At 47.1% G+C, this 144179-nt stretch overlaps 1 protein-coding gene across 1 annotated transcript; it reads left to right on the forward strand.

Moving 5' to 3' along the window:
- The first annotated feature begins 37117 nt into the window (after positions 1 to 37117).
- LOC147113877 (uncharacterized) lies at positions 37118 to 110386 on the forward strand. The gene is made up of 6 exons (XM_085996171.1): positions 37118 to 39078; positions 39472 to 39634; positions 39794 to 40520; positions 77589 to 77686; positions 89313 to 89417; positions 110280 to 110386. The coding sequence occupies exons 1-6, from the start codon at positions 38842 to 38844 to the stop codon at positions 110384 to 110386; spliced, it is 1437 nt and encodes a 478-aa protein (XP_085852297.1). The 5' UTR covers positions 37118 to 38841.
- Positions 110387 to 144179: the final 33793 nt, after the last annotated feature.

Here is a 144179-nt window from a genome sequence, read left to right on the forward strand (position 1 = left end):
TGGATGTAGGCAAAATTATACTCCAATTGAAGTCAAATATCTTGCTCCGAACAGACAACAGTGGAAGAAATGGATTGCCTCATGGGTAGGCACAGGAGACTCTAACAGGTAAACTGTTCCAGTGCTCTATCAATTTCACTCTGAACCAATCACTTCTGTTACGTCCGTGAATAATTTAGACATGGACAGCAGGAGTGAACAAAGTAAGTCTTTACTGGTGGAAGTCAATAGTGAAACTAAAAACACAGAGGCTCAATAGCGCCTTTTATACAGGGGTGGTCTCTGCCGGTACTGCAGTCTGAGACCAGTTATTCTCTTAAAGGTACATACACAACAATTCCTCCCCTTTTAGATAAACAGTACATAACATTCATTTAACAACTAAATGATAACTAGTTACAATCACAATTACTGTTGCTAGATACATTGGTTAAGTTTAAGCAATTATAAGTTCAGTCTTTGAGGAGGCTTCCTGATTCTGTCTGGATAACGCCTCTTTGGGGTATCAGGTTCTTCTGGCAATGTTGAGTCGGGATCAATGTCGTTGTTTGGTTCATCTGCTTCCAATATTACCGGTTCTGCGGTAGCTGCAATTGGAACGTCGATTTCATTACCAGGTGTATCAGATCGTGGTGTGGAGTTGACGTTTTCCCGTGACTCTAGAATCTGGTCAGCATGGTGTCTTACAATGCTCTCCACAATGTCCACTGTATACATGAAAGGTCCTTGTCATGTACAAATCATTCCTGGCTGCCATTTCTCAGTGCGGTAGTCCCGGGCCAAAGCTGGTTGACCTATCTTAAAACCCCTGGTCGGCCTTTCATTCATATTCTGAAACTGCCTGTTCTCCACATCTCTTCAGACGTTTGGCTTAACCAAATCCAAGTGGCATCGTAGCCTTCGATTGAAGAACATCATGGCTGGAGTTTGGTTGGTAACCGCATGTGTCGCATTCCGGTAGGCAAACAAGAAGTTGTCCACCTTGTGTTGTAGGGGTATATCTTCATTACACATTGCCTTGATAGCCTTCTTGAATGTTTGGACAAACCTCTCGGCCAATCCATTAGTGGCTGGATGATATGGGGCAGATGTGTAATGCTTAACACCATTGTTCTTTAAGAACCTCCGGAACTCTTCAGACACAAACTGTGGTCCATTGTCAGAGCAAATCTGTTCAGGCAGCCCATTCCTGGCAAATATGGTTCGTTAAACTGTGATAGTTTTTTCCGTGTTGGTTGAGGACATTTTTATTACCTCTGGCCACTTTGAATGTGCATCCACCGCAATTAAAAACATCGAGTCCATGAAGGGACCAGCAAAATCAATGTGCACCCTTTGCCATGGAGATGAGGGCCAGTCCCATGGATGCAGAGGAGCTTGTGGTGGGGCGTTTTGGACCTTCTGGCATCCTGCACAGCTCTTGGTCATCTCTTCAATTTCTCTATCGATTCCTGGCCACCACACAAATGCTCTGGCTAAGCTCTTCATTTTTACCCCACCCAGATGACCCTCATGAAGCTCATTGAGCATTCTATCCATCAACTTAGGTGGAATTACTACTCTGGATCCACACATCAAGGTTCCTCTGCACACTGACAGCTGTTCTCTTCTCGGCGAGAATGCTGGCAGCAGTGGTTCGCCATGTGCTGGCCATCCCTTCACCATTAAATCATAGACCCGTGATAGTGTCGGGTCATTCCGTGTTTCCTTTTCTATGTTTGCATTCGTCACAGGGAGACATTCGACTATGGTCGAGTGGAATAACTCCATTGGATCCACTGCAAGGTCTTCTTCTTCCACCATTGGCAACGGTAGACGTGACAATCCATCAGCATTTCCATGCTGTTTAGTTCCTTTGTACTCGATGTCATATTGGTGTGCCCCTAGGAAAAGGGACCATCTCTGCAGCCGTTGTGCTGTCATTATCGGTACCCCCTTCTGAGGGTTGAAAATGGAGACTAGAGGTTGATGATCGGTTAGTAGAGTAAATATTTGACCGTGCAGGTAGTGATTGAACTTCTTCACCACCCACACTAGGCTGAGGGCCTCTCTGTCAATCTGGGCGTAGTTACGCTCGGCAGAAGTTAACGAGCGTGATGCAAAAGCTATCGGCCTCTCTAAACCATCAAGGAATTTATGTGACAGTACCGCTCCAATGCCGTAGGGAGACGCATCACACGCCAGCCTGATTGGCAGTGCTGGGTTGTCATGAGCCAATACTTCCCTTGAAGTGATTAAGTCCTTACTCTTCTGAAAAGCACGCTTACAATCATCGCTCCATTTCCATGCTACCCTCATTCGTAGCAGGGCGTTCAGTGGGTGCAGAATTGTCGACAAATTCGGCAAAAACTTATGATAGTAATTCACCAATCCGAGGAATGACCTCAGTTGCGACACATTTTCAGGCGCTGGGGCCTTAACAACCGCTTCAATTTTGTCAGGGGACTTATGTAACCCCTCTTCATCAATCACGTGGCCACAATACGATATCTGTTTCTTAAAAAATTCGCACTTGGGGCGGTTGGCTCGCAGCCCATGTTCCCGTAGTCTAGTGAGCACCTGTTCTAGGTTGTTAAGGTGTTCACTGTCATCTTCACCTGTTACAAGGATGTCGTCCAAGTAACACTGAGTCCCCGGAATCCCTTGCAGGACTTGTTCCATCGCTCTTTGCCATATCGCCGGAGCCGATGCTACTCCGAATACCAATCGATGATACTGGTAAAGACCTTTGTGAGTGTTTATCATGAGATACTTCCTAGAGGACTCCTCAACCTCCATCTGCAAATATGCTTGTGCTAGGTCAATTTTTGTAAAACGCTTCCCTCCAGACAGTGAGGCGAATATGTCTTCTATCCTTGGAAGAGGATATTGTACTGTGTGAAGGATCGGGTTCACCGTCACCTTGAATTCCCCACAGATGCGAATCTGCCTTGGCTCCCCGGACTTATTGCTTAATGTTTTCTTCATGACAGGAACGATGGGTGTTGCCCACTCGCTCCAGTCGACCTTAGACAACACGCCCGCCTTCTCCAGATTCTCCAGCTCTGCCTCGACGGCTGGGCGAATTGCATATGGTACCGGTCTTGCTTTGAAAAACTTGGGAACTGCATTCTCTTCTATTTTTATCAAGGCGGTTACGCCTTTAAGCGTGCCCAGTTCTTGTTGAAATACCTCTTTGGCGTTAGCTAAGATTGTTGACAATCGTCCAGGAGTGACGTCTTCATCTTTTTTACCGTCCACCATCATTGCATGAATGGAGTGCCAATCTAAGTTTATCTTCCTGATCCATTCCCATCCCAATAACGGTGGTCCACCATTTGGCAGTATGTAGAGATACAATTTCCATATTTTCTTGCTGTTGTATTCGACAGGCATCCTTATTTTTCTTCTGGGGTATACTTTTTGCCCCGTATACGTCGTCAAGATGATGGATGTCTCACTAAAGGGTATGTGTGAAAATAGCCGCTCGTAGTCTCGTCGATTCATGACGGTTAGCGCTGATCCTGTATCCAATTCCATTTTAACTTGGGACCCTGCTATCATGAGGGTGACCCAAATGGTTCGGTGATCCTCTTTTGTGATTACATTGTGAAGTTTGAGACAGCTTAGTCTTCTGTTCCCGGATTCACTATCGCTCATCTGGTCTTCGGAACTACTGTCCGTCATCTTTTGTACTTTCTTGTACGGTTCCTTAGTAGCCTTATTGTTGTCGCTGGTCTTCTTCCCAGACCTGCAAACTCGTGCAATGTGTCCCATCTTCCCGCATTGCCTGCATATTTTGTCTTTGGACCAGCAGTCCTTCTGGTCATGGTTAGTTCTGCCGCAGCGATAACATTTTGCAAATCCCCGTGTCATTTCATGGGTGCCGTATTCCTGTGGTTTTTGTTGAATTTCTGCAGCTCCCCTGGCTGCTGCTTCATACAATACTGCCACGCTGAAAGCCTTATCTAGCGTCAGCTCTTTCTCTGAGAGTAACTTCTTCTGTGTTCCTTCACTCAGGAGTCCACAGACAAATTTGTCCCATAGGGTATCTGCCAGTCCTGCTCCGAACTGGCAGTGCTTTGATAGCTTGCGTAGTTCCGTAAGATACTCAGCATTGCTCTCATCTTTGTGCTGAGTTCTCCTGTGGAATTTAAATCTTTCTGCTATCAACAGCGGTGCAGGGTTTAAGTGTTCCTGTAGGACAGCAACAATTTCGTTAAAACTCTTCGCCTTCGGTTTGGCTGGAGTAATCAGGTCCCGCAATAGGCCGTACATTCTAGCGCCCTGTAAGTTTAGCAATATCGATGCCTTTTTCCCCTCCGCTATTTCGTTTGCCTCGAAATATACCTCGACTCTTTCCACATACGTGGTCCAGTCCTCTATTGTATTATCAAAAGCAGTGATACAGCCAGTCTTCGGCATCTTGCAAATCTAAAATGGCGCCTCCCACGCTTTGCCTTCTTCCCAGATTTAACAAAATGGCGCCTCCCGCGCTTTGCCTTCTTTCCCGCTGTTGTTAGCGCTGCTTTCCACAGTTTCTTGCGCGTTTAATATTGATTTTTTTTTCTTTTATTATTTTCCCGTCGTGGAGCGGACCCTCTGGGACACTTCCCTCCCTCTTCTTAGGTCCGAACGCTGCCCGGCTCCGAAGCACCGGCCGCGCCCTGTGTGCTCCACCCTCTCTCTCTCTCTTTGCTTCCCGACTCGCTGCCCGGCCCCATTGAAAAGCCACCCGATCGAGCTTCAGCCCGCCGCAGCCCAGGAAGGATCAGTGCACTACCTGCCACCAGCCCGATTAGCTGGGAAACCACAGACCGAGGAACCAAGCCTGGCTCTGGACAGTCTCTCCTGCAAGTTTCCAATCCGACGATTTGGAGGGCGGTTGCCCACGGTCGACGCCCGTTTCTCGAGTTTCTTTGGATTTTATTCATTTATTTATTTATTTTTTCTTCTGGCTTCGACCTTCAATAACGTCCTCTGAGATGCTGCTGAGTTGCAGGTAAGTTCATTTCTTACTCGTCGCCGGTGTTACGTCCGTGAATAATTGAGACACGGACAGCAGGAGTGAACAAAGTAAGTCTTTACTGGTGGAAGTCAATGGTGAAACTAAAAACACAGAGGCTCAATAGCGCCTTTTATACAGGGATGGTCACTGCCGGTACTGCAGTCTGAGACCAGTTATTCTCTTAAAGGTACATATACAACAACTTCTCGCCCCTCCATTCAGCCTGCTGCTATGATCAGGAACTCAGCAACAGGGCGGATTGAATCCGAATCTCATCAGGCCATCTTTTTGAGGAATCTTTACTTTCATTTAGCCTTGTGTTACACAGTATATTCCCCCCCAAATAAGATCAGTTAATTACAGCCGCCCAGTTGTCTGTGAACATAATTACTGGTCCAGAGCTTGCTATTATCATTCCTAAATACATCACAGATCATGCTTGCACAAAAGGACAACTTACTTTAACTCATCATTCTGACTGGAAAGGCATTTCCAGTATACATTATGGGGCTCTCAAACTATGCTGCTGACACTGTCCAGGCACTATGTGTGCCTGTGCATGAGAGAACTGACCTTGCTAGATTATGTAAGGTCAGCTCATTTACATCATGTTCAGGCTCCGAGAATGTGTCACTGACGTGATGTGCTGAGAGCACTAGCCACATAATTTGGGCGCCAGCAGCCAATGAGGTCTACTGACTGGCATTCAGTGACAGAACATTTTCTGGTGCAGGGAGGCTATGTTCACAGAGACAGGGATGGCAAAGGCTTTGTATGCAGCCAGCCCATCAGTGCCTGTTCCAAGTGGGTTCTGGAATACAGTGCCGCAGAACTGAAACGGCCCTTATCAAAGTCACAAAGGACATCCTATGTGGCTGTGACCATGGGGCACTATCCCTTTTCATCCTTCTCAACCTGTACGCAGCCTTTGACACGTTTGATCACATCAGTCCTCTCCAACGCCACTCCTCCATTGACCAGCTGAGTGGGATTGCCCTCACCTGGTTCCATTCTTATCTATCCAGTCATAGCCAGAGAATCTCATTCAATGGCTTCTCTTCCTGCTCCCACACTGTTACCTCTGGTGTCCCCCAAGGACCTATCCTTGATGCCCCTTTGTGACATCATCCAAAAACACATCAGATCCCACATGTGTGTGGACGACACCCAGCTCTATCTCACCACCATATCTCTCGATCCCTCCACTACCTCCGATTAGTCATGCTGCTTGTCCAACATCCAGTATTGGATAAGTAGAAATTTCCTCCAATTAAAGAACTGTGAAGTAATGCATTTGGGAAGGGCTAACAAGGAAAGGGAATACACATTAAATGGTAGGACACTGAGTAGCGTAGTGGAACAAAGGGACCTTGGAGTGCATGTCCACAGATCACTGAAGGTAGCAGGCCAGGTAGATAAGGTGGTTAAGAAGGCATATGGAATGCTTGCCTTTATAAGCTGTGGCATAGAATACAAGAGCAGGGGGTTATGCGTCAACTGTATAAAACACTAGTTAGGCCTCAGCTAGAGTACTGCGTGTAGTTCTGGTCACCACATTACAGGAAAGATGTGGTTGCACTAGAGAGGGTACAGAGGAGATTTACAAGGATGTTGCTGGGAGTAGAGAATTTCAGCTATGAGGAAAGACTGGATCGGCTGGGTCTGTTTTCCTTGGAACAGAGGAGGCTGAGGGGAAACCTTATTGAGGTGTTTAAAATTATGAGGGGCCTAGATAAAGTGGTTAGAAAGGACCTATTTCCCTTAGTAGAGGTGTCAAAAACCAGGGGGCACAGATTTAAAGTAATTGGTGGAAGGTTTAGAGGGGTATGAGGGGAAATTTCTTCACTCAGAGGGTGTGGGGGTCTGGAACTCACTGCCTGAAAGGGTGGGAGAGGCAGGAACCCTAATCACATTTAAAAAGTACTTGGATGTGCACTTGGGATGCTCTAACCTGCAGGGCTACGGACCAAGAGCTGGGAAGTGGGATTAGGCTGGATAGCTCTTTGTTGGTCAGCACAGACACAATGGGCCGAAATGGCCTCCTTCTGTGCTGTAACTTTCTATGTTTCTATGAAATATTGGGAAGACCAAAGGCATTGGCCTGGATTTTGCAGTCAGCAGTGAAATGACGACACTCCTGATGTTAATTTGATTCTAGCGCCAAGTTTAGGGGATTTCCAGCGTACAGCAACAGTGATGTCATCAAGCAGGCTAAGCAGCCAATCACATTGAAGAATTCTTAGTCAGCAAACCAGGAAGTATAATGCAGTGATTATCTTTCACTTTTTATAAATTTTAGAGCAAAAAATATTGGGATATACACATGGGATTAAGGTAGAAGCTGAAATATCATTACCAAACTTTAAAAAATGATAATTTTTACTTTATAATAAGTATGGAATTTTTATCATAATGCAAAAATTTGACATTCCACAAATGTAACATTATTTTATCAGGGCCAGAGAGGTTGTTCAGCAGTAATTCTGACTTAGTACACTGTTAATCACTCAGTTACACCACATTGAACAAGGCTTAACTTTTTGGGGGGGATTTTAACAGCGATATTTCAGCATAAAAGCGGAAGTTCTTGTTGGTTCAGTGATTTCGCAAAGATTGCCATCTGCGGAGGAGCAGGGAATCACTGACAGCAACTTCTGGATTTCCACATTTAATTGCGCTTGTGCGGATGCCAGAAGTTGCTGTCGGTTTCACAGGGTGATGACAGCGAACGCTAACAGTTTTGCTGTCATTACAAGTGCAAAATCCAAGCCATTGTCTTCGGCCTGCGCCACAAACTCCATTCCCTAGCCATCGATTCCATCTACTTCCATGATCACTGTCTGAGGCTGAAGTTTGCAACCTTGGTATCTTATTGGACTATCAGCTTCTGATACCATAACCTCTCCATCACCTCAGTTATATCATCCATCTCCACCCCTACCTCAGCCCATCAACTGCTGAAAATCTCATTCAGGCTTTTGTTACCTCCAGAATCGACTATTCCAATGCTCTCCTGGTTAGCCTGCTGTGTTCCACCCTCTGTAAATTTGAACTCATCCAAAACTTTGTTGCCCATAGCCTAACTCACACCAAGTCCCGTTCACCCATCACCCCTGTGATCGCTGACCTACATTGGCTCCTGATCCAACAACAACTCAAAATTAAAATTCTCATCCTTGTGTTCAAATCCCTCCGTGGCCTCGCCCCTCCCTATCTCTGTAACCTCCTACAACCATCCTGAGATCACTGCGTTCCCCCAATTCTGGCCTCTTTTGCAACCTCAGTCTTCTTTGCTCCACCATTGACAGTCATGCCTTCAGCTGTCTAGGCCCTAAGCTTTGGAATTCCTTTCCTAAACGTCTCTGCCTCTTTCTCCTCCTTTAAGGTGTTCCTTAAAACCTAGCTCTTTGACCAAGCTTTTGGTCACCTTTCCTGATGTGTCAAATTTTCTCTGATAACATTCCTGTGAAGCACTTTGGGACATTTTACTACCTTAAAAGGTATTGTTTAAATGCAAGTTGTTAAGAACATAAGAAACATAAGAAATAGGAGCAGGAGTAGGCCATACGGCCCTTTGAGCCTGCTCCGCCATTCAATAAGATCATGGCTGATTTTCGACCTCAACTCCACTTTCCCGCCTGATCCCCATATCCTTTGATTCCCCTAGAGTCCCAAAAAATGGTTGCTGTTGCTGTGTGGCTTGAGCACTGCTCAAGCATTACAGCTGTATTACTGGTTGGCCTGCTAATTTGAATAGCAGTGAGAAGCCTAATTTGAACTCTGCAAAGCTTATGTGTGGGCTCCCAGTGCCCATTGCACTGGTCACTCGCTTCTGTGCCTGATTCATTTCACTGCCTATACATTATTGCTACTAATACAAAATTGAAATGACTTCACAATCAAACTGGGAATGTGTTTCACTTTCTTGTTAGGGAATATAGCGGAATATTTCCCCAGAGCATTTATTTTTCAAAAAACGTACATGTATGTAAATAGCAGAGCAAAACTGGTAGATTTCACACCTATTTGTACTGCTAGTCTCTGTTCTCTACAGAAATTAGTGAAATTTTCTTTCTGTTAAAGGCCAATCCTGAGGAACTTGTGCAAAATTGTGTGTGTGTGGGGGGAGGGGAATATAAAACAACTTGACTCCTCAATTCAAAATCAGAACTGGCAGCAACTAAGCAAAGGGCACGATTTAAAAAAAAATTACCATAGTAGTAGACCTGTTTGAGAACATAGCAAATAGAATCACATTGAACAGCACATTCTGGTTTGGATTATTATTTTGCTGTGATTTAATAGGACAATGGAATTTTCAGCCCCTCGCATGTGTGCATCTGCCACTGTCTGCAGCCTGTTACTGCAACAGGAGTAGATGACAGTCAGAGAGTTCAGAGGACATAAGAGTTGATCCAGGCAACATATCTACTGTACCAATGTCAGCTACGTGGGTATGAGAAAGGAGGACTGTATGAGTAGCCTTAGAAGTGCCAGAAAGGTTGAGGTTGAGGCGTGTCATTTGGTCAACAAAGACTTCCAGGGACAACTACATTGTCGGTGGCAGTGATTGTCACCACTGCCCTCAAACTTTAAGCCACAGATAGCATCACATGGTTAGCTGTTTTCCATTAACTTCTCCATAAATGAAGTAACTGAAGCATTATTTTGTCACACGCCAACCCAAATACAGTTCTGCAATGACGATTGCTACAGATTTATTTTATTTGTGGTTTCAAGGTATGGGAAGAAACAACAACAATTTGAATTTATATAGCACTTTTAACATAGTAGAATGCCCCAAGGATAAATGGCAGGTAATGTAAAGTCCGCGCCTCAATAATACACGGACTTCGGGAGAACAGTTTAACAGGTACTTTACTGAACAGCGGGGCAACGTCAGACTGAAATACAGAAGCCTGCTAGGGCCTTTTATAGAGGGGTGGTCACTGCCAGTATTGCAGTCTAAAACCAGTTCTTCCCTTAAAGGTATATACACAACAATTCCTCCCCTTTCAGATAAACAGTACATAACATTCATTTAACAACTAAATAATAACTAATTACAACTTTCTGGATATTATATACATCAACTGAAATAATCATTTATAAGTTCAGTCTTTGAGGAGGCTTCCTGATCCTGACTGGATAGCGCCTTTCTCGAGTATCCTGTTCTTGCGGCGAAGCTGATTCTGGTTCATGGTCACTGGTTGGTTCGTCAGCTTCCAATACCACTGCTTCTGAGGTAGACGCAATCTGTACTTCAGGTTGATTACCAGGTGCACCTTCTCATGGCACGGGTTTGGCTTGCTCCTGTGACTCTAGAATCTGGTCAGCATGGCGCCTCACAATGCTCTCTCCAACGTCCACTGTGTACATTAGTGGTCCCTGCTGTGTGCATATCGTTCCTGGCTGCCATTTTTCTGTTCGGTAGTCGTGGGCCAAGACTGGTTGCCCTACCTTGTAGCTCCGGGTTGGCTTCTCATTTATGTGCTGGAATTGCTTATCCTCAACATCTCATCTTATGTTTGGTTTGAGCAAATCCAGGCGACATCTTAGCCTTCGGTTGAAGAACAGTACAGCTGGAGCTTGGTTGGTTACAGCATTTGTCGCATTCCGGAAAGCAAACAAGAAACTATCCACCTTGTGTTGTAGTGGTATGTCGTCATTATACATTGCTTTTATGGCCTTTTAAAGGTCTGAACAAACCTCTCAGCCAATCCATTTGTGGCTGGATGATATGGGGCAGATGTGTAATGTTTCACCCCATTATTCTTCAGGAACCTCCGGAAATCCTCAGACACAAACTGTGGCCCATTGTCGGAGCAAATCTGTTCTGGCCACCCATTCCTGGCAAAGATGGTCCTTAGGACTGCAATAGTTTTCTCCGTGGTGGTGGAGGACATTTTAATGACCTCTGGCCATTTCGAATGGGCGTCCACAGCGATTAGAAACATTGAGTCCATAAATGGACCAGCAAAATCAATGTGTACCCGTTGCCATGGAGATGAGGGCCACTCCCATGGATGTAGCGGGGCCTGTGGTGGAGCGTTTTGGACCTTCTGGCATCCTGTGCATCTCTTGGTCATATCCTCGATTTCTTTATCGATTCCCGGCCACCACACAAACGCCCTGGCTAGGCTTTTCATTTTTACCCCTCCCAGATGACGCTCATGAAGCTTATTGAGCACTCTATCTCTCAACTTGGGTGGAATTATCACTCGGGATCCACACATCAAGGTTCCCCGGCACACTGACAGCTGTTCTCTCCTTGGCGAGAAGGCTGGCAACAGTGAGTCGCCATATGCTGGCCATCCCTTCACCGTCAAATCATAGACCCGAGAGAGTGTTGGGTCATTTCAGGTTTCCTTCTCTATACTCGAGTTTGTAACAGGCAAACATTCGACTATGGTCGCATGGAATATCTCAACAGGGTCCACTGCCGGTGTTTCTTCTACCATAGGCAACGGTAGGTGCGACAGCCCATCAGCGTTTCCATGCTGTTTCGTACCCTTGTACTCTATGTCGTACTGATGTGCCCCTAGAAAAAGTGACCATCTTTGCAGCCGTTGCGCCGTCATCACCGGAATGCCCTTCTTTGGGTTAAAAATGGAGACCAGGGGCTGATGATCAGTCAGTAGGGTGAATTTCTGCCCGTGCAGATAGTGATTGAACTTCTTCACCCCCCACACCAGGCTGAGGGCCTCCCTGTCAATCTGGGCGTAGTTACGCTCGCCTGAGGTTAGCAAGCGCGACGCAAAGGCTATTGGCCTCTCTGAACCGTCACGGAATTTGTGTGACAGTACCGCTCCAATGCCGTAGGGTGACGCATCACATGCCAACCGAATCGGTCGTGTTGGGTTGTAGTGGGCCAATACTTCTGTTGAAGTGATTAGGCATTTACATTCCTGAAAGGCAGGCTTACACTCATCACTCCATTTCCATGTCACTTCAGTTTGCAGCAGGGCGTTCAGTGGGTGCAGAATTGTAGATAAATTCGGCAAGAACTTATGGTAGTAGTTCACCAACCCGAGGAACGACCTCAGTTGCGACACATTTTCCGGTGCTCGAGCCTTGACTACAGCCTCAATCTTGTCCGGCGACTTATGCAACCCTTCCTCATCAATCATGTGGCCACAATACGAGATTTGTCTCCTGAAGAACTCGCATTTGGGGCGGTTGGCTCGTAGCCCATATTTCTGTAATCTCGTGAGCACCTGCTCCAGGTTGGCAAGGCGTTCACTGTCATTTTCGCCCATAACCAGGATGTCGTCCAAATAACACTGGGTCCCCGGGATCCCTTGCAGGACTTGTTCCATTGCCCTCTGCCAAATAGCCGGGGCTGATGCTACCCCGAATACCAGTCGATTGTACTGGTAAAGGCCTTTGTGAGTGTTTATCGTGAGGTATTTTCTAGATGCTTCATCCACCTCCATTTATAGATACGCTTGGGCCAGATCAATCTTTGTAAAACGTTTCCCTCCAGATAGTGAGGTGAAAATATCTTCTATCTGCGGAAGTGGATACTGTACTGTGTGCAGGACTGGGTTCACAGTCACCTTGAAGTCCCCAAAGATGCGAACCTTCTTTGGCTCCCCAGGCCTGCTGCTCAATGCTTTCTTCATTACAGGAACGATGGGTGCGGCCCACTCGCTCCAGTCCACCTTGGACAGCACACCCGAACGCTCCAGACTCTCCAGTTCAGCTTCAACGGCTGGGCGGATCGCGTATGGCACCGGTCTGGCCTTGAAAAATTTTGGGTTTGCGTTATCCTCAATCTTTATGGTTGCCGTTACTCCTTTTAGAGTCCCAAGTCCTTGTTGGAACACCTCTTCTGCGTCAGATAGAATTTGTGACAGACGTCCAGGTGCGACGTCATCAACCTTTTTGTCAGTCACAGTTAGCGCCAGAATGGCATGCCAATCCAACTGAATTTTTCGGATCCATTCACATCCCAATAATGGTGGTCCTCCATCTCGTAGTATATACATATATAGTTTCTGTGTTTCCTTGCCATTATATTGAACTGGCACCCTTATTTTTCCTCTGGGGTAGACCTTTTGCCCCGTGTATGTCTTCAATACAATGGACGTGTCCTTTAAGGGTATGTGTGAGAATAGCCGCTCATAGCCTCGTCGATTCATGTCAGTTAGGGCTGATCCTGTGTCCAATTCCATCTTTACTGGGGACCCTGCTATCATGAGGGTGACCCAAATGGTTCGGTGATCTTCCTTTGCGATCACGTTGTGTAACTTTAGACAACTTAGTCTCCTGCTCCCGGAGTCCTTATCACTCTCCTGATCTTCCGAACTACTGTCTGTCAGTTTCTTTACTTTCCTGTACTGTTCCTTAGTAGTTCTTGTCGTGTTGGTTTTCTTTCCCGACCTGCAGACTCTTGCTATATGTCCCATTTTTCCGCATTGCCTGCATACTTTGTCCTTAAACCAGCAGTCCTTCTGCTCATGGGTTGTTCTGCAGCAACGATAGCACTTTTCTGCTCCATACGCCATTTCGCTAGCGCTGTATTCTTGTGGTTTCTGTTGCATTTCCGCAGCTCCCCGTGCTGCTGCTTCGCAGGATACTGCCACGCTGAAAGCCTGTTCTATCGTCAGGTCCTTTTTTGAAAGTAGTCGTTTCTGGGTTCCTTCACTCTGGAGCCCGCATACAAACTTATCCCGCAAGGTGTCTGCCAGTCCTGCTCCGAACTGGCAGTGCTTCGATAACTTGCGTAGTTCCGTAAGATAGTCAGCATTGCTCTCATCTTTGTGCTGGTTTCTTTTATGGAACTTGAATCTTTCTGCTATCAGCAGCGGTGTAGGGTTTAGGTGTTCTTGTAAGGTATTAACAATCTCCTCAAAACTTTTCTCCATTGGTTTAGCTGGGGTAATAAAATTCCGCAATATGCCGTACGTACTCGCGCCCATCAAATTCAATAATACCGACGCCCTCTTTCCATCGGCCACCTCATTTGCCTTGCAGTACACTTCAATTCTTTCCACATACGTGGTCCAGTCTTCTACCTCGTTGTCGAAAGCAGTGATACTGCCACTTTTCGGCATCTTGGGTGATTTAAAATGGCGCCTCCCGCACTTTTTCTTCTTCCCCAATGGAATAAAATGGCGCCTCCCGCGCTTTTCCTTCTTCCCCAACAGGATAAAATGGCGCCTCCCGCGCTTTTCCTTCTTCCCCTTGCTGCCGCGCTGCTCCTAGCGTTCTACAGGGTAATGGTGGCGACCTGCGGCTTCGGCGCGTCTCGCTTTCCTTCCCCCCCGTTTATTTTCTCTCCGCTGCCCGGTTATTGAGCACCGACCGCGCCCTGTGCGCTCCACCCTCTCTCTCTCTTGTTTTCTTTTCCCGGCGACGCTGCGCGGCCCGTTTTGTAGAGCCGCTCGATCGAGCTTGAGCCCACCGCAGTCCGGAAGGGTCAGCGCACTACCTGCTACCAGCACGATTTGCTGGAACACCTTAACTGGGGAGCCAAGCACAGCTCTCCACAGACTCTCCTGCAATTCTCCGAACACCGATGAATTCTTTGGGCGGTTGCCCGTGGTCGACGCCCATTGCTCAGACTACGACCTCCAAGAACCCTCCTCTCAGGGCGAGATCCCCGTGAGATGATGCCACACTGCAGGTGAGTTCGAACTTACTCGTCACCACTGCAAAGTCAGCGCCTCAATAATACATGGACTTCGGGAGAACAGTTTATCAGGTACTTTACTGAACAGGAGGGCAACGTCAAACTGAAATACAGAAGCCTGCTAGGGCCTTTTATACAGGGGTGGTCACTGCCGGTACTGCAGTCTAAAACCAGTTCTTCCCTTAAAGGTACATACACAACAGGTAACATTCACGCCACACAAGTGCCAGGCAATGATTATCTCCGACAAGCGAGAGTCTAACCACCACACCTTGACATTCAACAGCATTACCATCGCCGAATCCCCCACCATCAACATCCTGGGGGTCACCATTGACCAGAAACTTAACTGGACCAGCCATGTAAATACTGTGCTACAAGAGCAGGTCAGAGTCTGGGTATTCTGTGGCAAGTGTCTCACCTCCTGACTCCCCAAAGCCTTTCCACCATTTACAAGCCATAAGCCAGGAGTGTGATGGAATACTCTCCACTTGCCTGGATGAGTGCTGCTCCAACAACACTCAAAGAAGCTCAACACAATCCAGGACAAAGCAGCCCGCTTGATTGGCACCCCATCCACCACCTTAAACATTCACTCCCTCCACCACCGGCATACCGTGGCTACAGTGTGTACCATCTACAAGATGCATTGCAGCAGCTCGCCAAGGCTTCATCGTCGGCACCTCCCAAACCCGTGACATCTTCCACCTAGAAGGACAAGAGCAGTGGACACCTGGGAACACCATCACCTCCAAGTTCCCCTCCAAGTCACACACCATCCTAACTTAGAAATATATCGCCATTCCTTCACAGTCGCTGAGTCAAAAGCCTGGAACTCCCTCCCTAACAGCACTATGGGACTGCCTTCACTTCACGGACTGCAACTCACCACCACCTTCTCAAGGGCAATTAGGGATGGGCAATAAATGCTGGCCTTGCCAGTGACGCCCACATACCAGGAACAAATAAAAAAAGGCACCGCACAGGTGTATTATCAAACAAAATTTGACACCGAGTACATAAGGAGATATTAGGACAGGTGAAAGGGGTAGGTTTTAAGGAGCATCTTAAAGGAGGAGAGAGAGAGGTAGGAAGGCAGAGAGGCTTAGGGAGGGAATTCCAAAGCCTAGGGCCCAGACAGCTGAAGGCACAGCCGCCAATGGTGGAGCGATTAAAATCGGGGATGCGCAAGAGGCCAGAATTGGAGCAGCGCAGAGATCTCGGAGGGTTGTAGGGCTGGAGAAGGTTACAGAGATAGGGAGGGGCAAGGCATAGAGGAATTTTAAAACAAGGATGAGAATTTTAAAATTATGGTGTTGCTGTACCGGGCGCCAATGTAGATCAGTGAGCACAGAAGTGATGGGTGAATGGAACTTGGTGCGAGTTAGGATACAGGCAGCAGAGTTTTGGATGCGATCAAGTTTATGGAGTTTGGAAGATGGGAGGTGGACCAGGAGAGCATTGCAATAGTCAAGTCTAGACGTAACAAAGGCATGGGTGAGGGTTTCAGCAGCAGATAAGCTGAGGCAGGGCTGGAGATGGGCGATGTTAAGGGTGATGGAGCAGATATATGGTCAGAAGCTCATCTCAGGGTCAAATAGGATGCCAAGGTTGCAAATGGTCTGGTTCATCCTCAGACAGTGGCCAGGGAGAGGGATGAAGTCAATGGCTAGGGAATGGAGTTTGTGGGGAGGACAAAAAACGATGGCTTCGGTCTTCCCAATATTTAGTTGGAGAAACTTACTGCGTATCCATGTCTGGATGTTAGACAAGTAACTGGACAAATCAGAGGCAGTGGAGGGGTCGAGTGAGATGATGCTGAGGTCGAGCTGCGTGTCGTCAGCGTCCATGTGAGCAGCATGTAGATGAGAAATACAAGGCTCGGCAAGGCTAGATCCTTGGGGGACTCCAGAGGTAATGGTGCGGGAGCGGGAAGAGCAGCTATTGCAGGTGATTGTCTGACTATGACTAGATAGATAAGGATGGAACCAGGCAAGGGCAGCCCCACTCAGCTGGACAACAGAAGAGAGACATTGGAGGAGGATGGTGTGGTTAACCGTGTCAAAGGCTACAGACAAGTCATGTAGGATGAGGAGGGATAGTTTACCATGGTCACAGTCACATAGGATGACATTTGTGACTTTGATAAGGGCTGTTTCAGTGCTGTGACAGGCAGCAGAAACTTGATTTGAGGGGTTCAAATTGGAGGGCTGGATTTTGTCAGCCCCGAGGAGGTGGGTATGGAGGCAGGACTGCCGGGAAAGTTGTAGAATTTGGGGGCGGGTGGCAAACTCACCCCCAACCCGCCTCCGTGCCCTCTTGCCAGGAGGCGGGAAATGGTCCCACCCCAGGTCCCATCTCCTTGGAGGCGGGAAGAGAATAAAGCCTATTAACTGCCTGTTAACAGGTAGTTAACAGGCAGAAAATAGGATTATTCCCATTTTTCGTCCTGAAGTGCGGGCTTCCCGACCTGGGGGAACCCCGCCAGGGTGTAGGAGGTGAGTAGGAGGTCTGCGGGGGTCAGAGAGGTCTGAAAGTGTGATGTAGAGGTGAGTGATGGGTGCAAGTGTGGTAAGTAGGTGAGGTGAGTGTAAAGTGTTAAAAAATGTTAACTTACCTTTGTTTCTACCTACAGCCTTTAGCCGCTGTGGAGCCGGAGTCCCCGACATCTTCATTGTTGAGATCACAGACTGGCTGTTGCATCCTCTGATACAACAGCCAGCTGATTTCTGCAAAGTAGAAAGGTTTGATGAGTCCTGAACACAAGGCCTCATCAAACTACACAGAATGTCAGTGTTTGACAGCTTCGCAGAGCTGTCAAACGATGACATTTCTTCTTTCAAAAGTTCTTGATAGATGACACATCATACATTGACATGCTCTGTCACTGACTTCCCCCTAATTGTCTGCTGAGCCCGCTGGGTGGGCTTAACAAGGTCAATCAGGGGAAATTCCCGCTGGTTGGCCAGAAGCTGATGGAGGTGGGACTGAAACCCGGCAAGCGACAGTCCCACCTCCAAAAGCTTCCCATTCAGAAAATCCAGCCTGGAGTTTCAGGAAAGGTGGGCACCAATTTGGGAGGTGACAACATGTTCAAGGACTTTGGAAAGGAAAGGGATTTTGGAAATGGGGTGATAGTGGAGTCAAGGGTGGTTATTTGAAGAGATGGGTGATGACGGCAGATTTGAAGGGGAGGAGAACAATAACTGAGGAGAGGGAACCGTTAACAATGTCAGCTAATATGGGGGCCAGAAAGAGAAGTAGAGTGGTCAGCAGTTAGGTGGGAATAGGATCAGACTATATGCACATAGCTATTTGTGTACATGTCAAGTATTCTTAGGCATTCCTAAATAGGATGGACCCTTGTCCCATCAACATAAAACAATGTGCGATTTCCATTAGAATATAATGTACAATCCTCAGGAACTATCAATGATGCTTTCATTCTGAGATAAAGCAATATAACACAGCTCTTTGATGCTGAACAAGGAGGTCAGAGGACAAGTTCTTCAGCGATATGGGATATCCAGTGTAACTATAACTGATGAAACCTCTAAACAACCCCCATAACCCAGCAGAGAACAAATTCAATGAAGTAATTTGGACAAATCAGTCTTCATTGAAAAGCAATTTGGGATACTGAAGCAAAAATTCAGGTGCTTGGACCTATCAGAGGAGCCTTACAATACGCCACTGCAGCCAGCAGGATAGGTGCAGGAGACTCTCATTGCCCACTTCTACCCATAAGCTCTGCAGTAGATCACTATTACAATTTAATAGATATATTTAGAATCATGCAATTACTGATAACATTATCTATTTATTTATTTACTAAGAACTGAATATCTTCAGTTTGCTGTATGGTTAGACAACTGATCCTTTGTTTTCTGCAGAATAAGTGAATGACAGTAAATAAGATACATTAAATATGAATTAATGGCCTGTATTTTCCGATGCCTACAGGTGTGTATGCGCTATGTACACACCCGTAGGGACCTCGCAAGTGCTGTAAACTGGCACTTCCGATCTGTCAAGAATCCTCTGGAGGAATCCACGCCTGCCCTGGAGAAGGGACTCTGTGGGTGGAGAGTTCTGCTTTCTGAAGAACCTCTGCCTGCTGAAATCCCTTAAAAATCTTACGCCTGGTAAAAGCAGGCATAAGGTCTGCCTTTACCAGCACAAGAGTTTAAAAAAAGTAAAAAAAATAAAAAATTTCACTCATTTTTAATTAAAAAATACTTTTAAAAAGGTAAGTTTATTTTTAGTCCTGTAAAAAACTTTAATTTTAAAAAAAAATTAAATTATTGTTTAAAATATTTAATTTAATGTAATTTTAACTAATTTTAAAAATGTGATTTAAAACAAAAATGTATTCAATATTTTGATGTGTTTTTTCAGTGATCCCCATTCATACTTTTGACAGGTCAATTCATTAAATATATTCAAGAAGGAGTTGGATATATTTCTTAAGGCTAAAGGGATCAAGGGATATGGGGAGAAGGCAGGGGCAGGGTACTGAATTTGGATGATCAGCCATGATCTCATTGAATGGTGGAGCAGGCTCGAGGGGCTGAATGGCCTACTCCTGCTCCTATCTTCTATGTTTCTATGTTTCTATGAAGGAGGATTCCCTTTTCCCATTGGTTCCCCATGGCTCATGTGATCCCAGGGACACTTGCGAACCGCATGCGCCCCTGGGATACCTAGGCTCTGCGCATTTCATAGAGCAGAGGCCCAGGAATGGAAATGTCCAAATCTCCGGAGCCTTCAGGTAAGGGCATACATTTTTTCCAGTTCGGAGGCCTCCGCACGCAGGAAGCCTCCAATCAGAAAATACGGGCCATTTTTTGTTGTGTGAGTGCATTTGCTGCACATATCAATATGTAATTATTCATTTTAAGCTGAAAACTACAGTGCAAAACCTCTGTTGTGCTCTACTCTTAAATGGTCCATTGTTACAGTGGGGAGTGACTGATAAACCAACTAGTGACTGACATGGGAGTCAGATGGCCCACTAGCTTTATCTGCAACTGCCCCTGAAGTAGCTGTGTCCCCAGGAATCTTCATTGTTTGAGTCACTAATGGGGTGATTTTGCCAAGGGGGTGCGTTGGAGGCGGGACTGCTGCTTGTCGGGATTTAGTCCCGACTCCGTCGACTTGTGGCCAACCCATGCTATTTTCCCTTGATTGACCTTGTTAAGCCCGCCCAACGGGCTTAGCAGGCCAATTAAGGGGAAGCCGGTTACAGAGAACATCAGCATATGATGTTTCACCTGTCAAAAATTTTTGACAGATGAATTGTCATCGTTTGACAACTATGAGAAGCTGTCAAACACTAACATTCTCCATTGTTTGGTGAGTTCTTGTACTCAAGGCTCACCAAACCTATTTTCTGAGTAGACAGCAGATGGCTGTTGCATCGGAGAATGCAGCAGCCATTCTGTCATCTCTGCTGTGGAGATGCTGGAGCCTCCAGATCCCCAATGATTGAAGCCTGCAGAAAGAAACAAAGGTAAATAAACTTTTTCTAACAATTTTCACTCACCTCACATACTTACCTCTCCACACTTGCACCCATCACTCACCTCCACAGTGCAATTTTGGACCCCTCCGACCTCCGCAGACCCACTGCTCACCTCGCTGACCCTGGCGGGGTTTCCCAACATCGGGAAGCCCGCGCCTCTGATGGAAAAATGGGGATAATCCTCTTAACTGCCTGTTAACTACCTGTTAACAGGCAGTTAAGTGGCTGTAATCCCCTTCCCGCCTCCAGGAGATGGGACCTGGCGCAGGTCGGGTACCCGCCTCCTGGGAAGATGGCACGGAGGCGGGTTGGGGCGGGATGGGTACCCGCCCCCAGATTCTGCCATTTTCCCGGCAGTCCCGCCTCCAAACCCACCTCCCCAGGGCTGGCAAAATCACCCCCTAAGTGGCTCATTACATTCAGAAGCAACATCAACAGCACGGAAATGCTACTGACATAAGTGACATTTAGTTGCTCATATGCTTCTCCATACATACTACTGCTAGAGGTCATCTCCGCATCTTGCCCACTCTTCTCATAAACCAGAGAACAGTGGACAGCTATCAGTTCTCTACATCCCTCATGGTTGTCTTTAGATGTTCTCCAAGTGAGTTAGAACCAGCCATGAATGCTTGGTCCAACCTCTTCATATCATGACACAAGCAGGAAGTTGGACAATTGCCATGCATTCAGCAAAATCAGCATTGGGGGAGGGTTGCATTCATGGAGGGGGCTCCAGAGGCGGCAGCAACCTAGATTACTTTTTTGAGGACCAGAGCAGCAGGTGTGCTCTTCCGGGCCCCAAAAAATAATTCCAAACTTACCTTGGCTGGGCCTCTTTGGCTCAATCGCCTGTGGAACTGGTTGGAGTGTGCTGATCGCTTGTTGTCTGAGCTTCAGGCGCCCAGTGCTAGGCCCCTTTCAAAGCGTCACTAAGCTCTTTGCCGGTTCATCAGCGTTAATGGGGCGGTAAGGCTACCGACACTATTTTGAGGCCGTTACCGCCCCTTTAACACCAGGTGATGAAAATTGACTCCTTGGAGTTTGTACAAGGGCCAAGTTAATATCAGCAACATAACTTTATAACCTTCCCACAAAGTAACACAGGCACCGATATTAGAGAAAATATCACATTGTCTGTAGTGCACTAATATGGAAGCTTTCTGAAATTTATGGTCTTCAAAAGACAATGTTCTATTTTCCCACAAAATCATCTATCTCATACAGGAACCATTGACAGTACTGTGAATATCACTTACAATACCTGAAGTTTAATTGTCATAGATGATAAATTTTATTTATTAGACCATACAATTTATGAACATTTCCTCTGTGCATTCAAACACCTGTTCTCTTCTAGTCAGTCAGAGATAAAGTAGACTGAGAGTAGAATTTAACATGTATATACATCTTAGTTATTACTAGGGGCAAGTAAAGAATGAGGCCAGACAGCCAAACCTTCAACTAGGGCACACTGGCAAAACTAGAGACTGAAAAATGCAGGAGCATATTTTCCTTTTTTTTACAAAAATAGGGCTACTAACTCTATTTGTAGAATTTAAAAACTGCCAATCAGAATGAGGAGTGTGTACAATTTTATTGTGGGTGATTTTACATAATGCTAATTCAATAGCGGGAAGGTAAGAAAATCACCAAATCACAATGCATCTATGAACATACATACAGACATACGAACAATGATGGACAGGTAAAGACCATCTGGTCCATCGAGCCTGTCCCACACAATTGCAATTCCTTGTGTATCACAACATATACACTCCACCCCACCCAAAACCATGTGATCTCCTGGGGGAGGCAAAAAAAGATTTTTTTAAAACCAGGCTGGTTTGGGAAAAATAAAATCTGGGAAATTCCTCACTGACCCATCTAGGCAATCGAAAGTAGTCCAGATCACGTCATTCTAGCCCTGAATTCCCTGCAGTACCTACCATCTATGATAATGCTCCACCTAGAGCCTAAATTACTGTTTAACACATATAACTGATGAAAGGTTCAGTGATCCAGCTGTGGCAGGTTGCAAAACCTCCATACAATGGGTCCATGAAAATGCAGATTATATAGGCCCTGAACTTCCTTGGACTTTTGGCCGCTGCTTCGCTGTAACTTCCGACAAAGGCTTGTGGTGACTCACCTACAGTCTGTCTAATGTTATCCATTTGTCTTCAATGATAACATCTTCTCAACTCTGTCCTCAGAAGCTCCCAGATTGCCCTCTCCAAAATCGTAGTCCTTTATTGATCAGTAGGCAATTTTCACGTATTTTAGACCATCTATTACATGTTAATATTTCTCTCATGAACATCCCAAAGCAAACATACTTTGTGCTTCCAAGTTTGCTTTTACTCCTCTCTTCTGAACCCCATTAAATGTTACTTATCTCATTTGCCCCCTTTTTGCTTTTGATTTACACTTGTGCTCCTATATTTCTATGCCCCTTCTGTTTATTCCCTGTTAAGTTAACCTCTGTCAGGTGTATCCTTTAAAAATTACCCGAAATCTTTAGCTCTATTTAATTATTTGTGTCCATGACCATTATTCCTCTGGATCTTGGTGATTTGCCTTAAAATTTGGCTTCTGCCTATTCTGCACTTTATAACCATCTTTACGACGGAAATCTGCTTGAAATTACTCCTCCTCTCTTTAACTTTACCTCTGTTAAGAACTGGTGCTGTTCGGGAGTCTTAGGATAATGGAGCTCCCCAGTCGCAAACTATTTCCCCAATTGAGTGTCTAATTATCAAATTTGGATAGGACCTAATGAAGTCTATCCGCCACTATGTCTACACACTACTGATATGTTCAACCCACACAGGCAAGGTTCACAGGATGGTTTCAGTTCATTTCTGCCAAGTTTGTCTTTGGCTCGTGGCAAGTTACAATGTAAATTCATACAGTCTGTCCTTATTTTTATCGAACAGTTTGATTTTATATTAGCAAATTGATGGTTTATTTGAGAAGCAAAAGAGTAGAGTTGGTTGGAGCATAAAAGTTTCTTTGTCATGCAGGCTGCGGACCTGGAATAGGCAAAGGTACAGCATCACCACTGGCAGGAGGATGAAATTACAGTGTGACAAATTTATTTAGGCAGTTTTCATTATAAATATGGACATAGAAATTTATAATAGAAATGCACGTAGAATTACGATTTAGTTGATTATTACAATCTGTGTGACAAAGATGGATTTTTAACACTTTTAGACAAAGATTATGCTGAGAATCAAGGTCAAAGAATGATTTGGGACACAGGCACGATGATACCACTGGGATTACCGTGAAAATTCTCTTTGCCATTCTAAACTGCTTGAATGAAAACTAAATCCTTTTAATAGTGACTCCCAAAACAAAACTATTGAATGTTAGGAGTCACTATGCTGAGCTGTACAGTTGTTAAGCAGAAATGTTTGAACTGTTCATTACATCCAATGATATTATCTACGATACAAAGCAAAATTTGGAACATTAACATGTTTTCCTTGTAATTCCATTGTTTAAGTGATGTCATCACAACTTACAACAATACGTGTAATGCTAAGCTATTCCAGAACTGAGCATTACTAATTGTACAGCAGGTTTAGCATTTGAGGCCATATTTTATTTCATATCAGTTCCATATCAGTGAAAAAGCAGACAAGAGTAAAGAGGGTGCAATAGCAGAAGAAAGCTCGAACAGGCTATCCATCAGTGGTTGGCACCATGCTGAGGATTTCTACCCCTCCAAAAATGGATTCACGTACATTAGCAAAAATTAATGCTTTTGACCTGTCAGGGTGGTTTTGAAGTAATTCCAGCTGGACTCGAGCAGCATTCTGTAGCTCCACAAAAAGAAAAGTGAATGTTTTATACAAAGTCAGGCCATCACGTCCAAAGTTTTGAAGTAAATCAAAAGAGACATTAAAAATGGATTCCACAATCCTAGTTAGAACATTAATTGGACAGTCAAATTATAAATTAAAAAAAATCATTGCTCTTCCAGATTATGTTCGCTGAAGTGTAAAAATACTCTATAGAGGCAAACTAGTAAATAGCAGCAAATGCAGAGTCACCAGAACAGCAATAGGTGTAATGGAGTGCAAATAAATACAATGTTCAAGCCACTGCCTAGGTAACTCCAACTGCTGTATAACCAATTGGCTATCACTAAATGGATGACAAGTTAATAACATGCCAAATACCACTGCCCAAGTAATCCAAATTACAGTCAGCCATATATGAGCACTGCCAAGTCTTCCTTTGCAATGATTAAGTCTAGGTCTAAATTTAACATTGTTGCCCCTGTTTTTAATGGGTTTCAGGTAGACGCAATGACAACCAATTTAGTAGGGCAGAGGCCCAATCCCGATCTTCATGGGCATTTTTAAAAATTTGTTCATGGGAGGTAGGTGTCGCTGGCAAGGCCAGCATTTATTGCCCATCCCTTGTTACCCTTGAGAAGGTGGTGAGCCACCTTCTTGAACCGCTGCAGTCCATGTGGTGAAGGTACTCCCACAGTGCTGTTAGGGAGGGAGTTCCAGGATTTTGACCCAGTGACGATGAAGGAATGGCTATATATTTCCAAGTCAGGATGGTGTGTGACTTGGAGGGGAAATTGGAGGTGGTGGTGTTCCCATGCACCTGCTGCCCTTGTCCTTCTAGGTGGTAGAGGTTGCGGGTTTGGGAGGTACTGCCGAAGAAGCCTTGGCGAGTTGCTGCAGTGCATCTTGTAGATGGTACACACTGCAGCCACGGTACGCTAGTGGTGGAGGGAGTGAATGTTTAAGGTGGTGGATGGGGTGCCAATCAAGTATGCTGCTTTGTCCTGGATGGTGTCGAGCTTTTTGAGTGTTGTTGGAGCTGACCTCATCCAGGCAAGTGGAGAGTATTCCATCACACACCTTACTTGTGCCTTGTAGATGGTGGAAAGGCATTGGGGAGTCAGGAAGTGAGACACTGCTAAATTGCTTGGGGCCTTTTTTAGGTGGCCGCCAAGCATAGACCTCATTTCAATATTGAAATGAGGATCCTGCGCTCATTTCTTACCAGGATTAGTTCATTGTTTTGCCCTATTCAAAGTTTGCGATGTGCACGCTCCAATTAGTGCTGTACTGATCCCTCCACAGTCTTCAAAAACTGAATTATACCTCCATTGGTCTTTTCCCCCCCTTAAATAGATCCTTTAGCCTATCTTCTTAACATTCATTTAAGACCTTGTCCTTCTTAAAATCTTTTTCAGCATCACTAAGTATAATAACTGAATACATAGATCTGCAGATATAGCAGAATGTTATGTGCCTTGTGTGATTATATTGCTATATAATATAATGACACTTTCATTACTGCATCTAGTAACACACCCATATTTATTTCTTGCTGCAATTCATCTATATACAATTTATATTTTTTAGCACAAATGTACACTGCTATGAATTTCTCAGTATTAAATGCTGTTTATATTTTTCATTCATCTACCAAGTTGCTGTCTAATAGTTCCCTATTCTGAACAATCTGCTTCCCCACACAGCTTGCAATTCATTGGATAAGAGCATGTTGCAACATGATGTGCAAAGGTAGACAGAAATGTTACTTATAATAGTCTTGTCTTAATTAAATATTTTGAACAGCAAGGTTCTTAGGCTAATCCCAAAGAGACTACATAGTCATAGCCATCAATTAGAATTAACCAATAGTAACTGCCTTGTGGTAATTATTATCTAGCTAATTAATCCAAATGCAGCTTCTTGATAGAAGCTGATTCGTTTTCTTTGTAACTCTCAAACTTATTTGCTCATGGTATTTCATTGGCAACTTAAGGATACTGCTTTAATTATTCATTTTGCTTTTACATGCAAGGGCGATATTTTGACAGACTTCCTTAATGCTGAAAAGGCATTTGATAAGGTGCAGTGAAGAATCCTTGTCAAGGTCTTCTGAGCATTTGTATTGCCTCTGTGGTCCCACTGCATACTCTTTCCAATTCTGCAGTTTGCATGAACAGTCTTGCTTCAAAACATTTTCAACTATTCAAAGATACTCGAGAGGGTTGTCACCTCTCAACTCTTCAATTTGTTCTGTCAATCAAACTCCTGCAATGGTAGATTGGATCTTTGAAACTGTTAAAAACCTTGTTATGGATACAGTGATGGACAGCATATTACATACCCCCAATTTCACCTACAGAGTTTTGGTCTTGCGAGGCAATTTTAGAAAATGATATAGTCCCTTTAAGATTCAACTTGCATTATCCTCTGATAATTCTGTAAACTGTTAGACAGGTGTTTCTTAACTGTAAGCATACCAATTCTCCCTCTACATAGGAACATAGAAATAGGAGTAGGCTATTTAGCCCCTCGAGCCTGTTCCCCCATTCAATGAGATCATGGCTGATCTGTGGCCTAACTCCATATATCACGATGAATATTATTCCTCTGGACAACTTTGTAAAAATAAGTCCACATGGTCAATAGATGATCAGAAATGCCCACTCTGCAAAATACAATGGCTGGGAATTTTCTTCAATGACAATATTGGTAACGAATGCCATAAGTTAGACCGTTGTGTGCCCTGAACCACCAGTAGTGAAGTAATGCAAAAATGTGCTGCAGAACTGATGAGAACACACCACAGTGAGCATAGCCATGAATCAAAAGTGGCACAGCCAATGGCCAAAGTAAAAACTAATTGCAATGTATGTGATGCTGCTCAATCTTCTTGTCTGTATCTACATACAAATGCAAAGACCAGAAACACAGATAAGTAGCAGGGAGCATTATTTATTGGTTTATTTTTCTGTACTGAGTAGCTTTTTACAAAACTATTAGCATCCAGCAGTGTATAAAATAGATGTTTAAAGGTTGATCTGATGGGCAGAAGCAAGAACAAATTCAAATTATAGAGAGCTAATTTTAATGACTTTTTATATCTGTCTGATTAAGTCTTTAGATAGAACAGTGACCCACCCCTTCCCATTAAGATTATAGGAACAATATGGAAACCAGACTTTTACAGCTCGATTTTGCCATTGGGGCGGGCTGGGGGCGTATCAGGTGTTTTTTGAGTTCTGAACCCGACTCCAGTGTGATGTGGGGAAAAAGTGCAATTTTCCCCTAATTGGGCAATTGATTTCCAGCGTATGGGAACCCCTGGCCCAATTAGTCTTTCCATTCTGAAAGTTGCCTCCGATGACATCATCAATGCTGCTGGATTTAAGGCCTACAATTAGCCTTGCTTCTTCTGGAGACTGCAAACTTTATGCCCATTGCTGTGATTGCTTCATTCAACAAATATGTCCAGCAGTAGGCCAAAGTGTGCTCCACGGTTCAATGACGCCGCCCTGCAAGCTCTGGTGGAGGGAGCAAGAGCAAATAAGGAGGTGCTCTTCCCTTCCTCAGGGAGGAAGAAGCCTCCCCAGCAGACTAAAGCTGTGTGGCTGCAAATGGCCCAGGAGGTCAACTTAATGTCTATGTGCCGCAGAACCTGGCTGCAGTGCAGGAAGAGGTTTCATGACCTTCTGCGCACAGGAAAAGTGAGTATGACTTTCCCATCACCCTCAATCTGATCCCCATCACCTCTCCTCACCAGCACTCTGCTTTCCCAACCTCTTTCTCCACATCCCACTTGACACTTACATCCCTGCACCCTTACCCATTCCCACTCTCTCTATGGTCACATTCACTTAACTATTCTACCATGCAGCCCTCACACTCTCTGTCACTGTGATGCAATGACAACTTACAACACACAGGGAGGGCCCTTTGTCTCCTTCTAAGCATCTATGCTATGGAATCTCTACACTCACACCTTCATTCTCACTCAAACTCCACTTGCGTCACTCATTGCAGTAAAAGAGAGCCCACAGTAAGAGGAAAAGAGCAAGGACAGGAGGAGGGCCACCCTCAGTAGACCAGCTCACCACCTCGGAGGATGCGGCCCTGGAAATTGCCGGGATCGAGGAGGATTCCCAAGTGGGGGATGGACAGGCAGGTGCATCACAGCAAGCTGGTGACAGAATAGTTTGGCATCTCTCTCATTGATATTGCATGAGTCACTGATAATGAATCTGATGCTCTAACAGACTGACTTATGATCATCTGCACTATTCAATGTGCATATAATCTTGACCTCATATCTCTAACTCTTTCCTTTACTCCCCAGCCCCCGTCCCCACTGTCCAGGAGGAAGTGCCTGAGCTTCCAGACTCCTCAGAGGAAGCTGCAACCTCTGAGGGCGCTGCGTCAGCAGAATTAAGTGCACACATCACCAGTGCAGACACTCACACCTTGGTGGGACCTTCGGGACATAGAGTAGAGTTGTTACCTGATGTATCACAGCTCACAAGTGAGCATCAGCAGATGGTGGAGACAGGGACAGCAGTGGAGAGTCCTCGTCGGAGGGTGCAGGACGCTCCCAGCTCTGCTCCATTGCATGTCGACCCTGTGCCTCTGGGTCCATCCAGAAGGAGAGCGGTGCTGGAACTCCAGCAACAGGTGCAGGAGTCTCTGGCAGGTTTTGTCTCCAGGGTCACTGCGAGTGTGGCACAAATGGAGGAGTCCATCGCTAACATGAGCAGAGCCTTTGTGAAGGCATTGGCGCATGAACGCATCACCACGGAAAGGAAGGCAACCTCCGTGGAAAGGATGGCTACCTCCATGGTAAGGTTGGCTACCGTAGAGGAGAGGATGGTTACGGTAGAGGAGAGGATGGCTACGTCCATGGAGGAGCTTAGTCGCCAGGGTATGGAAAACATGGTAATTGTTCAGAATAGACTGACATCTCTTGAGGAGCAATGGTCAGCTATTGAGCAAACAAACCCGACCTTCATGCAAGTCCTCAGGAGTAGGACTTCCAGTACTGAAATGGGTCCTCATGGCCCCCCTGAAGTTCAGCAAGGTGCTGTCAAGCCACTTGTTAGCTCTGAAGTGGGGCTGACCCATGAGAGGGATGTTGGTGGCAGACAATAAGTAAGTGGGGCCCTCCTCTCCAAGTGCTCACACTTCCAAGCAACTGCAAAGCTCTCGGTCAGAACCTCACCAGAGCCCCCACCCAACTGAGATCGGCATCTCAACCCCTGCACAGCCGCAGGAGCAGCAGACTGTTGCCGAGCCCTCACAGGTTCGCAACCCCAGAGGACACCCACCAAAGGTGTTGAGACAGGAGCAGCAAGAAAGTGAGCAAGGGGCCTCCACATCTGCTGAAGCCACAGGAGAAGCACCACGTAAGAGCACGCGTAAGACGAAGATACTGCACAAGTAGTCACAAGGGTAGTCACTTGGGTGTAATGTCATGTTTAATTTTGAAAACCCATCAGTTGATTATTGTCATTAAAAATTCTGATGGCAAACTGTTGCAGTTGTGGCGTGTGTCATTTCGCTAATGGGACTTCCACATTGAGGGCTTAGGATGACTTGCAATTGTCAGTATGGTCGTCAGAGTGATAGGAATCCACAGGTTCTTGGCCATTGTCAATGGTCTGATAAGAAGGTGCGAGGCAAAAGTGATTGATTGTGCAGGCTAAGTAAATCTGGCCAAGATGAGTGCATGCCTTGCATTCCGGGCAGCAATGTGCTCGCATGCTGCTGCCGCTGGTTGATGCGCCTCTGCAAGCTGTTCCTTGTTGCTCTCCTCCTCATCTGAGGAGGCTATGTGATGAGCCACTTGTTCCTCAGGCATCTGCAAGTCATGATGCTGTGCCATGTTGTGAAGTGCACAGCAAACCATGAACATTCTGGAGACCCTGGCTGCTAAGTACTGCAGGGCTCCACCTGATCTATCAAGGCATCTGAAGCGCATCTTCAGCAAGCCAATTGTTTGCTCGATTATGGATCTGGTAGAAATGTGGCTGGAGTTGTAGCGCTCCTCAGCTTCGGTGGATGGGCTCCTCAATGGCGTCATTAGCCACGTCTTCAGGGGTGTAGGGTTTTGCAAGAATTTCGAAAATTTCTACAGCCCCGAAGATTATATTTTTGATTAAAGAAAACCTGGGTAGAATATACCGTTAAAAATCCAGGGCATCAAAATGGCCATCAGACCTCATGGCAGAAGAAAAGGGCAGCCTGTGTGTATGTAAAAAGGAAAATCAAAGATGGCTGTCCGGCCTCGTGGCACAAACATAACACAGCCTGTGTGCATGTGGAAAGGAAAATCAAAGATGGCTGACAAAGGATTTTTAAAAAAACAGCCTCTGAAGTAATGAGGTATTCAAACTGTCAATCAAAGAGCTCTGTTTACATGAACAAAGCTACAATGTTGACTCAAGAGATTTAAGTACTTGAGACTGTCAACATGAACAAAGAACCTTGTTTACACGAATGCTCTAAAATGTTGACTTAAGAGATTAAGTACTTGAGACTGCCAATCAATTGTGGTTGGGCATGACCGCAGGACAATTGGATTTGTTTAAACTAACATCCAAGGGCTGTTTACTCAGCACTTAAGGAAACAGACATTTTTTTCAAACTGAGGCAGCTTTATTCAAATCAGTCAATGAATGGGGATACATTCAAAAACCCATCACAATGAATGGGGATACATTTAAAAACCCATCACAATGAACGGGGACAGATTGATTCCCTTTTGTATAGCCCGGATACATCCGGATTTGGGCACGAAGATTTTGGCTCCAAATGGGGTATAAAGATAGCTTCTCAGGAAGCCATTCTCTCTCTTTCTCTGCCGGCTCGTCTCTGTGCTCTGCCTGCAAGGAAGAACAACTCGACAGCCCGCCCAAAGGAATGGATTACCAGCAGTTACTTTTAAACACTGGGGTATCTCCATTTCGGGGTGGTGAAGAATCTAAGACTGCAAGGGCACGGAGCAGGTGTTCTCTGGTGAGCATAGATTTTCTGGCCCATCACAAGGCAACCTAGATAGGTATTAGGGGTGGGAGTTAAGGGGGATTTTTGTTAAATTGTAATTTTAGTCAATTTTCCCTCGTTGTGTCCGTTTTCTCCTCCCCTATTAAGTAAGAGTGTTGCACGAGGTAAAAGTGCTGTATTTAAGTAAAAGAGTGTTGCACTAGGTAAAAGTGCTGTATTTAAATAAAAGAGTGTTGCACTAGGTAAAAGTGCTGTATTTAAGTAAAAGAGTGTTGCACTAGGTAAAAGTGCTGTATTTAAGTAAAAGAGTGTTGTACTAAGCAAAGGTGCTGTAGTAAGCAAAGTGTACTGTATTAAAAGTGTTGTACTAAGCAAAAGAGTGCTGAAGTAGACTAAAGCGTACTGTACCAAGTAAAAGTGCTGTATTAAGAATAGGGGTGTTGTATTGATCATTTTCAATTTATATATTTTTATTTCAATAAATACTGGTCTTCTTTGCACCCAACCACGAGTCTCGTTTTGTCTACATTGCTACTGAATAAGTCCGGCGGTCAGAACCAGGAAAGGGGAGTGATTCGAAACCGCACGGGGCTCTGGAGCAGCTCAGATACTTCTGACTGGCCAGAGACAATAACCCCATTTATAACCCTCATAATTCCTACAGGGGATAGCTCTTGTCTCCAAGTAGCCATCTGAAAAGTTGGTCTAGCGGACTGAAGAGCGGAGGCACACTAGACTGGTGCAGGATGAAGGAGTCATGGCAACTGCCAGGGTACTTGGCACAAACATGCAAAATTTCCTTCTTGTGGTCGCACACCAGCTGTACATTGAGGGAATGGAAGCCCTTGCGGTTGACAAACATACCTGGATTGTGATGGACTGCCTTAAGGGCCACATGTGTGCAGTCAACAACACCCTGCTCCCTTGGAAAGCCTGCCAGATTGTCGAAAACAACCGCACGCGCAGTTACACTGGCTTGATTCTTGGACAAATTGAAGTAATTGTGCGCGATGGCAAAGAGAGCATCGGTTACCTGTGTGATGCACGTGTGTGTGGCTGCCTGGGAGATGACGCTGATGTCTGCTGATGATCCCTGGAATGAGCCTGAAGCAAAAAAGTTGAGTGCTGTAGGGGGTTTCTGCACAGGCGTGTTCGGGTCAGTCAGCTTTGCCTCTGACTACCTTTCTTCAGCGGTTCGAATCACTCGCCCCCTGGGTCCTAGACACCAGACTTAGATACAGGCAGCGATACAGAGAAGACTCGAGTAGACAGGTGGTTGGATGCAAACAAAACCAAGATTTTATTGAAGAGGAAAAACTTGATACAACCTTATGGAAAATTATTAGTGTACACTTTTACAGGCAGAAATTACAAGAGAGTCATAATAATACTTTATTATACTTATACAGGGAATGGGGAACACACGGCACATCGAGGGAAAACAACTATCTTAACAATCCCCTTATCCTTATCCCACCCCCTATACCTAACTAGGTTAATCTATGAGGGATCAGAATTCATGCTCACCAATCAAAGGGTTTGTTAGACTCAAAACAGCGGTTGGGTTCGGGGTTCACTCTTGGTGCTCTCTGGAGCCTGCCGTCGTCACATGGGCTCCGGGTGCTGCAAGGGTGTTGTCCAGGTTCGAGTACCCCAAAGTTACAGTCTCTGCTTGGGTACTTTACCTTGCAGGGATGATTCTTCGCCGACAGCTTGAGTTTGCATGAAGATACTCTCAGGTCGGCTGAGGCTGAAGGCGCAATAATTCGAAGCCTACCCTCAGTTGGCCTTGCCTGGGTAGTCTTCCTCCTCCTCCCCTCGTCACGTCCCGCTTCACCTGGCCTGAATTGCCCATATTCGCCCGACCCGGTGTCGGGGCGAGTCTAGGTGGAGTTAGGGAGGGCACGAGCAAAGGCCAGGGGGTAAGCGCGGGACAGGGGAAAGAGCAGCAGCCACGAGGGTGAGGAGCCGAAGGACCGGGGAGCGGCGATACCGACAGCAGCCGAGCAGCAGTCTTCTTCTTCCAACGACTACCCTCTATTGCTACCTGGGGGCCTTCAATTATATCTTCGTTGAAAAACCTTATCTGCCCGCCAAATCAGGTTAGTTCTTTGTTTTATTTTTGGTGGGCTAGTTAAAATAATGGTAGCAATCTATACTGACGGGTTTTTAGATGGCCGGTAATTGCATCTACCAGTCCGATAATGGACTCGTATTGTCCTGAAAGTCCTTGATGGGCTTGTCCAGCCTCGATGGATGTGTTTAATCTGTTTCCGATTATGTATGCAGACTGTGTGATGGCTTTAACTGTAGGCCTCATTGAACTCATATCTGCCTCTAATTCGGCCTTATACATAATTCACAGTTTGTCTGGGTCCCAAATCACAAAGCTCTCTTCACCGGAAACCTGCAGCCTTAGTTTCGATTTACCTCAAACAGCCTGGGCTGCAGAATCCATTTTGGAGACCCGCAGGCTTTCTGCTACGAGGCACGGATGCCATCTTGGGCACCCTTTTTAATTTCAAAGAAATGTCCACGCAGGGTCCCTTTTATCGATAATCTTCAGGGAAATGCACAAATTTTGCGAATCTTACAGTGCAGTGGTGACTTTGGCGGTCACTGGTAAGGGATGTCCACCTACTCCTCTGGGCTCCAGGTCTTGCTGCATCATTGCGCAGATGTCACCCACTACCTCTCGCGAAAGTCAGAGCCTCCTTTGGCACTGCTGCTCAGTCATGTTGAGGTAGCTGATCCTCTGTCTGTAGACCCTGTTTGGGGGGTATCTCCTGGCCGACGTGCTTCCATGTGCTGGCGCCTTCTGGCCTGTGCAGCTTCAGGTGGGTGAGCAGCAGCTTGGAACTCCTGCTGTTGCTCCTGCAGTTGGTGCTGCTGTTGAACAGGGTTCTGCTGCTGCCGCAGCTGGTCTTCGCCCGAATCTGATGTCCAGGAAGAAAGGAAATAAGTAGTTCCCATTCTTCTGGTATATACCTCAGTTGAGAAAACGCTCATTCAAGATGGGGAGAGGGGTTTCCTAGGAGGTCACACAGGCGTGTCAGGCTCCAAACTTCCACAACAATGAGTATGCCTGCTAAAAGTTCCCCAGACCTGAGACAGCAAAGTTCTGCCACCTGCAAATGATGATTGGTGAAAACTCCTTTTTAATGGTGGAGCTGCAGCTGTTAGTAAGCCATCCACTTGTGATGCTGTCAGGGTTCACTGGCGTGTTCCAGAGGAGGCGTGCAGCACGTGGGAAAAGTGGGAAAATCAGAAAGGCCTCTCAAAATGGGATTATAGAGGCAATTAAGTGATTGTTTAGGGCCTTAAGGGCCTATCCCGCCTCTTGGAGGCGGGATGGAAACGGGTTCAGAAAACTCGCTTGTGGGAAAATTGCTCAGAGGCGGGATGGAGGCGGGATCGGGCCCGCATGCCATTTTTTGCGATTTTACCACCTCACACGCCGCCAATCCCGTCTCCTCGGGCCTGGCAAAATCGAGCCCTTAGTCTTCAGTTGATCAGTTTGCAATCCTCATTGTATTTCTGAGTTGGTGCTAATGTCACTCCCTCTGTAGTGATATGTCTGAACATCATGGTTCCTATTAATTATGCGGAAAGGTATCCTGCCAGTACATTTTGTGGAATTTTAGAAATATTATCCTCAAGCCTTTGCAGTACTTTTTTTGAAAATGAAATGTTAAAGGGAACATTGTGGTTCAATCACTTGAGATTAGGATGGGGGAGAGGCAGTGATAAAGGTTTGGTCGAGTATTTTAGAAATACTGAACACGTGGGTGCAGATAACCATTCAGGGAACCAACCATCGATTATATTTATGCTCAAGACATGTTTACTAGCATGACTCCAAACTCTAATGATATAACATGGCCCTTGAGGCTTCAGGCTGGAATATTTCACTAGAAATTTCAGCAGCTTTTCAGAAGCTGCAAAAAATGGCATAAAGATATGCTGCAGTTTGTGATAAGGTGTAAAGGCACATTCTGATCACTGACAACCACATTCACAATGCATAAGAAGAACAATCCAAATTAGATATTAAAACATGTTACATTCTGATGGTAATTTAAGGCTAGGGACTGGCAACCCTCTCCCCCAGATATATACATGATTAGAAGATTTCTGTTCATTGCTTTGCACATTACATCAGTGACCCTATACACTGTCAGAACTGGACCACTGAATAATCAACAAAAAAATCACCTAATGAGGGTTATTAATTCGTAATTTAAACAGTAAACCAAGATTCCTGTGATTACAGCAAACATACCAACTGCGCCATCCTTTAATAGTCTAAGTGGCAATGGCGATCAAAGTAGCATGCATTCAGCAAATTTGCGATTGCCATTGATTTTAATGGGGCAGAGCCTTGGCTTCTGACACCTCTGTGGCATTTCTGCGCACAAGGTGAGTACAGATACAATGAGATGCATTATTGAGCTCACCATAGGTATGTTAAAGGAATATTTCCAGTGTCGCGACAGGTCAGGACCATCCTACAGTATAACCCAGCCAAAGTTTTCTGATCATCATGGTCTGCTGCAGCAAGGGCCCACAGAGGCCAGTTGTAGAATGAAGCCATAAACCTGAGGAAACAGCCTACACATCATTGGTAGCTGCAAGAGTGATTTGGCAAGACACTTTCACCTAATTTCCAGACCATCCAGCATCTTCTGAGCCCTGCAATAAATCAAAACCTCCAACCTTTGCATAGCCACCCAACCTATCTGCCAGCCAGACCACACATCATTACTGTGCATTTCTTTTCCTAATTTCTTTCACAAATGAAACTCAGTGCAAACATTGCAAATAGTATGTCAATATTTGTGCTTCATATTACTAATAATTTGTAAAGAAAGTTATTAGTTACTTTAGTCTGTAAACGTCAGGTGTAGTAATATGTGGTATTTTGAAGAAAGTTAGGTGGCATGGTGCAAGTCTACAATACATCTGGAGCAGGAGTTTCTACTAGTTTGTGCTGGATTCTTGAGCGCAATTCGCCCAAAATTGGCCAAACCAGCGTCAAAGATTGCGGAATTTTAAGTGCAAATTACGTTCAGTGTTTCCGCGATCTTTTGTGCCAGTTTAAAAAACATTGTGCTAAAAGCCAGCCGCACCCACAAAACTGGCCACGCCCCCAGATTGAATTAATCACCATTGCGAGTCTCCGCTAATTGTGCTCGTTTGCGGGTTTTGAGGAGGCTATGAAAATTAAGCATTCTTTTAGGCGCAAGAACACTAATACGCACTTTTTAAAAGCTTTTAAAATATTGTTTTAATTTACTAAGAAACTGACTACTGTACACCAATGTAACTAGTAAATGGTTCCATATAGTTTGTTTTAAAGTAATTTGCAGTTATTTAAAATCAGGTTACTCACAGGTGGTGGACTAGACATTCTGATTAAAAATGCTTATTTTTTGTGATAAACCTATTTTCAGTTGTATTAATAAAGCTGCACCTAGTTACCACTCTTAAATATATCAATGAATATCTTTTCAATAAAAATAACATTCTAAAAAGCTGCCCGATTACGCTGGTTCATGGCAGATTTTATGCGTGGCGATATGCAAAAGAGTTTGAGCGGAAACTTGAGGGGGAAAAAAACTTCTCAAAACTAGCGCAATTTTAAATGCAATTTGCGCCTGGATCGCCAACAGCAACCAAAGTGGAAACTAATAACTTCTTACCAGTTCAAATAAAGCAAACATTTGCTCCTTGGGTATGCATCTGTAAAAATGTAGAAATGTGTAGTTCCTAGATCAAAGGGAAAGAACAGCCAATGATAAGAACCATTGTTAGAATGCAGAGAGAAGATTTACTAAAACCACAAAACTGTAACACTAGAAAATATGCTGTGACCTCAGGAGCAAATAGCATGGTGCAGTTCCTAATGATATAGTAAAGATTAAGGGGGAAAAATTCAGTGGCGACCCCTTTGGGGCGCTAACATCGCCAGAAGTTAGCTCCCCGCGCCGTAAATTCAGTAGTAGAGCCCCAAGTAGGATGCGGGGTGCAACTGGAAGCGCTCCCCCCTCCTTCTTGGTGTACTACCAGTGAATTTCACAGCGCTACGTGCAACAGCCCCACGCCATCGGCACGTAGCACCGCGATATTACAGGCCTCCCTCCCCTGATTAAAGGGGAGGGGCCTAGCACTGTGCGCACCGGGGCCCTGCTGGAACACTGGGGAGCGGGCTGTGGGGAAAAGAGCCCGGCACTCAAGAGGAGTGCCGGGCTGAACGATCGTGGCCGGCACACCGAAGAAAGAAGGGGAAGGAGGCAGGTGCTGGCAATTGGCCAAAAAACAAAAGGCCGCCCGACACCTGCCCTTTAAGTAGCGCTGCCGCGGCTGCAAAAGCACCACCCTGACCCTATCAGACATATCGACCGGCGATAGGTCAGGGGGTGCAACCCAAGGTTGTGGCTGGGGCGCGAGCGGGGCACTGTGCACGGCAATGACGTCATCGCCGGTGCTGCAGCGCCGTGGGGCGCTACCGATAACTTCCCACTGAATTTCGTGGGAGGCGTTAGCGACGCCGTGCCCGGGCACTAGGGTATTTGCGCCCCGTTAGTGCCCCCGGAGGCGCTAACAAGAAGCGCAAATCAACCCAATTTTTCCCCCTAACTAAGCAAAACAAAAACAAAATTTATGCTTCTTAATCAAAGAAAAGGTCTGGATGATGGTTTTGTCTACTGTTGCAAATATTTATTCTGCTTAAGATAGGAGATTAATTTCTGCATTTTAAACCCTGTACAGTACAATCACATAGGGCTGGATTTGGTATTTATTATGTACCTTTTGTGGACACAGTGTTATTCTCCCTGGGACCGTGCTAAAGTTAACACATTGCAAAAGATGATGGGAGACAAGCAATATTCTACAACAGAATATAGCTACTTCAACAGAAAGTTGCACTCTGGGATTATGAAAACATTTAAAAAATGGTAGGTTATCTATTTGCAGCAATGCAAGGCTGTATTCTTATGGTTTTAAAGATCCAGATTTCTGCAGTTATGGCTTATGTGTTATTAATCCATGGATTTGGCCAGATACATGTTTAAGCTTTAAGCCGTTGCACATTTCAGTAGGAGTGAGTGAGTTTATGAGTAGATGAAACAAAGGGGAAAATATTATAGAATCAGTGAAGACAGCAAAGCCAAATAATGGATCTTAGTTGCTTAATACTGTATGGGGGAGAAATTTGGTTGTTAGCACCATCGATTAACGCCTAAAGAAGCCGAGAAGTGGGGCGCTAGTCAATTTCCGGGCGGGTGCAGGGCGCCTAGCGCCTCGCCCCATATTGAGCATGCATTTAGCGCCGGCGCTAAATCTTAGCGCCCGCTCATGGGCGCAGGCTGATTATGATGTTGTAGTGTATGTGCTTTAAGTCAGAACTACTTTTTACAGCCCCTGTATACTGTAGTACCGGCAGTGACCACACCAGTATATAAGCTGTGCGCATGCCTCTGTACCCCAGTCTAGAGATGACCCTCCTCCAGTAAAGACCTGGGCCTAGAAATTCAATCTGGACACTTTTGGGGCGCTAAAGTCGGACGTTCGCTAAAGTTAGCGCCCGTCGGAAAGTGTAGGCCACATCGCCGAAATTCAGTAGAGTTGGCCAAGAGTTTGGCCGAGCGCTGAAACTGGCGTTGCAATGCTCTCTTCAGGCGCTAAGCCGGCGATGCGGCCTGATAACGCCGAGGCCGGGCGCAGCGCAGGTGCGGTCATGTTTTGATTGACAGCAGACACCCTGACGCCGGCCAGCTCTTAAAGGGGGAAGGGTCGACTTTGACTGCTGCCACGCCCTGCATACTGGAGCCCTGCAGCTAGGCCTCAATACTGCTGGTGGGCCAAAATAGCGCCTGGAGCCATGGAGAGGGCCCGTGAACGAGCGCAGCGCTTCTCAGAGCATGCTCTGAGGGTGCTGATTAATGGTGTCGAAAACAAAAGAGAGATCTTGTGCCCGGACAGTGGCAAGAAGGCTCCCAGGAGCCAGTACAGGAAAGCCTGGAGGGAAATCGCCCACAGGGTGTCAGCCACCAGCGATGTCCCCAGGAGTGCGGACCAATGCCGCAAGAAGTACAACGACCTCACTCGGATGGTGAAGGTGAGTACCCTTTCCAGTGTCCTCCTCATCCTTGCATGTGCACCTCACATTATGGGCAAAGGGACCTCAAAGGACTAATGGGCAGCCCTCCTCCCGCAGCAATGGCACTGGCATGATCATCAATAGCACTTTCTGCACTTAACACACTGGCCAAGCTATTCGACCATGGGAGGCAGTGCACACAGCAACAGGGCACCACACTGGCCAAGCTATTCGACCATGGGAGGCAGTGCACACAGCAACAGGGCACCACACTGGCCAAGCTATTCGACCATGGGAGGCAGTGCACACAGCAACAGGGCACCACACTGGCCAAGCTAGTCGACCATGGGAGGCAGTGCACACAGCAACAGGGCACCACACTGTACTTAGAGGCCGTCCTTTCTCTTGCAGGCCAAGCTGGCGCGGAATTTGAGGAGCCAGTCTGTCACCGGTGGAGGCCGTCCCGAGTACCAGGCGCTCAGTGAGCTGGAGGAGAGTGTGGCTCGACTCATGCGTGCCCGGGTGACTGGCCCTGTTGCGATCGGAGATGCGGACCCTGTACTGGGACCCACTGGTAAGGACATGACCGGTTGGACCTCTGTCGTTGCCCTTGCGCTTCAGATCTACATCCTTTCGCACTGACCGACAAATGCGCATAATGCCACCACTCAGGCCTCCCTCGCTGACGCCCTGTCCTCACTCTAAAGCTACTCTTGTGCCTTCCTGCTTTCAGCTGGTGAGGAGGAGGTGGTCCCTGAAGCTCAGAGTGCCAGGCCCTTGGAGGAGGAGGACGACGAGGACCAGGATAAAGGCGGCACATCGGGGGAACCCTCATCCGCGCCAGGGGATGGCAATGGAGGGGAGACGTCTGGCCTGCAGGAGAGCCAGGGGGAAGTGTTGCAGGGGAGGGCAGATCCTGGGCCCAGTGGGCTCGAGGCACGCGGGAAGGGTCCGGCAGCACGCCGGCCTTCTCCCCAGAGGGGGGAGGTGTTGCAGGGGAGGGCAGATCCTGGGCCCAGTGGGCTCGAGGCACGCGGGAAGGGTCGGCCAGCTCGGCGGCCTTCTCCCCAGAGGGAGAGTCCGCCCTCCAGTCCGGAGACGGTCCTCGCCCAGGAGGTGCGCCTCCTTGATGAGATGTCGGCGGCGTCTGAGCGGCGCCACCAGGAGTTCATGGGGGTTGTGCAACAGATGCCTCAGGCCATTGAGTCCCTGGCTCATAGTGTGGTCGCTTTCGGGGAATCACAGGCCAGGGGGGTCGAACAACTCGCGGCAGCGCACGACAGGGGTGTCCAGCAACTCGCGGCAGCCCAGGACGCGACTCGCGAGATGAGTGGTGCCGTCCAGACACTGGCAGAGCTGATGCGGGCACATACCAGGGCAGTTCGGGCACTCACTTCTGCCACACTCGCTGTGGCGCGGAAGCATCGCCAGGGCACCCGCCGCCCTGCTGCAGCACAGCGGTCTGGCCTCCACCAGATTGCTGCGCTTGCTGCACTGCCAGCCCGGCCGAGTGCCAGTGTCTCTGGCGAGCAGCGCGCGCCTGCCATCAGCCAGCTTGCCCCCATTGGTGCAGCCGACACTGCCACTCCCCCAGCCAAGGTGCGACGAGCTGCTGCTGAGACTGATGCTGGCCAGCCACAGCTGCAGCAGTCAGCAGCCGGCCCCTCCCGGGCCGGGCCTCGTCTAGGCCGACCCCCAAGGGCATCTGCCGACACGCATTGTGGCCCTCATGAGCCTTCCCCCTGCCTTGCCACACCCGCAGGGCCCAGGTTGAGGCGGAGCAGCAGGTCGGGCAGGGGCCAGAGAAGCCTGTCTAAGGACTCGCCCTCTCGGCACACCCATTAGAGTGTGGTGAAAGCGGTTTTTTTTATATTGGGGGGCTTGTGTTCTGGGGGGGCATTATTTTGGTAAGGCCGAGGATCAAGGCATTTTTTGTTTTTATGGGGGTGTTTGTGTTGTGGAGGGGGGGGCTTATTTTTGTAAGGCCGATGATGAAGGCCATTTGGATGGGCAAGTTTTGTTAGTCCTCCCCAGGTTTTGGGAATGACAGATGTTTTTGACTGTTTTTTGGGGGTCTTGTCTGTTTTTCTGTTTCATGTGGGAAGGGCTCTGAGTTTGTGAAATAAAGCTTTTTATTTATTCAGCATGTCCAGGTGTCATGTTTGAAGTGGTTGTTGCGTTAACCGGCTGAGGGCTTGCGGTGCGGCTGCCTTCAGGTGCGTTCATTGCCACAGCCCATTCCCTGACAGGGGGCCTAGAAGTGTCGATCAATAAGCCCCCGGCGGACGGCCCTTGGACCTTGTGGCTCCCTCCTGGGCTGGTACTCCTCCTCCTCCTCCTCCTCCTCATGGTCCTCCTGCTCGTCCTCCTGAGGTGGTGGTGCAATGTCAGGTGGCAGTGCCTGAGTCCTGCGGATAGCCAGGTTGTGCAGCATGCAGCACACGGCGACGAACTGGGAGACTCTATCCGGCGAATACTGTAGAGATCCGCCGGAACGATCCAGGCAGCGGAACCGTTGCTTGAGGACGCCTATCGTTTGCTCTATGATGTTCCTTGTGGCTTGATGGCTTTCGTTGTATGCCTCCTCCGCTGGGGTCCTGGGCGCGCGGAGCGGGGTCATGAGCCATGTACACAAAGGGTAGCCCTTGTCCCCGATAAGCCATCCCCTTGGTGGAGGCTGTGCCTCGAACATGTCAGCCACAGTAGTCTGGCGCAGGATAAATGCATCGTGGCTGCTTCCTGGGAAGCGGGCATTGACAGCTAGGATGCGCTGCCTGTGGTCACACACCAGCTGTACATTTAGGGAATGGTAGCCCTTCCGGTTGCGGTAATCCTCGGCATTGTGGATAGGTGCCCGCATAGCCACATGCGTGCAGTCAATGGCGCCCTGCACCATGGGGAAGCGCGCGATCCTGGCAAATCCGACTGCACGCTGCTCCTGCCTCTGTCGGGTCATGGGGAAGGAGATGAATTGGTGTCTCCTCGCGAAAAGTGCATCGGTGACCTGCCGGATGCAGCGATGCGCGGCGAACTGGGAGATGTTTGCTATGTCCCCAGCAGCGGCTTGGAAGGAGCCGCTTGCATAAAAGTTCAGAGCCACCGTGACCTTCACTTCCACCGAGAGAGACGTCCTGCACATCAGCTGTGGACGCAGATCTCTGTGAAGCAGCTGGCAGATCTCTGCAACCACCTCCCTTCTGAAGCGCAGCCTCTTAACACAATGCGCTGCAGTCATGGTGAGATAGGACACCTGCTGCCGGTATTGCCTGAGTGGGTAAGGCCTACGTTGCCGACGCCTGATGGCCCCTCTGCGTCTAGGCATGGCTGGCCCTCTCTCACAGCGTCTGCGAGCCCTTCGCACATAATGCTGCAACTGAGGGTTGGACCCCCATACAGCCCCCATAATAAAGTTGAAAACAGTGAAATCAAATGTCAAAGCACTGGCCAGAAGCCAAAAATACCTCTCCTATGTTGTCCCAAATCAGTAAGCTCTGTCCCTTGGTCTCTGTCCAGAAATCCAAAGCAGTAAAGTCATTGCAGCAAAATGGCTGGGCTTTATAGGTCAGTGTAAGTGCCCTTTAATTAGCACTCCCCGAGGCCCACAGGGCCTCTGTTGCGTTCCATTTCACAGTTCTTAGCAGCGCCACGCCCGCATTGGGCGGGCGCCACTGAATTTCCGGTTTGGGGCGCACAAACAGCGTTGCACGACGAGATGACGTCATAAGCTGCGCGCGCAGCTGAGCGGGCGCAAACACTTTGCGCCGGTGCTAAATGTCAACTGAATTTGGGCGTTGGCGCAGATCGGTCTGCGCCCGGGCGCTAAGTGCCTAGCGCTGGAAATATACCCCTCTTATGGCGTTACCGGCTGGCGCAACCAACTGAATTATTTGTTTATGTACAGCATCCGTGTAATTATTTATCCACTGAACCACGGATCTAACAGTGGCGACGAGTGCTGATGCGAATCTACCTGCAACATAAAAAAATAAAATAAAATAGTCGAGTCCAGGAACACGGGCGTCGACCGCGAGCAACCGCCCAGCAGTCAGGCAGAGATCCAACTTCGCTGGGGAGGCTGTGGAGAGCCGGGCTTGGTTCCCCAGCCACAACGAGCAGTAAGAGACCGACGACAGGTCCAGAGCAGACCCTTCCCATTCAGCGGCGGCTGGAGCCGACCGACGGCAGAGAGAGAGAGCTGGGCAGCGTCGACGGGGTAAGAAAGAGGGTGAAGAGAGCAGGGCGCAGCCGGGGGTTGATCACCAAGCGGCGTCGAGGAAAAATACTGCAAACCGGAGAGAGACAGGGTAAGAAACAGCCGGGTTCTAGACTGAGCGGCATCGACAAATATCAAGAGAAGAACGTGCAGAGCACAGCCAGGGATCACGGGCTGATCAGGGTCCGCAGGGTGAAGCAAGGGGAGACGCCATTGAGCCGCGGAGCAGCAGGGAGAGCGCGGGAGGCGCCATTGAGCCGCGGAGAAGAAGGAAGAGCACGGGAGACGCCATTTTGCGAAGCCGCAGCGGAGAAGACGGGCGAGCGCGGGAAGGAAGGAAAGTGCGGGAGATGCCATTTTGTGCCAGCGGAGAAGAAGGGAAAGCACGGGAGGTGCCATTGGGGATAGTTAACGCACAACCAAGGATGCTGAAGAGTGGCAGTACCTCTATGTTCGACAATGAAGTCGAAGATTGGGCGACATATGTGGAACGTATTGAGGTGTACTGCAGGGCGAATGAAGTGCCAGATGCTAATAAAGCACTGGTTCTGTTAAATTCCATGGGTGCAAAAACTTATGGGTTACTGCGAAATCTAATAACCCCAGAGAAACCGGTAAACAAGAATTTTGAAAGCATAGTAGAAATCCTACAGGACCACTTAAACGCCACACCGCTGCTGATAGCAGAACGATTTAAGTTCCATAAAAGGAACCAACACAAAGACGAAAGCAATGCTGAGTACCTAACGGAACTGCGCAAGCTATCGAAATACTGCCAGTTTAGAGCGGGACTAGCAGACACGTTAAGGGACAAGTTTGTGTGTGGGCTACAAAGTGAAGGAACCCAGAAATGGCTTCTATCAGAAAAGGACCTTACGCTGGACAAAGCTTTCAGTATGGCAGTATCACACGAAGCAGCCGCAAGGGGTGCTGCAGAGATACAACGGAGACCGCAAGAATATGGCACCAACGAAATGACCTATGGAACAGGGAAGTGCTATCGCTGCGGCAGAACAACACATGACCAGAAAGATTGTTGGTTCAAGGACCAAGTGTGCAGACAGTGTGGGAAAGCAGGACACATAGCAAGAGTCTGCAGGTCTGGGAAGAAAACCAACAGTAAGAAATCTCCACAGGAGAAGTACAAAAAGGTACACCAGGTGATGGACAGTGGTTCAGACGAACAGAAAAGTGACACAGACTCCGGAAGCAAGGAGCTGGGTTGTCTGAAACTACATAATGTAACCGAAATGGTGGATCACCAGACTATCTGGGTTACACTCAAGATAGACGGAGTCCAAGTGGAAATGGAATTGGACACAGGGTCAGCTCTAACAGTCATAAATCAAAGAGACTACAAGCGGCTATTTTCACACATACCCTTGAAAGCTATAGAGATTGTCTTGAAGACGGATACGGGGCAAAAAGTCTACCCCAAAGGAAAAATAAGGGTGAAAGGGACATATAAAGGTCAGGAAATACCTAAAATGGACATAGATGTATTGCCAAATGGAGGACCACCACTGCTAGGACGTGAATGGATCCGGAAGATACATTTAGATTGGCATTCCATACAGGCACTGAAGGTGGAGGCCAAAAAGGATGACGACGTCACACCTGGACGACTGTCAAAAATGCTAACTGATGCAAAAGAAGTGTTCCAGGAGGGACTAGGAACGCTAAAAGGAATAACAGCAACAATTAAAATAGAGGATAATGCAAGCGCAAAGTTTCTGAAGGCCAGACCAGTGCCTTATGCAATCAGACCAGCGGTTGAAGCAGAGCTGGAAGGGTTGGAACGTTCAGGAATACTGTCCAAAGTGGACTGGAGCGAGTGGGCTACACCCATCATTCCTGTAATGAAGAGGTCGTTGAGTAATACATCTGGGGAACCAAAGAAGGTCCGCATCTGTGGGGATTTTAAGGTGACAGTGAACCCAGTCCTTCACATGGTGCAATATCCGCTTCCATGAATTGAGGATATTTTTGCCTCGCTATCTGGTGGTAAACGCTTCACCAAAATTGATCTAGCCCAGGCGTACTTGCAAATGGAGGCAGAAGAAGCTTCGAAACATTACCTTACGATCAACACCCATAAAGGTCTCTATCAATGCAACCGGCTGGTGTTTGGAGTAGCCTCGGCTCCGGCTATCTGGCAAAGGGCGATGGATCAGGCCCTGCAAGAGATTCCAGGGACCGAGTGTTATTTGGATGACATCTTGGTCACGGGAGAAAATGACGGTGATCACCTCGCTAACTTGGAGAAGGTGCTCGCCAGATTAAAGGAATATGGGCTACGAGCTAATCGCCACAGGTGCGAGTTTTTCCAGAAACAGATCTCGTATTGCAGCCACGTCATCGATGAAGAGGGGTTACATAAGTCCCCTGACAAGATTGAGACAGTAGTCAAGGCTCCAGCACCGGAAAATGTGTCACAACTGAAGTCGTTCCTCGGGCTGGTAAACTATTACCACAAGTTCTTACCAAATTTGTCTACAGTATTACACCCGCTGAACACCCTACTGCAAACAGGGGTACCATGGAAGTGGGATGACGAACGTAGACAAGCTTTCCAGAAGTGTAAAGAATTGATCACATCAAAAGAGGTGTTGGCCCATTTCAACCCAGCACTACCAATTTGTTTGGCATCTGATGCATCACCCTACGGCATTGGAACGGTGCTGTCGCACAAATTCCCAGACGGGTTGGAGAGGCCAGTAGCCTTTGCGTCTCGGTCACTAACCTCAGCCGAGCGCAACTACGCCCAGATTGATAGGGAGGCCCTCAGCCTAGTATGGGGAGTAAAAAAATTCAACCATTATCTGCATGGGCAGAAGTTGACCTTGCTGACTGACCACCAACCACTTGTCTCCATCTTTAATCCTAAGAAGGGCGTGCCAGTAATGACTGCACAGCGGTTACAAAGATGGTCCCTGTTTCTAGGGGCGACTCAATATGAAATAGAATATAAAGGCACGAAACAGCATGGGAACGCTGATGGGCTATCGTGCCTGCCACTGCCTACGGTGGAGGAAGCACCAGCAGTGGACCCTATCGAGATATTTTATTCGTCGATAATTGAACGATTGCCAGTAACAAACGCGGATATAGAGAAGGAGACCCGCAATGATCCGACGCTGTCACGGGTATATGAATTGACAGTGAGGGGATGGCCAACACATGGCGACTCACTGTTGCCAGCATTCTCATCCAGAAGAGAACAGCTGTCAGTATGCCAGGGGACAGTGATGTGTGGATCCAGAGTGGTGATTCCACCCAAGTTAAGGGAGAGAGTGCTAAAGGAGCTACATGAAGGTCATCTGGGGGGAGTGAAAATGAAAAGCCTTGCTAGGGCTTATGTGTGGTGGCCGGGAATCGATCAACAAATCGAAGACCTAACTAAGAGCTGCTTAGGATGCCAGAAGTTCCAAAATGCACCACCACATACCCCTCTACACCCATGGGAGTGGCCCTCCTCTTCATGGCAACGGGTGCACATTGATTTCGCTGGTCCATTCATGGACTCAATGTTCTTAATTGCAGTGGATGCTCATTCAAAGTGGCCTGAGGTGATAAAGATGTCTTCAACCACTACAGAGAAAACGATTGCAGTCCTACGGACCATATTTGCCAGAAACGGTTTGCCAGAGCTCTGATAATGGACCACAGTTTGTGTCCGACGAGTTCCAAAAATTCATGAAAAGGAATGGGGTAAGGCATTACACATCCGCCCCGTATCCTCCAGCCACCAATGGATTGGCTGAGAGGTTTGTACAAACCTTTAAGAAGGCGATAAAGGTCATGTGCGATGAGGAAATTCCACTACAGCATAAGATGGACAATTTCTTATTAGCCTACCAAAACGCGACACATGCAGTTACCAACCAGACCCCGGCCATGATGTTCTTTAACCGAAGGTTGAGATCTCGTCTGGACTTGCTCAGACCAAATGTGCGAAGAAATGTTGAGGACAAACAAATCCAGCACATCAATGAGTAGCCGACAAGGAGCTTCAATGTAGGGCAACCAGTCTTGGCCCGTGACTATCGAACAGAGAAGTGGCAACCCGGAACGATATGTACAAGGCAGGGGCCATTAATGTACACAGTGGATGTCGGGGAGAACATTGTTAGACGCCACGTCGATCAGATCTTAGCGTCACAGGAAGGCATCAACCCCATGTCTCGAGTACCTGGGGATGAACCCGACATACCGGTAGCATCTACTTCAGACCCAGTAGCAGTGGAACCCGATGAACTACCCGATGAAAAGGGGTCAGAATCGCCTCTGCACCAAGAACAAGAACCTCCGGAAAGGCACTATCCTGAAAGGGTCAGGAAGCCGCCCCAAAGACTGAATCTATAAATGGACTTTTGTTATTGAATGTACATGTAAAAATGTAATTGTTATTTGAATATTAAGGGGGTATTATTAATCTAAAAAGGGAGGAATTGTAGTGTATGTGCTTTAAGTCAGAACTACTTTTTACAGCCCCTGTATACTGTAGTACCGGCAGTGACCACACTGGTATATAAGTTGTGCGCATGCCTCTGTACCCCAGTCTAGAGATGACCCTCCTCCAGTAAAGACCTGTTATTTGTTTATGTACAGCATCCGTGTAATTATTTATCCACTGAACCACGGATCTAACAGATGTCATTTGAGTGTGCAACGCCTTTTGGGCGCCCCGGACCGGAAATTCAGTGGCGCCCCCCTCCGTAGCACCTGCCGCTAATAGTGACAGCTTACCTGGAACCTTACCAAGTCGCTCTCGGGCTAGAGGAGCATTATTTAAAGGGGACTGGTGTGGTTTAAAAGCGGCAGCCATTTTTGGAGCACAACTTCCTCGAGAGCTACAAAGAGTTGCTGAGCTGCACACTGAGAGCCATTTGACCACTGAGCCAATGCAGGCAGACGATCTTCAGCCTTCTGACCATCACCTTGCTGTTGGTGAGCCTTGACAACGGGGAACCTTCCTATGGACACTTATTATGGGGGCTGCATTGGAGGGGAACGTCCTGCTGCTGAATCATCTGGAAAGGGCACTGAGATGCTGGGAGAGGGGGGCGGGCATGGCCAGATGTAGGAGGGCCAACAGACGTCGCCACAGCAGACCTTACGCTGGCAGGGTTTTCCGACAGCAGTTTTCCTACATGAACATGCCGGGGGAGCAGTGTGTCAGAAGGCTGCGATTTAGAAAGAAGGTGGTGACTGAGCTGTGCCAGCTGCTTCAGCCAGATCTGCAGCCTCAGATAAGGTGCAGGACATCTCTGTCGGTGGCTGAGAAGATGCCTGCTGGCCTGAACTTCTACGCGAGCGGCTCTTCTCAGGCTGTGCGTCAGAGGCTGATCAGAAGTAGCTTCTAGGCCCCTCTCAAGGAATGCATGCTGCCATTCCAAGAACAGGAATGGAACCGGTCTGATACCCCCAAGCCTGTGAAGGGCAAGATGCATGTAAATAGCAGGCATGGCCATTGTAAATGAAGAAAGTGTTTCATTACACAAAATGTGATTCCTTCAAACATGAGAAAGCTATGGCAACAGAAAGCAAAACTAATACACTGACACATAACTGCGTCTCACACCCGGGAGACTATCCAAAACATAAATCACATTCCGACCATCTTCCTTGGCCTTGATTCCACTGCGCCAACCAAAACACCCAATGCCCCATCAGTGAGGCGTTCCGCCCTCTGCCTCACCCTTTCCATGTCTTGCTAGGCTGGTGCGCCACAGGTAGGCTCCCACCGCTTTGAAGGCCTACAAGGCAGTGAGTGTGTCTGGTGATGCAAATTGACCTGCCCCTTTAAGAGCTGGCCGGCGCCAGTGTGTCTCAGGGAAAGTGATTATTGACAGCACCTTCACTGCGCCCCGCCGCCGCGAAATTGGGTTGCGCCACCGGGTTAGCGCCTTTAGAGTAGCGTGCAGCGCCTGATTTAGCGCCGCAATCACCTTTAGGGGCGCTGCAACCCAATATCACGCTAGGTGGCGCTAAATTGCGCCTGGCGCTAAACTTTGCGCATCGCCAGGACTAGCACCCCAAATGCGGCTATACCGAATTTCTAGGCCATACATATGTTTAACTGCTTTGACCTGCATGAGTGTGGAAGAAGAAAACAGTTAGTAGGAATGATTTCTTTAATGTAATACCTTTAAGTTTTATCTAATTTGGGAAATGGCTAAGTATAGCGTGATCAAGTGCCCCTTCTCTCACGATGGCCAACACTTGCATCAACCGTTTATGTTCTCAATACCAATTCAGTTCAGTCAACCGAAGGGAGTTCAGCACACTTTTATTGCTAGATTCACCAAACAAAATACACTTTCTTCAAACTGTCCCCTATCCTGACAGTCTGGCCCTAATCAAAAACCTTGTTTTATATAACTCCTCTGCTTGTTTAATTCGGGACACCTGCAATCGCTTATTTTGGAGCTTAGATGGTTGCCACCATCCACTCCTCATGGTTCTAGTACCCTATATTTTCTGGAGTAGATGTACACTTCATCACAATGGCTATACAACTGTATCATATCACAGCATCTTAGTTAGTACATGGTTGTACACCAATATTATTTTGGATACATGGACAAGTTAATTTTAACAAACTGTTGGTGTATTCAAGAAATAATAGTTGACTCTTGGTAGAGGGCTCAAGGCATTGGTCATTAGTGCCTTGGACATGGGGTGGCATATCTCAGTACAAGTACAGAGATGCACCCATCCTGGAACTCTGCCACTGTACCAAAGTTTGCGGGGTTAGGGGGAGGTCCCACAATTTATATGCACACCTGGGGAGGAAATCTGTTGAAGAAGTCAGAAAGTATGGTGGAGGAGTGCTGGGCTGGGAGGGTGGGTTGGCTGCCAGATTCCCAATCTCGGAAGAAAGGGGATAGCGTTAAAGAAATTGATAGCCAAATTTTTGAGGGTACAGGCTTTGATCCCAGCCTAGGCTCCAAGTGGGACCCACATGCACAGTTGGCTGGAAGTATATCTGATTAGACATCATTCTGGGCCCTTCTGAAGGCCGGAACGTTGTGGAATTTCAGAATCCATATGTTTTGGTGTACAAAAGTATATTATATGTACTACCTGCTAAATTGGCAAATTTTATTAAAAGTTAAGTTCTTAAAAAAATTGGTTTTCTAGATGCCTTATCAAAGATTTCAAAAATATCACAGCATATTTATGGAAAAGCAATCACTGTCAATATATAATTAATACAGATACTTCGGTCATATTTACAATAACTGAAAATGTCACTTTTTACATGCTGAAAATTGCCAACAGTATTTTGGGCTATAAAGGATTCAAAGTATGAATTGAATACGAGACCACATCTGCAGTATTTAATTAGTGTCCTGAAGTAATTTTTTGCCAAGCACATCCAAGGCTACCAACATTTATATATATTGGATGTCTGGCAGATAGGGAAATATCAATGAATATTTATAGGTGCCTTGGCCTTATAATAAGGAAGCAACAAAGACACTCATGAGATGTGACGGCCTGACCATGAGCTGAATATTTATGGTATTCAACAAGTCTCTGTTCAATTTCTGTAATTTATATTTTTCATATATTTTTATGTTTAAAAAGGTTTCAGACTATGACCATATGCGAATGGAAGCCTGATGTCCAATTTTTATTGGTCTCATCACAGTCGGGAATCTTTCAGAAATTCTGTAATTTTACTGCAGCTCAGACTTATTGGATTCGTTTTTGTCATTGGGGTGGGCTGGGGTCGTGTCATCCGCTTTTCGTGTTATCCACCCGATTCCAAATCGATGTGGGAGAATGATGCGATTTTCACTGAATTGGGCAATTGAGTTCCAGCGTGTGGGAACCCATGGCCCAATTAGTTTTTTCAGTCTGAAACTCGCCTCCGATGACGTCATCATTGCGGCTGCATTTCAGGTCTGCAAGAAGCCTTGCTTCTTCTGCAGACTGCCAACATTTTGGCCTTTGCTGTGGGAGGGACCTGGAGGCAATATGAGCAGTGGGAGAGCTAAGTCTGCTCCCAGATTTGATGACATCACCCTGCAAGTTTTGGTGGAGGGAGCAAGAGCTAATAAGGAGTTGCTCTTCAGGGAGGAAGAAGCCTCCCCAGCAGACGAAGGCTGTGTGGATCCAGGTGGCCCAGGAGGTCAACTCGTTGTCCCTGATCCGCAGAACCTGACTTCAGTGCAGGAAGAGGTTTCATGACTTTCAGCGCACTGGAAAAGTGAGTATGACTTTCCCATCACCATCATTCTGATCCCCATTGCCCCTCCTCACCAGCACTCAGCTTTAGCAACCTCTTCCTCCACATCTCACTTGGCACTGACAAACATGCACCCTTACCCATTCCCTCTCTCTCTGTGCTCACATTCACCAAACTATTCAACTATGCAGCCCTCACACTCCCTAACACTGTGATGCTATGAAAACAACTTACAAAACACATGGAGGGCCCTTGGTCTTGCCACCTCACTCCATCTTTGTCTCCTTCTAAGCATCTATGCTATGGATTCTCTACACTCACTCCTTCATTCTCACTCAAACTCCACTTGTCTCCCTCATTGCAGGAAAAGAGAGCTCACAATAAGAGGGAAAGAGTGAGGACAGGAGGAGGGCCACCCTCAGTAGCCCACCTCACCCCTTGGGAGGAGGTGGTCCTGGAGATTGTGGGACTCGAGGACGATGCGCAAGTGGGGGACGGACAGACGGGTGCATCAGAGAAAGCTGGTGACAGAATAGATTTTCATCTCTCTCACTGACATTGCATGAGTCGCTGATAATGATTCTGAAGCTCTAACAGATGGACTTATGATCATCTGCAATATGCAATGTGCATGTTGTATTGTTTTCTATGTGGGTTCAATGACGACACATTCATGAAAGAGAATGGCCTAGAAATTCAGTTGGGCGCGGCAGCCGTTAGCGCCATAGGAGGAGTAGATTTCGAGCGCTAGGCGCTTAGCGGCCGGGCGCAGCGCGATCTGCGCCTCGCCCCAACTTCAGTACACATTTAGCGCCGGTGCAAAGTCTTAGCGCGCGCCCTGCTGCGCGCGCAGATCATGACGTCATTTGCTAGTGCAACGCCTTTTGTGCGCCCCGAACCGGAACTTCACTCGCTCCGGCCCATTGTGCGCCGGGCGGCCCGAGCGACTGTGAAGTGGAACGGTACACAGCCCAGCCGGGCCGCGGGGAGTGCAAATTAAAGGGCACTTACCCAGCAGTATAAAGGCCAGCCATTTTGCAGCATTCACTGTTGTGCAACGGTTTTTTGGACAGAGACCAAGGAGGAGAGCTTACTGGTTTGGACCAACACTTGGACAGGTATTTTTGGCTCAGGCCAGAGCTTACCAATTATCTTTGCCTTCATTCAGAGCTCAGTGTTTGCCAGCATATAATGGGGGCTGCATTGGGTGGCAACGCTGAATTTCAGCCTTATGCCAGAAGGGCTTACAGACGCGATGAGAGACTGGCAGCCCTGGCTAGACGCAGAGGGGGCAACAGGCGTCGCCAACTGAGGCCTTACCCATGCAGGGGATACCGCCAGCAGACCTCCTATCTGACCATGTCTGCCGCGATGTGTGTTAGGAGGCTGCGATTCCGAAGGGAGGTGGTTGCAGACATCTGCCGGCTGCTTCAGAGAGATCTGCAGCCACAGCTGATGCGCAGGACGTCTCTGTCGGTGACAGTGAAGGTGACGGTGGCTCTCAACTTCTATGCCTCCGGCTCCTTCCAATCCGCTACTGGGGACATCGCTAACATCTCCCAGTTCGCCGTGCATTGCTGCATCCGCCAGCTGACCGAAGCCCTTTTCAGAAGGAGACATCAATTCATCTCCTTCCCCATGACCCTGGACAAGCAGCAGCAGCGTGCAGTGGGGTTTGCAAGAATAGCGGGCTTCCCCATGGTGCAGGGCGCAATTGACTGCACGCATGTGGCTTTGCGGGCACCTCTTGAGCATGCCGAGGATTACCGCAACCGGAAGGGCGTCCATTCCCTCAATGTACAGCTGGTGTGTGACCACAGGCAGCGCATCCTAGCTGTCAATGCCCGCTTTCCAGGCAGCAGCCACGATGCCTTTATCCTGCGACAGACAACTGTGGCTGACATGTTCCAGGCACAGCCTCCCCCAAGAGGATGGCTTATCGGGGACAAAGGCTATCCTTTGTGTACCTGGCTCATGACCCCGCTCCGCGCGCCCACGACCCCTGCTGAAGAGGCATACAACGAGAGCCATCAAGCGACGAGGAACCTCATAGAACAAACAATCGGCATGCTCAAGCAACGGTTCCGCTGTCTCGATCGCTCCGGGGGAGCCCTCCAGTATTCGCAGGATCGAGTCTCCCAATTCGTCGTCGTTTGCTGCATGCTGCACAACCTGGCTATCCGCAGGACTCAGGCACTGCCACCTCACGTTGGACCACCACCTCAGGAGGAGGAGCAGGAGGAGCATGAGGAGGAGGAGGACGAGGAGTACCAGCCCAGGAGGGAGGCACAAGGTCCAAGGGCCGCCCGTCGGTGGCTTATTGAACGTCACTTCTAGGCCCCCTGTCAGGGAATGGCTTGTGCCAATGATAGAACATGATTGCAGCCGCTCCGCAAGCCCTCAGCCGGTTAAGGCAACAAACACTTCAAAGATCAAACATGGACAATGTGAATAAATAAAATGCTTTATTGTACAAACTCTGGGCCCTTCCCACATGAAAACCAAAAACAGCCGAAACCCCCAAAAAACACCCAAACACATTACTCGCTCCCACAACCTGGAGAGGATTAACAAAATAGGGCAACTAAAATGGCCGTCATTCTCGGCCTTCGTCAAAAACAAACATCACATCATCGGCCTTCAAAAAACAAACATCCAATTCTCGGCCTCAAGAAACAAACACAAATGGCCACACATTCGACTATTTGGCCCGCTAGGGCGATGCCTTGGCCATCTTTGGGTGGCCCCTGCTCGCCCTGCTGCTCCGCCTCAAAGTAAGGCCATTGGCTGCTGCAAGGCTGGGGGCAGGCTCCTGAGGGGCACATGTCGTGACGGCAGATGCCCTTGGGGGTCGGCCTAGTCGAGGTCTGGCCGTCGAGCGGGCGGCTGTTGATTGCTGCAGCTGTGGCTGGCCAGCATCAGTCGCTGCAGCAGCTCCTGGCAGCTCCACTGGGGGACTGGCAGTGGCGGCTGGAGGAATGGCGGCAAGCTGGCGGATGGCAGGCGCTCGCTGGTCGCCTGAGGCACTGGCACTCGCCCGGGCCAGCACTGCAGCATGCGCACCAATCTGCCGAGGGACAGACCGCTGTGCTGCTGCAGCGCGCCGGGTGCCCTGGCGATGCCTGGCTGACACAGCGAGTGTGGCAGCAGTGAGTGCCCATGTTGACCTGTTCACTGACCGCATCAGAGCAGCCAGTGACTGGATGGCACCACTGATCACCTGGCCAGTCGCTGACAGAGCTGCCCCGAATTCCGCCCGACTCGCTGCCTGATCTGCCCGGTATTCCACCCGACTGGTGGCCTCTGAGGGCACGAACTCGGCCACACTCCGAGAGAGGGAATCGATGGACTTAGGCAACCGTGCCACTGCTGCCATGAGCTCCGTGTGCCGGCGCTCCGAGTCCGCGGACAAGTTTTCGAGGCGTTCCATCTCCTCGGCGAAGAGCATCTCCTGACTGGAGGCCGGACTCTCCCTCTGGGGAGAAGGCCGCCGAGCTGGCCGACCCTTCCTGCGTTGCTGGAGGCCGCTGGGCCCAGCAATTGGACTCCCCTCCGACGCTTCCCCCCTCTGGGGAGAAGGCCGCTGAGCTTCCACCCCCCTCCCGCCTTTCTGCAGCCCGCAGGTCCCAGGAGCTCCCCTCCCCTTCGACACTTCCGCCATGCTGCCCTCCAGGGAAGACGTGTCCCCTACATTGGCCTGGGTGGCCGCAGCTGAGGGTTCCCCTGATGGGCCGCCTTCCTCTTGCTCCTCCTCCTGCTCCTCTTCTGAGGGGCTGTCACTGGCAAGTTCAGGGACCTCCTCTTCACCATCTGAAAGCAGGAAGGCACAAGAGTAGCTTTAGAGCGAGGAGAGGGCGTCAGTGCGGGATGCATGAGTGGTGGCATTCAGCGCATTGGTCGGACAGTGGCAAAGGATGTAGATCTGATGCACAAGTGGGACGAGAGAGGTGCAAAAGGTGATGTCCTTACCATTGCTGCCCAGAACAGGGTCGGCATCACCACATGCAACGGGCCCAATCACCCGGCCACCCATGAGGCGCTCCACGCGATGTTGCAGGTCGGTGAGTGGCTGGATATGGGGTCGGCCTCCCCCGGTCGCAGTCCGGCTCTTGCGATTATTCGCCAGCTTGGCCTGCAAGAGAAAGGACGGCCTCTAAGTACAGTGTGTCGCCGTGATCTTGTGTGCACTGCCTCCCATGGTGGAATATCTTGGCCAGTGTGTCGCCATGATCTGGTGTGCACTGCCTCCCATGGTGGAATAGCCTGGCCAGTGTGTCGCCATGATCTGGTGTGCACTGCCTCCCATGGTGGAATAGTCTGGCCAGTGTGTCACCATGATCTGGTGTGCACTGCCTCCCATGGTGGAATAGCTTGGCCAGTGTGTTAAGTGCAGAATGTGCAATTGATGCTCATGCCTGTCCCATAGCTGCTGGATGAAGGCTGGCCATTAGAGCTTTCAGGTCCCTTTGCCCATAATGTGAGGTGCACATGCAAGGATGAGGAGGTCACTGGAAAGGGTACTCACCCTGACAATGCGTGTGAGGTCATTTAACTTTTTGCGGAATTGGGCACCACTCCTGGGGACGTCGCTGTTGGCTGACAGCTTGGTGGCGACATGCCTCCAGGCTCTCCTGTAGACGCGGACCGTCACCTTCTTGCCATTGTCCGGGTACAAAACATGGCACCTCTTCTCCACAGCAGCTAGCAGCACACTCAGATCATGCTCTGAGAAGCGCTGCGCATGTTCACGGGCCTTCTCCGTGTCTTCAGGCGCTATTTGGGTCCAGCAGCAGTGTTCAGGCCTAGCTGGAGGGCTCCACTATCCAGGGCGTGGCAGCAGACACAGTCGACCCTTCCCCCTTACGAGCTGGCCGGCGCCAGGGTGTCTGCTGTCAATCACGAGATGGCCGCACCTGCGCTGCGCCCGGCCTCGGCGCTATCGATCACCACCTCCGGCTTAGCGCCCAAAGAGAGGCGTCCAGCAGCAGTTTTAGCACTCGCCTGAACTCCTAGGGCGAAGCTAATGAATATCGGAGAAGTGGCATCGATTTGGCGGCGGCCGCAAACTTTAGCGGACGCCCCACTTTAGCGTCCCAAAAGTGGCGTCAATGAATTTCTAGGCCAATGTCTTTTAATCTAAAGTATGTTCAACTCAGTTAACAGCATTACAGGAGACACCATCTTAGAGGTCCATCTAAAATGAAACTAAAATTAAACTGCCTCTCTCACATGCCCTCTGCTGGTAAGGCATAAATAATCAAACAGGCAAATATGCTGGTAAGGCATAATAATCAAACAGGCAAATACCATCACTATTTGCTGATATCATTACATCTCCCTTTCTTAAAACAAAAGTATTTTACTTTTATCTAGCAACATGTTTTCTTTGTATTACTCTGCATTTTAACTGTAACACTTAATGAACTTACATTATCATTATCATGATCAAAGTTAGTTAACCTTGTTTTGTGTGTTCACATGAAATATGTAAATACACTACAACTTGAAGAAAGAATAAGATAACATTACTTCCTTCTATAACAATAGTCCTTAAACTTGCTCAATGAGTCTCTCAGGAGGCTTCATGTGTCTTGAGGATTTTCTGATTGATTGTCCTTGAATCTGAGTTGTTGCCTCATATGATGATTTCTCAGCTGTGTGATCAGGTTGTTCAACAGTATCAGTTGTTTGACCTGCTGTGTGATCAAGTTGTTCAACAGTATCAGTCTTTTGACTTGCTGTGGCTGGTCCCATGAGAAGATCTCGATGATTTCTTCGCAGAACAGCACCCTCATCTGTCTGAATGGTGTATGATCTTGGTTGAACTTCACTCAGGACAGTTCCCTTCTGAGTCCATATGTTTGTTTTGTCTTTGAACCTTACTTGGTCACCAGTGTGGAGTTCAGGTAGGCTTTGTGTTCCTCTGTCATAGTAGTACTTTTGCTTTTCTTTCTGTTGTTCTTTGAACTTCCTCACTTTCTCCCCCTCTTTTGTTTTCAGGAGGTTCTCCGGGATGGGTAGGTTTGACCTTAGCAGACGTCCCATAAGGAGTTGGGCTGGTGACATACCACACTCGAGCGGCGTTGTGCGGTATACAAGCATGCTCTGGTAGAAGTCAGTTCCACTGTCTTTTGCCTTGTACATCAGTCTTTTCACTGTCTGGACCGATTTTTCCACTAATCCATTGGACTGTGGAAAGTGAGGACTTGACGTTGTGTGGACAAAGTCCCACTCTTTGGCAAAGTGTCGGAAACTTGCATTGTAAAACTGGGGTCCGTTGTCTGTGAAGACCTCACTTGCCATGCCATGTCTGGAGAATATGGCTTTCATACATGTTATCACAGCACCTGCAGTGGTGGTGTACAGTCTACAAACCTCTGGAAACAGGGAGTAATAGTCTGTGACTACAAGATAGTCCTTCCCTTGACATACGAATAGGTCAGCGCCTACCTTCTGGTAAGGTCTGTCTGGCGCTGGGTATGGCTTTAGTGGTTCTACCGGATTGCTTGCTCGATATTTCAGGCATATTGTGCAGTTTGACACCTCATTTGTCACATCTTGGTTGATTCGTGGCCAGTACATCACCTCTCGTGCACTTTTCTTACACTTTTCGATTCCCAGATGTCCTCCATGGATCCTTTTTAGCATCTCTCTTCTCAGACTCTTTGGGATAACTATTTTACTTCCTTTGTAGATGATGTCTTCGACCAGTGATAGTTCCACCCTGCAGTTCCAGTACTCTGCCATGTCAGATGAGCAGTCTTGCTTCATGTTGGGCCATCCATCCAAGATGCTTTTCCTCAGTCGTCTCAGTGTTTCATCTTTGTTTGTCTCAGTCTTTATGAGCTCCATTTTTGCATCTGCTATGGGCAGTGCATTTGTGATCATGTCCACGTAGGCGTTCACTTTTTCATCCATTTTGGTGTTTGCGGGCTCACTTGGGTCAACAGCTCTGGACAACGTGTCTGCTGTATACATCAGCTTACCCGGTGTGTACGCAACATTCAATGTATAGCATTGCAGCCTGATCATCATTCTTTGTATTCTAAGCGGACAGCTATTTAGTGGCTTTTGGAACAATGCAATTAAGGGCTTATGGTCAGTCTCTACACTGATTGCTTGTCCTGCCACAAACTGGTGAAATCTTTCACAGGCGTATGTGATGCTGAGCAGCTCCTTTTCTATTTGAGCATATCGCGTCTCCGCGTCTGTCATTGAGCGCGATGCATATGCAATAGGTTGCCAGTCATCATATTTTTGCAGAAGAATGGCACCGAGCCCACTCTGTGATGCATCTGATGATATCTTGATGGGTCTCGCTGGGTCATAAAATCTCAGAACTGGTTCCTCTGTGAGCAGTTTCTTAAGATCGCTCCATGATTTCTCATGCTCATGATTCCATTCCCATTCTATGTTCTTTTCAGTTAGTCGTCTCAGTGGCGCCATCTTTTCTGAGAGGTTGGATATGAATTTACCCATATAGCTGATCATTCCATTAAACCTCTGCACGTCCTTTTTGCATTGTGGCTTTGGCATATTCTCAATGGCGGACACCTTTCTGGGATCTGGTCTGATGCCCTCACTGCTAAGGATATCTCCCATGAATGTCAGTTCTGTCACCCCGAGCTGGCATTTCTCTTTATTCAGCTTCAGGTTTGTTTTCCTTGTTGCTTCCAGCACTTTTTTCAGTCTCTCGTCATGCTCAGTTCTCGTGGTTCCCCATATTATGATGTCATCCATTGATGTATCAACTCCCTCCAGGTGCTCATAGATCATATGGATAGTTTTGTGATACACTTCAGGAGCTGAGGCAATGCCAAATGGTAACCTTAGGAATCTGTATCTGCCAAATGGACTGTTGAACGTGCACAGTCTTGAACTTGCCTCGTCCAGTTTCATCTGCCAAAATCCTGATGATGCATCTAACTTGTTGAAATACTTTGCATTTGCAAACTGTGACATGATTTCCTCACGTGTAGGAAGCTTGAAGTGCTCTCTCTTTATTGCTCTGTTTAGATCTCTTGGATCCAGGCAAATTCTGAGCTTTCCATTCTTTTTGTCCACAACGACAAGGGAACTCACCCACTCTGTTGGCTCCTCTATCTTCTGAATCACGTTCAGGCTTTCCATCCTGTCCAACTCTGCCTTCAGTTGCTTTTGAAGAGCAAACGGAACTTTTCTGCATGTATGTATGACCGTTGGCATACTTTTATCTACTCTGATCGTGTGTTCTCCTGGAAGGCAGCCTGGACCCTGAAATAGGTCGTTGTACTCTTTCATGAGTTCATCATAGACTGTCTCTCCTTCGCTTTCCACAACGAGGACTCTCTTTACCAGGTTCAGTCTCTCACAGGCTTTTAAACCTAGTATGGCTTGCACATCCTTTGGCACCACGATTAATGCTAGCGTGTGCTCTCTGTCCTTGTTTGTCACTTTGAGAATGCATCTTCCTTTCACTGGTATATTAGTACCTGAGTATCCTGTCACTTTCACTTTTATTCCATGTATCTTTGGTCTGGGTCTAATTTTCATAAAATCAGTCTCTGATATCACATTAACTTGTGCTCCAGTATCCAATTTAAATGGAATGTGTATGTCATTCACTTTTAGTGTCAACATCCAGTCTCTTTTTTCTTTTTTGTTTTCAGACACAACATCCACATAGAACTCCTCTATCTCGCTTTCATCTACTGCATGGACCTTGCTTTGTTGCGCTTGGTTCTTACAGCAACGGGCATAATGGTTGTTTTTGTTGCAACTATTGTATGTTTTACCATATGCTGGACACTTTTTTGGTGGATGCTGTGTACCGCATCGACTACATGACTTTCGATTGCCCCTTTCATTTTTGTTCGCTGGCCACGCCTCTTTTTTCACATTGGCGCTCATTTTGTTAAACGGTTTGTATCCGTTCTTTCTCACTGCATCCACGTTGCAGCTACTGTCACTGAACAGCTCCTTTGCCTGCAACTTCACAGTCTCTGTAGCCCTACACAGTGCTATGGCTTTTCCCAGGTCTAGATTTTGCTCTCTTAGCAGTCTTTCCCTTAGACCATTATCTGGAATACCACACACCAGTCTGTCTTTTATCAGCGAGTCTGTCAGTCCCCCAAATTCACACGTTTTGCTTCTGTTTCTCAGTTCAGTCACATACTGATCAATAGTCTCACCCGTTTTCTGTACACATATGAAAAATCTGTGCCTCTCAAACGTCACGTTACGTTTAGGCATGCAGTAGGCCTCAAACTGTTCCATTATTTTATCCAACTTCATTTTGTCTCCATCAGCAGCGAATGTGAAGTTATTATACACCTCCAGCGCTTCATCACCCATGACATGTAAGAACACTGACGCTTTCATTTTATCACTTTTCTCGTCAGCTCCGATTGCTGCTAAATACAACTCCAAACGTTGTTTGAACCTCCTCCAATTTTCAGCCACATTACCTGTCAACTGAAGCTTCGCCGGTGGGAGTAAACCTTCCATTTTTCACTTCATTAGCTATTCTCCAATGGTAAGTAACGATGTTCTCTTTTGGCTTGCTAATATGTGGAGAGCTGATTTCACTGGGTAGCATTCTTGCCACTATCTCGTCGAGTGGCTAACTTCAGATTTTTCCTCTTCATCTCTTTCAATCACTTCTGACACCATGTATTGTTTTCTATGTGGATTCAATGATGACACATTCATGAAAGAGAATGTCTTTTAATCTAAAGTATGTTCAACTCAGTTAACAGCATTACAGGAGACACCATCTTAGAGATCCATCTAAAATGAAACTAAAACTAAACTGCCTCTCTCACATGCCCTCTGCTGGTAAGGCATAAATAATCAAACAGGCAAATATGCTGGTAAGGCATAATAATCAAACAGGCAAATACCATCACTATTTGCTGATATCATTACACATGTAACATTGGCCTCACATCTCTGACTCTTTCCTTTACTCCCCCACAGGACCATCGCAAGCACCCGTCCCCACTAGCCAGGTGGAACAGCATGAGCCTCAAGACTCCTCAGAGGAAGCTGCAACCTCTGAGGGTGCAGAGTCAGCAGAATTCAGCGCACCCAGCACCAGCACAGACACTCACACCTCGGTGGGACCTTCAGGACATAGAGTAGTGTTGTCACCTGGTGTATCGCAGCTCACAAGTAATCATCAGCAGATTGTGGAGACAGGGACAGCAGTGGCGAGTCCTAGTCAGAGGGTGCAGGACTCTGCCAGCTCGGCTCAGCTGCATGTCGACCCTCTGCCTCTGCATCCATCCATAAGATCAGCAGTGCTGGAACTCCAGGAACAGATGCAGGAGTCTCTGGCAGGTTTTGTCTCTAGGGTCGCTGCGAGTGTGGAGTGAATGGAGGAGTCCATTGCGAACATGAGCAGAGCCTTTGTGGAGTCATTGGCACATGAACACTTGACCATGGAAATCATGGCAACCTCCATGGAGGTGATAAGTCGCCAGAGTGCAGAAAACATGGTGAGTGTTCTGAATAGAATGACATCTCTGGAGGAGCGATGGTCATCTATTGAACAGAGAAACCAAACCTTCATGGAAGTCCTTCTGAGTAGGACTGCCAGTGCAGATACGGGTTCCCATGGCCCCCCTGATGTGCAGCAAGGTGCTCTCAAGCCACTTGCAAGCGCTGAGGGGGACATGACCCATGAGAGGGAAGTTGGTGGCAGACATCAAGGAAGTGGGGGCTCCTCTCCAAGCGCTCACACTTCCATGCCACTGCAAAGCCCTCGGTCAGAGCCCCACCAGAGTCCACTCCCAACTGAGATCGGCGTCTCAACCCCTGCACAGCCGCAGGAGCAGCAGACCGTTGCCGAGCCCTCACAAGTTCGCAAGCCCAGTGGATGCCCATCAAAGGTGTCGAGACAGGAGCAGCAGGAAAGTGAGTAAGGGGCCTCCACATCTGCTGAAGGCACAGGGGAAGCACCAGGTAGGAGCACGCGTAAGAGAAAGATACTGCACAAATAGTCACAAGGGTAGTCACTTGGGTGAAATTTGATGTTTTCTGTGAAAAAGCCATCAGATGAATAATATAAATAAAAAATCTGATGGCTACTGCTGTAGTTGTGGCGTGTGTCATTTCGCGAATGGACTTTCACATTGAGGGCTTAGGATTACTTGCAATTGTCAGTATGGTGGTCAAATTGTTAGGAATCCGCTGGTTCTTGGCCATTGTCGATGCTTAGGTAAGAAGCTGCATGGCAAAAGTGCTTGATTGGCTAGGCTAAGCAAATTTGGCCAAGATGAGTGCGTTCCTTGCATCCTGGGCAGCAATGTTCTGGCGTACTGCTGCCGCTGGTTGATGAGCCTCTGCAAGATGTTCGTTTTCGCTCTCCTCCTCCTCCTCCTCCTCATCTGAGGAGGATATGTGATGAGCCACTTGGTCCTCAGGAATCTGCAAGCCACAACGCTGTGCCATGTTGTGAAGTGCACAGCAAACCACGATGATTCTGGAGAACCTGGCTGCTGAGTACTGCAGGACTCCAGCTGATCTATCCAGGCATCTGAAGCGCATCTTCAGCAAACCGATGGTTTGCTTGATTATGGCTCTGGTGGACATGTAGCTGGAGTTGTAGCTCTCCTCAGCTTCATTGGATGTGCTCCTCAACGGTGTCATTAGCCACGTCTTCAGGGTATAGCCCTTGTCTCCAAGTAGCCATCTGTTAATTTGGTCTAGCGGACTGAATAGCAGAGGCACACTAGACTGGCGCAGTATGAAGGAGTCATGGCAACTGCCAGGGTACTTGGCAGAAACATGCAAAATTTCCTTCTTGTGGTCACACACCAGCTGAACGTTAAGGGAGTGGAAGCCCTTGTGGTTGACAAAAATACCTGGATTGTGATGGGGTGCCTTAAGGGCGACATGTGTGCAGTCAACAAAGCCCTGCACCCTTGGAAAGCCTGCCAGATTAGCTAATCCAACCGCACACGCCGTGACACTTGTTTGATCCTTGGTGAAACGGATGTGATTGTGCGCGATGGCAAAGAGGGCATCGGTTAGCTGTGTGATGCAAGTATGTGCGGCCGCCTGGGAGATGCCGCTGATGTCTGCTGCTGATCCCTGGAATGAGCCTGAGGCAAAAAAGTTGAGCACGGTGGTGACTTTGATGGCCACTGGTAAGGGTTGTCCACCTGGTCCTCTGGCCTACAGGTCTTGTTGCAGCATTGTGCAGATGTCACCTATTACCTCTGGTGAAAATCGGAGCCGCCATTGGCACTGCTGCTCAGACATGTTGAGGTAGCTGACCCTGTGTCTGTAGACCCTGTTTGGGAGGTAGCTCTTGCACCAACGGGCTTCCATGCACTGGCCCCTTCTGGCCTGTGCATCTTCAGGTGGGTGAGCAGCAGCTTGGCGCTCCAGCTGTTGCTGCTGCTGCTGCTGTTGATGCTGCTATTGTTCCTGGTTCTGCTGCTGCCGCAGCTAGTGTTCATCCTCATCTAATGTCCAGAAGGGAAGGAAATAAATGGTTCCCATGCTTCTGGAATATGCCTCAGTTGAGGAAGCGCTCAGTGAAGGTGGCGAGAGGGGTTTCCCAGGAGGTCACACTGGAGATGGGTATCAGGCTCCAAACTTCCACAGCTGTGGTTATGCCTTCTAAAAGTTTCCCCAGACCTGAGACTACAAAGTACGATAGCAAAATACTGCAGATGTTGGAAATCCGATATAACAACAGAAAATGCTGGAAAAACTCAGCAGGTCAGGCAACATCCGTGGAGAGAAATTTGAGTTGACGTTTCGGGTCGAACCCTTCTTCAAAACTGGAAAGAAAAGAAAATAGATCGAAGGCAGGGCTACGATCGGACAAAAGAAGTGAAAGAAACAAAAGAAATAAATGAGACAATAAAAGGTATACGAAGCTAGATGAGATGGTAATAGGCTGAGATTAGGTGTGAAGTGTACTGGCAGGGCAAGAGATAGCTGCTAGGTGTGAGAGAGAAACAAAAGGAAATGGGGGGGAGGAAAGGAGTGGAAAAACTACAAGAAAAAATGTAATAGGGGCCGAGGTTATGATCTGAAATTGTTGAACTCGATATTAAGTCCGGAAGGCTGCAGAGTGCCTAATCGGAAGATGAGCTGCTGTTCCTTGAGTTTATGTTGAGCTTCCGTGGAACAATACAAGAGGCCAAGGACGGTGAGGTCCAAGTGGGAATGGAGCGGTGAATTAAAATGACAGGCGACCGGAAGCTCGGGGTCACCCTTACGGACTGAACGGAGGTGTTCTGCAAAGCGGTCACCCAATCTGCATTTGGTCTCCCCAATGTAGAGGAGACCGCATCGTGAGCAGCGAATGCAGTATACTAGATTGCGAGAATTACAAGTAAATCGCTGTTTCACCTGGAAGGGGTGTTTGGGGCCCTCGACAGTGGGAAGGGGGGAGGTATAGGGGCAGGTGTTACATCTCCTCCGCTTGCACGGGAAGGTGCCAGGTGAAGGGGAAGGGCTGTTTGGGGTGATAGAGGAGTGGACTAGGGTGTCTCGGAGGGAGTGGCCCCTACGGAATGCTGAAAGGGGAGGGGAGGGGAAGATACGTTTGGTGGTGGGATCACTTTGGAGGTAGCGGAAATGCCGGAGGATGATCCGTTAAATGTGGAGGCTGGTGGGGTGAAAGGTGAGGACAAGGGGAACCCTATCGTGGTTCCGGGAGGGAGGAGCAGGGGTGAGGGCAGAAGTGCGGGAGATAGAACTGACATGGTCGAGGGCAGTGTCAACCACGGTAGAGGGGAGCCCTCGGTTGCGGAAAAAGGAAGACATGTCTGAAGCACTGGTGTGGAAGGTAGCATCGTCGGAGCAGATAAGGCGGAGACGGAGAAACTGGGAGAATGAAATAGAGTCCTTACAGGAAGCCGGGTGGGAGGAAGTGTAGTCCAGGTAGCTGTGGGAGTCAGTGGGCTTGTAGTGAATATTGGTCGATAACCTATCCCCAGAGATGGAGACGGACTCAATATCGAGTTCAACAATTTCAGATCATAACCTCGGCCCCTATTACATTTTTTCTTGTAGTTTTTCCACTCCTTCCCCCCCCCTTTCCTGTTGTTTGTCTCTCACACCTGGCAGCTATCTCTTGCCCTGCCAGTACACTTCACACCTAATCTCAGCCTATTACCATCTCATCTAGCTTCGTATACCTTTTATTGTCTCGTTTAGATCTTTTGTTTCTTTCACTTCTTTTGTCCGATCGCAGCCCTGCCTTCGATCTATTTTCTTTTCTTTCCAGTTTTGAAGAAGGGTTCGACCCGAAACATCAACTCAAATTTCTCTCCACGGATGTTGCCTGACCTGCTGAGTTTTTCCAGCATTTTCTGTTGTTATTTCCTGAGACTACAAAGTCCTGCCACCTGCAAATGATGGCTGATCAAATCTCCTCTTTAATGGTTGAGCTGCAGCTGATAGTCAGCAATCCAATTGTGCTTCCGCCAGGTTTCACCTTCGTGTTTCAGAACAGGCATGTTGCACGTGGGAAAAGGGTTAAAATCGCTAAGGCCTTTCAAAAAAATCAAATCAAATCAAATCAACTTTTATTGTCATTATTAGTGCACAAGTGCAGTACAACGAAATGTAGGCTTGCGGCTCCCGAGAGTGTACAATTTGGATTAGGACACTTAAACATTTCAACATACATTTGTACATATATATTAGCATAAATATGACCATAATAAAGTGCATCGGCAGATGTGCAGGCTTTAGTGTTTATTTGTGGAGTTCAGTAGGATGACAGCCCTGGGAAAGAAGCTGTTCCTAAATCTGGTCGTACGGGTGCGAATGCATCTGTAGCGTCTTCCAGATGGTAGGAGGGCGAACAGACTGTGGCTGGGGTGGGTAGGGTCTTTGATGATGGACCGTGCCCTCCGTAGGCAGCGTTTCTGATATATATGTTCTATGGTCGGTAGCCGGGTGCCGGTAATGCATTGGGCAGTTTTGACTACCCGCTGCAGGGCTTTCCGGTCATGGGAGCTACAGCTGCCGTACCATACCGTGATACAGTTTGTCAGGATGCTCTCTATAGTGCAGCGGTAGAAGTTAGAGAGGATCGGGGGTGACAGATTACATCCCTTCAGCCTCCTCAAGAAATATAGGCGCTGCTGGGCCTTCTTCACCAGAGAGGAGGTGTTGAGGGACCAGGAGAGGTCTTCCGTGATGTGGACTCCGAGGAACTTAAAGCTTAAAAAAATGGCATTATAGAGGCAATTTAGTGCTTGTTAAGGGCCTTAACGGCCTATCCCACCTCTTGGAGGCGGGTCGGAGACGGGACCATTAGACACGAATTAATGAAAATTGCTTGGAGGCGGGATGGAGTTGGGGTTGGGCCCCCACGCCAGTTTTTGCAATTTCCCCACACGCTTCCAATCCCGCCTCCACAGCCCAATGAAAATCCTGCCCTTGCAATCTGGATTGTGAAGATCGCTTTCCAACCACCATTGAACTTGCTAGATAAGGCTTATTACATGTTACCATGCAATCTTGTGTACAGCAATTGTTTTTTATATATTTTACCTGGTTATAACCATGATTGTTACTGTTTCAGCCACATACATTAAAAAAAAGTTCTAATTTTCAGGGGAGATGTTATTGAAGACAAGCGATACATAACTGAAATGAAGCTTTATCCTTTTCCAAGATAGCTATTGTAATTGGTAATTATAACATTTGTGGATGCAGCTTCTAGGGCTGACTCCTTGTGTCATCGTTATCAGTCATTGTAATCATGTTAGCAACTGGCTGATTAATCCAGATAGAGATCCTATTTATTTAAATGTCAGGCTTCAGAGGAGTTGTCTGCTTACGATAGGTTGCTTTTTCAATCAGGTCTTCCAGAAGGTAATAAGTAAATATAAACATACACACCTATATTTAACCAAAAGAATATTCACCACTTTTTGTAACATGTTAGCTCCCCTACTGGCTAAGCGGGCAAATGCATTGCCATACACACCAGAAAGATGCCAATTTCAATCCCCAATTTATGTCATTAGGTGATCTCAGCTGGGATATCACTATGGAAATCACAATTGGCCACAACATCCCTGGGCTTGAGAGAAAAATCATTGTGTGTGTTTGTGCTGTGCGTGAGTGGGGTGATGTGGGTGGTGTGTGTGTGTGATGGTGGGTCAGCCACTGAGGCTTCATGATGGAGAATATTTACCATCAAATGAGTCTTCCAATCTTCACTTTTTAGGCTCATACATGAAGAAATGCTCTCTAACTATTTGAGGAGTCAAATCTGTGATACATCTGAGGATCCATCCTGTTCCCAATCATAAGAATCTCCGTATTGTATTTGTTTACAATAATTTGTCCCTATGCCTAGTACTGCAATAATTTAAAAACAGCTGCGAGGGCTGCTATCTCGGAGAGATTTCGACTGTCTTTGTGAATGAGAGAATACACAAACTCTGATTTTCACACTTAAGTGCAGGGGAAGTCAGTCTGCCTTCCGTTATGTCTTTGACTGAAAACCATTCCTCATTCGATCCAGATTGGTTGGCCAGACACCTCAGATTGTGATATGTTGACATATACAATTGTCACTGGAGAGGAGACACCATTGTTACCTCTAATGACAGAACCATCAGCCAAGTGCACACAGTGTCATCATTTGAATCTTTTGTTTAAAGCAGACACAAAATGTTACTGCCAGTCAGCATGATATGCAAGCCATCTCCTGTAATTGTGCCTGTTCTGGTTTCTGGCAGAAGCAAGCTGAATCATGGGATGAATATGAATGCTTTTCCCGTTTTATTTTTGGTCAACTTCACACTGCTTTTAATCTGCTGATGAATTCTTGCTTCTGTATAATCTTACTTTTTAATAAACCTATTTGATCATTTTTAGCATGAACTACCTGTTCCAGCAGCAAGGTGATCCCTGTCAGTTCAGAGAGATCTGGAGTAGATTAGCTGTATTATTTCCAGTTAATAACCCAAAAGTAGGAGGCTACAGACTTGTTACAACACTATCCCAAATTTTAGCATTAGCTAAAATTTTAGACCATAGACTGACCCATAGAAACAAACTTTTGCATTAAGCACAACCTAAAAGTATTTGGAAAAGGCCCAAATTATAACAGATGAATATCAGTGAAGATACATAAATAATGCCATTGACATGTTTCATGAACTGCAATGTTGTCTAGGGCATTATGTCAGCTCCCCAGGTTAGACTGGGGTTTATAAGACACAAATCCACTATGCGACTATAAATCTACATAGGTGTCATTCCTGTTGGCAATTAAAAATATAATTGCAAGGTCTATACTTGAGTTTAAAGTTCTGATTTTTCCATTACAGTGATGTGCATGTGATGCTAAAAATATATTTGGATAGAATATAATTATCATAAAGTGGCCTATTTCCCCTTCCCTAGCTCACCTGCATACTGAGACGTTCCATTTATTTTATTTTTTTCTTGACACCATAATGGAACACCTTTTCTTTCTTCTAAGACAGAATTGATTAATGAGGCTACCAATTAATTTTAGATAGACTACAGGGATAAGGGGTTGGGATAGTCAGGTCAAGAATCACTGAAGAGCAGCAATATAGAAAAGCGGGAATCTTCAAGAAGGCCTAGCTCAACATAATGGGCCAGAAATTCGTGAACGGGGCTTGCCGCGCGTGCAAGCCCCGTATATGCACTTACCCGATGCTCCTGCCGATCACCTCCAGGGACGCCTGGAATTGGTGTTTCAAAAAGAAGAATCCCGGGCAGCGTATGACGTCACGCCGCCCAGGAGTGCAGCCAGCGCGAAGCCTGGAGCGTGCAGTGCAAGTGAGACACGCCCCTTAAGGTCTCATTGTAGTAGGACACGCCCCCAATCTCTCCAAGCAGCTGCAGAGGACTTTGTAGTTACACAGCTGCAGGGAAAGTAAGTTATCTGCTATTTTATGAATGTTTTGTGAACTTTTATAAAATTTTAAAAACGTTTACATTATTTTGAAGAATCTGAAGTAGTTTTAAACAGAATTAAAGCAATTTAAAGACTTTTAAAAGCCCTAAAAGAATTTTTTTAATTCCATGTATTTATTTAGCAATGTCGTCGTCATACGTGTCTTCACACTGTTCCCTTTGGGGAACTGTATGAAGTGGTGGAAGGATTTATGGCCATGATTAACGCTCATTCCGTGACCGTAACCATCTTTGAACCAGCCATTAGGGCGGTTAGTCCTATGGCGGGAGGGTTTTACGGGCTCCCACAAGCTATACAAGGAGGGGGGGCCACCCACAACCACGGACGCAAATATCCCACTGGATGTCAACCCAGATTTTAGAGCCGGAGCTCCGACTCCACTTGCCGGGACTGTCTGGAGCGGGGTTCGAAACCCTACCCTGATCTGGCCCAGCGGCGGGGATCCTACCGCTATGCCAAAGGCCCAATCTGATTAGCAACGTGAAATGGCTGGAATGAGCACAATTCACGGCATTAAAAGAACTCACAATTGAACTGATGATGACCTCAGCAATCTCCTCAAGGAAGTGGAGGCGCAGCGCCTGCTCATCATTGGTAATGAGAAGTCAAAGGCGCTGCAAAAAGGGCAGATGATAGCTTGGTCTTTCAAGTGGCAGCATAGGGTTCCAGTCACGGGGAGGGAAAAGGCGCAGGAAATGTATGGGTGTCACCTTTTGTGCGGAGTGGGCCTTTTGCGTAGCAGTAAGCATCCCCGCCGCTGGGCCAGAAGGAGTAGGGTTTCGAACCCCACTCCAGACAGTCCCGGCAAGTGGAGTCGGAGCTCCAACTATAAATTCTGGGTGGACATCCAGCGGGATACTTGCGTCCGTGGGTGTGGGTGGCCCCCCCCGCCTCAGATGGGTTGTGGGAGCCCGTAAAACCCTCACGCCATAGGACTAACCACCCTAATGGCTGGTTCAAAGATGGTTACGGTCACGGAATGAGCGTTAATCACAGCCATAAATCCTTCCACCACTTCATACAGTTCCCCAAAGGGAACAGTGTGAGGATATGTACGACGATGACCTCTTGCGCAATGCACCTCCTTGGACCCTCAGTCGCAGATGCGAGGGGGCAAATCGTGCAATTGTTAAATTTTTCATTTTTTTTACATGTAAAATGTTGGCCCAGTAATTCCCTTCCAAATGTGCGAGTACGGTTAGGGTGCTTACGCGTCTGGCCGGAGGAAATGCCGGTTTTCAGCATGCACAGCGCATGCGGGGAAAACCGGCATTTCCTGTCCTCTGAACGAAGGGGTTCAGAGGCAGAACGCGTGCGCAGTAAAATTCGCCGCTTTCATTCATGATTTCAGTGAGGTCAAGTCCTTACAACTTACACATGAAAAAAGCATGGGTACAGTTGCTCCAGAGGCTGCGGAGGAAGATATTTCTTATCGTGGAGCTTCTGAAAGTATGTATGTCTGTATATATTCCTTTGCGTGTTATGTATATATTCCTTTACTTATGTGTATGAATGTATTATTTAATTATGACTTTCAGAGAAAGTAACTTATTGGAAAATCATAATTAAAAACATACATTCATACACATTAGTAAAGGAATATAAAACATACATACATATACGTAAAGGAATATATGCGGACATACAATTACTTATTACTGATGAAAAGTTTCTTTCTTAAAAGTGCTGGAAATGTTACATTACTCATTTTAGAACACTCATTTTCACATTCCATTCACACAGCCACAATTGCTCCTTCTACCTACCGTTCTGAAAACCCGTTTAAAAAAAAAATTTAAACTTTAAAACTTACTTAAAATTTCTTATAATAACTTCCCTCCCTTTCCCAAACAAAAATATTGCCTTTCAGAAGCTCCACGATAAAATATATCTTCCTCCGCAGCCTTGGAACAACTTTACACCTGCTTTTTTCAAGTGTAACTTGTAAGGACTTACCCTCACTGAATCCATGAATGAAATCTACGAAGTTCACTGCGCAAGCGCTGCCTGTGCAGTCGCACGCGCTGTGCCTATGAACCCCTTCGTTCCGAGGTCTGGAAATGCCGGCGTTCCCCGCATGCGCTGTTCATGCTGAACGCCGGCATTTCCAACGGCCAGATGCATGAGTACCCCGACCGTACTCACGCCTTTGGTCACGAATTTCTGGCCCAATAGTTCTGCTGAAAATGTATTTGACTCTGTAGTCCAAATCCATGCACAACAGTATGCCTTATGAAAATGCCACATCCATACTAGTGCCTACCCACACCAGCCAAGTGGTGTGCCCGGGCTATTAGTGTACTTGAAGTTCTTCACCTGGATTTTACACCCACTCCCATTCACATGCCCGCCACCTGCCCCCTCCTCCCCCCCACCCCTCCCCACCCCTACCACCCAACGAATTTTGATCTGGGGTCAGGTGTGTAGAATTGTTCAGGTATGTGTTTGGTTAAGTCTATGTTGTGTCGGTACCTTTCTACCTAGACACAATTTAGGACTCAGAACTCAGAGATTCAAACATGAAGTGCTTTATTCAGGAAGGAAACAAAGTTCTGGAAAGTTCCGAACAAAGAGAGCTAAACTTAACCAAGAGAACATCCAACCATTTATCTGCTGTGACAGCGCCACCACAGGTGGGAGGAGAACACACAATACATAACATATTCCTCCACTCTTAAATGAACGGTCCACATTATTCCTCAACAGGTAAGTTACTTTCAATGCACTCACTAACCAAGGGTAGAGGTAGACTGCCTCAAACCCTGGCTTTACCCTGGGGTTTATTCTGCCCCAGTCTTGTGGGTAAGTCACTAAGCCTACAGATCCAAGCATCTTGGAGGCCGCTGCTCCCTGACAGGATACCAGCGGTCATCGCTCGCTTCCACAGCAGTAGGCATTGACACAGGCCTGGATGGAGAAGGTGCCTGTGTCAGTCGAAAGTCAGGAGTTTGCACAGGTGGAACAGTCTCTATGACTTCCTGTGTTGGAGAAGAACACTGTGGCAAAGGATGCTGGTTTGTGGTATCATCCGTAAACAGTTCAGGCCAACCAGCCGTTGGAGCCTCTGTGGCTGTCTCTGCTCCTAGCAACAGTTGATCTGTGTGTCTTCTCCAGACGACGTCCTCGGCAGTCTCAACCGTGTAAGACACAGGGCCTGTCTGCGCGATCACCATAGCAGGAACCCATTTCGGTCCAGTGTTGTAGTTTTGAGCTAGGATGTGCTCTCCAGGGTGAAACCGTCTCTCCTTGGCTCTTTTCTCTCTCTTTTCAACTTGAGCTTGTTGTTGACAATGGACAACCTGTTCTGCCCTTGGAGGTTTGAGTAAGTCAAAACTTGTCCGCAACTGCCTCTTCATCATGAGCAAAGCGGGGAGAGTTTTGGTTGTGGCATGCGGCTCGTTCCTGTAGGACAACAGGAAGCTGTTCAGACGTTGGTGGATGGAGCCCTGACCTTGCGATGCCTTCAAGGTGTGCTTCAAAGTTTGCATGAACCTTTCTGCCAGGCCATTAGTAGAGGGATGATAGGGCGCAGACCTGATGTGTTGGACACCATTCACATGCAGGAAGGTTGCAAACTCCTGTGATACAAATTGTGGACCGTTGTCACTTACGAGTTGTTCCGGTGAGCCATAACGGCTGAACATCTCACCAAGTTTCTCAATTGTTTTCTCTGCCATGGTAGACCTCATCACAGCGACCTCCGGCCACTTGCTACGAGCGTCCACAACCACCATAAACATCTTCTCTTCGAATGGACCGGCGAAGTCCATATGTACTCGCTACCACACTTCTGCAGGCCAATCCCAGGGGTGTAGGGTTGCTAGCTGTGGAATATTCCGGACCCTTTGACATGGGGAACATGTTTTGGCTTTCTCCTCAATATTTCCATCAGGACCTGGCCACCAGAAGTAGCTTCTTGCCATTTCCTTCATCTGAACCATCCCACTGTGGCTTGTATGAAGTTCTTGCAGTATAGGTTCCCTCAGAGGTGGCGGAATGATGACACGGCGTCCCCAAAGAAGACAACCTGCCTGGACGGAGAGCTCATTTCTTTTTGAAACATAAGGTTTCAAACTAGGAGAATCTCCTATAGCTCTCCCTCGAATGACATCGTCCATTAGCTCAGACAGGACTGGATTGTTGCGGGTGTACCTTCGCACCTGAACTGCCGTGACAGGTGCTCCCTCCACTTGATTAAAGTAGAAGATGTCTATCTGATGAGGCTCTGGGGGAGTAACAGGCAAGGGTAGCCTCGAGAGACCCTCTGCGTTGCCGTGCAAGTCTGATTTGCGATATTTGATGTTGTATGCGTGTCCTGACAACAGTAAAGCCTACCTTTGCATCCTGCTTGCAGCAAGAGATGGAATTCCGGTGTGGAGCCTGAAGATTGAAGTCAATGGACGGTGGTCCGTCAGGAGTGTGAACCTTCTCCCAAACAGGTACTGATGAAATTTTCGAATTCCAAAAACGATTCCCAAGGCCTCGCGCTCAATCTGTGCATAGTTACTCTCGGCCTTGTTCAAGGTGCGTGATGCGAAGGCGATAGGTTTCTCTTCACCAGAAGGCATGATGTGGGATATGACTGCTCCCACACCATATGGTGATGCATCACATGCTAGCTGCACGGGTAGCTTTGGGTCGAAGTGTGTCAGGACCTCCGATTTCAGCAATGCTTTCTTTGCTTGGGCGAAAGCTTCGTTGCACAGTTCAGTCCATTTCCATGTTTTGCCTTGACATAGCAACTGATGTAACGGCTTCAGCAATGTTGCTAAGTCTGGAATAAACTTCCCATAGTAGTTAAGTAGCCCCAGAAATGAACGTAACTGGCTCACATTCTGGGGTGCTGGGGCCTCCACGATCGCCTTGGCCTTTGACGGCGCCTTATGTAGGCCAGTAGCGTCAATCACATGCCCCAGGTACTCAACTGAAGACTGAAAGAATTCACATTTGTCCTTATGAACTCTGAGTCCGTACTCTTTCAGTCGTTGTAGTGTCGCATCCAAGTTCAGAAGATGATCCTCCTCATTTGTCCCAGTGACAAGGATGTCGTCCAGGTAGCACTGAACTCCTGGCAGTCCACTCAATATCTGATCCATTGCCCTTTGGAACAGAGCAGAGGCCGACGTAATTCCAAATGGAAGGCGGCAGTACCTGTATAGCCCCTTGTGTGTCACAATTGTCAGCAGCTCCTTTGATTTGTCATCGACATGCATTTGTAGATAAGCCTGGCATAAGTCTATTTTGCTGAACTTTTGCCCTCCAGCCAGGCCCGTAAAAAGATCATCAATGAGGGGAAGAGGGTACTGTTCCACAAGCAGCACCGGGTTAATAGTCACTTTAAAATCCCCGCAGATTTGAACAGATCCATCCTTTTTCAGGACAGGAACAATGGGTGTGGCCCATTTGCTCATGCTCACAGGCTCCAGGACTCCATTCTCGACTAAGGCCTCCAAGTTAGCCTCAACTTTTGGCCTAATTGCATAGGGTACAGGTCGGGCTTTGTGAAACTTCGACTTGCTGTCAGGTTTAATGTCCAGTCTCACGCTAATCTTTTTCATGCTCCCAAGTTCCCCATTGAAGAGTTCTGCATGTTTGTTTAACACTGCAGTCAGACCTGACTCCCCTTTTGACATCATGCGGACTGCAGGCCAGTCCAGCGTGATTTTCTCTAGCCACACACGTCCCAGTAGCGATGGGTAATTTCCCTTTACCACATATAGTGGCAGTTTCGCAGTCTGTCCATTCAATTTAACTGTCACCTCAATGGCGCCTCTCATGGCCACAGGTTCGCCGGTATACGTCTTTAGCACAATGTTTGTTGGCTGAAGGGTAAGATGCTTTAGCATTTTGTTGTAGACAGTGTCTGAAACAAGGGACACAGCCGCGCCTGTGCCCACCTCCATCCGCACTGATTGTCCCTCCACCAGTGGTGATACCCAGTAGCCATTTGAACCAACTGCTACCATCAGTATGTGCACCTCTTCCTCCTCAGAGGTGTCGCTCCCCTCTGTTTTGATTGTTCCATCATACTGCACTGAATGAACACTCCTTTTCTTCTCTTGTCCAAATACAGACATTTTGTTTTCATGCTTCCCAGCTCTGTCTGTTCCTTTTTTACCTCTGCAGGCGCGTTCAATGTGACCCTTTTTGCCACAATTTCGGCATTCCAGCTCCATACACCAGCAGTCATTAGCGTGATGGCCCGTTTTCCCACAATGGTAACATGTGCCGTTCCGCGCACCTTTAGGCTCAGACGACACCTTGTGAACTCTCCCTGTTGAACTCAACTGGTGAGCCTCCTTTTCCGCCATCTCCATGGAGACACTAACTTCAATGGCCTTTTCAAGAATAAGGTTGTCCTCAGTAAGAAGGCACTTCTGTGTGGCTGCATTTTGCAGACCACACACAAGTCTGTCTCTAATGGTGTCATTCAGCACCTCCTTGAACTGGCAGTGTTCCGACAACCTTTTTAAAGCAGCAATAAACATCGTCACTGATTCTCCCTCCTCTTGATTCCGTTTGTGAAATCTAAATCTCTCAGCAATAACCAGAGGTTTTGGTGAAAAATGTGCTCCAAGAATTTCCACTAGTTGCTTATATGTTTTAGTTCCTGGCTTATCTGGCTGCACGAGGCTGCGAAGTAAATTGAATGTCTTTGGCCCCATTACACTCAAAAAGGTAGCCACGACCTTTTCGTTTGCCACCGCATTCGCCAATACAAAATAGTCAAAAAGTTCCGTATAAGCACTCCATTGCTCCACATTTTCATCAAAATCACCAATGTTTCCTAATATAGTAGCCATCTCACGTTTCAAATTAAAATTTCTGTTTACTCACTGCCGTAATGTTAATGTGATGCTGCAATCTCTGTTCCGAGTGTTTTGTAGTTGAAAACAAGAAAGTTCCCACAACGCAGATTCATCCGATCCTCGTCGCCACTTGTTGTGTCGGTACCTTTCTACCTAGACACAATTTAGGACTCAGAACTCAGAGATTCAAACATGAAGTGCTTTATTCAGGAAGGAAAGGAAGTTCTGGAAAGTTCCGAACAAAGAGAGCTAAACTTAACCAAGAGAACACCCAACCATTTATCTGCTGTGACAGCGCCACCACAGGTGGGAGGAGAACACACAATACATAACAGTCTACTCCTGTTCTTATCCTGTATACACAATGGTCAAGCCATGGGAATTTAATTTATATTCAGCAGACAACTTACAGGGAACCTGTTGTCAATTACTGTCGTGTTTATTTCTTTACAAATATTTTTTTTCTGGCAAAGCCTGCCCTTGTTCAAACTGTTGATGATAAAGTGCTCTCCTAAACAGAAGTTATTGGAGGATATGGACAGTAAATGATACAAAGTGCCAAGTTGTTTGGGCAGATGCTTTAATGGACACACTGTCTAATGTAAAATATTAAATCTTAAGCTAAAAAGACAAGGTTCTTGATGAGACTTTAGTGTAATTTTTAGCTGTTTTAAATCAATGGGAGGCTGAAGAAGTGAGAGTTTTAGATTGTGTTCATAAATCAGTGGAGAGGATTCCAACAGTGATTGTGTTAGTTAAAAGAAGCATATATCAGTATGTTCAAGGTGTTACCTGAAGTTGGAAAAGGACTGCTGACAAATCAAGAAGGAAGGAAACTGCAGAAGACTGTCTGAAGACGAACCCAAAGACCAGAAACTACATATTAGAGAAAGATACAACTGTTTCCATATTGCATTTAAACTGCTACCTGTCAACGATGTTTTTATATTGTTAAAGATATACACAAGCAGGAAGCGTTGATACATATCATTAAGTTGTTGATATGCTGTATTAAGTTGAACCCAAATAAAACTTTAATGCTGAAATTCTGAATTGTGTTCTGCTGTGTTAAAGAACATATTGTTACTGTAATTGCTAAACCAAGTTGTACATATGCGGTGTCAGAATCATCCTTTAATATTTTTGCAAAGCCAAGTTAAAGAAGCCCATGAAATTGAGTTTGGTGACATACATAACTCAAAAACAAACCAATTTGGACATCACAATAAGGCCCTAAACAGACACATAAGCCCCGATTTTAACTGGGGCTGGCGGTCATGCGGTCGGGGGGGTGGGGGGGCGGGGGCGGTGAGGCAGCCGGTAAGTGTCCTAACCTTGGCAGCTTGAGATCGGAGAGATTTTAACTCCTTGTTCTCATCTACATAGGCCCAGTCAGTCTCCCACCAAAATCAGCAGGAAGCAGCAGCTGGCCAGTGACAGGAGGCTGCCAGTGGGAACCCGAAGGAACAGTCCCAGGCACTCCGGTAAGTAGTTGGGATGGCACTCTGGAGGGCCTGAGAATCAGGGAGGAGAGGCCTGGGGCAACTGAAGCCTAAACTGCCCTGGTGGGGCTCGGAGAGGCACCTCAGTTCCACCTGGTCGCACAAGGAAAGTATAAAAAAGAAGAACATTTACTTTTTTGGGGCTCCTCACCTCAGCTCCCCTTCCTGCTATCTTGGCATGGTGGGGCTTTCCCACTCAGGCCTCTGCTAAATTAACAGTTAGATAACAATGTAAGAGCCCAATCTGCATATTTAAAGAAGGACCCGTCGGCTTCCTGTGGGTGTTTCTCTCGCCTGCTCAGAAGAGCAGGTTAAGATCACAACCTTCAGGACGACAGTGGGACCTTGGCATGCAAGTCCCACAGGTGACTTTAACTGCTAGCCTGTGTGGTATCAGCCGGGTGAGTAGGATTAAAATCACCCCTATAAATCTCAATTAATTATTCCTGCAAAAGGTTGTACTGCTTGAAAACAAGGAGGCAATGTGGACTTAATGGGATAAAGATTGATCTGGGCCCATTTTTGGGCCCAGACTCGGCACTGTGGAGGTAGCATGTGCCCGATGCAAGAGGCCCAAAGATGGATAGAAATTAGTTCTTGGACCTCACTCACTGGCAGCTCAGCCCACAGAAGATACCAATTTTGGGCCACCTTCGTTGCCAGCAATGGCCCTTAGGCAAGTCCTGGGGGGCAGTTGGGGGGGGTGGGGGCGGAGTTGGTGATTGCAACTCCTGTGGAGTTGTGGGAACACTCCTGCTCCTCCAGGCACCATAGGAATGTATTTTTCAACTACCTAGTAATTAATTGGCCAGAAGAGTTAGGTAAAGGGGATAAAGGAATGGAGTTCCTACATGTGTACAGGATACCTTTCTAACCCAGTATGCAAGAAGCCCAGCAAGGGAGGATTCACTACTGGATCTAGTAATGGGGAATGAACCAGAGCAGCTAAGAGAAGTAAAAGTAGGGGAATATCTAGGCAATAGTGACCATGATATAATATGCTTTAAGATAATAATTGAGAAGGACATTAGCATAACAAAGTCAGGATAATAGTTTGGAGAAAAGCAAATTTTAAGGGGTTTAGAATAGATCATTTGGAAAATAAAATGGACAACAATATTGGCAAACAATGATGTAGAACAGCAATGGGAAACATTTAAAATGGTGCTCAACAGGGGTGAAGGGTATCTATTCAGAGTGGCAAAAGGGGGAAAATGGGGTCGCACAAGTATCAGTGCTGGGACCACTGTTGTTCACAATATACATTAATGACTTAGACTTTGGAATCAATAAACACAAATCCTAAATTTGCTGGTGATACCAAATTGGGTGGGGGCGGAATAGTCAACACTAATGAGGGCTGCAACAAATTACAAGAAGACATTAATAAACTTACAGAATGGGCATATAATTGGCAAATTAATTTTAACACAGATATGTGTGAGGTTTTACATATTGGTAAGAATAATAAGGTCACATATTACTTGGAAAATATGAATCTAAATGGGGTAGAGGAGCAAAGGGATCTGGAAGTACAAATATACAAATCAGTAAAAGTAGCAACACAGGTTAATAAAGGCCTTAAAAAAAGCTAACAAAGCACTAGGATTTATTTCTAGAGAGAGTGAATTGAAAAGCAGAGAAGTTGGTTAAACTTGTATCGAACCTTGGTTAGACCACACTTGGAGTACTGCATACAGTTCTGGTTGCCATATTATAAAAATGATATAGAGGCACTGGAGAGGGAGCAAAAAAATTTACAAAGATGATACCAGAAATGCAAGATTATACCTATCAGGGAAGGATGACCAGGCTGTGTCTCTTTTTTCTTGTAAAGAGAAGGCTGAGGGGTGACCTAAAAGAGGTCTTTAAAACTATGAAAGGTTTTGATAGAGTAGACACAGAGATAATGTTTCCACTTGTGGGGAAGAGCAAAACTAGAGGCCATCAATATAAGATAGTCACCAAGAAATCCAATAGGGAATTCAGAAGAAGCTTCTTTACCCAGAGAGTGGTGGAACTTGCTACCACAGGAAGTGACTGAGGCGATTAGTATAGATGCATTTAAGGGGAGGCTAGATAAGCATAAGAGGAAGAAGGGAATAGAGGATTATGCTAATAGAGTTAGATGAGGAAGGATGGGAGGAAGCTCGAGTGGAGCATAAACACCGGCATGGACTGGTTGGGCCGAATGGTCTGTTTCTGTGCTGTATATCCTATTTAATCTTGTAAAACCAAACAGTGTCAAGTCCAAGTTATTGTAGTAGCAATTATAAGATTGTTCTTTCAGGTTCAAAGTGGTAAAACTTTCATTAAATTTCTTAGTTAAAAATGAACTAATTCTCCAATTAAAAGCATAACAAAACATTCATTTAAATAAAAATGACCGCTTGCTGCATGATGTAAAATAAAGAAATTGCCATATATCATTAGAAATATCTAAAGCATGTGGCCAAAAATTACAGCGCTCACAAATCTTCAAAGTTTTGAACACTATGCTTTAACCTTTTGTCCCTTCTTGAGCTTCGCTAAAAAAGTATAAACTTTCAAATGGATCTAGTATTATATCTTTAATTAGTGCCTTGATTTAAAAAAAAACCTCCTTTGCTGTAAAGTATTCACCAGAGAGAATATTGTGAAGTAAAGTCAATATCAAAGCTCAGTAACACACTGTTGAACTGAAATCACAGAAAGCAGCATGCTCAACAAAAGAAGCTTAACAGTGCTCCTTCATTTTTAATTTACATAATCCCAGAGATCAATGTGATCTTGAGACACAGAGGGCCCAAGGGATAGCGACATGTCTATATCTCAATAAAAGGCAGCATGTTCTTATTGATCTGAACCATGGAATTCTCTACTGAAAGGAAACGAAATAGACATTGTGATGTGTCCCTTTTGGCCCTCTTGAGACATGAGAAGATTAGAAATATTATGGACAAAACAGTGATCTTTTCTGCTCCTAATCCTTTTCTTTCCTGGAACAAAGTTAAACTCATCAATTTCTATAGCAAATCATATTACCAGCATGTAGGATTTTTTTTTTTATATTATGACTGCTAATCTTTCCTTTTTTCTCCCACTCAGTTTCCATTTAATTCTCCAATCTGTATAATGCTCATGACGTCATTCCAACATGGGGAGAGAGATACAAATTCAAGTTGTTTTGTTAGTTAACACAAAATTAGATTCCTATGTGCCTATTTTTCCTTTCTTTGTTCCTACTACTTTTGCATTCCTGCAACATAAACCATCAGCAAAAGGCTAGTTTGGTTTGGGATCACGACTGCTCCAAGGTGGCATTATATTCACTGACAGGAGGTAAATACTGCAGGGCGGTATGGTTAAGCATGTCATTTTTCTTCTACTCCTAAGATGGGATGCTCTTGTAGTAGGGATCCTGTACATTCTCCTGGCCAAAGAAGGCTTCAGAGCAGTAGTGATACCCGCCCTCCAGTATGCCTCAGAGACATGGACCATGCACAGCAGGCACCTCAAAGCACTGGAGAGGTACCACCAATGCTGCCTCCGCAAGATTCTGCAAATCCATTGGCAGGATAGGTGCACTACATAAGAACATAAGAAATAGGAGCAGGAGTAGGCCAATCGGCCCCTCGAGCCTGCTCCGCCATTCAATAAGATCATGGCTGATCTGATCCTAACCACCAATCTACTATCACAGAACCATCTCCTGAATCTAACAGAATTAGACACATGAAATAGGAGCAGCATCAGGCTACACGGCCCCTGGGCCCGCTCCGCTACCCACAGGGCCATGACCGATCCGAACCTAGACTCATGTCCAAATTCCTGCCCGCTCCCCATAACCCTTTATTCCCTTTACTTCTAGGAAACTGTCTATTTCTGTTTTAAATTTATGTAATGATGTAGCTTCTACAGCTTTTTGGGGCAGCATATTCCATGGACCCACCACCCTCTGAGTGAAGTAGTTCCTCCTCATCTCAGTTTTGAAAGAGCAGCCCCTTATTCTAAGACTATACCCCCTAGTTCTAGTTTCACCCATCATCGGGAACATCCTTCCCGCATCCACCCGATCCAACCCCTTCACAATCTTATATGTTTCAATAAGGTCGCCTCTCATTCTTCTGAACTCCAATGAGTAGAGTCCCAATCTACTCAACCTCTCCTCATATGTCCATCCCCTCATCCCCGGGATTAACCGAGTGAACCTTCTTTGTACTGACTCGAGAGCAAGTATGTCTTTTCTTAAGTATGGACACCAAAACTGTATGCAGTATTCCAGGTGGGGTTTCACCAATATCTTGTACAACTGAAGCAATACCTCCCTATTTTTATATTCTATCCCCCTAGCAATGAAAGCCAACATTCCATTGGCCTTCTTAATCACTTGCTGCACCTGCATACTAACCTTTTGAGTTTCGTGCACCAGGACCCGCAGATCCCTTTGTACTTCAGTACTTTCCAGTTTCTTGCCATTAAGATAATAACTTGCTCTACGGTTTTTCCTGCCAAAGTGCATAACCTCACACTTTCCAGTATTGTATTCCATCTGCCAAATCTCTGCCCACTTATTTAGCCTGTCTATGTCCCCTTGCAGGTTTTTTATGTCCTCCTCACTCTCTACTTTCCCTCCCATCTTAGTATCATCTGCAAACTTTGATATGTTACACTCGGTCCCCTCCTCCAAATCGTTAATATAGATTTTAAAGAGTTGGGGACCCAGCACTGACCCCTGTGGAACACCACTAGTTACTGATTGCCAGTCTGAGAATGAACCATTTATCCCAACTCTCTGCCTTCTGTTAGATAGCTAAGCCTCTATCCTTGCCAGAATATTACCCCCAATCCCGTGATTTTTTATCTTAAGCAATAATCATTAGTGTGGCACCTTGTCAAATGCCTTTTGGAAGTCTAAATACACTACGTCCACTGGTTCCCCTTTATCCACCCTATATGTTACTTCCTCAAAGAACTCCAGCAAATTTGTCAAACATGACTTCCCCTTCATAAAACCATGCTGACTTTGTCCTATTAAATTATGATTATCCAAATGTCCTGTTACTGTCTCCTTAATAATGGACTCCAATATTTTACCTAACACAGATGTTAGGCTAACCGGTCTATAGTTTCCAGCCTTCTGTCTACTGCCCTTTTTAAATAAGAGCGTTACATTAGCAGTTTTCCAGTCTGCCGGGACCTTTGCTGAGTCCAGGGAGTTTTGGAAAATTATTACCAATGCATCCACAATCCCTACCGCCACTTCCCTCAAGACCCTAGGATGTAAGCCATCGGGTCCAGGTGATTTATCCGCCTTGAGTCCCATTATTTTACCGAGTACCACTTCCTTAGTGATTTTGATTGTGTTTAGCTCCTCCCCCCTATAGCCCCCTGTTTGTTCAGTGTTGGGATATTCTTAGTGTCCTCTACTGTAAAGACTGATACAAAATATTCATTCAGTGTTTTTGCCATCTCCATATTTCCCACCATTAATTTCCTGGTCTCATCCTCTAAGGGACCAACATTTACTTTAGCCACCCTTTTTCTTTTTATATAACTATAATAACTCTTACTATCTGTTTTTATATTTTTTGCTAATTTACTTTCATAATCTATCTTCCCTTTCTTAATCAATCTTTTTGTTATTTTTTGCTGCCTTTTAAAGTTTTCCCAATCCTCTATCCTCCCACTAGATTTGGCTACCTTATATGCCCTTGTTTTTAGTCGAATACTATCCTTAATTTCTTTACTTAGCCACGGATGGCTGTCTTTTCTTTTATACCCTTTTCTTCTCAGTGGAATATATATTTCTTGGAAGTTGTAAAATAACTCCTTAAATGTACACCACTGATCATGTATCGTCTTACCCTTTAATCTATTTTCCCAATCCACTCTACTCAATTCCGCTCTCATACCTTCATAGTCTCCTTTATTCAAGCTTAGCACGCTTGTTTGAGATCCAACTTTCTCACCCTCTAATTGAATATGGAATTCAACCATGTTATGGTCACTCATTCCAAGGGGATCCTTTACTAGGACATTTTTAATTAATCCTGTCTCATTACACAGGACCAGATCTAAGGTTGCTTGCCCCCTAGTCAGTTCAGTTACATACTGCTCAAGAAACCCATCCCTAATACACTCAATGAACTCATCCTCAAGGCAGCCCTGCCCAATTTGATTTGTCCAATTAATATGATAGTTAAAATCCCCCATAATTATAGATGCTCCCTTATTACAAGCCACAACTATTTCCTGATTGATACTCCGTCCAACAGAGTTGCAACTGTTCAGAGGCCTATAGACTACGCCCACTAGTGTTTTTTTCCCCTTATTATTCCTTACCTCCACCCAAACTGTTTCATTATCCTGATCTTTTGACCCAATATCATTTCTCTGTATTACAGTGATTCCTTCCTTTATTAACATAGCCACCCCACCTCCCCTTCCTTCCTGCCTGTCCTTCCTGATCGTTAAATAACATGGTATGTTTAATTCCCAGGCATTGTCACCCTGCAGCCATGTTTCTGTAATGGCCACAAGATCATACCCATATGTAGTTATTTGTGCCATTAACTCATCTATTTTGTTACAAATGCTACGTGCATTCAGATAGAGAACTTTCAAATATGTTTTGTGACACTTAATTCCTGCTTTTGCCCTTTTTATTACTTTACCTTTTACTCTATACCTTCTGCCCCTTCCTGACACGCTCTGGTTTTTAATTTCCCCACTGCTACCTAACTCTATGACCTTCTCTGCTGTCATTTTTATTATTTGCTCTCTAGGAACCTCCCCCCCAACGTCAGTGTTCTCGCTCAGGCCAACATCCCCAGCATTGAAGCTTTGGCCGCGCTCAATCTGCTCCGATGGACGGGTCACATCGTCCACATGCCCGATACGAGACTCCCAAAACCAGCACTCTACTAGGAGCTCCGACACGGCAAGAGAGCCCCAGGTGGGCAGAGGAAATGCTTCATGGACACCCTCAAAGCCTCCTTGAAAAAGTGCAACATGCCCACCGACACCTGGGAATCCCTGGCCCAAGACACCTGGGAATCCCTGGCCCAAGACCACACAAAGTGGAGGAGAAGCATTCGGGAAGGCACCGAACACCTCGAGTCTCGTCGCTGGGAGCAAGTGGAAGCCAAGCGCAAGCAGTGCAAGGAGCGCACGTCAACCCAAGCACCCCACCCACCCATCCCTTCAACCACCGTCTGCCCCACCTGTGACAGAGACTGTAGGTCCTGCATTGGACACAGTCACCTGAGAACTCATTTTTCATGTGGAAGCAATTCATCCTGGGTTCCAAGGGACTGCCTAAGAAGAAGACTCCTAAGATGCTCTTGTAGTAGGGATCCTTTCCATTCTCCATGGCCAGAGAAGGTTTCAGGCACACCATCTGGCCTTATTCCCAAAGAAGAGAACAACTTTAAGAACTGTATCAATTCAAAATGTTAACATTTACAAACTACTGAAGGCGTTTTGTGCTGCTATCGTGAAGTACAGTCCAATGACCAATGTTCAATCATGGAAGGCAGTTATTGCAGTGTAGGCTGGGATTCAAACGCATTTCTTTCATTCTGGACTCAAACGTGTCACCACCAAAACAGTGTAACACAGCTATGCTCTCAAGTTCTACAAAAGAAACAAAATGATTCTTTTTTCTATTCTTCTCAGCATAATAATGTCTTCCTACAAGTAAAATTGGTCCTCCAGTAACACAAAATTACAATGTACCTGATCATAAACACAGTGATACTGAAAATTACACTGAAAGGACAGGAAAATACTTTATTTTCTCATGGAGAAATTACATCAATTATCCAAATTTAATAATATAAAATTAGAAAATGAAGCATGTTTGTGGGTGCAGAGTAGCTAAAGGTAGGGTTATTGGAGAGGAAAACCAGTAATGATGCATGGTTGGGGACTTTACAGGAAAACACAAATAGCAATTTATCATTATTTCCTAGGTCTGCTGCAAAAAAATCCTCAATTGTTGAAGGATAATCTCAGACCAGCTGAGATGCAGAAGTATTGGTATTATTATAATTATAAACATAACATTCTATTTTATTGTGAATTAATTATCCTTTCACCTCTGGTACCCAAACTCAAATGAAACCCAGGTTGATGAGAGGAACCCCTGACCCTGTTTCTGATGAAGGTTCAATATGAAATTAATTTGGATAGTCTCAAGCCAATTCCCAGTGAGATTGAGAACACAGCACTAAACATTACCTAATACATCATAATCTCACTATCAGGACCACAACATGGATGATGTGTTAAAGGGGAAATACAAGATGTTAACACTGAGACACATTGTTGAGTTAGGGTAGAGTACAGAGAAATTGTAGGGGTTCGCAAAAATCCCCTCAGCCCCGAAGATCGGGAAACATTAATACGAAGAATTGTGTGATTTAAATTGTCTCTGGGTTGGACAATGCTTTAAAACATACCCAGAACGGCAAAAAGGCTGCATTGAAAAGCTCGTAGGCAGAGCAGCACTTGGACACTGGAATCAAAGAACTGTGTGAAAATTGCACACTTTGAGAGGAAATTCATTTTATTAAAAGATGGAGTTTTGGACTGTTTTAATATTCCAGGGCTTAAAATGGCTGTCAGACCGCATGGCAGGAGACAATAGCAGCTTGTAAGTGTGTCTGTGAGAAAGACCTGCCAATCAAAGGGGGGTTTCTGTTAGCATTTGAACGGAGCCGGGCTGTCAGTCACCCTGTAGCATGGGCGGGTCCGGTCAGGGGGTGGGGGGGCGTTCCCCATTCCTGCCAATACAATCGATGTGTTTACAGAAACTGATCAAACCACTTAAAGCTGTCCACAGGAAATGGCTTTGTTTACTATAGCCTCCCAAGCTGTTTACACAGTAATTCAAATCCATTCAAAGCCATTCACAGACAAGGGGGGAACAGTTTAAAAGAATGGTAATCCATCCATACCCATGCCAGACAATGGGAGCAGTTTGGCCACTGGGAAATAGCCCGTTTGAATCAGCCAATCATCGGACAGCAAGCACAATTGGGTTGATTACACACATCCATTCACTGAAATTGACTCTACTACGTGATGTCTCATGTATGAATGGAGGAAGTTCATGGCCTTTCTCTTGTGTATTCGAACTTTTCAGTGCAAATTTGCTCACAGACCTTTTCAGCGCCAAAACAGCAGGAACTCCCAGGATATAAAGATAGCTTCTCAGAAGCATATCTCTCTCTTATTTTCCTTGGACTACAGGTGAGCTCTTCTCTCTCTTTGGACCACAGGTGAGCAGGTTTCTGACTCCTCAGCAAGGCAATCTAGTAAGGCGTTAGAGGGGTGGTAATTTAATGGAAATTGCTAAGATTGTAAGACTTACATTGTAGCCATTTATCCCTCGTTTTTGCCATCTGCCTTCCCCTGTTAAGCAATTTTACATTGATCGTGTGGTGTAGTTTCTTTAGTACTAAGATCATGTGGTGTAGTTTATTTAGCTAATAAAGTTTGACTTTCTTACATCCAGATCATTTGTCCGTTTTTAATATATCATTAATTATAAGTTCTTCCAGTCAGAACTGGAAGGGTGGGTTTAGCAATTTGAAACCGCTGTTTGGGATTGGTCAGAGTGCAGCAACAAAAAGCTGCTTGGCCAGGTAAATTAACGTAAACCAGGTAAAGGAAGGTAAATTACCGTAAACCAGGGAAAAGATGCCCCTCTACAAAATGTACTTTGTTTCTATACCTAGTCCAATAGATGTTTACATTATGTGCCTGAAATAGGAAAGCATTCTATTTCCTGACATTAACATCTCTAACTTTGAATCATAAAATTCAAAAAGATGTAAAAATAAAAATTTGCATTATGAGAAACAAATACTAAACAGGATGCAGGTTGAATATTTGTGATATTGGTTCTAACCTTTGTATATGAGGATCCTCAGTTTTGACATGTACTACATTGGCTTATGTACAAATTACAGTTCACAAGTAAAGGATTTTGCTTGATTGAGATTACTATTAATCTACAAGTTAACCTTATTGGTTTGTATGAGAAGAATACGCAGGTGATTACGAAAGATTTTATTTTATTGGTTTCTTAGGAGACTTTTCATCCTGTAGTGGAGATTTTAAAAAACCCTGCTTGAAGGTCGATTGTTAGGTTGGTAGAAAGATCCCTTTGTTGCCAGACACAAATACAAGCAAGAGGCGGGAGCAATGCAATGTCAGTAGTATTACCGAGAAGGATATCTTGTGAGGAAAGGGTTCCATTACATACAAGAAAAAGATGACAATGTGGAGATTAGGAAAAAGCATTGCTATAATGTTTCAGACCATTGACTAAAGGGTTTGTACTGTTGCCAGTAAATTGCACTTCAGCTCTATCATCAAGCCCTATAAGGATAAAGGCAATTGTGAAACTAACTAGGAACAAGGGGAAGGTCCCCATGGCTCCACCAGTGCTTCTTTGTTCCACTTTAAAATCAAAAAAATTCCTCCACCACCTGATACTGAGGCCCCAATATTAACTCAGAGATGTGTTGCGAGCAGGGGGTCCGATAGCACTTGGGAAACCCAAATTATGTTCAGCGCGTCTGTCAGTGGCTTTTTAACTCAGCCACCTCATTAACATTTTACTTCCGGGTTTGCCTTCTAATCAGCTGCAGCGGGCGTGATGAGGATCCGCATGACGCGATCTCAACTCCAGTAAATAAAGGGCCAATCCAAAGATGCTATTTGGAGGAGTTGGAGTTGAGAAGAAGAGAGGAGCAACTTCAACTATGGATTTGAGACATTCAAAGGCTGTGCCCTAGTTCCTTGATGCCTCCCCTTGATGTGCTGCTGGGGGCTGTGAGGAGCTGGAGGGACATACTATTCCCTAGCAATGGGAGGAGAAAACTTGTGGCAGAAACAAAGAAGGCGTGGTTGGAGGTGGCCCAGTTAAACAGCAGCAGGAGCGTAGCGCCACTGGAAGCCATGCAGGAAGCAATTTAATGACATAACCAGGTCAGGAAAGTTGAGCACAGTCGCACATTCACCTACATCCTGCTGCGCATCACCTCAACCCCTCACTCTGCCTTCTTAAGCCTACTCCATCACATCACTCCTCACATCCACTTATCTTGCAGGTGCAACCTTCCTTCTCTGTCTCTGCACTTCTTCACATCCCCATCTATCCATCCATCTCTGCCACTCGCCATCATCCTTATGCAATTTTATGCCTCTCCCTGATACTCACCCTCACCAAATGCACTCCATCTATCAAATGAATACAAGCCATTACTTTCACTCATAGCTCTGTTCTTTCCCTCATTGCAGAAGAGAGCATAGAACACCAGGGAGAGGGAGAGAACTCGAGGGAGTCCTCCAAACATCTCGCAGCTGACAAGCGCAGAGGATGAGGTGCTGGAAATCAGTGGAGTTTTGGCATCCCTGGCCGTCCAAGATGGTGAGGTGGTGAGCTCCCAGCTACCTGGTGACGCAATTAAATATTAACGACCTACATGTCATATGCTACTCATTTCTGTTGACTTGATTTCAACAGCAAGTGAACTACGATCATCTTCATAATGATAACTTGCAATATATTCTTACCCTGCCAGGACTAATTCATGGCTTATATCTCCCACAGGGTCTTCACGTGTGCAGCAGCAGTCGGCGGAGGTCGCTGACTACAATTACTCAGAGGAGTCGAGTCCTTCTGACGGTGCATCATCACAGGACTCATGCAGACCAGGTACCAGCTCAGAGACTCGCACTTCGGTGGGACCAGTAAGGCAGATATTTGGATTTCCATCTGGTGAATCACACTTCACAAGTGAACAAGAGCAGATAGTGGAGACAGGGACAGCAGTGGAGAGTCCGCGTTGGAGGGTGCAGCCCTCTCCAAGCTCTGCTCAGCTGGGCACAGATGCTGTACCCTGAGGGCCGTTGATGAAAAGGAGAATCAGTGAGCAGCAGCAGAGAATGTGCGATGCCTTCCAAGCACACTGGCCCATGATTGCAGAGAGAATGGAGGAGTCCACCATAAGCATGAGTGGGTTGATGTCGCAGGGCATTGTGATGCTGTCTTCTAGCATGGCTAGAGTGGCCAGCTCTGTGGAACATCAAATGTGGCTATCAACTGAGTCCATGCTGGCCTTGACCATAGCCATGTAGTCTTTGGATGCCAACATGTCTGACACTTTAAATAGAATGGCAGATACCTTAGCCTCGGCCTTACAATGCCACCCTGATCTGTACCAAAGTGCTAAGCATCACAGTGGTAGCAGTGAAATGCGGCTGGGCCATGAGAGTGATGACAGCAAAAGGGGACATGGAAGTGGGGATTCCACTCAAAGTGCATCCACTTCTCATTCGTTGCCCCACCCCTAGCCAGTACCCGACATGCTGCCTCATCTCCTGATGGCCAAGTCTGCCCCTGCACAGGTGGAGTAGTCTTTGGCGGGGTCATCACAGGCTCCAAAACCCAGAGGACATCGGCCAAGAGCATTTCAGCAGTCAGAGCAGGAATCTGAGCAGCCTGCCTCTACCTCTGCTCAAGCCACAGGGGTTGCACCACATAGGAGTAGCCGGAAAAGGAAGACTAAGGCTTTGTAGTTGCACAAGAGGAAATAGTTCAGGTACAGTTGAGGTACATTTCCCTCGAGGGGGAAAGACAGGGCAACTAAAGTCAGGGCTCCCTGGATGACGAAAGACTAGAAAAAGAGCGTGTATGACAGATGTCAGGTTGCAAATACACCTGAGAATCAGGCTATATATAAAAAGGTCAGAGGAGAAGTGAAAAAGAAAATAAGAGGGGCAAAGAGAGGGTATGAGAATAGATTGGCAGCCGACATAAAAAGTAATCCAAAAGTCTTCTATAGGCATATAAATTGTAAAAGGGTAGCAAGAGGAGGGGTGGGGCCAAAAAAGAGACCTACACATGGAGGCAGAGGGTATGGCTGAGGTACTAAATGAGTACTTTGCATCTGTCTTCGCCAAGGAAGAGGATGCAGTCATAGACATAGTGAAGGAGGAGGTAGTGGAGATACTTGATAGGATAAAAATTGATAAAGAGGAGGTATTAGAAAGGCTGGCTGTACTTAAAGTAGATAAATCACCAGGAGCGGATGGGATGCATCCTAAGATGCTGAGGGAATTGAGGGAGGAAATCGCGGAGGCACCGGCCATAATATTCCAATCCTCCTTAGATATGGGGGTGGTGCCAGAGAACTGGAGAATTGCAAATGTTACACCATTGTTTAAAAAAGGGTGTAAGGATAAACCCAGCAACTACAGGCCAGTCAGTTTAACCTCGGTAGTGGGGAAGCTTTTAGAAACAGTAATCAGGGACAAAATTAACAGTCATTTGGATCGGTGTGGATTAATTAAGGAAAGCCAGCACAGATTTGTTAAGGGGAAATCATGTTTAGCTAACTTGATTCAGTATTTTGATGAAGTAACAGGGAGGGCTGATGAGGGCAATGCAGTTGATGCAGTGTACATGGATTTCCAAAAGGCATTCAACAAAGTGCCACATCATGGGTTTGCAGCAAAGTTGAAGCCCATGGAATAAAAGAGACAGTGGCAGTATGGATACAGAATTGGCTAAGTCATAGGAAACAGAGAGTAGTGGTGAACGGTTCTTTTTGGACTGGAGCAAGGTATAAAATGGTGTTCCCCAGGTTTCAGTTCTAGGACCATTGCTTTTCTTGATATATATTAATGACTTGGATGTGGGTGTACAGGGCACAATTTCAAAATTTGCAGATGACACAAATCTTGGAAGTATAGTGAACAGTGAGGAGGAGAGTGATAGACTTCAGGAAGATATAAACAGGCTAGTGAAATGGGCGGACATTTGGCAGATGGAATTTAATGCAGAAAAGTGTGAAGTGATACATTTTGGTAGAAAGAATGAGGAGAGGACATATAAACTAAATGGTACAATACTGAAAGTGGTGCACGAACATAGAGACCTGGGGGCATGTGTGCACAAATCGTTGAAGATGGCAGGGCTTCATAAATAGAGGTATAGAGTACAAAAGTGTGGAAATTATGAAGAACCTGTATAAAACCCTGGTTTGCCCCCAACTGGAGTATTGTGTCCAATTCTGGGCACCATACTTTAGGAAGGATGTGAAGGCCTTAGAGAAGTTGCAGAAAAGATTTACGAGAATGATTCCAGGAATGAGGGACTTCAGTTATGTTGATTGACTGGAAAAGCTGGGGTTGTTCTCCTTGGAGCAGAGAAGATTGAGAGGAGATTTGATAGAGGTGTTCAAAATCATGAGGGGTCTGAACAGAGTAGATAGCGAGAAACTGTTCCCATTGGCGGAAGGGTCAAGAATCAGAGGACACAGATTTAAGGTGATTGGCAGAAGAACCGAGGGTGAGTGGTTAGGATCTGAAGTGCACTGCCTGAAAGGGTGGAGGAGGCAGACTCATTCACGGCTTTCAAAAGGGAGTTGGATAAGTATCTGAAGAAAAGAAATTTGCAGGGCTACGGGGAAAGGGCAGGGGAGTGGGACTAGCTGAAGTGCTCTTGCAGAGAGCTGGCATGGGCTCGACGGGCTGAATGGCCTTCTTCCATGCTGTAACCATTCTATGATTCTATCATTCTATTCTAAGGGTACGCACATTGGTGTTATGAAAATGTTGTGTTCTTAAGTTTCTGTTCTTTAGGTAGGTCACATAAATATTATTCTTTTGCACCACTTTCCTGTCTTGTCCACTCTTGGGTGCTGGGTAGCAAGTCGCTTTTTAACTTGTTTGTTGATGAATGGGAAGACATGAATTGATTGGGCCCAATGGGTGGGATGTTCAAGGGGTGGTTGCAAGACTGCTTTGTGTCACTGACATCTACAAGGCACAAGTCAGGAGTGTGATGGAATACACTCCACTTGTCTGGATGAGTGCACCACCAACAACACTAAAGAAGATTGACACCATCCAGGACAAAGCAGCCCGCTTGATTGGCACCCCATCCAACACCTTAAACATTCACTCCCTCCACCACCGGTGTACCATGGCTGCAGTGTGTACCATCTACAAGATGAACTGCAGCAACTCGACAGTACCTCCCAAAACCGCAACCTCTACCACTTAGAAGGACAAGGGCAGCAGGCGCATGGGAACACCATCACCTCCAAGTTCCCCTCCAAGTCACACACTATCCTGACTTGGAAATATATTGCCATTCCTGCATCGTCACTGAGTCAATATCCTGGAAATCCCTCCCTTACAGCACTGTGGGAGTACCTTCACCACAGACTGCAGCGGTTCAAGAAGGTGGCTCACCACCACCTTCTCAAGGGCAATTAGGGATGGGCAATAAATATGTAGGCTGATGTTAGAAAGTTCAACTGCAGCTTCAATTATGTCCTTACCGTAGCAGATGCTGACTTTTCTCAGCCAGATACAAATACAAAGATAGTGCCAGTACAAAGGAAAGTAGGCAAATTATGTAAATCCAGTAGTTCCCAGTCTCAATCACTATTCGGCTGACTAAGGAATCCTCCAACAGTGACCTTCCGGCTTTATGTGCTTCATAATTTGCAAGGCACTTTAAATCCTTCCCAACTGTCATTGGTCTATCTACAGAAAGGCAAATTCCTAAAAAATGTACTCCTGCAGTGATGCAGTGGAAGAAGGTTCTTTGATTATTGCAGACTTTCCAAAAATGGAAGCTCTTATCACATGAAATATGCCCTAGACACATGCATGGATACAGGCCAACCAACAGCTTTTTAACCTGATGTGTGACAATTCAGCATTGTTGCACTAGAATTGGAGGTTGGCAGCATCAACCAACCAATCAGATTGGTTAGATGGTGCGACCTAAAGCTATGAAAATCAATCAAACATTACTTTCATCCACTGTTGATTGGAGACAGCCAATCCAGATTACATGAGAGGGGAACATTTAGCTCCTTCCATTCAGTATAACAAGTTTCTGTGGATTTTAGTACTGTTTTTTGATATGATTTTAGTGTACAATGGTTTTATATTTCCCATACAAGGAATTCTGCAACACTTTTGTTCTGCTGGATGTGCAATGAGGCAAAACCTCTACCCATCAGTTTCACTTGTCGATTACCCCATCCCAAATCCTGGGGACAGGGTCATTTAAATAATAGGGCGGTTGCCTGCAGTGGTTCAACTACATTGAAAAAAATCTGAGCAGCATGCTCCAAAAAGTCACTAGGGTCAGATTGCTGGCAAAGCCCTTAAGCAGTGTTCCACATGGATAGATTTACTTTGTAGACCTACTGCTTAACAATCTTCCTTGGCTCCCATAAACGTGAGCCAGAGACTTCAGGAAATACCGCTGGTAGGGTTCATTTGTCGCCCAGAATAGCGCCTGTGCATTCTCTCGACAAGTTACACCGGCGGCAGTGAGCCAGGAGCAGCCCGAATAGAGCGGGCCTGTGTGGGAACACAGCATCGGCGGCAGTTACACCGGCAGCAGTGAGTCAGGAGCAGCCCAACTAGAGCGGGTCTGTGTGGGAACACAGCATCGGCGGCAGTTACACCGGCGGCAGTGAGTCAGGAGCAGCATACCAGTTCAACAGCAGGGGAGAGAGGTAAAAAGTAATCAAAGTGTGACGTCACCAGGAAGCAGGTAAGTGATTGGTTGGTGAGTATTTGGTTGGTGAGTATTTCTCTTTTTTTTTTAAACTTTAACTCTGGTTTATAGTTTCTAAGGTCTCTCTGGTGTAGCAGGGACTGTTGGTAAACCAGTTAACTGTAGTGTAATTAGTGGGATGGATTGATTTAATTTAAATTCAATTAATTAAAGGGTAAGTCATGGCAGGACAGCCGGGCCCCGTGATCGCTCCTCCTGCGATATGTGGGAACTCAGGGACGCTTCCTGTGTCCCTGACAACTACATGTGCAGGAAGTGCATCCAGCTGCAGCTACTGACAGGCCGCATTGCGGCGCTGGATCTGTGATTGGACACATACTGGAGCATTCTCAATGCTCAGGGCAACGTGAATAGCACATTTACGGAGTTGGACACACCGCAGGTAGAGGTTCGATAGGAAGAAAGGGAACGGGTGACCAACAGGCAGAGTACTAGGCGCAGGCAGGTGGTGCAGGGGTCCGCTGTGGCCATCCCCCTCTCCAACAGATACACTACTTTGAGTACTGTTGGGGGGGATGGCTTATCAGAGGAAGGCAGCAGCAGCCAACTTCCTGGCACCAGGGGTGGCTCTGCTGCACAGAATGGGAGGAAAAAGAGGGGTAGAACTATAGTAATAGGGGATTCAATTGTAAGGGGAATAGATAGGCGTTTCTGCGGCCGCAAACGAGACTCCAGGATGGTGTGTTGCCTCCCTGGTGCAAGGGTCAAGGATGCCTCTGAGCGACTCCAGAACATCTTGGAAGGGGAGGGTGAACAGCCAGTTGTCGTGGTGCATATAGGCACCAACGATATAGGTAAAAAGCGGGATGAGGTCCTAAAAGCGGAGTATAGGGAGTTAGGAGATAAATTAAAAAACGGGACCTCAAAGGTAGTAATCTCAGGATTGCTACCAGTGCCACGTGCTAGTCAGAGTAGAAATAGAAGGATACTTCAGATGAATAAATGGCTAGAGGAATGGTGCCAGGGGGAGGGATTCAAGTTCCTGGGACATTGGAACCGGTTCTGGGGGAGGTGGGACCAGTTCAAACCGGACGGTTTGCACCTGGGCAGGGCTGGAACAAATGTCCTAGGGGGAGTGTTTGCTGGTGCTTTGGGGGAGGGTTTAAACTAAAATGGCAGGGGGTTGGGAACCTGAGCAGGGAGACAGAGGAAAGGGAAACAAGGATAAAAGCAAAAGATAGGAAGGAGTAAAACAAAAGTGGCAGTCAGAGAAATCAACGGTTTAAATCAAACATGGCCACAGTAAATAATAATTCTAATAGGTCTAAGAGCGTTAAAAAAACAAGCCTGAAGGCTTTGTGTCTTAATGCGAGGAGCATTTGTAATAAGGTGGATGAATTGGCTGCGCAAATAGAAGTAAACAAATACGATTTGGTTTGGATTACGGAAACGTGGCTCAAGGAAGGCCAGGACTGGGAACTCAACATCCAGGGGTATTCGATATTCAGGAAAGATAGGCAAAAAGGAAAGGGAGGTGGGGTAGCAGTACTGGTTAAAGAAGGGATTAACACAATTGTAATGAAGGATATTAGCTCTGATGAGGTGGAATCTGTATGGGTAGAATTGAGAAACACTAAGGGGAAAAAAACGTTAGTGGGAGTGGTTTATAGACCTCCAAAAAGTAAGGCGAAGGTTGGGGATGGCATGCAAAGAGAAATTAAAGAAGCGTGCAATAAGGGCACAGCATGGGTGACTTTAATCTACATATAGATTAGGCCAGCCAAATGAGTAACAATACTGTGGAGGAGGAATTCCTGGAGTATTTACGGGATGGTTTCCTGGACCAATACGTCAAGGAACCAACCAGAGATCAGGCCATCTTAGAATAGGTTTTATGTAACGAGAAATGATTAATTAGCAATCTTGTTGTAAGAGGCCCCTTGGGTTGGAGCGATCATAATATGATCGAATTCTTCATTAAGATGGAGAATGAAGTAGTTGACTCAGAGACTAGGGTCCTCAATTTAAATAATGGAAACTATGATGGTCTGAGGAGCGAGTTGGGTAGGATTGATTGGGGAATGGCACTCAAAGGGTTGACGGTGGATAGGCAATGGCAAACATTCAAAGACCGAATGGATGAACTACAGAATTTGTTCATCCCAGTTTGGCATAAAAATAAAACAAAAAAGGTGACCCAACCGTGGTTAACAAGGGAAATTAGGGATAGCATAAGGTCCAAGGAGAGGGCATATACATTGGCCAGAAAAAGCAATAATCCTGAGGATTGGGAGCAGTTTAGGATTCAACAAAGGAGGACAAAGGGATTAATTAAGAAAGGGAAAATAGAATATGAGAGTAAGCTTGCAGAGAACATAAAAACTGACTGTAAAAGCTTTTATAGATATGTGAAGAGAAAAAGATTGGTGAAGTCAAGCGTAGGTCCCTTGCAGTCAGAATCGGGGGAATTTATAATGGGGAACAAAGAAATGGCAGACTAACTAAATACATATTTTGGTTCTGTCTTCACAAAGGAGGACACAAATAACCTCGCAGAGATGCCGGGGAACATAGGGTCTGATGAAAGGGTGGAACTGAAAGAAATCAGTATTTGTAGGGAAATGGTGTTAGGAAAATTGATGGGACTGAAGGCCGATAAATCCCCAGGGCCTGATAATCTACATCCCAGGGTACTTAAGGAAGTGGCCCTAGAAATAGTAGATGCATTGCTGGTCATCTTCCAGAACTCGATAGACTCTGGAACGGTACCCATGGATTGGCGGGTAACTAATGTTACCCCACTATTCAAAAAAGGTGGTAGAGAAAAGGCGGGGAATTATAGACCGGTAAGCTTGACATCGGTAGTGGGGAAAATGCTAGAGTCCATTATAAAAGATGTAATAGCAGAGCACTTGGAAAGCAGTGACTGGATCGGACAAAGTCAACATGAATTTACAAAAGGTAAATCATGCTTGACTAATCTACTGGAATTTTTTGAGGATGTAACTGGTAAAATAGATAAGGGAGAACCAGTGGATGTGGTGTATTTGGACTTTCAGAAGGCTTTCGATAAGGTCCCGTATAAGAGATTAGCGTGCAAAATTAAGGCACATGGGATTGGGGGCAAGGTATTGACTTGGATAGAGAACTGGTTGGCGGACAGAAAGCAAAGAGTTGGACTAAACGGGTCGTTTTCCGAGTGGCAGGCAGTGACTAGTGGGGTACCGCAAGGATCGGTCCTAGGACCCCAGCTGTTCACAATATATATTAATGATCTGGACGAGGGAATTGGATGTAATATCTCCAAATTTGCAGACGACACAAAGCTGGGGGGGAGGGTATGCTGTGAGGAGGATGTCATGAAACTCCAGCACGATTTGGACAGGTTGGGTGATTGGGCAGAAACATGGCAAATGCACTATAATGTGGATAAATGTGAGGTTATCCACTTTGGTGGCAAAAACAGGAAGGCAGATTATTATTTGAATGGTAATAGATTGGGAGAAGGGGAAGTGCAAAGAGACCTGGGTGTTCTTGTACACCAGTCGCTGAAGGTAAGCATGCAGGTGCAGCAGGCAGTTAAGAAGGCAAATGGTATGTTGGCCTTCGTAGCAAGAGGGTTCGAGTACAAGAACAAGGATGTCTTGCTGCAGTTGTACAGGGCCTTGGTGAGACCACACCTTGAGTATTGTGTGCAGTTTTGGTCGCCTTACCTGAGGAAGGACGTTCTTGCCATGGAATGAGTGCAGTGAAGATTCACCAGGCTGATACCTGGGATGGCAGGAATGACGTATGAGGAGAGATTGTGTTGATTGGGCTTATACTCACTGGAGTTTAGAAGATTGAGAGGGGATCTCATCGAAACCTATAAAATTCTGTCAGGCCTGGACAGACTAGATGCAGGAAGGATGTTTCTGATGGCCGGGGAGTCCAGAACCAGGGGTCATAGTCTAAGGATAAGGGGTAAGCCATTTAGGACTGAAATGAGGAGGAATTTCTTCACCCAGAGAGTGGTGAACCTGTGGAACTCTCTGTCACAGAGGGCGGTGGAGGCCAGTTCATTAAGTATATTCAAGGAAGAGTTGGATATATTTCTTAAGGCTAAAGGGATCAAGGGATATGGGGAGAAGGCAGGGACCGGGTACTGAATTTGGATGATCAACCATGATCTCATTGAATGGCAGAGCAGGCTCAAAGGGCCGAATGGCCTACTCCTGCACCTAACTTCTATGTATCTATGTATCTATGTAAAGATACTGACAGGCCTATCAAGGCACATCTGGCAGAATTCCCAGGTTAGCCTTGGAACTACCCTAAATACACACCATATAACTGGGACAGGCAGAAGTAGTGCCCCCTCCCACCAGGTCAGGATTTCCTCCACAGTAGCCAAAAGGGCGAAAACATGGAGGATCCGAGTTCTGCCCTTTTTTTCACCCCCGTCCAATTTATGCCGCTATTGGGCCAGGAGCTTTCCAGGATCCCTACCCTAAATCTTTTTAACTGAGTGTTATGTTCATAAATAAATAGATTGTTTCATTATGAACAGCTAGCTTGAGCTAGTCATTTATTCAGCCATGTGGACTAGTGTACAGGCATCCATCTTGACTACTGCCTTGTGAGTAGCCCACTACTAAACATACAGCACCACCTAGTGTACCATTCTAGATTGACATGTTACTGATCATTACATCCCCCTTCCTTAGAGGTTAAACAAAATCAATATCAATCAATATCAAACAATCATAATGACATAAACATCTTCACAACAGTCAACACATTTTCAAAGCTTTACTTTATGAACTCTAAGCTTTTCATTCTTTTATTATAGTTTTCTTTGTACTCAAAGATTAAGTCTATCAGGCTTTTTTACTTGACGTGTGGATCTTCTCAGCACAGGCAAGTCTGATGTGTTTTCATGAGAGCCTGTACGTGTGCTTGTGTTAGATTGTTCTGGTGGTGAGTGACAAGATTCAGTTGCGGCATTGTCATCGATTTGCTCTTGGATAGTTTATTGTGTTTTCAGGAGGGAACGGCGATTCCTCCCGAGAATCTGTCCTTCCTCAGTTCTAACAGTGTATGACCTTGGTCCTACTTCAAGAACTGTAGCTTTCCTGTTCCATGCATTTGGATCCTCAATCCTGACAACATCATCCCTTGTCAATGGTTTTAGAGTTTTGGATGACTTGTCATAGTGTGAATTCTGTTTCAGCTTTAACAGTGGAAGTCTCTGTCTTAGTTCCTTACTCTGCTTTTCTTTTGCACAGCAGGGTAGCGTGGTGCGCAACTTGTGACCCATTAGGAGTTCAGCAGGTGAAGAACCACAGTCTAAAGGGGAGGCTCGGTAGCTCAGCAGGGCGAGATAAGGATCAGACTTGCTTTCTGTTGCTTTCTTCAGTAGCTGTTTGAGAACTTGAACACCTTTCTCTGCCTTACCATTCGACTGAGCATACAGAGGACTGGATGTGATGTGTTGAAAGTCATAATGTGCTGCAAACTGTTGCTACTCCTTACAGTTGAAGCACGGACCATTGTCGCTAATGGCAATCCTGGGAATTCCATGTCTGGCGAAGATGGATTTAACATGCATTATGACACTGCTTGCTGATGTGCTTGAGAGCAGCGCCATCTCAGGATAGTTAGAATGGTAGTCAATCACTATTAGATAGTCTTTACCATTCAAATGAAAGAGGTCCATACCAACCTTTTGCCATGGTGCTGTTGGTAAGTCAGCTGCTATCATTGGTTCCTTTGCTTGTTTGTTTTGGTGTTTCTGACATGTCTCACATTTGCCTATCATGTTCTCAATGTCCTTACTTAGGCCAGGCCAATAAACAGTGTCTCTTGCTCTCCTTTTGCATTTTTCAATTCTGAGGTGTCCCTCATGAATCCTTTTGAGCATGTCTCGACATAGAGCCTGTGGAATGACTATTCTATTCTGTTTTAGTAATAGTCCACTTGCGACACTCAACTCTGACCTGATGTGATAGCACTTTGGACAGGAACCTTTTAGCCAACCATGATGAATGTTCTCTATTACTGTTTGTAATACTGTATCTTTTACTGTTTCTTCTGCTATTTGCTTTGATTTTGTGTCTGACACGGGCAGCGCAGCAGTGACCATACTCACATGAACATCCACGTCTTCCTCAGTAGAGCTCACATGACTCATTGTGGGTGCTCGGGATAGTGCATCTGCTAACACTATGTGTTTGCCTGGTGTGTAGATCAGTTCAAAGTCATATCTTTGCAGCTTCATCATGAGTCGTTGAATCCTTGGAGACATCTCATTCAGGTTTTTTTTTATGATGGCAACCAGTGGGCAGTGGTCTGTCTCAACTGTGAAGGTGGGAAGTCCATATATGTAGCCATGGAACTTTTCTAGTCCAACTACCAAGCCTGGACATTCCTTTTCAATCTCGGCGTATCGACACTCAGAATCAGTCATAGATCTGGAGGCATAGGCAATAGGCTTCCAATCTTCACCCTCTGCTTGTAGCAAGACTGTGCCTAGGCCATCTTTTGATGCATCCGTTGACACTTTGATTCTCTTTGTTGGGTCAAAGAAGGTGAGTACAGGTGTGGTTGTCAGCACTGTTTTAAGGTTCATCCACTCTTGTTCATGTCTTTCTTTCCATGCGAACTCATTTATTTTATGTAGCAGGTCTCGCAGACAGGCTGTCTTGGCTGACAAGTTAGGAATGAACTTTCCAATTAAGTTTATCATCCCCATGATGCGTAGGACTCCTTTTTTGTCAGTGGGTCGGGGCAATTTGAGTATGGCGTTTACTTTTTCCATATCTGGCTCTACTCCTTTACCAGATAGATTATCTCCTAGGAAAGTGACTTCCTGGATGCCAAACTGACACTTGGCTTTGTTGAGCTTCAGTCCATTCCGGTGTATGCTCTGTAGCACTTTAGTCAGTCTCTCATTGTGTTCTTTCAGTGTGGAGCCCCAGATGATGATGTCATCAACATAGACCCAAACTCCTTCCAGACCTTCAATTATGTGTTCCATCACTCTATGAAAGATTTCAGATGCAGATATTATCCCAAAAGGCATTCTGAGGAAACAATACCTGCCAAATGGTGTATTGAAGGTACAGTATTTGGTGCTCTCTTCATCCAGTTTTAGTTGCCAAAATCCTTGTGAGGCATCGAGCTTTGTGAAGTATCTGGCACCTGACATTTCACTGGTGATTTCTTCTCACTTGGGAATCTGGTAGTGTTCACGTTTTATTGTTTGCATTTAAGTCCTTTGGATCCATGCATACTCTTAGATGATTGTTCTTTTTCTTTACACATACCATGGAGTTAACCCAGTCTGTTGGCTCTTCGACTTTCCTGATGACTCCTAGTGTGATCATTCTGTTCAGTTCTTTCTTGAGCCGGTCATGCAGGGGTGTTGGAACTCTCCGTGGAGCACGTACCACTGGCTGAGCATCCTCCTTTAGCTGGATCTTGTAAGTGAATGGTAGAACTCCAAATCCATTGAACACATCCTGGAAATTACTCACTACAGAATCCACTGAGTCATCTGGTCTGCTTATGGCACATTTTATATGGTAGACTCTCTTGACCAGTTCTAAGTCCTCACAAGCTTTGTCACCTAGTAGTGAATCAAGTCCTTCAGCCACAACAGAAAACATGAGATGATGCACTTTGTCTTTGACTGTCACTTTAAGTCTGCATACACCTAAGCTATCTATTTTCTGTCCATTATAGTCCTTCAGTAGTACTGACTTTTTCTGTATTTTGGGCTTTTCTTTCATATTTTTAATGTCACTCATACTGATTAAGTTTGCTTTTGCCCCAGTGTCTAGTTTCAATGTAACTAATGCTCCATTTACCTGCAGTGGCATCATCCATTTGTCCTCTTTTACTGCATTAACTTGATGTTCCGCATTGTCCATTCCTAAGGGCTGCATATTCTGTATCCTTTTCTATATTGTCACATGATACCATTCCTACAAAAATGTCTCACTTAAATCAGTGTCCTCAATCACATTGACTTGTTGCCCTTTCTTTGTTTTTACTTTTGAAAAGCATTGTTTGGCAAAGTGATTCTTTCCATTACATTTTGTGCACATTTTCCCAAACGCAGGGCATTGTCTTGACTGGTGCTGGTAACCACAGCATTTACAATTAAAAATTCCATCCTCCGATTGCTTTGCATTTCTGTTCTTCCCACGTTTCTTCCCCTTGTAGGACACAGCACCAACAGCAGCACAGTCACTCATTACAGTCGCATTATTATTAATTTCACTGTAAGTCTTTGCATGCTGTTGCGCTAGCTCACTGGCATGGCATATTTTCACAGCATTCTCCAATGTTAGTTCGGTTTCTCTCAACAAACATTCCCTGACTTTTTTATCATGAAGACCAAACACAATCTGGACATGAATCATGGATGATTTCAGTTCAGAGAAATTACACATCTGTGCTTTCAGTTTCAGATCGGTCAGAAAGCTATCAAAAGTCTCATTTTGCTGCTGAGTCCGTGAACGGAACACGTACCTCTCATAGGTCTCATTCTTTTTGGGAGAACAATGTGTATCAAACTTCTTTAGCACATCATCCATTTTTTCCCTGTCCTCCTCTTGATCAAATACAAATGTATTAAATACCTCTCTTGCCTGCGGGCCTGCAACCATGAGCAGTAACACTATTTTCCTTGCATCTGGCATCATACCGAACCCGATGGCTGCAATGTAGAGTTCGAATTGTTGTTTGAAAGACCGCCAATTGCAGTCGACATTCCCCCTGAGTTTCAAACCCTCCGGTGGCTTCAAATTCTCCATGTCGCATTTCGCAATATTCAGCAGATATTACCACTCCTGGTACCATGTTATGTTCATAAATAAATAGACGTTTTCATTATGAACAGCTAGCTTGAGCTAGTCATTTATTCAGCCATGTGGACTAGTGTACAGGCATCCATCTTGACTACTGCCTTGTGGGTAGCCCACTACTAAACATACAGCTCCACCTAGTGTACCATTCTAGAATGACATGTTACTGATCATTACTCTGCGTCAAGAGTAAATGAGTGTTGCTGTCAGTAGGTTAAAACATTTGAATGACTTTCCCCTCTCTGCTATTTAATGGAGGGCTTCAATCCACTTATTTTAAATATGTTTACCCCTCCATTAAAGTAGCAGATTGAGGAATGTCATGTGAGCCCATTAAGCATTTTTCTGCAATTATCAGCAACCGACGTTGCTCACCTTATATATTAGAAATCCCTTGAAGTATGCAGCAGCTTGATTAGTATCTAATAGTTTAAACGGCAGGTTAATTTTTTTAGCGTGACCTTTCATCAAAGCTTGGTTCTAAGGCTCTGCTTCAATGATATTGAGTAACCGTGGGCCCTCCTGCAGCTGAAGATAAACCTTGTTTGCTTACAGTAGTTAAATGAAGATGTCCTCATTTCATGTAATCCAGCACCTAACTCTGGACTGCCAGTTTTGTCTGAATGCAGACTGCACTGACGCTTTGGATTATTGCTGGGGTGCATTGTAAAAAGATTTCATTTCACTTGTTAATATGAAATCTGGCAATTCCTTCAAATATGCTCCTTTGACTTAAGGGGTGGAGAAAACAGGCAGAATAATCGCCTGTGGCCCCACTCAACTGGAATTTAAAAGAGCATCACAAATGGGGCAGAAAGCCAGTCAGTGTAAAGGGTTTGCAATTTAATTCCTGACTCCCCCACCCCCAAGGTGGAAATGATCATTTCCACCCTCTCGAGCCCCAGGAATTTTGGGGCCAAAGTGCCTATTACTATGACAAGAAAAGACTATTGGCAAGAATATTACAAGATTCTAAAAATGCTAGGGCTAGAAATTCAGTGCATTTGCACCTGTTGGGGGGCGTTAATGGGTCACAAATGACTTTTCACCTGGGCGCGGCACTGCTAACGACTCCCACTAAATTCAGCGGGAGTTTATCAGTGGCGGTAACCGGTAGCGCCCTGCTTTGCTGTGCAGGCATCGTGCTCAGCATCCCATTTTCACCACACCTGCAAAATTGGTCCACGCCCTCCGAATCTGCACTGGGCGATGACAGCGACAGGAAGCTCGTGGGGCGCGAATTAAAGGGGAGGTGGCGGGCAGGGGGAAAAAAAATCAGCCGACTTACTTGTCGTGGCCCATTGTGTCTTTCAACGCGGGGTCCGTGCCACAATCTGGCAGCCTGGTACTCCTCTTGAGTTCCGGGCTGCTGGCATGGCACCCCTCTCCCCAGTGGTCTAGGTAGGGCCCTGCAGAGTTGTGGGCCTGGACTCGCCCTTTTAATGAGGAGAGGAGCCCTTCCATGCGGCGGCGATACGTGGCCCAGTGCGTAGCGCTGCAGAACACACAACCCCGGTATTTGGGGTTAACGCTCTAAGAAGGAAGTGGAGCACTTGAATTACCGCTCCGCCCCCCTCTTGGGGCGCAAAAACTGAAGTGCGTGATCGCCGGCGCTATTTTTCGCCGGCCGCTAACTATAGTTCCCAAGCGATGTTAGCGACCCAAAATGGTCGCTAACTAATTTTTACCACTTAGTTTCAGACTGTAAGGTGCAACCAATTCAACAGTCTCTAAGTACAGTTTTCGATCTGTAAAATGCCGGTTTCAGAATATGGAAACTATGACAAAGAAAAGTTCTCAGCTTCCTGCTTACGTAAGAAATCCAATTTCAACAAGCTAAAGTTACTTTCACAATATTTTAGTGAACCACCTCAAGTTTCTCAGGAGGTGAAAACAACATCACCATGTCAGTTGTTCACAGAATCACAGAAACCCCACAGTGCAGATAGAGGCCATTTCGGCCCATCGAGCCTGCACCGACACATATCCCACCCGATCCCCGTAACCCCTACACCAACACATATCCCACCCTATCCCCGTAACCCCACGTATTTAATCCCCCTAACACTAAGGGTCAATTTATCATAGCCGATCAACCTAACCCGCACATCTTTAGACTGTGGGAGGAAACCGGAGCACCCGGAGGAAACCCACGCAAACACGGGGAGAATGTGCAAACTCCACACAGACAGTCACCCGAGGCCAGATTTGAACCCGGGTCCCTGGCGCTGTGAGGCAACAGTGCTAACCACTATACCACCGTTGGGTCAGCTTATGTATTTACTGAAAGTATAAGAAATGTTTCAGCTAAGAAACCAACCAGTAATCACATTTTTACAACATTTCGTTGTACTGCACTTGTGCACTACCAATGACAATAAAGTTGATTATGATTATGATTATGATTATCAATAAAATAAATACAGATTATGAAGACATGCTGGTCAGATATAGCAAAGTCCTAGAGAAATGATTAAACATTGCCATGGCACAGTAGCAGTCTTTGCATGTTTAAATTGAGTCAACACTGATTTCAGGCAGCCGCCAGGGACACCTAAAATCAGCAAGGACCAACATGGCAACGGCTCAGATTGGGCGCAAGATCTCACGCCCAGAAATTGGTATATGTTGCGCACATTTTGCGCCCAAAAAACAGGCAAAACAACCAATTTCTACCTCAAAATCTTAAAACTGACATTCAACATGCAGAAAGAAATACAGACAAAATAAAAAGTACAAAAGTACTTAACAGGACATTGTATAATAAAATGTACTGCTCACCTCAAGGGTGATCCCATATTGACAATGAACAATGAACCAAAGAGGTAGGATATTAAACAATCTGGCTTACTCCATACTTTTGTCAGTCAATCAATGGCAAATGCACATTAAAAATTATTGTTAACAAGTCTTAATACTGCCTCTACTTCCAGAGTTCACTAAAAATCCTTGAAGAAAATATTCCTATTGGTTTCATTGTTTCATGCATTGGCAGCAGATATAGATTTTAATTAAAACTTTCACTTCAATAAAACAAATATGATAAATGCTCCAGCAATGGGCTTGCCAGTTTCTTCACTTAATGCAAAGGTTTAGCTCCAACACTTTGATAGCATTGTAAAATAATTTTCATTTAAAAAAGCTGGTGGGGTGGTGTGTGTAAGTTGCACATCAAAAACATTCCTTGTGATAATTGGGAAATCAACATAGTAATAAAAACAGTAGAACTGCATTCACAAAGGAATTATCAACAGTGTCTCTTCTTTCGTGTACTAATAAAGAATCCTAGATGGTTCAATGGTAACTTCAATATGCTATATATCAACAAATAATGAACAATTTATGAATTATAATTTAAAGGCATCAGTTAATATGAAACCATCCACTTCACAGAATCTCATTGAAAGACCTTACCAAATAAGTCAAATTATTCAAAACTATAAAAAGGCACTATGAACATGGTGTTTTCTTCCCCAAGGAGATTATGGGTATCCATACAATTTTATAAAGATTTACAAAGATTAGTAATAGCTTTTCCTCAATGAACTGCCGGCCAGGAGCATATGAGCCATCCCTGTATAAATCACATAATTAAACTGAAAAAGAAACCAAGGGTACAGCGTAATTTTTTCTTATAATTTCATGATGAGATTATCTACCAAGTCAAAGGAATCCAAGCAAAAAAAGTTGACAACAGAGCCATAAGATTTGGTTTAGAATGAATTAACTAATTGCTTTAGCTACTAAAAGACAAACTAGAGATTGCTGAGGGGGTCTACTCTATTGAATTTACCCCTAATATTCAAATATATTTATACGTTTGCTGGTATTATTTGCATCTCGCTACTGTTTTTATGCTTCAGAATTGTTGCTTAGAGAGAATTCAGGAGTAAACAACTTCTTAAACTATAACATATAAGGTTCCTCTCCAATGCATGCACAGGTTTCTTTCTCTAATAGAGTTTATGGGGAAATTCAGTAAACTACACCTGGCTTTCAATGAATCATTGTTTATAAAAATGCCAACTGCAGATTGGATAGTTCTGTATCCCACGGTACATACAAGATGCATGCGAGATGAGTCCAATAGCCATATGCAGTGCATGGTGATAGTCAACATAACTCCTAAAATCACTAAGCAAAGAAAAAGAATTTGAGGGAGAATTTGGTCCCCATCGAACTTGTTTGTTTGGGGTGGGGGGAGAAAATCTGTTTTGGGGGACTAATTTCAGGGTGCAATCACTTGCGCCCGACCTTTCCGGATGTGCGCCAGCTGCCAAATTGGAAGTCGGTGGCTTCCAACTGTTCTGGACACTCGTCTGAAAGAGGTGTTGTAGACGACCCTGCTTGTCCTTCTCATATCCGAATTCCTCCATCAAAAGTGGTTCAGTTGTTGCTTCAGTCTGCTTCTGAGGAATCTAATTTCCCAGACCTTTCTGAAGGCACAGCAGGCCATCACAATTCATGAGACATCATTGGGAGCATTCTGGACCTATCTTGCTACCTGCATCTTCTGTTGAACATGCCAATGGCTTGTTCAATGTTAATTCAATTGTATGTGTGCCCCATTGTCGCATTCCTTCACTTCACTGGTGGTTCTTTCCAATGTTGTTTGAAGTCACGTTAGTATTGGGGATGCTCATCTCCAAGAAGCCAATTAGTGCTTTCCCCTGGATTCTGAAAGAGTAAAACAAATCACAGCAACTCCCTGCATACTAGAGACTGATGTAAAGGAACCTGTGCCTGTTGTCATACACAAACTGGACATTAACGGAGTTCAATCTATCAGTTGACAGTGGTGTGGGTTGACAGTAGGGGCATGCATCACCACTAGTACCATCTGTAGCTACATACACTCATGGAAACCTAGCAATCCAATGACAATTAATGGCCTGTTCACGCTATTGTCTTGTTCTCGTGTCAAATGTAAAGTACTGGATTATCCTCGCAAACAGGATATTAATTACTTGACTTATGCAAGAATGGACAGAAAACTGACTGCTCTGGCTGAAACTCCCCTGAGAGCAACTTCCAAATGAAGTTAAGAGTCTCCAGAATAACAAGCAAAATAATGTTTTCAGAAACCAATCCAAAGTAAAGTTTTGAGGTTTTATCTAACAGCACAATAAAACACAGCAATTCATCTTTACGATCACGGCACCAGCCTTCCTCAATTGCTTTTCTAAGTTATCCCTGCTTTATAGTAACAAAAGTTATAGGAGCAGATCCTAGGGCAGAAATGACGGGATTTAGTACTTACAATGTTTATTGTGGTTTAAATCCAATGGGGGAAAAATTGGATGTCGACAGAAACCTGCCTTTGTCAGTGGCCTCGGGTTTACGGCCACTGAAACTAGCCGCAGCGCTACCGGACAAATATTTGCACTGGGGCCTGTAGATTTGCAGCGCAGTGCTAAATTACCATCTAATGTCCTCCTGGTAGTGTTAGTGGAGGCATCCGACCCGAAGTTCCCTTCCAGGAGCGGTGTTGTTGCTTCTTACAGCCTCTGGGAGCGAGGCTGTGGAGTTCGCAATTAATTGTGGGCAATTAAAAGGGCTATGAATTAAAGCGGCAATGTGTTCACAACTAATGAAAATTAAAACCTAGTGAAAAAATGCATTTTTCAGCCATTACTGCCTTTCAAAATAAGCATAAAAGGGCATCCAGGGTCTCTCACGCAGCACTCCAGCTTTGTGCAAGGGGTCAACACTGCAAGAGAGGTCCTCTACCCACTGTGGCCAGGAGGCTCTCCAGAAAGAACGATGTGGGACTAGATCACTGAGGCTGTCACTGCCAGCAGTGTCGCCATGGCCTGGCTCCAGTGCTCAAAGAAGCTTCATGACCTCAGCCCATTGGTTATAGTCAGTGAATGCATCTTCAAAAGCCGTCTCCTACCAACTGCACCACTAGCCTCACACACACTGCTCAGTGCACCACCCCCACCCCCTGCCACAATCACTCACCTACCAACAATCTGTACCAATCCCTAGCCTCACTTCACCCCCTTGGAGGAGACGGTGCTGGCCATTCTTGGCAGGGGCATGGCTGAGCCTTTGGACAGTGGGGGGCAGGGGGCGGGGTGGGGGGCAGAAAGGATACAAGATGCTGGTATCCTCATATGTTATCCGCCTTCTTGCATGCACCTCTGATTTTACTGCCCTCCCCTCACTACAACTCCACTCTTGTGCCTTTCTCATTTCACACACCCAAGAAATGCAGCCTGCCCAGGAGGATGACGATGACGAAGACGACGAAGAATGATTTGAAACTCCCTGTCACCAGCTCCTCAGGGTCGACCAGCAAGGCTTTTTGCAGTGTCCCCCACTGAAAGTTATCAGCCTTCCACCAGCCATGCTGCAGCCACTGAGGTAGTACTGCGTGACATCAGTAGAATAGGCAAAGGCACACAAAAGACAGTCACTAAAGGAATGCATAAGGTGATAAGCTGATTTCTTGATGTCATATTCGATGGATAGATGTATAAAGTTAGATTGGAAAGCTTGCTTTGTGTTGCCTTTTAGTTCAGCATTGTGGCCAAGAGGATGCTATGATGGTCAGTAACAGAGGGAGACTAATGTTGAAAGGGGAATTGGGGTTATGGTCATTGGGACCGGAGGCGGATGATTGCATCCCAGATATCCCAGCCAGAAAGGGTTGAGTTGCATCCTTCCTTCTGCTTCCTCCTCTTTGGCATTTTCCTCTTCGATATCTTCCTCTTCCTTCTGTGAGCAGATGCTGTAAATCTGAAATTACAGCATAAAATGTTAGAAATACTCAACTGGTCAGGCAGCATCGCAACCCGAGATGTTTCTCGCTCCATGGATGTTGCCTGACCTGTTGAATATTTGTAGCATTTTCTGTCTTCTCAGGAGGCCTTCCTTTACTATCCGAGGCTTTGCAAGCATCCAGCAGCACTCCCTACACACTTAAAAAAAACTTTTAACCTCTATTGCAGCAAATCATTACTTCAATAAAATCAAAAAACAACTCAGTCCTAAAGTTTAAATGCAAACTTAGCTGAAAGATGTGTGTGTCCCTTTAAGAGGTACTGACATCACCACTGTCAGTCTGCTTGCACACTGGGTTTACCTGGCATGCTTAGGACCAGCTAGGGTTGAAGTTCACAGTGGTGACGTTAAGTCAGCGTGAGGTCACCACTCCGCAATTTTTTTGCAGGGTGCTACTTAAAAACAGCAGCGCTACCGGGACATCGAAAATGGAGGATGCCGCGGGACCCGCCACCAGCCGGCGGAAGAGCATCGGCCACCATATTCTTCACTTAACGCCGTGCTAACGGGTGGCGCTAAGGTGGGGAATTCCTCTCCCATTATTTGCATTCTCATTTACATTATTATTTCCAGCAGAATGTAGAGCAAAGCTTAAATTAATTGTAAAACCAGCAGATCCTGTCACCTCCACAAATTCTTACACCTCCGCAACCCAAACTCCACCCCTCCCCACCCTAACCCAACCCAAATAGACCCACACCCTATTAAACCATCAGAATTTAATGTCCTAAACATTTTTTAACATTCCTTATAACTTTGTCCTCCAATACATGGCGTAAGCGCTGTTGTCCTTCTCTGCTCTACTTCTAGGATGCCTCCTGACCATGACTAAACACAATACTCAAGTTATAGCCTGATCAGAGTATGTGCAGATCCAGCATGAAGGCTTCAGACCTCAAACCTGTACTTTAGTGATTTCGGAATCTAGCACAGCATGCTGATTACTGACACTCCCTGAGGACCCTCTGCAAATATTGATAAAATCCCATGAATCCCTATCCTAACTTCTGAAAGAGAGTACTAAAATAAAATGCTGGTGAGAGACAGACAGATATCCAATGACCTGGTAGAACTGTTGGGACCCTTTGCAGTCCCTATAGGATCCAAGGATCCAGATTGAAAATCTTAGCTATGAAGAAACAGAATACTATGGGCACATTTCAAAAACATAACATTACAACACGAACAGGAGAAAATTGGTCTTACCTTTGTTCCAACAGATTCCACCATGACATTCCTTTGTTTACATAGCTTTATGAAAATGTGAATATGCGTAAAGTGGTAAAATAATGGGAAAAGTGGCACAGTGATGGCAGAAAGTGGCAATGGATTAATCATTTGTGCTCTGAGCATTCATAGCTCTCAAAAAGTTGGGAAAAACACCATATGAATTTGTTTAAACCTTTCTTCAAGGTCGATCAGTACAGCATTCTGCAACTTCTAAGGCACATGAAAAAATATTTTAGAGAACTTCAGACCTAGTATAAGTGAGGATTATACATGCAAAGAGTAAAAAGTAGCTGGAAAGGACTGACAGTGAAGAGTACTAAAGCTCTGTGACTGTAAGCCTGGGTTTAGCAGTAATTGGCAATCTACTACCGTGTATGCGGCTAAGGTGCTCCAGGAGCTCAGAAGGCTCACAAGTTACAGCAGGTACTATCCCAGTGTTTTTACTGCAATAGAGCTAACTACTTGGATATTTTAGAAGAGCAGTGTCTGATGAGTCCGCAGTTCATTAGTTTCAGCAGTTCATTAGTTTCATCAGTCCACAAAAAACAGCAAGGACAAAAAGCAGAATATTTTTTGACTGGTGAGAGATTGGGAAATGTTGGTGTTCAGAGGGACCTGGGTGCCCTTGTACACGAATCACTGAAAGTTAACATGCAGGTACAGCAAGCAATTAGGAAAGCAAATGATATGCTAGCTTTTGTTACAAAGGGATTAGAGTATAAGAGTAAAGAAGTCTTACTACAATTATACAGGGCATTGGTGAGACCACACCTGGAGTACTGTGTACAGTTCTGGTATCCTTACCCAACGAAAGACGTACTTGTCTTAGAGGGAGTGCAGCAAAGGTTCACTAGACTGGTTCCTGGGATGAAGGGATTGCCCTATGAGGAGAGGTTGAGTAGACTAAACCTATATTCCCTAGAGTTTAGAAGAATGAGAGGTGATCTAATTGAAATATATAAAATTCTTGAGGCGCTTGACAGGGTTAATGCTGGGAAAATGTTTCCCCTGGCTAAGTAGTCTAGAACCAAGGGTCACAGTCACAGAATAAGGGGTTTTAGGACTGAGATAAGGAGAAAGTTCTTCACTCAAATGGATGTGAATCTTTGGAATTCTCTACCCCAGAGAGCTGTGGATGCTCATTCATTGAGTATATTCAAGACAGAGGTTGATAAATTTTTAGGAACGAAGGGAATTAAGGGATATGGGGATAGTGCGGGTAGGTGGAGTTGAGGTAGAAGATCAGCCATGATCTTGTTGAATGGCAGAGCAGGCTTGAGGGGCCAAATGGCCTACTCCTGCTCCTATTTCTTATGTTCTTATGACAGTCAACCATCTACAGTGCACTACAAGTAGGTCACTACTGCCCTCACCTTTTATGTCACAGTGACCTTTCAGGCACCCCAGGCAATATCTCAAGAGCCAGCCACTTTATCTGGACTGGTCCATTAAGGAGGTAACAAACCCTGCTACATATCTCAGCAAAAACCAACAGCACACCACCCTTGCCAATTAGGAAGACAGGACCAAAGGTCATATTTGTTGCGTCTGGGTATAATAAGATACAGACTGCAGCAGAAACGGTACAACAGGTGTTTACTCAACGTGGCTCACAGTTGAACTGATCTGTACAGATTAGTACTCAGGGCTATATACAGGTGTGGCCACTGCCGGTACTGCAGTATACATGAGCTGTAAAAGATAGTTCCCCCCTTAAAGGTATATACATTACAATTCCTCCCCTTTTAGATTAACAGTACCATAACACTCATTTAACAATTAAATATCAAACTAATTACAATTAACACTTTTAACATGCAACATTAGCTGAAAATAGTCTATTTATATATTCAGTCTTTGGGGAGGCTTCCTGATCCTTTCTGGATAGCGCCTTTCCTGAGTGTCTTGCTCTTGGTGCGGAGTCAATTCTGGCCCCCTGTCGTCGGTTGGTTCATCAGCTTCCGATGCTACTGTTTCTGGGGTAGATGCTACCTGTACGTCGGGTTCATCACCAGGTACGTATGGGCGAGGCATGGGGTTGACTTGTTCCTGTGACTCTAGGATCTGGTCAGCATGGCATCTCACGATGCTCTCCCCAATGTCCACTGTGTACATTAGTGGGCCCTGCCGTGTGCATATCGTTCCTGGCTGCCATTTTTCTGTTCAGTAGTCGCGGGCCAAGACTGGTTGCCCTACATTGAAGCTCCTTGTTGGCTTCTCATGGATGTGCTGGAATTGCTTACTCTCAACATCTCTTCGTACGTTTGGTCTGAGCAAATCCAGGCGAGATCTTAACCTTCGGTTAAAGAACATCATGGCTGGGGCCTGGTTGGTGACTGCATGTGTCGCATTCCGGTAGGCGAACAGGAAATTGTCCACCTTGTGCTGCAACGGAATGTTGTCATTGTACATAGCCTTTATTGCCTTCTTAAAGGTTTGTACGAACCTCTCAGCCAATCCATTTGTGGCTGGATGATACGGGGCGGATGTGTAATGCCTTACCCCATTCTTTTTCAAGAACCTCCGGAACTCTTCGGACACAAACTGTGGTCCGTTGTCGGAGCAAATCTGTTCTGGCAAGCCATTCCTGGCAAAATTGGTCCGTAGGACTGCAATAGTTTTCTCCGTGGTGGTGGAGGACATTTTGATGACCTCAGGCCATTTCGAGTGCGCATCCACGGCTATTAAAAACATTGAGTCCATGAATGGGCCAGCAAAATCAATATGCACCCGTTGCCATGGAGATGAGGGCCACTCCCATGGGTGTAGAGGGGCCTGTGGTGGTGCATTTTGGACTTTCTGGCATCCTGAGCAACTCTTGGTCAGGTCCTCAATTTGTTTATCGATTCCCGGCCACCACACATAAGCCCTGGCTAGGCTTTTCATTTTTACCCCTCCCAGATGACCCTCAAGAAGCTCATTGAGCACTCTATCCCTTAACTTGGGTGGAATTACCACTCGGGATCCACACATCAAGGTCCCCTGGCACACTGACAGCTGTTCTCTCCTTGTCGAGAATGCTGGCAACAGTGAGTCGCCATGTGCTGGCCATCGCTTCACCGTCAAATCATATACCCGAGACAGTGTCGTGTCATTTCGGGTTTCCTTTTCAATACAAGCGTTAGTTACCGGTAGGTATTCAACTATAGTCAAATGGAATATTTCGACAGGATCCATTGCTGGTGCTTCCTCCGCAGTAGGCAGTGGCAGGCGTGATAGCCCATCAGCATTTCCATGCTGTTTCGTGCCCTTATATTCAATCTCATAGTGGTGCGCCCCTAGAAAATGTGACCATCTTTGTAGTCGTTGCGCAGTCTTCACCGGAACGCACTTCTTCGGATTATAAATGGAGACAAGAGGCTGGTGATCAGTCAGCAAGGTGAATTTCTGCCCGTGCAGATAGTGATTGAACTTTTTCACTCCCCACACTAGGCTGAGGGCATCCCTGGCAATCTGGGCATAGTTACGCTCGGCTGAGGTTAGTGATCATGACGCAAAGGCTATTGGCCTCTCTGAGCCGTCCGAGAATTTGTGCGACAGCACCGCTCCAATGCCGTAGGGTGACGCATCACATGCCAACCGAATTGGTAATGCCGGGTTATAATGGGCCAATACCTCTTTCAATGTGATTAGTGTTTTGCTCTTCTGGAAAGCTCGTCTACATTCGTCACTCCACTTCCATGGCACCCCAGTTTGCAGTAGGGTGTTCAGTGGGTGTAGTATTATAGACAAATTTAGCAAGAGCTTATGGTAGTATTTTACCAGCCCGAGGAACGACCTCAGTTGTGACACATTTTCCGGTGCTGGAGCCTTGACTGCTGCCTCAATCTTCTCTGGGGACTTATGTAACCCCTCTTTATCGATAACGAGGCCACAATACGAGATCTGTTTTCTAAAAAACTCGCATTTGGGGCGGTTAGCTCGGAGCCCATATTCCTGCAATCTAGTGAGCACCTGCTCCAGGTTGGCAAGGTGATCACTGTCATTTTCGCCCGTGACCAGGATGTCGTGCAAATAACACTGGGTCGCTGGGATCCCTTGCAGGACTTGTTCCATTGCCCTCTGCCAAATAGCCAGAGCTGATGCTACCCCGAATACCAGCCGGTTGTATTGGTAGAGACCTTTATGGGTGTTGATTGTGAGGTATTTTTTTGATGCTTCTTCTACCTCCATTTGCAGATATGCCTGGGCCAGATCAATCTTAGTGAAGCGTTTCCCTCCAGATAGCGAGGCGAAAATATCTTCAATCCGCGGAAGTGGATATTGTACGGTGTGAAGGACCGGGTTCACTGTTACCTTAAAGTCCCCACAGATGTGAACCTTCCTTGGTTCCCCAGGCGTGCTGCTCAACGACTTTTTCATCACAGGGATGATGGGTGTAGCGCACTCGCTCCAGTCTACCTTGGACAGTACACCTGAACGTTCCAGACTCTCCAGCTCTGCTTCGACGGCTGGGCGGATCGCATAAGGTACCGGTCTGGCCTTAAAACATTTTGGGCTTGCGTTTCCTTCAATTTTAATCGTCGCGGTCATGCCTTTTAGTGTTCCGAGTCCTTGCTGGAACACTTCTTTCGTGTCAGTTAGGATCTTTGACAGTCGCCCAGGTGTGACGTCGTCATCCTTTTTGTCAGCCACAGTCAGTACCTGTATGGAATGCCAATCCAGTTGTATTTTCCAGATCCATTCACGTCCCAGTAATGGTGGTCCTCCATCTTGTAATACATACAGGTCTAGTTTTGGTGTTTCCTTACCGTTATATTTAACGGTCACCCTTATTTTTCCTTTGCGGTAGACTTTTTGCCCCGTGTACGTCTTCAAAATAATTTTTGTGTCTCTCAAGGGTATGTGTGAGATTAGTCGCTCGTAGTCCCGTCAGTTTATGACTGTTAGGGCTGATCCTGTGTCCAATTCCATCTTTACCTGGACTCCTGCTATCTTGAGAGTGACCCAAATGGTTCGGTGATCCTCCGTTGTGATCACATTATGTAGTTTCAGACAACTCAGTTCCCTGCTTTCGGAGTCGTTATCACTCTTTTGTTCGTCTGATCTATTCTCCATCATCTTATGTACCTTCTTGTACTTTTCTTTGGTAGGTTTCTTATTGCTGGTTTTCTTTCCCGACCTGCAGACTCGTGCTATGTGTCCTACTTTTCCACACTGTCTGCACACTCTGTCTTTGAACCAGCAATCATTCTGGTCGTGTGTTGTTCTGCCGCAGCGATAGCACTTCTCTGTTCCATATGACATTTTGTTTGTGCCATATTCTTGCGGTCTCTGTTGTATCTCTGCAGCGCCCCGTGCTGCTGCTTCATATGATACCGCAATGCTGAAAGCCTTTTCCAGCGTAAGGTCCTTTTCAGATAAAAGCCGTTTCTGGGTTCCTTCACTTTGAAGCCCACACACAAACTTGTCCCTTAAGGTATCTGCCAGTCCCGCTCCAAACTGGCAGTGTTTCGATAGTTTGTGCAGTTCTGTTAAATAATCAGCATTGCTTTCATCCTTATGCTGGTTCCGTTTGTGAAACTTGAATCTTTCTGCTATCAGCAGCGGTGAGGGGTTTAAATGTTCCTTTAGTATCATTACTATGTCTTCAAAACTCTTTTCCATTGGCTTCGTTGGGGTTACTAGATTTCGTAATAACCCATACGTCTTTGCACCCATTAAATTTAACAATACCGACGCTTTCTTGTCATCTGACACCTCATTTGCCTTGCAGCACACCTCTATTCGCTTGACATATGTAGTCCAAACTTCGACTTCATTGTCAAATACGGTGATACTGCCACTCTTCGGCATTTTGGGTATGGTTTAAAATGGCGTCTCCCAATGGCTTAAAATGGCATCTCCCGCCCTTTCCTTCCTCCCCCGCTGCTGCCAACACCGCTCTCGGCGGTCCTCGTGGCAATGGCGGCGCCTCGCGGGTTTCTGCGCGTCTCTCTCTCCCTCTCTCTGATGCTGCTCGGCCCCTGAACGCCGGCTGTGCCCTGTGCACTCTGCCCTCTCTCTCCCTCCCCCGTCGACGCTGCTCGGCCCTTTGCTGTGCTGCTCGGTCGGGCTCTAGCCCGCCGCTCTCCAGGAAGGGTCTGCGCACTCCCTGTTGCCAGCCCATTTCGCTGGACCACCTCGACTGCAAAGCCAAGCCTGGCTCTCGACAGCCTCCCCCGCAATTCTCGACTCTCTGCTGGATGACTGGGCGGTTGCCCGTGGTCGACGCCCGAGTCTCTGGCCTTGACCTCCAATCCACTGATCTCCAGGAACGAATCCCCGGGAGGTAATGCAGAGTTGCAGGTAGGTTCAAACTTGCCTCATCGTCAATGTTGCATCTGGGTATAATAAGATACAGACTGCAGCAGAAACGGTACAACAGGTGTTTACTCAACGTGGCTCACAGTTGAACTGATCTGTACAGATTACTACTCAGGGCTATATACAGGTGTGGTCACTGCCGGTACTACAGTATACATGAGCTGTAAAAGATAGTTCCCCACTTAAAGGTATATACATTACAATATTGCCTAATTCTTCCAGTGAGCTCTGCAATCGAAAAGTATGGGCCTGGATTTTGTGGTGGTACTGACGGCAAAATGTCAGCTTTCACCACCATTACCACTCTGAAACGGACGGTAACTTCAGGGTTTAGCACATGTGTAGCTAAACACAGAAATCCAGAAGTTGCAGTCAGTCATACCCTGCTCCACCATAGGCTGTGTTGTGGACCTCCCCCAAGCCGGCAATCAGTGAAATCAGTTGAATTGATGAAAACTTAGCTTTTCCGCTGTAATATCACTATTAAACACACCATAAAAAGTTAAGCCTTGTTGGAATGGTGTAACTGGGGTTTTTAATGGTGTACTGACTGCTAAACAACTATGTGGACCTGAAAAACAAATTTCATATTTGTGGAATATCAAATTCTCTTTTATGATAGTGTGGCGGAGTCACCAAGAGACTCGGGGCAATTAGCAACAATCCCTTTAACTACAGTGTAGTGCAGCTGCGGACTGCACCTTTAAACTGTCTGTTAACTATACTGTATGTACTTTCTTGCACTCTGCGTGATGACGTCATGACGCCGATCACGTGACCGCCAGTGGCGCGGAGAACCTGATGACGTCATGATGTCAGCTTCCATAAACCTTGCAGCAGTTGTTGAGGTGCTGGCAAGCTGAATAGACCTGTGTACATCTTCTCCTGTAGTTTTACCAGTTAACTTGTTTGTTTATTAAACTTTGTTATTTTGTTTCACTGAGTTGAACTCCATTATTCGGATAAGAACCTCTGTTCCTATATTGGTGGCCCCGATCTCGTCGGACAACTTTCGTTGAGATATTTATAATGAACACGAACGCCGTTGCCCTTAAATTGCCGCAGTTCTGGGAACAGCAACCAGCAGCATGGTTTTTCCAGGCAGAAGCCCAGTTCGCACTCCGGGAGATTACAGCGGATTCGACCTGTTATTATTACGTGGTCTCCACTCTCGACAGCACCACGGCCTCGTGGGTCATCAGCCTCCTTGGCAATCCACCGGCAGAGGGCAAGTGTGAAGCTCTAAAAACTCGTTTGCTACAGGTGTTTGGTCTAAATAAGTCGGAGTGCGCATGCAGGCTTATTTCTATGCCCGGCCTCGGGGACTCAAAACCATCGGAACTGATGAGCCAGATGCTCACGCTTTTGGGTTCGGAGCCCCAATGTTTTTTGTTCCAAGAACTCTTCCTCTGCCAGCTACCTGAACCAGTTCAGGCAGCCTTGGCCAGTTCTGCAATTACGGACTGTGCCGAGCTCGCTGCAGAGGCAGACAAGATTTTTACGGTCACACAGCAGTGTTGTGCAGCCATGAGGCACCTTTCCCCAACGCGAGTGAAGCCCAGCCCTCCTCCAGCAGGCTGGTGTACGTACCACGCCCGTTTTGGTGCCAAGGCTCGACGCTGCCGTTCTCCCTGTAGTTTCGCCGAAAAAAAATCTCCAGCAGGCCCACGAGCTTCGATAAGGGCGACAGGGTCTGAAAAACACACCCAGTTCACCATGGCAGTCGGTTCAGCGGGAAAACTCCTTTATATTACGGATTCCATGACAGGGCGACGATTCCTGTGTGACACTGGTTCACAGTGCAGTATTTTGCCAGCTTCAAAGCTGGATCTGCAATCTGGCGGTCACAGTCCTTCTCTCGAAGCAGCCAATGGTGCGGCTATTCGCACGTTCGGCAAACGGACAGTCAATTTAAACCTCGGCGGTCAGTGTTTTGTGTGGGAGTTTATAATGGCTAAAGTATCACAGGCCATCCTAGGGGCTGATTTTTTCTGTGCCAATGTCTTTCTGGTCGACGTCCAACACTGCCGACTCATTAATGCGTCCACTTTCCACGCGGTGCCTTGCCATCGCAGCACCGCCATCTCCTGGTCGGTCGCCTGTGCGGTTCCATCACAGGACGGGTTTACGCGCCTACTCGGCGAGTTCCCGGAGCTCACCAGACCTACATTTTCAGCAGCAGTCGCAAGGCATGGTGTGGCGCATCACATCACCATGACGGGATCGCCTGTTTACTCTCAGGCATGAAGATTGGAACCCGGAAAGCTTGCAGCTGGAAAGGCGGAGTTTCAGACCATGGAGCGCCTGGGGATTGTCCGACGTTCCGACAGTCCTTGGTCCTCCCCACTACACATTGTCCCTAAACCAGGCGGCGGATGGAGGCCTTGTGGGGATTACAGGTGCCTTAACGAAGCCACTACACCGGATAGGTATCCAATACCGCATATACAAGATTTTTCGGCTCATCTGGCTGGCAACTCAGTATTTTCCAAAGTAGATCTCGTCCGCGGATATCACCAAGTTCCTGTGTATCCTCAGGATGTCCCCAAAACGGCGGTCATCACATCGTTTGGCCTTTTTGAGTTCCTCCGAATGCCGTTCAGATTGAAAAACGCGGCTCAGGCCTTTCAGCGACTCATGGACTCTGTGTTACAGGATCTTCCCTTCATTTTCGTTTACTTGGATGACATTCTCATCGCTAGTAAGGATACAAATGAGCACATGGTCCATTTATGTACACTCTTTGCCCGTCTCAGCCAACGTGGCCTCATCATAAACCTAGCCAAATGCCAGTTTGGGTTAACCAGCATTGACTTTCTGGGGCATAGGATTACCTCAGAAGGCGCCGTCCCACTGGCCACCAAGGTAGAGGCAGTTACGGCATTCCCGTGGCCCCACACAGTCAAATCTCTTCAGGAGTTCCTGGGGATGGTAAATTTTTATCATCGTTTTGTCCCCAAGGCAGCCCAGTTGATGCAGCCGCTGTACGAAGCACTCAAAGGGAAGTTGGGCAAGGACGTTATCACTTGAACACTGCAGATGGACCAGGCGTTCCTTGACACCAAGGCGGCGTTGGCAGATGCAACCATGCTGGCACACCCACTCCCGGGCGCGACCGTCGCCCTCACTACCGATGCCTCCGACTACACCATCGGGGCGGTTCAGGAACAATGGGTCGACGGGACTTGGCAGCCGTTGGCCTTTTTCAGCCGCCAACTGCGCAAGAACGAGCGAAAATATAGCACTTTTGACAGGGAGTTACTGGCCCTGTTTTTGGCCATCCGGCATTTTCGTCTTCTCTTGGAAGGGCGCCCGTTCACTGTGTTTGTGGACCATAAGCCACTCACATTCGCAATGGCTAAAACAAACTTAATTTTTTTTAAATATATTTAAAACATCTATTAAGTTTGTTTAAAATATTTTAGCTTCTACCCTTAACCCCATGTGTATGTCCCAATCTTTATTTTTCTCTCTAAAATTTAAAAATTGAATTGAATTGGTGCTTTTTATTTCCTGGTTTGCTGTCTGAGAATTCTTCAAATTGATTGGCTACTCAGCCAGCTTGATGACATCACTGCTGTTCTTCGCTTGGGATCCCTTTTGACAGCGCTACAATCAAATTAAGGTTGAGAAATCTAAAGTTTTCACCATAGAGATCGCAAGATATTTGCGCGCAGCTTTCTTCGACATCAGCGGTGATCACCGTCGCTTTGATTTCTTTTGAGGGGGCACTGGAGGCAACAGAGGGAGTGAGAAAGGTCAGAGACCTCCTAAGCTCACAGCAAATATCATCCTTTTCTTTCTTTATCTCCTTACACATTCACTCACTGTCACACATGCATAAATTGTAGGACTGCAACATAAAACAATGTCATGCATATAATCTGTGTTTTAAGAGGTGTCATAATGTCAACATTTTGAAATAGGACTGTAGATTTTCCTCTTCATGGCACCTGGGAAATCAGTTAACTTTAGCTGTGATACACACCCATTTTCAGATTTAGTCTAGATCTCTGGCACCATAAAATGTATCAATAATATACAAAGACGAAAAGTACTTTTAGAAGTTAAATAAAAATAAACAGATTTTGAAACAGGAATGCAAGATGAGCCACATTCCTTTGAATAGCTTTCATATTCAGTTTTTGCTGACTAGACTGAGGACGACTCAGGCATACTAAGAATGTAGCATAAAAGATTGGAAAAAGACCCAGTAAGAGGAAGTCGAGGAAGGGAAGGGAAGAGTCAGAGATAGACCATGTGAAGGTGAGATAAGGGTGGAAATTGGAGGCAAAGTGAATGAAATTGTCTAGTTCGGGGCAAGAGCAGGAAACGGCACTGATACAGTCATCAATGTATCGGAAAAAGAGGTGAGGGAGGGGACCTGAGTAGGACTGGAACAAAGATTGTTCCACATAGCCCATGAAAAGGCAGGCATAGCTAGGACCCATGCGGGTACCCATAGCAACACCTTTGATTTGGAGGAAATGAGTGGAGTTAAAGGAGAAGTTGTTCAATGTGAGAACAAGTTCAGCCAGGCGGAGGAGGGTGGTGGTGGATGGGCCTCTGTTCAAGGAAGAAGCGGTGCGCCCTCAGGCCATCCTGGTGGGGGATGGAGGTGTAGAGGGATTGTACGTCCATGGTGAAAAGGAAGCGGTTGGGGCCAGGAAACTGGAAACTCCGTCTCCATCTCTAGAGATAGGAGATCGACCAATATTCACTACAAGCCCATTGACTCCCAGCACTACCTGGACTACACTTCCTCCCACCCCGCCTCCTGCAAGGACTCTATTCCATTCTCCCAGTTTCTCAGACGCCGCCGTATCTGCTCCGGCGATGCCACCTTCCACACCAGTGCTTCCGACATGTCTTCCTTTTTCTGCAACTGAGGATTCCCTTCGACTGTGGTTGACACGGCCCTCGACCATGTCCGTTCTATCTCCCGCACTTCTGCCCCTCCCGGAACAACGACAGGGTTCCCCTTGTCCTCACCTTTCACCCCACCAGCCTCCACATTCAACGGATCATCCTCCGGCATTTCCGATAGCTCCAAAGTGATCCCACCACCAAATGCATCTTCCCCTCCCCTCCCCTTTCAGCATTCCGTAGGGACCGCTCCCTCCGAGACACCCTAGTCCACTCCTCTATCACCCCAAACAGCCCTTCCCCTTCGCCTGGCACCTTCCCTTGCAAGCGCAGGAGATGTAACACCTGCCCCTATACCTCCCCCCTTCCCACTGTGCAGGGCCCCAAACACCCCTTCCAGGTGAAACAGCGATTTACTTGTACTTCTTGCAATCTAGTATACTGTATTCGCTGCTCACAATGTGGTCTCACAGAATCACAGAAATCACAGAAACCCCACAGTGCAGATAGAGGCCATTTCGGCCCATCGAGCCTGCACCGACACATATCCCACCCGATCCCCGTAACCCCTTCACCAACACATATCCCACCCTATCTCCGTAACCCCACACATTTTAATCCCTCTAACACTAAGGGTCAATTTATCATAGCCAATCAACCTAACCCGCACATCTTTGGACTGTGGGAGGAAACCGGAGCACCCGGAGGAAACCCACGCAAACACGGGGAGAATGTGCAAACTCCACACAGACAGTCACCCGAGGCCAGATTTGAACCCGGGTCCCTGGCGCTGTGAGGCAACAGTGCTAACCACTATGCCACGTCTCCTCTACATTGGGGAGACCAAACGCAGATTGGGTGACCGCTTTGCGGAACACCTCCGTTCAGTCCGTAAGGGTGACCCCGAGCTTCCGATCGCCTGTCATTTTAATTCACTGCTCCATTCCCACTCGGACCTCACCGTCCTTGGCCTCTTGTATTGTTTCACGGGAGCTCAACGTAAACTCGAGGAACAGCACCTCATCTTCCGATTAGGCACTTTGCAGCCTTCCGGACTCAATATTGAGTTCAACAATTTCAGATCATAACCTCGGCCCCTATTACTTTTTTACTTATAATTTTTTCCACCCCTTTGTTTTGGGTCTTCCTTTCCCCCCCCCTTTCCTTTTGTTTCTCTCTCCCACCTGGCAGCTGTCTCCTACCCTGCCAGTACACTTCACACCTAATCTCAGCTGTCTTTTGTCTCCACTGGCCTATTAGCATCTCGTCTGGTTTTGAATACCTTTTATTGTCTCTTTTACTTCTTTTGTTCGATCGCAGCCCTGCCTTCGATCTATTATTTTCTTTCTAGTTTTGAAGAAGGGTTTCGACCCGAAACGTCAACTCAAATTTCTCTCCACGGATGTTACCTGACCTGCTGAGTTTTTCCAGTAATTTCTGTTGTTATTTCGGATTTCCAGCATCTGCAGTATTTTGCTATCCACCTAGTAAGAGGTGGTTGACTACTTCAAAAACAAAAATAACTTTCTAGCTTTTCTGAAACAAATTTAAGAACAGTCATTTAGTAATGGTTAATAAGAAACAGAGAAGATGTTTGATAAATTCATAATGAATAATTTGCAGAAGCTCTCTTCATGTTTTTTTTTGATGCGCACATCAGAAGCGCTACATTCACATGCTGCCCTTCTTTCACTTCCTGCTGCTTAGAAAGTGATGTTGGCCTTTAGCTGACTGCAGCCTGTCAAACGCTGCACCAGAATTGTAGTTGCCTCCTTCCCAGGAGGTGGAAAACGTGTCTGGAGTGGTGGTGCTGCTCAAAACTTAAGCTGCATAACACGAGAACCCCAGTAGGGAAGTACTATTGGTTGTAGATCATAAGAACACAAGAACTAGGAGCAGGAGTAACCCCTCGAGCCTGCTCTGCCATTTAATAAGATCATGGCTGATCTTCGACATCAACTCCACTTTCCTGCCCTATCCCCATATCCCTTGATTCCCTTAGTGCCCAAGAATCTATCAATTTCAGTATTGAATATACTCATCGACTGAGAATCCACAGCCCTCTGGGTAGAGAATTCCAAAGATTCACAATCCTTTGAGTGAAGAAATTTCTCCTCATCTTGGTCCTAAATGGCAGGCTCCTTATCCTGAGACTATGACCCCTAGTTCTAGACTCTCTAGCCAGGGGAAACAGCATTTCAGCATCTACCCTATCAAGCCCTCCAAGAATGTTATACATTTCAATGAGATCACCTCTCATTCTTCTAAACTCCAGAGAATATAGGCCCATTCTACTCAATCTCTCCTCAAAGGACAACACTCTGAACCTTCGTTGCACCCCCTCAGGCAAGTATATTCTTCCTTAGGTAGGGAGACCAAAACTGTACACAGAACTCCAGGTGTGGTCTCACCCAAGCCTTATATAATTGCAGCAAGACTTACCTACTCTTGTACTCCAACCCATTTGCAATAAGGGCCAATATACTATTTCCCTTCCTAACTGCTTGCAGTACCTGCATGTTCACTTTTTGCGATTTGTGTACAAGATCCCCGAATGCCCCCTGCATACCAACATTTAGTAGTCTCTCACCATTAAAAATAATTCTGGGGCTAATGAGAGTGAGGAACCTAAAGTAATTAATATCAGTAGAGAAAAAGTACTTGAGAAACTAATGGAACTAAAAGCTGACAAATCCACTGGACCGGACGGCCAACATCCTAGGGTTCTAAAAGAGGTGGCTGCAGAGATAGTGGATGCATTGATTGTGATCTTCCAAAATTCCTGAGATTCAGGAACTGTCCCTGCAGATTGGCAGGCAGCAAATATAACCCCACTATTCAAGAAAGGAGGGAGAGAGAAAACAGGGAACTAGCCGGACATTGGTCAGCGGAAAATGCTGGAATCAATTATTAATGAAGTGGTAACAGGGCACTTAGAAAATCAAAATATCATTAGGCAGAGGCACCATGGTTTTATGAAAAGGAAATTGTGTTTGACTAATTTTAGGTTTTTTGAGTATGTGAACGACTGGATGTAGTATATTTGGATTTCCAAAAGGCATTCGATAAGGTGCCACATAAAAGGGTACTACATGAGATAAGGGTACATGGGGTTGGGGGGTAATGCATTAGCATGGATAGAGGTTTGGTTAACAGACAGAAAACAGTAGGGGTAAACAGGTCATTTACAGGTTGGCAGGCTGTAACTAGTGAGGTGCCGCAAGGATCAGTGCTTGTGCCTCAGCTATTTACAATCTATATTAATGACTTAGATGATGGGACCGAGTGCAATGTATCCAAGTTTGCTGATGATACAAAGCTAGGTGGGAAAGCAAGCTGTGAGGAGGACACAGAGCCTGCAAAGGGGTATAGACAGTTTAAGTGAGTGGGCAATAAACTGGCAGATGGCGTATAATGTGGGGAACTGTGAGGTTATTCACTTTGGTAGGAAGAAGAGAAAAGCAGAATATTCTTTAAATGGTGAGAAACTATTAAATGTTGGTGTTCAGAGATATCTAGGGGCCCTCGTACAAGAAACACAAAGGCCTCGATTTTCATTGGGCCGTGAGGCGGGCTTGGAGGCAGGCGGTGGGTTAAAAAATCACAAAAAATGGCGGGCGGGACCCCATCCCCCGCCTGGTTCCCGACTTTGAGCAATTTTAACTCAGGCGTGTCTGATGGTCCCGACTCCGTCCCGCATCCAACAGGCGGGATTGGTTTTTAAGGCCCTTAATTACCACTAAACGGCTTCTATAATCCTATTTTAACAGGCCCTTGCAACTTTAACCCTTTTCCCACGTAAAACACGCCTGGTGGGAATCACGAATGTGAAACCTGGTGGGAGCACAATTGGATTGGTGACTTTCAACTGCAGGTCAACCATTAAATAGGAGATTTGATCAGACATGATTTGCAGGTGGCAGGATTTCATGGTCTCAGGTCTGGGGCATCTTTTACAAGGCTTAACTGCACCTGTGGAAGGTTGGTGCCTCACACCCATCTCCATTGTGACCTCCTAGGAAACCCCGCTCACCACCTTCACTCAGCACTTCCTCAATGGAGGCATATACCAGAAGCATGGGAGCCATTTATTTCCTTCCCATCTGGGCATTAGAGGAGCTCGTGCACAAGCCGCGGCACCAGCAGAACCAGGAACAGCAGCAGCAGCAGGAGCACCAGGCTGCTGCTCACCCACCTGAAGCTGCACAGGCCAGAAGGGGCCAGTGCCTGGAAGCCCATTGGCGCAGGAGATACCCCCACCAAACAGGGTCTACAGATGCAGGGTCAGCTACCTCAACATGTCTGAGCAGCAGTGCTAAAGGCAGCTCTGACTTTCGCAAGAGGTAGTGACTGACATCTGCACAATGCTACAGCAAGACCTGCTGCCCAGAGGACCAGGTGGACAACCATTACCAGTGGCCATCAAATTCACCACCGCATTCAACTTTTTTGCCTCAGGCTCATTCCAGGGATCAGAAGCAGACATCAGTGGCATCTCCCAGGTGGCTGCGCACACTTGCATCACGCAGGTAACCGATGCCCTCTTTGCCCTCACGCACAATCACATCCAATTCACCAAGGAACGAGCAAGTGTCACGGCACGAGCGGTTGGATTAGCTCATCCGGCAGGCTTTCCAAGGGTGCAGGGCATTGTTGACTGCACACGTGGCCCTTAGGGCACCCCATCGCAATCCAGGTCAACCGCAAGGGCTTCCACTCCCTCAACGTTCAGCTGGTGTGTGACCACAAGAAGGAAATTTTACATGTTTGTGCCATGTACCCTGGCAGTTGCCATGACTCCTTCATACTGCACCAGTCTAGTGTGCCTCCACTATTCAGTCCACTAGACCAACTTAACGGATGGCTAATGGAGACAAAGGCTATCCCCTGAGGACGTGGCTAATGACACTGTTGAGGAGGCCAGCCAACAAAGCTGAGGAGCGCTACAACTCCAGCCACATTTCCAGCAGATCCATTATCGAGCAAACCATCGGTTTGCTGAAGATGCACTTCAGATGCCTGGATAGATCAGGTGGAGCACTACAGTACTCAGGAGCCAGGGTTTCCAGAATCATCGTGGTTTGCTGTGTACTTCACAACATGGCACAGCATCGTGGCTTGCAGATTCCTGAGGACCAAGTGGCTCCTCACATATCCCCCTCTGAGGGGGAGGAGGAGGAAGGCGAAAACGAAGATCCTGCAGAGGCCCATCAACCAGCGTCAGCATTACGCGAGAACATTGCTGCCCGGGATGCAAGAACGCACTCAACCTGGTCAGATTTGCTTAGCCTAGTCAATCAAACACTTTCGCTTCGCAGCTTCTTACCCGAGCATCGACAATGGCCAAGACCCTGCGGATTCCTAGCTATTTGACCAGCATGCTGACAACTGCAAGTAATCCTAAGCCCTCAATGTGAAAGTCCCATTTGCGAAATGACACACCACAACTGCAACAGTTGCCATCAGAAGTTTTATGTACAAGAACCAACTGATGGCATTTTTACAATAAACACATTTCACCCAAGTGACTTCTTGTGCAGAATTTTCCTCTTATGTGTGCTCCTACATAATGCTTTCCCTGTGGCTTCAGCAGATTTGGACGCCCCTTGATCACTTTCCTGCTGCTCCTGTCTCGACACCTTTGGCAGGCGTCCTCTGGGGTTACGAGCCTGTGAGGGCTCGTCAACAGTCTGCTGCTCCTGCGGCTCTGCAGGGGTTGAGACGTCTATTTCACTTGGGTGTGGGCTCTGGTGGGGCTTTGACTGAGGGCTCTGCAGTGGCATGGAAGTGTGCGCCCTTAGAGAGGTGCCCCCACTTCCTTGAGGTCTGCCACCAACCTCCCTCTCATGGGTCAGCTCCCACTCCGCACCTGCAAGTGGCTGGAGAGCACCTTGCTGCACATCAGGGGGGCCATGGAGACCCGTATCTTCAATGGCAGTCCTACTCGGAAAGACTTCCATGAAGGTCTGGTTTCTCTGTTCAATATGTTGTGTCTGTGTGTTGATAGAGACACTGAAGACAGGAATTGGTTTGATAGGTGTTTACTAAACAAAGTCTGGAGGGGAACTAACGGATACAACACAATATACAGGCTTATATAGCCCGAGTGGCCATTACCGGCATTACAGTACACATGGGGCTCTTAAAGGCACATACACTACAATTCCTCCCCTTTTAGCTAACCAGTACATAATATTTTAAGTAATTATTAATTACATGTTATAAGAAAAATAATATACACTTTGCTGCAGTTAATTAATTATAAGTCAGTCTCTCTGGAGGTTTCCTGACTCGGCCTGGATAACGCCTCGGTGGTGTAGTAGTTTCTGGTGGTGTAGTAGGTTCTTTTGGCAAGGTTGATTCGGCTTGAATGCCAGTGTCGGGTTCATCGGGTTCCAGTATCACCGGATCGGAGGTAGATATGGGTATCTCTACTTCATCGTTAGGCGTATCGAGTTGTGGTGTAGGTTGTCCCTTTTCGGATGACTCTATGATTTGGTCAGCATGGCACCTTATTATGCTTTCTCCGATGTCCATGGTATACATCAGCGGTCCTAGTCATGTGCAGATAGTTCCAGGCTGCCATTTCTCGGTACGGTAGTCCCGGGCCAAAACTTGTTGAGCTATCTGGAAGGTTCTAGTTGGCCTTTCATTCATGCCTTGAAATTGCCGGTTCTCCACGTCCCTTCTGATGTTGGACTTGATCAAATCCAGCCGGCATCTTAGGCTTCTATTGAAGAACATCATGGCGGAAGTTTGGTTTGTAACCATATGTGTTGCATTCCTGTATGCGAACAAGAAGTTATCCACCTTGTGCTGAAGTTTTATGTCTTCATTACCCATGGCCTTTATGACCTTCTTGAAGGTCTGGACAAACCTTTCAGCCAATCCATTGGTGGCGGGATGGTATGGGGCGGACGTGTAGTGCTTAACCCCATTGTTTTTTATGAACTTCCTGAATTCTTCGGACACAAATTGCGGTCAATTATCAGAACAGATCTGTTCCGGCAGCCCATTCCTGGCAAATATGGTCCTTAATACTGTGATGGTTTTTTCCGTGGTGGTGGAGGACATCTTTATTACCTCCGGCCACTTGGAGTGTGCATCAGCCGCGATTAAGGACATTGAGTCCATAAATGGGCCAGCAAAGTCGATGTGTACCCTTTGCCAGGGAGATGAGGGTCACTCCCATGGATGTAGAGGGGCTTGGGGTGGAGCGTTTTGGACCTTCTGGCATCCTAGGCAGCTCTTGGTCATTTCTTCTATGTCTCCATTGATACCTGGCCACCATACAAATGCTCTGGCTAGGTTCTTCATTTGCACTCCACCCAGATGCCCCTCGTGAAGCTCCTTTAGCACTTTATCCTGGAGTTTGGGTGGAATCACCACTCTGGATCCACACATCAAGGTTCCTCGGCATACTGACAGCTGTTCTCTTCTTTGCGAGAATGCTGGCAACAGTGGTTCGCCATGTGCTGGCCATCCCTTCACCGTTAAGTCGTAGACTCGAGAGAGAGAGTCGGGTCATTTTTCGTTTCCTTTTCAATGGCAGAATTTGTTACTGGTAGACATTCCACTATGGTTGAGTGGAACATCTCCACTGGGTCAACTGTAGGTGCCTCTTCTACCGTTGGCAACGGTAGGCGCGATAAACTGTTAGCATTCCCATGCTGTTTTGTTCCTTTTTATTCTATGTTGTATTGGTGTGCCCCTAGAAAAAGGGACCACCTCTGTAGCCTTTGCACTGTCATAATGGGAACACCCTTTTTAGGGTTGAATATGGAGATGAGGGGTTGATGGTCAGTCAACAAGGTAAATTTTTGTCCGTGTAGGTAATGGTTGAATTTCTTCACTCCCCATACCAGGCTGAGTGCTTCCCTGTCGATTTGGGCATAGTTACGCTCAGCTGAGTTCAATGAGCATGACGCAAAAGCTATCGGCCGTTCCGAGCCATCAGGGAATTTATGCGATAATACTGCTCCTATGCCGTAAGCGGATGCATCGCATGCTAGTCTAATTGTCAGTGATGGGTTGTAATGAGCCAAAACTTCTTTGGACGTGATTAAGTTTTTGCATTTATGGAAGGCACGTTTACAGTCTTCGCTCCATTTCCAAATTACTCCTGTTTGTAGCAGTTCATTAAGAGGGCGTAGAAGAGTTGATAAGTTTGGTAAAAATTTATGATAGTAATTTATTAATCCCAGGAACAACCTTAATTGTGAAACATTTTCTGGTGCTGGGGCTTTTATGACCGCTTCAATTTTTTCAGGTGACTTATGCAACCCTTCCTTATTAATTATGTGGCCACAATATGATATTTGATTTTGGAAAAATTAGCATTTGGGGCGATTTGCTCGTAGGCCCCGTTCTCTCAGTCTAGTGAGCACCTGCTCCAAATTGGCAAGGTGCTCGTTGTCGTTTTCTCCTGTTACAAGGATGTCGTCTAGGTAGCATTGAGTCCCCGGAATCCCTTGGAGGACTTGCTCCATAGCTCTTTGCCAGATAGCTGGAGCGGATGCTACTCCGAAAACCAGTCGATTGTACTGGTACAGACTTTTGTGTGTATTTATTGTGAGAGATTTTTTAGAGGTCTCTTCAACCTCCATCTGTAGATATGCCTGTGCCAAGTCAATTTTGGTGAAACGTTTCCCTCCGGATAGTGAGGCGAAAATATCTTCTATCCTCGGAAGAGGATACTGTACCGTGTGAAGGATCGGGTTTACCGTCACCTTGAAGTCTCCACAGATGCGAATTTTTCTCTGTTCTTCAGATTTATCATTATTCAATGCTTTCTTCATGACTGGAACGATGGGTGTTGCCCACTCGCTCCAATCTATTTTGGATAATACGCCTGCATTTTCCAAATTCTCCAGCTCTGCCTCGACTGCTGGACGAATTGCATATGGCACCGGTCTTGCTTTAAAAAACTTGGGAATTGCTGCATCTTCCACTTTTATTGAGGCGGTGATGCCTTTCAAGGTTCCAAGTTTCTCTTGAAACACTTCTTTGGCATTGGCCAAGATGTCTTTTAATTGTTCAGGTATGACGTCATCATCGTTTTTTTTCTTACTGGTCACCATCAATGCCTGAATGGAGTGCCAGTCTAAACGTATTTTCCTGATCCATTCACGTCCCAACAGCGGTGGGCCACCATCTTGTAGAATGTATAAATACAACTTTTGTATTTCCTTGCCGTTGTATACAACAGGCACCCTTATTTTTCCTTTGGGGTATACTTTCTGCCCCGTATATGTTTTCAAGATAATGGATGTGTCTTTTAAAGGTATATGCAGAAATAGCTGCTCGTAATCCCGTCGATTTATGACGGTCAGAGCTGATCCTGTATCTAGCTCCATTTTAACTGGGGACCCTGCTATCGTGACGGTAACCCAAATGGTCTGGTAATCATCTTTGGCAAGTACATTATGTAATTTGAGACAGCTTAGTCTCTTGTTTTCGGAGTCGCTATCGCTCTTCTGGTCTTCGGAGCTACTGTCCGTCATCATTTGTACCTTTCTGTACTTTTCTTTATTGATTTTTTTTTTCCTGTCTGCGGATTTATTTTGTCCAGATCGGCATACCCGTGCAATGTGTCCAATCTTTCCGCATTGCCTGCATGCTTTGTCCTTGAACCAGCAGTCCCTCTGGTCATGGGTGGATCTGCCGCAGCGATAACATCTCTCGAAACCCTATGTCATTTCATGGGTGCCGAAGTCCTGTGCCTTTTGTTGTATCTCTGCAGCTCCTCTTGCAGCTGCTTCGCATGATACAGCCATACTGAAAGCCTTGTCCAGTGTTAAATCCTTTTCAGAAAGCAGCCTTTTCTGTGTTCCTTCACTTAAGAGACCGCAGACGAATTTGTCTCGAAGATAATCTGCTAGTCCTGCCCCGAATTGGCAGTGTTTTGATAGCTTCCTTAACTCGGTGAGGTAATCAGCATTACTTTCATTCTTGTGTTGATTTCTCTTGAAGAATTTGAATCATTCCGCAATCAGCAGCGGTGTTGGGTTTAAGTGCTTCTGTAGGGTATCAACAATTTCTTTAAAATTCTTGTCCTTTGGTTTGGCTGAAGTGATTAAATTTCGTAACAGCCCGTATGTCTTTGCGCCCATTAGATTTAGCAGTACTGAAGCTTTTTATTCATCTTCTATTCCATTTGCAGTGCAATATACCTCCACTCTTTCCACATATGTCGTCCAATCCTCTATCTCGTTATCAAAAGAATGAATATTGCCAGACTTAGGCATCTTAGAAAAGATGTGGCGCTTCCCACGCTTTTCTTTCTTTTCTGCAGAAAAGATATGGCGCTTCCCCGCCGCTGCTGCCGATGACAACGCTGTTTCCCGCGGTTTCCATTCTTTTTTTATTTTATTTATTTATTTACAGTTGGAGACTCGTTCCCGCTGGACTTTTTCTCTCTAGGTCTGAACGCCGACCTGCTTGCAGCGCCAACCGTCTCCCGAGTGCTCCCTCCCCATCTGTTACTGCTTGCTTCCGCTTTCGCTGCTTGGCCCAGCTGTAGAGCCAGCCGCTGGAGCCCCAGCCTGATGCCCAGGAAGGATTAGCGCAGTACCTGCCACCAGCTTGGCCAGCTGGTGAAACCACAGCTTCTTTCACTTTCTTGATTCTTCTGGATGCCAGAGGAATCGATGTCCTTGAGGTGCTGCCGAATTGCAGGTAAGTCCACTTCCACTTCGTCGCCACTGTTGTGTCTGTGTGTTGATAGAGACACTGAAGACAGGAGTTGGTTTGATAGGTGTTTACTAAACAAAGTCTGGAGGGGAACTAACGGATACAACACAATATACAGGCTTATATAGCCCGAGTGGCCATTACCGGCATTACAGTACATGGGGCTCTTAAAGGTACATACACTACACAATAAATGTCCATCGCTCCTCAAGAGATGTCATTCTATTCTGAACAATGACCATGTTTTCCATACCCTGGCGACTAAGCTCCTCCATGGCCGTAGCCCTCCCCTCCTCTGCCGTAGCCATCCTCTCCTGCACAGTAGGCAGCCTTAACACAGAGGTAGCCATCCTTACCGTGTTGATGCGTTCATGCGCCAATGACTCCACAAAGGCTCTGCTCATGTTCGCTATGGACTCCTCCATTCGCTCCACACTCGCAGCGGCCCTGGAGACAAAACCTGCCAGGGACTCCTGCATCTGTGCCTGGAGTTCCATCACCTCTGATCTCATGGTTGGACCCAGAGGCAGAGGGTCGACATGCTGCTGAGCCGAGCTGGCGGAGTCCTGCGCCCTCTGACTAGGACTCTCCACTTCTGTCCCTGTCTCCACAATCTGCTGATGCGCAAATGTGAGCTGTGATACACCAGGTGACAACACTATTCTATGTCCCGAAGGTCCCACTGAGGTGCGAGTGTCTGCGCTAGTGCTGGGTGCGCTGAATTCTGCTGACGCTGCGCCCTCAGAGGTTGCAGCTTCTTCTGAGGAGTCTGGCTGCTCAGCCTCTTCTTCCTGGCTAAGGGGGAGCGGATGCTTGTGATGGTCCTGTGGGGGAGTTAAGGAAAGAGTTACAGATGTGATGCCAAGGTTACATGCACATAGCTTTTTGAAGATGCTCATAGGTCCATCTGTCACAGCTTGACAACCATTATCAGCGACTCATGCAATGTCAAAGAGAGAGTTGGGAAACTTTTCTGTCACCAGCTTGCTGTGTTGCACCCGTCTGTCTGTCCCCCATGCGCAAATCATCCTCAATGCCAATGATTTCCAGGACAGTCTCCTCCCAGCGGGTCAGGTGGGCTATTGAGGGTGGCCCTCCTCCTGTCCTGGTTAGCTCTCTTTTGTTGTGAGCTCTCTTTTCCTGCAATGAGGGAGGCAAGAGGAGGTTGAGTGAGAATGAAGGTGTGTGTGTGTAGAGATTGCATAGCATATATACTTAGAAAGAGACTTAGAAGGAGACTTAGAAGGAGACATAGAAGGGGAAGTGCAAAGAGACCTGGGTGTTCTTGTACACCAGTCGCTGAAGGTAAGCATGCAGGTGCAGCAGGTGGTTAAGAAGGCAAATGGTATGTTGGCCTTCGTAGCAAGAGGGTTCGAGTACAAGAACAAGGATGTCTTGCTGCAGTTGTACAGGGCCTTGGTGAGACCACACCTTGAGTATTGTGTGCAGTTTTGGTCGCCTTATCTGAGGAAGGACGTTCTTGCCATGGAAGGAGTGCAGCGAAGATTCACCAGGCTGATACCTGGGATGGCAGGAATGACGTATGAGGAGAGATTGTGTCGATTGGGCTTATACTCACTGGAGTTTAGAAGATTGCAAGGGGATCTCATCGAAACCTATAAAATTCTGTCAGGCCTGGACAGACTAGATGCAGGAAGGATGTTTCTAATGGCCAGGGAGTCCAGAACCAGGGGTCATAGTCTAAGGATAAGGGGTAAGCCATTTAGGACTGAAATGAGGAGGAATTTCTTCACCCAGAGAGTGGTGAACCTGTGGAATTCTCTGCCACAGAGGGCGGTGGAGGCCAGTTCATTAAATATATTCAAGAAGGAGTTGGATATATTTCTTAAGGCTAAAGGGATCAAGGGATATGGGGAGAAGGCAGGGACAGGGTACTGAAATTGGATGATCAGCCATGATCTCATTGAATGGCGGAGCAGGCTTGAAGGGCCGAATGGCCTACTCCTGCTCCTATCTTCTATGTATCTATGTATCTATGATTGTGTGAGGTTGCAAGACCAAGGGTCCTCCCTGTGTGTTGTCAGTTGTGTTCAAAGCATCAGAGTGAGAGGGAGTGTGAGGGTTGCATGATGGAATAGTTATGTGAATGTGAGCATAGAGAGAGAGGGAATGGGTAAGGGTTCATGGATGTCAGTGTCAAGTGGGATGTGGAGAAAGAGATTGCTAAAGCTGAGTGCTGGTGAGGAAAGGCAATGGGGATCAGATTGAGGGTGATGGCAAATTCATACTCACTTTTCCAGTGCGCTAAAGGTCATGAAATCTTTTCCTGCACTGTGTCCAGGTTCTGCGGGTGACTCCCAAGGAATTGACCTCCTGAGCCACCTCCATCCACACAGCCTTGGTGTGAGTGGAAGGACTCATCCTCCCTGATGAAGGGAACAGGACCTACCTGTTGGCCCTAGCCCCATCCACCAATGTCTGAAGTGCCGCCTCATCAAAGCGACGAGCTGCTCTTGCCCTCCCGCTTGTCATCTCTCCTGCAGGACCCTCTGACACCAAATGGAGGAAGCTTGGAAGCCTGCAGAAAAAGCAAGGCTTGCTGTGGACCTTAAATGCAGCAGCAATGATGATGTCATCGGAGGGGACTTTCAGTCATGAAAACCCCCCTTGCAAAGGCTTCCCACACGCTGGAAATCAATTGGCCAATTGAGTTAAAATTGCATCAATCTCCCACATCCATTTAGATTCGTGTGGGAAACACAAAATTCGGATAACACGACAACAGCTCGCACCTGAGCTAAAATCACCCCCAAAGAGTTAGCATGCAGGTACAGCAAGCAATTAGGAAGGCAAATGGCATGATGTCCTTTATTGCTAGTGGGTTGGAGTGCAAGAGTAAGAGGTCTTGCTAAAATTGTACAGGGCCTTGTTGAGGCCACTCAGTTTTGGGGGTGGATTTTGTCAGTGTGGGCGGGCTGGGACTTGTCAGGTGGAAGTCGTGTCAGGACCCCACCTCCTAAGTGAAGTGTTGAAAAAGTGGGATTTCCCCCTAATTGGGCAATTGATTTCCTGTGTGTTTGAACCTTTGGCCCAATTAGTCTTTTCATACAGAAAGTCACCTCCGATGACATCATCAATGCTGCTGGATTTAAGACCTGCAAGCAGCCTTGCTTCTTCTGGAGACTGCAAAGGCTCTGCAAATTGTATGAAGGGGGAGTTGATTTCCCGACCATGTCCACGATCAAGCAAAATTGTGCTCCTCAATTTGATGAGCCCTCCCTCCAAGCTCTGGTGCATGGAGCCAGATGCAATAAGGAGATGCTGTTCCCTTCCTCAGGGAGAAAAAAGCCACCCCAGCAGACAAAAGCTGTGTGGCTACAAGTGGCCCAGGAGGTCAGCTCCATTTTGCTGAGCCGCAGAACCTGGCTGCAATGCACGATGAGGTTTCATGACCTTCTCTGCACAGGAACAGTGAGTATGACTTTCCCATCACCCTCAATCTGATCCCCATTGCCTCTCCTCACCAGCACTCTGCTTTGCCAACCTCTTCCTCCACATCCCACTTGACAATTACATGCCTGAACCCTTACCCATTCCCTCTCTCTCTAAGGTCACATTCACTTAACTCTTCGACCATGCAGCCCTCACACTCCCTATCACTGTGATGCCATGACAACAACAACTTTCATCACACAGGGAGGGTCCTTTGTATCATTCTAAGCATCTATGCTGTGAATTCTCTACAGTCACTCCTTCATTCTTACTCAAACTCCACTTGGGTCCCTCATTGCAGGAAAAGAGAGCCCACAATAAGAGGGAAAGAGCCATCACAGGAGGTGGGCCACCCTCAGTAGCCCAGCTCACTGCCTGGGAGGAGGCAGCGCTGGAAATCGCCGGGATCGAGGAGGATTCCCAAGTGGGGGACGGACAGATGGGCGCATCGCAGCAAGCTGGTGACAGAATAGTTTGGCATCTCTCTCATTGGCATTGCATGAGTCACTGATAATGAATCTGATGCTCTAACAGATTTACTTATGATCATCTGCACTATTCAATGTTCATGTAAACTTGACCTCACATCCCTAACTCTTTCCTTTACTCGCCCACAGGACCATCGAAAGCCCCCATCCCCATTGTCCAGGAGGAAGAGCTTGAGCTTCCAGACTCCTCCAGAGGAAGCTATAATCTCTGAGGGCGCAGCATCAGCAGAATTCAGCGCACCCAGCACCAGCATAGACACTCACACCTCGGTGGGACCTTCGCGAGATAGAGTAGTGTTGGCACCTGGTGTATCACAGCTCACAAGTGAGCATTAGCAGATGGTGGAGACAGGGACAGAAGTGGAGAGTCCTCGACAGAGGGCGCAGGACTCTGCCTGCTCAGCTCAGCTGCATGTTGACCCTGTGCCTCCGGGTCCATCCAGAAGGAGAACGGTGCTGGAACTCCAGGAACAGGTGCAGGAGTCTCTGTCAGGTTTTGTCTCCAGGGTCGCTGCGAGTGTCGAACGAATGTAGGAGTCCTTTGCGAACATGAGCAGAGCCTTTGTGGAGGCATTGGCGCATGAATGCATCACCACGGAAAGGATGGCAACCTCCGTGGAAAGGATGGTTACAGTAGGAGAGAGGATGGCTATGGCCAAGGAGGAGCTAAGTCACCAGAGTGTAGAAAACATGGTCATTGTTCAGAATAGACTGACCTCTCTTGAGGAGCAATGTTCCACTATTGAGCATAGAAACCAGACCTTCATGGAAGTCCTCTGGAGTAGGACATCCAGTGCAGAAACGGGTCCTCATGGCCCCCCTGAAGTGCAGCAAGGTGCTGTCAAGCCACTTGCTAACTCTGAAGTGGGGCTGACGCATCAGAGGGATGTTGCTGGCAGACAACAAGGAAGTGGGGGCTCCTCTCCAAGTGTTCACATGACCATGCCACTGCAAAGCCATCGGTCAGAGCCCCACCAAAGTCCTCACCCAACTGAGAAGGGCGTTTCATCCCCTGCACAGCTGCAGGAGCAGCAGACTATTGCCAAACCCTCACAGGTTCGCAACCCCAGAGGACGCCCGCCAAAGGTGTTGAGACAGGGGCAGCAAGAAAGTGAGCAAGGGGCCTCCACATCTGCTGCAGCCACAGGGGAAGCACCACGTAGGAGCACGCATAAGAGGAAGATAATGCACAATTAGTCACAAGGGTAGTCACTTGGGTGTTATGTTGTGTTTATTTTTGAAATGCCACCAGTTGCTTGTTGTGATAAAAAATTCTGATGCTAAACTGTTGAAGTTGTGGCCTGTGTCATTTCGCAAATGGGACTTCCACATTGAGGGCTTAGGGCAACTTGCAATTGACATTATGGTGGTCAGAGTGATAGGAATCCATAGGTTCTTGTCCATTGTTGATGCTCTGGTAAGAAGGTGCGAGGCAAAATGTGATTGATTGTACAGGCTAAGCAAATGTGACCAACATGAGTGCGTCCCTTGCATCCTGGGCAGCAATATGGTCGCGCACTGGCGCCTTTTGGCCTGTGCATCTTCAGGTGGGTGACTAGCAGCTTGGCGCTCCTGTTGATGCTCCTGCTTTGGTGCTGCTGTTGCTCATGGTTCTGCTGCTGCCACGGCTGGTCTTCATCCAAATCTGATGTCCAGGAGGAAAGGAATTAAATGGTCGCCATGCTTCTGGTATATGCCTCAGTTGAGGAAGCGCTCAGTCAATGTGGGGAGAGGGTTTTCCCAGGAGGTCACACTGGAGATGGGTGTGAGGCTCCAAACTTCCACAACACTGAGTATGCCTGTTAAAAGTTCCCCCAGACCTGAAACAACAAAGTTCTGCTACCTGCAAATGATCATTGGTGAAAACTCCTGTAGTGTCCGAGTATCAATAATACACAGACTGCAGGAGAACAATAATAACAGGTATTTACTGAACAGAGGGTAACTCTTTTGTTTGTACCCAAAAAACCCAAATTGACTGTAAACAAAAGTTCAACTAAAACTTAACAAATCAAATTAAAATTTGGTTTTCCGGGTGGATGATGCACTCCAGTCCCCGCAGCGCCCACCGGTCATGGAAATACTCAAGCACACCGGCGGACACCGCGTGCTCCATCTCCAGGGCCACCCGGGCGCGAACATGGCCGCGGAAGAGAGGCCGACAATCTGGCTGGACGACCCACTCGACCGCCCGCTGCCTGGACCAATTGATGGCTCTTTTAGCCAGACCCACGAGCAGGCCCACAAGGAGGTCCTCCAACCTGTCCGCTCCCCTCCGCACCGGGTGACCGTAGATCAAGAGCGTGGGACTGAAGTGCAACCAAAAGTCGAGGAGCAGCCCCTTCAAGTAGTGAAAGAGGGGTTGCAACCTCTCACACTCCATATAAACATGAAACACGGACTCCTCCAGGCCGCAAAAAATGCAGGCGGCTCGGGAGTCCGTGAACCTACTTAAAACTTTATTGCACGGGACCGCTCCATGCAACACCCTCCAGGCCAAGTCCCCGATGGAACAAGGGAGGACTCCCGCGTAGAGAGCCCTCCATTTGGGACCTCTGACACTGCCAGTCAGCAAGACGCCACGCCAAGGCGTGTCCGGACGGTAGACGAAGATGGCAAAGTGCAGAGTGTGAAAGAGCAGCCCGTACAGGAAACCCCTCCGCGCGGAATGAAAAGGCACGGAGGGTATTTCCTCGAGACGGCTCAAGTTGTGAGGCGCAGGTTCCCGAGGGGAGTTTCGGGGCCAGGCGCCGATGAGGAATTCCGTCCGAACGGGGGTAAGCTCGGAAGGGATCGCCCCACGTGCTTGAGTCGCCTTGATACACCTAGTGGAGTCAGGGCCCAGTGCCGCTTTCACTGATTCGATGGCTTCGACCGCGAGCCGGACGTTGGCTGAGGACAGGCGCCGCGCCAGCTCCTCCGGCGCCATCCAGCCCGCTCCTCCGCCATCGAGCATGTCCCCGACTCTGGTCACCTTGCCAGACACAGCCCTGCCCTCCGCCAGCCGCCCAAACCCGCGTTCGTGGAGGTGCGGATTCCTGAGCAGCGGCTCCCGAAGGAGAGCCGCTGCTCCTGACGGGGGAGAGCTCTGCCTGGAAGCGACGTAGTTCCAAACCCATAGTAGTTCCTAGTAGAAGACAGGCAGCTCCCGCAGGCCGGCACGCCTGCCGGCCACTTTCGCAAACAGGAGCTGCGTGTCGTAATTGAGGCCGTGCAGCTGGCGGAAGAAAAACGTCGCCAGCGCACACCATCTCGGAGGATTCTCGACATACTCTTGCTAGTTCGCCGGCCAGGCTTCCTCGGCCGGGCTAAAGTAGACTCCCAAATAGAGGAGGTGCGTGGTGCTCCAGGCGAAAGGCCTGAACTCCTCCGGCAGGGAGTCCATCCGCCACTGACCCACCAGGAGTCCGGAACATTTCTCCCAGTTGATCTTGGCGGAGGATGCGTCCGAGTAAATCTGCTGGCATTCCCGCATCCTCCGCAAGTCAGCGGGATCCGTGACCGTGAGGAGCACGTCATCGGCGTAAGCCGAGAGGACCACCTCCACGCCCGGCCCTTGCAGAGCCAGTCCCGTCAACCTCTTCCGCAAGAGGCGCAGGAATGGCTCCAAGCAAACGGCGTATAACTGACCGGACATGGGGCATCCCAGACGCATCCCCCTCCCGAAGCGAAGGGGCGCTGTCAAGGACCCGTTAACTTTAATCAGACACTCCGCGGCGGCGTACAAAAGTCGGATCCGGGCGACGAAATGCGTCCCGAACATGAATGCGTGCAGAGTCCCGAAGAGATACTCGTGATCCACCCTGTCGAACGCCTTCTCCTGATCCAGGGAAAGGAAGGCAACCGACAGACCAGCCCTCTTGGAGTGGTGGACCAGGTCCCGGACCAGATGGATGTTATCGTGGATGGTCCGGCCCGGGACCGTGTAGGACTGGTCGGGGTGGATCATGTGGGCCAGCACGGTGCCAAGGCGAGCACACATGTCCCTGGCAAAGATTTTATAGTCCGTGCTGAGGAGGGAGACCGGGCGCCAGTTCTTAAGGAGGCGGAGATCGCCCTTCTTAGGCAGCAGGACAATGACCGCCCTGCGCCAAGAGAGGGGCATCTCCCCGGTCGCCAAACTTTCCCCCAGGACCCGCGCGTAGTCGCCCCACAAGACGTCCCAGAACGTCCTGTGGAACTCCACGGTCAGCCCGTCCAGCCCCGGGGACTTTCCCCTAGAGAGCTGGTGGAGGGCGCCGGTCAGCTCTGCCAGGCTTAGCGGAGCATCCAATTTTTCGGCGCCCTCCGGGCTGACCTTCGGCAGGTCCTCCCACAAAACTCTGCGCGCATCCTCGATGGACGGATCCGGAGAGAAAAGAGCCCCGTAGAAGGCGCGGGTCTCCGCGCTGATTCCCTCTGGATCCGAGACCAGAGATCCGTCGTCGGCCAGCAGCCCCAAGAGTTGCTTACGGACGCCCCGTCTTTTTTCCAGCGAGTAGAAGGGGGAGCCGCGGTCCAGGTCCCGCAGGAGCTGGATCCGTGACCTCATGTACGCGCCTCGGGACCCGACGAGCTGCAGGTCCTTCAGCGCGCCCTTCTTCTCTTTGTACACCTTCCGCAGGGCCGGGTCCTCGACGACCTGACCGAGACGGGACACCAGGTCGAGCACCTCCTTCTCCAACCGCCCGACCCGGGCCTCCCGCCTCTTGGTCGACCCCTTCGCGTACTCCTGACAGAAGAGACGGATGTGAGCCTTGCCCACATCCCACCATAGCCTCAAGGAGGGGAAGCCACCCCGCTTCCTTCTCCAGTCGGCCCAGAACCGACAAAACAAATCCCGGAACCGCGCGTTCTCCAGCAGCAGGTTGTTAAAATGCCAGTACGCGGACGCCCCCGCGCGCGCAGTGGAGCGAGCTCCGCCCGCACCAGGTGGTGGTCCGTAGATGGCACCAGCCGCATTGAAGCCGCCGGAACGCAGGAGACGTACGCCCGGGAAATGTAAAGGCGGTCGATTCTGGACCTTCCTCCCCCAGACCTCACGCTAGTGAAGGCGCTGGAGTCGGGGTGGAGATTTCGCCAGACATCCGCCAAGTCGAAGGACCCAACCAGGTCCCTCAACTTCTCCCTCGCCGCCGGGCTTCGCGGGGGACCCGAACGGTCCCTTGCCTCGAGGGTGCAGTTAAAATCCCCCCCCGAGGATGACGCACTCGCCCACGTCGACGGCGCCCAAAAGAGCGGACACTTCTTCGAATAAACGCACTTGCTGCGCACCGGTCTGAGGGGCGTACATGTTCACTAGATGGAGCAGCATGCCCCCCAGGCGAACAGTGACCTGGAGCAAGTGGCCCGGCACGTGCTCCTTGACCCCCAAGTTCTCCGGCTGAAAATGCGGGGCCAGCAAGATAGCCACCCCACTGGAATTGTTGGAGAGGTGACTCATGCTGACCCCTCCTTGCCACTCCAGGAGCCACGTGGCTTCGTCTCCCGGAACAGTGTGGGTTTCTTGCAGGAAGCACACCGCATACTTCCCGTCCCGAAGGACCGAGAAGTTATTGAATCTGCGGCGCGCCTCCCTGCTGCCATTGATGTTGAGGCTAACAATGGTTATCTTCATGTCAGAAGCATAGTGCAACCTCTACCTACACCGAATGGGGGGAGGAAGCGCAGCCGCTGGTCAGCCGCCACTTCCTCAGCAGCCCAGTGAGAAACGTTCTGAACCGACACAGCTCGAGCGGGTTCACACCCTCGTCCGCGCCCATGATCTTAACGGCGGCGCGGACGGATACGATGAGCAGCGCCAGCTCCGACCACCTGTAGAGGGCCAGCCGGACCTTATTGCGCCGACCCAGGCACGTGGCCATAAAATCCCAGAGTTCCCTTACGGGAATGAGGGGAGACTCGGCAAGGGGCACGAGGTCATTCATTGCCTTGTCGGCGCTGGAGTCCGAATCGTCCTCCGTGCCCATCACCGAGTCCCCATCCTCCTCCAGGGGGTCGTCACCAGTGGCCGACCCGTCCGCCGCGCAGTGCGCAGCGAACGGCTCGGCCGCACCATCCAGACCCGCCTCCGCCCGGATCCCACCCCCAGGATCGGCGGCAGAGGATTCCTCCCTGGGATCCTCTAGGGGTGCTGGGCCAGAAGACGGCAGCGGTTCAGAGCTCCCCTCCGCCCCAGATGCCGGAATGACCGGAGAAACCGGGGAGAGAACAATTCCCAGCTGCTCCAGTACGTCCAGCACCAGAGACGCAGCCAGGGGGCCATCCTCCTCCCCGCCACCAACCTCCGACCCAGCGGATGGGGTGTTTTGAATTAAAACCTCTAGCAGTTTGAGCAGCCCCTGGGAGATGTCCGGGTCACATTGGGCGAGCTCATTATCCTCGAGCTCGCCCGACCCAGACCCCAGGCCGCCCGACCCGGCGAGGGGTAACGGCACCGATAGAATGTCAATTTCCGCCGCGGGTTGTTCCGCGACCCGCCCCCCATGGGCAGGGTCTCGTCCCCATCCCTGGGAGGCATGCGCCGGACAGACACATCTGCCTCAGCCTCCCGAGGGACAGGCGACCCCTGCCGATCGCTGGTGATGACGACAGCGGGGGGGGGGGCGCAGTACCCGCGGCGGGCGATGACTCCCCCTGCCCGGAGGGACCTTCCTCCTCCCGGTCCTCCTCCTCTTCCAGGGGGTCGCGCCTTCCTTTTAACATGGAGGGAGCGAGGGAGACCTCCATGTCTGCAGAGGGCTCCTCCTCAGCTCCCTCCGGCGGAGCAGGTTTGTCGGGCTCCTCGGGCCCGAGCCCGGCCGCAGGTAATGGCGTTTCCGCTACAGCGGTTGCGGCCACAGGCTCGGGCACGAGGCCCCTCCCACTCGCGTCTGCCCTGACCAACTCCGCGAGGAGCGCGGATGTCAGGGGCTCTAAGTTTAGGGGCTGGCCACCCACGGGGGACCTGCCCTGAGGTGTTTCGATTTTCGCCATGCCTTCCTTCCGCCCGGACGCGCCCCCTCCCCCCCGCTGGAGGCCCTGATGGCATCGGCCTCCGACCGCGCATCAGTGGCTCCCGACACGCGGACAGAACCTGGGGGAGGAGCGGTGGCGGCGCCAGCCTCGGCCACGCCAGACGATATGGCGGCCTTGGAGGCGGGGCAGTTTTTTCTGATGTGCCCCACCTCCTTGCAGGCATGGCACCGCACACCGTCCGATGTCCAGAAGACGCGATAGGCGGTCCCCTCGTGGAGGACGATGAAAGCCCCGTTGGTGTCCTCCTCCCGCGCCAG

This window comes from Somniosus microcephalus, chromosome 8 (assembly GCF_052327205.1).
Source record: "Somniosus microcephalus isolate GS21.2 chromosome 8, FLI_Smic_1.0, whole genome shotgun sequence".
Lineage (NCBI taxonomy): Eukaryota > Metazoa > Chordata > Chondrichthyes > Squaliformes > Somniosidae > Somniosus > Somniosus microcephalus.

Coding starts and splice junctions, on each gene's coding strand:
- LOC147113877 (XM_085996171.1), top strand. CDS start 38,842: ATGGAGAGGGCCCGTGAACGAGCGCAGCGCTTCTCAGAGCATGCTCTG. Junction 39,635..39,793: donor CCCTGTACTGGGACCCACTG/GTAAGGACATGA, acceptor TCCTGCTTTCAG/CTGGTGAGGAGGAGGTGGTC. Junction 89,418..110,279: donor ACAGGACTCATGCAGACCAG/GTACCAGCTCAG, acceptor ATTTTTTTGCAG/GGTGCTACTTAAAAACAGCA.